Source organism: Petromyzon marinus, chromosome 26 (genome assembly GCF_048934315.1).
Source record: "Petromyzon marinus isolate PM22_M1 ecotype Great Lakes invasive population chromosome 26, UKy_Petmar_22M1.pri1.0, whole genome shotgun sequence".
Classification (NCBI taxonomy): Eukaryota; Metazoa; Chordata; class Hyperoartia; order Petromyzontiformes; family Petromyzontidae; genus Petromyzon; species Petromyzon marinus.
This window is the reverse complement of record NC_133692.1, coordinates 3144090-3288268: the sequence shown is the minus strand read 5'-3', so window position 1 is coordinate 3288268 and position 144179 is coordinate 3144090. Positions and strand designations below refer to the sequence as shown.

Below are 144179 nucleotides of genomic sequence, written 5' to 3'. Positions count from 1 at the left end.
ACGCAACCACCACTCGGTCGGTACGGTGGACAGAAAGAGAAGAGAGAGCGCGCGGGCCGAATCGATACGCGGGCGTGCCATCGAGGCTGCGGCGAGGAGTCTGTGCCGGTGCAGTCGTGCGGCGCCCTTCCCCTCCCCCCCCTAGACCTGCGCTCGCCAAGGTCACGCGGGAGGGGGGGGGAAGATGATTCCCGGAGCTCGGAGTGGCAGGAAAATCCCATTTCCCCCATTAATGCGCGAGATGAATTGGGTTTTAATATTGAAGAGCCACGACTGCACTCGCAGTGCGGGGAGGACTTCGGTGAGCCCATTAGCGAAATCCACCGTGCGCCGTTTTCCCCCACGACGAGAATATATTTACGCCGCGCACGTGAAATTATCATCAGTAGCGACAGTTATTTCCTTATTTATTAACCCTGTGGATTGCAATTGTTAGCATTTGAGGCGGGGGAGTAGGGTGGGGGAGGGATTTTATAATGTGTGCACATGCTTACACTGGCACGTTGCAACATTCGCTTGTTCTGTCATCACGTTGCAACTCATTCGATCTTGTCACCTCAGCCCATTATCCCTGTGGGGTGTATAAAGTGGGGAACCGCTTTGCAGGAAAATCAACACCGGTTGCCCTATGGGGGGCCCCGACCCCGCCATAGGACCGTGGAATGACCACCACTGACTCAGGGCTGTGAACAACAGGTGAACACCGCCTACATCATCTCGATGCTCAACGAGCAAAACATCGCTTTACATTTTACATTTCACTTTCCAGCGCCGTCCAAATCCCCCAGCAACCTCAGCCACACTGACCCCCCCCCATCTCCCTGCTAAACTACATGTTACCAATGTAACGAGTACGACCAACACTGGGGGGGGCATTATAATGAAAAACACGGAACGTTGCGCCAACATTGGGCCAACGGCTCCAACCGCATGCCAACGTTGGCCCAACGTTGCGCCAACGTCGGCATGTGTTTGGACGTCTGTGAAAAAGAGCGTCAGAAATCCAGCAGATTCTGATTCTGGCCACACGTGACGGAGGCCTTCATCCTCTGCTATCCGTTACCATGGCTACTCATGACCATTCCAAAAACAACACAACGATCCCTGTTGCGGCGACGTCACCATGGCGCTTGTGCCAGGCTAGGTGCACCTTGAGGCCTCGTGATTTGTTTCTTCTCCTTCGCCCCCACCCCGTCACCCCCCGGGGGCCTCCAGCATGAGCAGAAACTTAATTGGGTTACGGTTTACAACAAAAACAATCCACGTAGGAGGGGTTACCGGCCCCTAGCATTCAACCACCGCACTCTGGCAAAACATCTTGAGGGATCCTCTCTGCATCACTAACGTTGCAAAACGTCAGCACGCGCAGCACGGATGAAGTCGCGCGTAGCCCCCCCCCCCACCCCCCCCCCCCAATCGACGCCGATGGCACCAGCGCCTGCAGAACAAACCGCGTGCGATGGTGGTAGAGGGGGGAGCCGTGGTTTGTTCTGAACGGGCGAACGACGCGGGCCCTCCGCGCTAACGACAAGCGGGGCGCCCTCCTCGCCCGCCCCCCACCGCCCCCCCGCTCGTCTCTCTCACCCTGAAGGTCGCCGGGCTTAAGCACACAACGGCACGCGCGAGGATTAACGCGATCTCACGATGAGATTTACATTCAGCGCAACGCCGCTCTCTCCGCCAGCACGATCCTCCCACGGATTGTATTTTTTTGTGTGTTGGCTGGAATACTGCTCGTTTGTCCTCAGTCGTTGCTGATGCAGCTGCTGACAAAAGCCCCCAGAAGCATGTGCCGGGTTTGTGATCAGGCGGTGTTGATTGCCTCTTTGAGCAGAAGGGAAAAAAAAATCGGAAGTGATTTATTGCTGAATTGAGCATCGAGGCGTTGTGCTCATTTCCGTTAACTTCCCTGGGACAGCGATGGACATTCCACACTCATATGGCAATAGTGTACTTATTTTATGGCCTCCAGATGGATGATGAGCTGAGTCAACCTCCAACCAGGATCTAAACTCACAACCTACCGCCGAGCCACCTGGCCGGATGTGCAAGAAAGTCATTGATAGTGTGATCAGTGCCGGGTTATCCTCGTAGCAAAAGTAGCTACGTGTGCTACGGGCCCCGCACTTTCAAGGGCCCCGCGCTAAATGCTTTCAAGCTGCCAATTTCGGTTCAGTGATTCTGCACTTGCTCTATTACTGTAGTACTATACTGCCTTCACTTTTATGAACGACTGGGTGTTTAAGATTAGCGATTTGTCGTATTATCTGGCTGTATAGCAAATTAAAAAATATAATGACTTTACCATGCAAGTTAAAATTTCGTGTTTTATATTTGTGTGTGTTTTCATTTATTTAGGGCCCCTTTATAACATTTACTACAGGCCCCGCACTTGCTTAATCCGGCACTGAGTGTGAGCGTATCCTGTACGTGTTTACACATGCGCAACACGAATGGCAGGATGATACAATTTGTCTTTCATGAATTTATGGCATTATATATAACATGTAGATAAGTGTCGAGTGGAGTCCAGATTGGTGCAAGTAGGTGTGTGTGTGTGTGTGTCATGTGAAGAAACTAAACTGCTAAACTCATTTTTATTTTACCACGAAAGGCCCACTGAGCTATATAGCTATTTTTCAGAAGTGACCAAATGATCGCTCATCGAAGTGGATTATCACGTTGAAATGTATAACAGCCAAATACTCTAAACGCGTTTTTCTACATGTGGAGGGGGGAAACCATGGGAGCCAGAGAGAATCCACGCGACCACGGGGAGAGACACACAGAAACTCCAAATACACAGCAGCATGCGCCAGGGTCGGGATTAAACCCACGACCTCCTGTATACCAGGCGAGGTAGTGAACATCTTCTAGCCACCGTGGCGCCACTGGCGAGATATTAAGCACTGCCTGTGCCGGTGCAGACTTGCGGATTGGCATTAATGTCCCCATTAATTAAGGCCGTAACTTATAACTCGCCCGCAATTACTTCTCCTCCGCCGCTTTGCTTCGGCAGTTTAATTGCGCTCGCGTTCCAGTGCCGATCGCCAGGTGATCTACGCCCGACGAATCGCCCAACTCAGCAGAGCGCGATACCCGACAGTGGCACCGGGCCCCGCGCGACGGACCGCAGCTTCCCGTTAATGCACCGCTCTCGTTTCACCCTGGGGGAGGGTGGGAGGGGGGGCGCTCCCTCCGCAATCGCTCAGTCGGTCGGTCTATCACCAACAACTTCACGTGGCCATTTCATATTGAACCAATTATCCGGACTGCCGCGTTGGTCTTTAGTTTGTCCTTCCGCGGCCGTTTGCCGTCTAGCTCTCCGTCCCGCCGCGTGCTGTTCAACGTTTCCCGACGTTTCGAAGCATTTCGCGAATAATGCGGGGCGAAACGTCGGACGTCGTGCCAAAAACTGCACGCGGCGCGACCCAAAAACGCATCGGAGAGTAATTAGCGAGAATTCCCAAGGGGTGAAGTTTCGAATGCGTTCCTTCATTAAAGTGGCCTTGCGTTGACATTTCATTGATGTGCCTGGCGTGACTCATTTCACAAGGAGGAACGCGGAGTAACACCGTGTTGGATCAAATAACACAATTATAGTTTCCCGCATTCCCTTTGAAAATTTAGCGCGGATCGTTTATTTTGGATAAAACGTGTTACCCCGTGGCACACCACGGGGAGGGAAAATACACTCAAGGATATAATGCATGGCAAAATACACTCAAAGATATAATGCATGGCAAAATAAGAACGAATGGTAAATGGAAAGGAGAAGATAAACGGACTATGGGACGGAAGTTCCCAAAACAGACAGAGAGCGCACGGCTAAAGATGAGCGGCAGGAAGAGAGGAGGAGCACCGGTGCAGGAATGTCCGGGGATGAGAGGGCGATGAGAGAGAAAGCGCAAATAAAAGTGTGCTGCACACAGCATCATCTGTTTTCACAGTGGGCAGGGAGAGAGGAGGGATTCAGAGTAGAAGTTGGCCACACACAAGTCACGAGATTTTCGGGAGGCTTCAGCTGATTTAGATATATCGATTAGCATGATTATGTATGCACCATCGGTGTATTCATGCCACAGTAGCACCAGTTCCATCAGTCAGAGATGGTATCCTGGTTCAGACAGGGGCCTCAGGCATGGGATTCTCACCTCCACTGCTGGGTCTCAATGCAAGCCCTTGCTCTGGCAAATGACAGCCCAGCTGTTCACACCATGCCAGACACCACGACCATCACAAGCCCCCTGAGCCACATTTATGCACCACGTGGTGCACTCGGGTCTACCGCCCGGGCACCCAGACCCATTAAACCGAGTCACTTAAATCTGAAACGCAAAAAAAAGGCAAACATTGTTCCCATGCAATATTCTTTACATAATTAATTAGAATACCCTATTGAAACGTTTCTCCACGAAGCACAATTTAATAAACTTTCCACAGAAATAAATCCTTACCATGCAAACTGATTTAAGAAAGCACTCAACCCCATCAATTTTGACAATCCTCCTCGGGCCACTTGGAAGAGCTGTAAATGGATTTATTGTCAGTAAGATTACGGAACAATGCACAGTCTGTGGGCTGCCAGCAGTTTCACCAGAACTCGTCCTTGTCATGGATCAAGTGGGACAATAACCAAAGGCTTTTGCCCGAAGCTAGAAAAGAGGCCCCATGGTTGCGAGATGTTAACTACCTCGCCTGGTATACAGGAGGTCGTGGGTTCGATCCCGACCCTGGCGATAACTGTATATTTGGAGTTTGCATGTTCTCCCCGTGGTCGTGTGGATTTTTATCCGGGTTCTCCGGTTTTTCCTTCTGCATTTAGAATCAATATCACGCGTTTAGAGTATCTTGGCTGCTATAAATTGTCAGAGGTCAAGTGGGACAATAACCAAAGGGCTTTTCCACGTGATAAGCCACTTCTCAGTGAGCTATCGTTTGTGGCCAGATCGCTTCTGAAAAAGAGCTACATAGCTCAGTGGGCCTTACCTAAAATAGTAAATAGATGGATTCGCACGCACTCAGCATAGGCTAAGTGGCAGATGGGGGGGGGGGGGTTGGCCAGACATACAATGCCATCCATAATGGGACAAAGTTAGCGTCCAATTAGGGAGAAACAACTGTGCTGTGACCTTCCGGGGCTGTAAATTTGGGTGATGGTAAACGCATGATATAGCAGCAATTAAAAGGCACCGCTGTGCCCTGCTGTAACACCAGCCACCAGCGACACGCGGCCACGGCAGTAAATTTAGCGTTCCGCGGTCCTTCGGCTGGCAGTTATAAACTGATTAATTACCGCGATTGCTCGAGTGGGATGGCAGGCCACGGCTCAGCGAGCGTCCACTGTGTGATCGCAGGGTTTTGTGCGCGTTCGTAGACCCGATCTGTTTATTTCTCGAGGGGACACGTCAATATCGGCATTGATCGTCATCCCGAACGGCATGGTGAGACCTCCGCCATCAGGGTAGAAGCGAGGGGTGGCGGCAAGCACCTGTAATCCACAGCGCTTTGGAGGGTTGATGATGGGTCACATCTATTGGATCTTTTTTTGCCAGTATGAAAATTATGAAAGAAAAAAGTAAGAATAGGCTTTACCCTTTCTGGCAATAAACACAGGTGTGACGATGTTCAAACACCAAACAGATAGCTAAACATAATCAGAGCATTGCTTGTTTGCATATTTTGCCACAAATGCGTGTGGTTAAAGCAGACTTGATGCCTTGCAATAGGCGTCTATTTGGCGTTTGAACATCTTAACACCTCCTGTTTTATTACCAGAATGGGTAAAGCCTATGCTTATATTTTTCATCATTATGGGTCACTTAGAAATGTGTGAATCGCTAAAACCCAAGTGGGCTTAGAGGCAGCCGGAAGACGGCAGCGTGGAAAGTGGAGGTTGTGAATCTGTCTGCGCGGGACATTTCAGTGTTGTAATAATTCGTGGGGGTTCTTTCTCCGGGTAACGCGGTTTTTCCCAACACGCAAAAACATATTTATCTTGATTAAACTGGCCAGACAACCCCTCTGCAGGACTCTATTCGAAAAAATAAAAAAAAATCAACATTGATTCTCAGTGAGGCTCTCCTCGACATGTAAATAACATTTTGTCATTGTTGAAAATTTTAAACTTGTAACGCGCTGCACAGTATTTTAAACAAAAAAACTAAACTATTTTTTTATTTCAGCAGGTAAGGCCCACTGAGCTGTTTGGCTCTTTTTCAGAAGCGACCTGGTCACAAATGATCGCTCAACGAAGTGGCTAATCAGGTGGAAATGTATAACAGCCCAAATACTCTAAACGCACGACGTTGATTCTCAATGTGGAGGGGAAAACCGGAGGACTCGGAGAAAAATGCAAGCGACCACGGGGAGACACGCAGACTCCAAATATACAGTAGCCGTCAGGGTCGAGATCGAGCTCACGACCTCCTGTATACCAGGCGAGGTAGTTAACATTTCGCCGTCACAACGCACTCTCACGGAGGACGATTCAGAGGCACGAGGAGGTACGGCCACGCGGGAAAGGCCACAACCACACGAGGAGCCGGCACCAACATGGTCCTCGATATATTAGGCGTGTCATCGGCCAACACAGGAGTGTTGACATCCATATAGAGCTGCGTTCGGAGTGTGTTGACGTGCTCTTGCTGGAAACTGCTTTTTGTTTTGGTGCCATTCATTATTATTTTTTATTTCCTCTGTTTTATTTTGCTTGGTAGCATTATTTTCATTTGCTTGGTAGTGGCTGTATATGGGATTTGATCGTCATATATCATTAATTTATAGCGCTGTTGAATGCTTTTCGCACGAATGATGCTCTGTAAAATGAAAAGTATTATTGGTAAAACTAAAAAGCAATGCGCGCTTTTTTTGTTGTTGTTGTTGCTTGCTTCGAGCATCGCTGCAATTCAGAAACGAATTTCTCACCATGCGTCAGGACCGAATGACTCACGAGAACGAAGCAGAGCCCTGCCAAGGGCGCGCGTGGGTTCGGAGACGGCCCGTTAGGCACGCTCCGTGACATCGCCGCCTCGCAGCTGAAGAGCCCTCAGCACGGCAGGGGTCTTGCAGCTTAGCCCACATCCTGCGCGAGTGTTTGAGTTAAACACGATGAGGGGCTTAGAACGGAGAGAGCCGCACCGGCCAGATCTGCTCAGAGCGCACGACGTTTGACTGCTTGGAGTGGACGTGTGATTAAAACAACGCCCTTGTGTCTCTGCGTGCCTGTTGAATTCCGAAAGCTGTCTCATTCCCTCGTGGTCAGCTGTCGGCAACCTGCGGCTCTTTTTTAAGAACTACTTCGTGACGTTATTAAGGAACCACCAACTCGTATTCGCGCCGCGGCTTTTGAAATACTGAGCTTTCTAGCTTTAACCGAATTCGAAAAAAATGGCTCCTCTTGTTACTTTGGCAAACTCAACATACACACATGTATGTTGAACTTCTTTCGCACCGCACATGGCCAACCGTGATAATCGAAGGTACATATACATACGTGTTCAGCGTGTGGGGAGCTGCTGTATTGAGCGACGAGCGTTTAATCTCCCTCCACCTACATACAAGAGAGGGAGCAATCCCAGCCGCTCCGATACTAAACTTAGATCCCCTAAAACTCAATCGCACGAAGTGTAAAAAAAAAAAATACGCAATAAAATAACTGCAGCCATAGCAGGTGATAGAAAGTGGGGAACTTCATCCATGATTAAAATATTTTAAAAAATTGATTAGATCGCATGAATATTAATGTGTCGTCAAATCCGCCACCACCCAAAACAGCCAATTAGTACGGTCTGTCACGTAAACAAAACGTGCCAATTAGTTACTTCAGCAAAACCATTGTGTTGGAGGTTAAACCCACACCGTTTACAATTCAAGTACGACGTTTCGCTGGTGATTACAACTTGCCTCATCAGGCGACAGCCAGAATTGTCGCCAATGCCCGATCGCCTTTCGAGTGGAAAGGGGGGTGGGGGGACAAAGTTTACTTTTAATTGTTTAAATAATGCAGCCAGCTACGCTTGCCTACACGTGGCTCACGTGATCACGTTGGTGACATCGGGCCAGCTTCTGTTTGACCTCCACGAAAGAGCAGCAGCAGCAGCATCGCACGAAAGCAACGGCGGAAGCGCCGTGTCAAGCAAAAGAACGAATACAACAACCACGGGTTGTGGTTGTTGTTTGACTTACCGCCGTAAAGGAATGCTGTATTTTGAGAAAGGAAAAAAAACACAATCACGGTACATTGTAAGCTACAAGGGGTTATTTTCTAAGTATTTTGCCAATATTTAGAATTAAGTGTATGTCATTAGCCCCCCTCACTTAATCCGTTCAAGTGTAGTTTGATTCATAACGGCACGAATAACAAGCGTAGCTCGCACGATAAATAATTTGCAAGACACGAGCATCGTGTGGTCATGGCTAATGCCGAGCTCACGATGAACACGATGGAGATCTAATATTCCGAGATACCGTAGTAGCCTCTTCAACATCTTTGTGGGGATGATGCTTGAAGATCAGTAGAAGCAGCATAGAAATCATTTCCAGGATGAAGAGATGGACATTTAGTGGTGGTCCTGGTGACAGAACCGTGTTGCCATGGAACCCCAGTCAGTGCATTGAATTTAACGCTACAAATAGTGGATGAACGTTGAACGTATTTCGCACCGTACGTAGCCAACTGTGCCAATCGGAGGTGTGGGGAAGGACAACAAACTAAACACAAAAATCAGTTCTGAAGAAATGAGTTTTCAACCTAGATGATGATTTTAAATTGCATAGCCCCAGTAGCTTCCTAATATCGGAACCAAGATCGTCGTCCCAGGCGGCCGCAGAAGCGCATCTGAAAGCACACTATGCGGTCTTTGTTCAATGGCTGAGCCAAAAGTCGCTGCTCCTGCTGCGAGGATTGAACGGAGTTCGCGCGATGTTGGTTTATGCTCCATGCCGAGATCAGCGAGGCGTTGTGATTCATTTGTATGTCGGGCACCACTCTGTAAACAAGATGAAAACAACAATGGAAAGCCCCTTGTCAGTCCACTGCTGATGAAGGCCTCCCAAAGCAAGCCGCATGCGCCATGAAGGTTGTTTGACCGTCCGTACATTCTTCACTCGTTATTCGCGAGGGATACGTTCCGGGGACGCTCGTGAATAGCAAATGTGGCGGATAATGATATTGGCCTCCGAAAAACTACTTTTTTTAATGAATCGCCTTAAATAAATGCGTAAATATGCTTTCTCCCTCATCACTTTATCTCATCACTTTCTTGCATCACATGTTCTCTCATCAATCTCTCATCTCATTCTCTCTCTTCACTTTATCTCTCATCCATTTCTCTCATAAGTGTATCTCTAATCACTTCATCTCATCATTTTATCTCACTTTATTTTTCATCACCCGCACCTCCGATTAGCGCTGTTGGCTGCGTACGGTGCGAAAGAAATTCAACATACATGCTTCACTTTATTTCCCTCTCTCTCTCGATGCCGTAATCGTGTAGAGTTCCAGATGCGATGCGCGGATAGCCAAAATCGCGGACAGCAATTTCGTGAATAACGAGGCAATAACTGTTACTTCGCCAGCAGAATAATCGGCGTGCATTTTTCAGCAACGACGCCCTTGGAAAGAAAAGAGGAGGAGGAAAAAGAAAAAAAGACGAAGCAACCGGCGCTGGCAAGAAGAAAGCACAAGGTTGGAGAACGCGTGTCAATGTGTGCGTAGGTTTGGGCACGTGTCAGGATAGGGTGGCACACGTGACCATGCACACTCGAGAGCAGAAGAGACGACGAGATCGTAGGAAGTCCAAGAGTGTTCTGTGGATAAACAAATTTGATTTTTTTATAAGAAGAAAAATTCCCCACAAATTTGGAAAGTTACCCTCAAATGTTGTTCAGTTTGACACGTAGTAGGCTTTCGCGGACAATAGTATCCATACGAGGTTTTTGTTGGGTTGTATCACGTAAGTATACATATAAAATGCCACAGCCAATTAGTAAGATTTCTTGACCATGTTTTGTTGACGTGGCAAACCCTACTAATTGGCTGTTTCGGGTGGCGGCGGCTTTAACGACACATTTATATTCATATTTACGCGATGTAACCCAAAATAACCCCTCAATTATGGATAAATGTTATTCAATTACTCAACTGGGATTACACATGGCCCCGAGGTCGGCAACCTGCGGCTCCGGAGCCGAATGCGTCTCGTTAAGGACTCGCTTATTCATCAAGGAGCCACCGTCTCGTGATCGCGTGCATTGCGGCTCTTGATGCATTCAGTTTATTTTCGTTCACACAATTCGAGAAAAACGGGATCCCAATGTGCAGCGCCACCACTCGGAGCGAAACTTTGTTTCAAATATTTTAAAAAAAACCTCGACACATTGGTCAATAAAACATACAAAGTATATGACAGGCGACGTTCCGGGCAATGGTCCTTCTTTACAGCACATTAGAGAGGCCAGTTTCGCCCATACCCCTTGCAGAAACAGAGGGGCGGACCCGCGTGACACAGGTGATGGAGCAATAGGAGCGCCAACATCCCCACCTACTGGAGGTAACGCGGAGTCGAAAAGGGAAGATCGCGTGCTCGTGAGAGATCCACCATGGACACGGAGTCTGTCCGTGAGAGATTCACCATGGACACGGAGTCTGTTCGTGAGACATTCACCATGGACACGGAGTCTGTTCGTGAGAGATTCACCATGGACACGGAGTCTGTTCGTGAGAGATCCATCGTGGACACGGAGTCTGTTCATGAGAGATTCACCATGGACACGGAGTCTGTTCATGAGAGATTCACCATGGACACGGAGTCTGTTCGTGAGAGATCCATCGTGGACACGGAGTCTGTTCATGAGAGATTCACCATGGACACGGAGTCTGTTCGTGAGAGATCCATCGTGGACACGGAGTCTGTTCGTGAGAGATTCACCATGGACACGGAGTCTGTTCGTGAGAAATCCATTGTGGACACGGAGTCTGTTCGTGAGAGATTCACCATGGACACGGAGTCTGTTCGTGAGAAATCCATTGTGGACACGGAGTCTGTTCATGAGAGATTCACCATGGACACGGAGTCTGTTCATGAGAGATCCATCGTGGACACGGAGTCTGTTCGTGAGAGATCCATCGTGGACACGGAGTCTGTCCGTGAGAGATTCACCATGGACACGGAGTCTGTTCGTGAGAGATCCACCATGGACACGGAGTCTGTTCGTGAGAGATCCACCATGGACACGGAGTCTGTTCGTGAGAGATTCACCATGGACACGGAGTCTGTCCGTGAGAGATCCACCATGGACACGGAGTCTGTTAATGAGAGATCCATCGTGGACACGGAGTCTGTTCATGAAAGATCCACCATGGACACGGAGTCTGTTCGTGAGAGATTCACCATGGACACGGAGTCTGTTCGTGAGAGATCCACCATGGACACGGAGTCTGTTCGTGAGAGATTCACCATGGACACGGAGTTTGTTCGTGAGAGATTCACCATGGACACGGAGTCTGTCCGTGAGAGATCCACCATGGACACGGAGTCTGTTCGTGAGAGATCCACCATGGACACGGAGTCTGTTCGTGAGAGATTCACCATGGACACGGAGTCTGTTCATGAGAGATCCACCATGGACACGGAGTCTGTCCGTGAGAGATCCACCATGGACACGGAGTTTGTTCGTGAGAGATTCACCATGGACACGGAGTCTGTCCGTGAGAGATCCACCATGGACACGGAGTCTGTTAATGAGAGATCCATCGTGGACACGGAGTCTGTTCATGAAAGATCCACCATGGACACGGAGTCTGTTCGTGAGAGATTCACCATGGACACGGAGTCTGTTCGTGAGAGATCCACCATGGACACGGAGTCTGTCCGTGAGAGATCCACCATGGACACGGAGTCTGCTCGTGAGAGATCCACCATGGACACGGAGTCTGTTCGTGAGAGATCCACCATGGACACGGAGTCTGTTCGTGAGAGATTCACCATGGACACGGAGTCTGTCCGTGAGAGATCCACCATGGACACGGAGTCTGTTAATGATAGATCCATCGTGGACACGGAGTCTGTTCATGAAAGATCCACCATGGACACGGAGTCTGTTCGTGAGAGATTCACCATGGACACGGAGTCTGTTCGTGAGAGATTCACCATGGACACAGAGTCTGTTCATGAGAGATCCACCATGGACACGGAGTCTGTTCATGAGAGATTCACCATGGACACGGAGTCTGTCCGTGAGAGATTCACCATGGACACGGAGTCTATCGCCGCTTTCACGCGTGGCCTGGCAAGCCAGGGCCGTTTTAAACACGGATCACTCGGTTTACAACAACAACACGTGCCGATGATTGGGGGTGGAGCGTGAGAGGGTGGAGCGTGAGAGGGTGGAGCATAAGAGGGTCAAGCCGTGCGTGAGAGGGTGGAGCGTAAGAGGGTCGTGCCCTACGTGAGATGGTGGAGCCGAGTGTGAGATGGTGGAGCGTGAGAGGGTGGAGCGTGAGAGGGTGGTGCGTGAGAGGGTGGTGCGTGAGAGGGTGGAGCCGAGTGTGAGATGGTGGAGCGTGAGATGGTGGTGCGTGAGAGGGTGGAACGTGAGATGGTGGAGCGTGAGAGGGTGGAACGTGAGATGGTGGAGCCGAGCATGAGAGGGTGGAGCGTGAGATGGTGGAGCGTGAGATGGTGGAGCCGAGCGTGAGAGGATGGAGCGTGAGAGGGTGGAGCGTGAGAGATTAGGGCCGCTGCGTCTCTGTAATCACATCGGTCGCATCTCAGCTCGGCCTTCATCAGGCGGCCTCCATTGACGAACAGGGACAGACCTCTGAGCTACGGGCGCAGCGGCGTAATCTCCGCTGCAGAGAAGCAGCAGCCTTTGATATCGGCCATATCGATGTAAACGTTTCTTAAGCAGCAGCAGCAGTTCCTGTAATTTAATCAATCAAACCCGTCAATCCAGCCCATGTCCTGGGGGGGAGGTGGGAGTTACACAGGAGTACGTTCACCCCCCCCCCCGCTCCTCGCCGACCTGCCCCCCCCCCCCTCCCAACTCCCTCCCCGGCGCTTCCATGGACCCCACGACTCGCACGGCCTCGCACGGTGACAACCATCCAACAAAGACGCAGTCGGTCAGCACATCGCGCGGCGCATTCGGATGTGCTTCTGCGGCTGTCTGGAACCGTTCTTCCATCCGGCATTAGCAAACCACAGGAGCTATGCACTTTCCAGTCATCTCGATTGAAAAGTCACTTCTTTAGAGCTGCCTTTTTGTGTTTCGTTTGTTGTGCTTCACCCCGCACACCTTTGATAAGCGCGGTTAGCTACGCACGGTGCAAACGAGGTTCAACATACATAACATAGCAGATTGCCGCAGCAATATCACCAGGAGCTCGATGCCAGTGTCGAGGTCTGCTGCTGCTGCTTGTGTAGCTGGTCTAGTCTGTCCCCTCTCCTCCCGTGGCGAATCCCTCGCGAGGACGACAGGTCAGTGAAATAGATGACAATGACAACAAAATGCAAAACAATAATCAATTTCGGGGGCGATCTGTCCTCCGGGGTTTGTGAAAGGGGCGACATTTCATTTAAAAGTGTTCCTCGGAAGGGCAAAATTGCGTATCTGCAAAAGCGATCTAAAGCACCCTGCACGTCACAACACCACGGCTGGATTCCTAAGCACGAAATCCGCCCAATTCTAAATTATAATAACAGCCGCTTATCATATCTAAGAACATTAAACATACATATTAATTTAGGTTTTTTTGCACCACCCGACACAGCCAATTAGTAAGGTTTGTCACGCATTCAGAACATTCCAATTCGTTACTAGCGTAGTGAGCAACTTCCGCTACACGTCGCTTATTTATTCTCACACTTTAAGCACAATACTGGGCGATGCATCTATGTGACGTTCTACGTAGCTACACATAGCCGACCCTTCTACACAACCCCAGCGTCGGCGTCCAACTACACAGCTGTCCGACTAGCGTGGCGACGATGAGAGCCTTGCAGAAGATCGGCCACGTGGCCGGACGACGAAGAGAGATGACGGCGAGCAGCGACGCAGCCAGGACCCGCAACAGCACCGGTTCGGTCCCCCTTATATACACCCCCGCGCGTGGCCAAGCCCCGCCTCCGGCCACGCCCCCTTCCAGAACCTTCGAGCAGGTTCCCGGAGCTTCCCGACTGACTCCGCCTTTCACCTTTACCCCAGACACGCCCCTTCATAATTAGACATTATGTAACATGCCCATAACCGCGATTATCCCCTTCAGGCCGATAGGTGGCACCCTGTCATTACACTAGTACAGCACACCGGTGTGTCGAAGAGCAAATCCACATTTACAATCCGAGTACTATATTATGGATATTGGTCGCTACGTGTTAAACTAACGTACAAATTATTTGACAAACGTTGAACAAGAAACATTTTAATATCTAACATCGAACATCTGCCCTAAAACATCAGTAGTCCCTCCTAGTCCCTGATAATACTGCATAAACGAAAATATACGTACTTATATAATTAATAGAGTAACATTTAATATCTAATTATATTGCTATGTAAATTATAAAAATCATATTTTACTGACAATAAACATGTTTTAAAAATTATTTCTTATATAATGTAACCTCTGCAAAACACCAATTCTATTCACTCCATTAGCTCAATGTTAAAGTTAATCTCTTAGTGAGCCATGTTATGCCATCCAAATGAACAGCGCAACACAATAATACTAAATGTTAGCAACTATTACAAAAACAACGTATTTTCAGCACCAAAACACTCTAATCGTCCTCCATTTCCTCTGTATCTATTGATTCGAGTTGGATTATAACAAATAAACAAATTATTAACTATCGCTATAATAATTAAATAACTCGTGACTATGCCGATTTCCCGTGCAAAAACGGTGAACATAATACAACTTTAAAAAATAAGTGAACATCTGGCACAATACCTGCAATAGCGATCAGAAACAACCTCCACGTCACAACCACCGCAGCTCAATTCCTCTGTTAGTGGCATTGAGCGCCAGTGTTCATATTCCAGATCCAATTATAAGCATTTTATATATTGAAATAAACTTTGATATCAAAGTCTTAATCGTCTTCATTGCCACCGACAACTCAATCAACGGCCGATTAACATTGCCGAGTTCCCGTCAGTCGATTGACATTCGAGTGATGTCAATTTAACAGTTATATATATTATTGGAGCAAATGCAACGTGCAGATCACCGGCATCAAGTCCGCCCCAAATCAAATATTGGGGGCTTGCCTGGTACTCTACTGTGCACGTGGGGGCACGAGGTCCAATCCCTGGTCACCGCAGCATTCACTCTAATCATAATAACGCACCTGGCTACCAGGTAGCTCTGCTGAATAGTTTCCCTATGCTACAGAGTGCACGATTATACGTCCGATTAACATACCTGTCAACCCCTTATCAGTGCTTACCTTATTAGAGACTAATTCAGATCTTATTGGTCACCCGTGCCCTTATAAATCTCAATGTTCAGCCTACAAAGTCCCATCACAAAGGAGAAACACAAACAAATAGACCAAAAAATATTTTTTTGCCCGTATTGAAACGGTTGTACGCCGTATATACCTGAAAACTCTATTTCCCTGCACAAAAATACGACTAAACCGTATGGGTTGACACGGTGTGCATTAATCACAGGTGAGCTCACACGACGAGAGGGCCCCAGGAGAGAGATGGTGAGTTCGTATCGTTTTTGCCGCAGTTCCTCTTCCGTTGAAGGAGCGCACAGACTTCATTGATTTACCGTACTGCGTGGTCCATGAATCCATGTGTAAAGAAGCTCCTTCTCAGGTTCCATTTTCTCGACGACTGATTTTACAGTGATGTATTTACAAGGCAAGAGTACGACTAATAGGTTCACAAGGCTATGACTATCTGCAGCCCTGGTGGTTCCCACTAAATTAATCTCGAACAGTCCTTGATGGTTTTCACGATGTCGATCTCCAACAGTCGGCCCTGATGTCGCCCACCTGCAGTTGTCCTTCAGTCCCTGAGCCGGCGCCTCGATCGCGGGCCTCACTCCCCCTTATATACCCGCTCGGCCATGCCCCGGTAACTTCCAGCACTTTCCCCCGGAAGACTCTTCCAGCAGACTCCACCGTCTTCTACTTCTCTTCTCGAACCTTCCCTTGAACAGTACCCTGCACCTGTTTCACCCATCTCCGCTGACCCCACTATGACCCTTGCCATATGCAATACCCTACACATGTGTTTATATGGGTTTACTATAGGGTCCAAAGTTTGCATACCTGTCAACCCATACGGTTTACCCATATTCTTGTACAGGGAAATTGAGTTTTCAAGTCCATACGGCGTACAGACGTTTCGGGAAAAAATGTGTGTCTATTCGTTTGTGTTTCTCCATTGTGATCGGACTTTATAGGATGAGCGCTGAGATTTATAAGGGCACAGGGTGGCCAATAAGGTCTGAATTGGTCTGTAATACGGTAGGCACTGATAAAGGGTTGACAGGTATGAGTTTGGGTTGTTTGGCCAGGGACTATGGATTGTCTTCAATGTGTAGTGTCTTCAGAAATTACTCAAACCGACACGTTGTAACAAGTCACCTGCTTACACTTTATTCACCTGTTCTTGCGCCAGTTATAGGCACTCCTATAACTATCTGTATGGTCACATATAGTCCTTGACTACTGTTTGCCCTCCGTTGCACCCGCTTAACTGTGCGCTCCGCATACTTCTCTCCTCTACAAATGTATGCCTATGGGTATGTACATCTCTGTACGTATCTTTGAATCTCTATATGTCTCTTTGGGTTTTACTTGGTAAAGTAAAACATAGTTTAATAGCTTTTGACATCTGGCAAGATTGGGTGCATTGCGAAGTCATATTCTTGCGTATGGCAATATATTTACGAGCTAAACGCTAATGTAGAATTAATGTATCGCTATATATCTCTCTGTGTGTCTGTGGGTTTACTAATATTGTCCATAGCTGAGTTGCGAGGCCACAAACGCGCCTCGGTGGCTTCGCTTTAATGTATCTCCATGTGTCTCTGAAATCTCCGCGTATCTATTAGTTTATGAATCCGTTCGTGTTCCTATGGGTTTACTAATAGGCTCCGTAATTTAGATTTGCATGGCCACAATCGCACCGCGGTGGCTTTGTCTTGAATTGTCCATGCACGAAGGAGTTGTGCTCTGCAGTGTCACGTGCTCGCTGATTTCGTGCACTCCCGTCTGCAATAAGCACGGCCCATTGGCTCAGCCAACAGCCATTCATGCGCCTTCACCTCAACTCTCAATCGAGGTCCGATCTCTGTGTAAAATAAATTTAACGTTCGGCCAAATTGGCAATGCACTACAACACTGGCTAAAGCCCTCCCCACGCCCTGTCGGTCATGGTGGGTCGATTTAATTGACCATACTTCACCACGCTGATCAATGCCGGTTGCTGGAAGGAGGGGGAAGGCATAGACGTTTTTCGCCTATGCCTTCCCGCAATGCATGCAGCAGAGTGCGTGCAACGCGACGAAGTGGATTTCGTCTCGTTGCATGCACTCTGCTGACTACCATGCAGCCCCCGTGCACGTCAGCCTAGAACCCCTGTGGTGCATGGTGGTGACGCATCCCAGCACGATCCAGGCTCAGCCATGCACAGCTTCCGAGATCTGTTTCCAACCGGCGCACCCCTGGGTGATGTGGTCATGAGACGCAACTCATCGTATGCACCGGTATATGAAAGATGGGCGGCGTGTATCCTGGCCGACACCGCTCGCATCTGCAAGCGCTCCACCAACCCCCAGCAGCAGTCATCGTACAATCAATCCCCTGCTCGAGGCGCGTCTGTCCAAGCACGAGAAGCTAATCTTGGCTCGGAGACGCGGTAACCCGCTCCTCCTTGTCGACAGCAGCCAGCCATATTCCCTTTGTCAACATCGCCCGTTTGTATTTTCACGACGCGTCGCCAGATGGATCCGATAGCGCTGCGTCGGACACCCGAAGTGGAACGCGCGTTCCATTCCAATCCTTCTACCCAGCGTCAGGGCGTTGCTGTGTGTTGCTGTGTGTGTTGTTGTGTGCCGGGAACACTGCGAGCCCAGCTGCCTGCCGCTGCCTTACACATCCCCCCCACCCCACCACGGAATGATTTTCATTCATGATTCCACACACGTCATCGCGTGCCAGTTTGTTGCATGGGAGAGAGAAAAAAGCCCTCCGGTTGCACCATTTAATGTGCACCAGTTGATAACAACAATGCTTAGCCTTGTGTAATACTCCTCCCTCTCTCCATCGCAGGCCTCAACACAGATTCACCCCCCCCCCCCCCGTTTTTTCTCCTCTCCCAGCAGCGTGGGGTCACACAATCAGCCGCTGCTTTTCAGCCGATAATGGGGCGGCTTTATTCGCCGCCGAGAATCCGTGACCTCTCTCGCATGCTAAAAGCTCCCCGAGCACATCGAACAAACAAAAGGGGAAGATTCGCAGCAATTAGGATATCAAGGAATCGCATGAAGGGAGTGGTTCCTGCAAAACAGCGCTCGTATTGCGGGGGGAGGGGGGGAGGGGGGGAGGGGGGGTTATTTTATCTCCAGCACCTCCACATCGCCGTCCTTTGTGCGTCTTCCCCCCTCGTGCACAGCGCAGAGATGTATTTATTCTTGGCAATTGATGAGGCGCCGTCGAAAATCGTGGTGTTAATGCTTCACTCATTTTCAGTTGTGGGGTGGAGGGGGGGGTGCGGGGAGGGGGGGTGCGGGGGGGGTGCAGGGGGGGGTGCGGGGGGGGTGCGGGGGGGGGTGCGGGGGGGGGCACTTTCGCCGATAAGACATCTTCAGTGTGCGCAGGCCGCCACAACGTTTGAAACCGTTTGGGGGTTTGACAGCAGCACGGTGATGATGATGATGATAGGTGGAGTGTTGTCACCATTTGTGTATTGTCGCCGGAGGGGGGGGGGGGAGTCCCGCACTGAAGCCCACCAGGAGGCCGTCAGTGCGCCCGGGGGCCTTGCAAACCCAAGAACACCCAACACCGACATTTTCACTAATACGCACACACGTCCGTTGCTGCTCGTGTCGGGTCAGCGACTCGTGTTAGCTACTGGCGCGATGTCACCAAACGCCAATGATGGATAAAGCAAGGAGACAGTAGTCGCGTCGACGTCCGCGCAAGCTCATGGATTGCGATGCGCACGTTGGTGCACGCGGTAACATTCCGTGCGGGCGCAGTGCGGCTGAGCGGAGGTCTTTCCCAGTCGGAGCCCCTCTGCTTGAACGCTTCCTGTGAGCATCAGCGTGCGGAAACCCGCGTATCCCACACTGCGCCTGCGTCACTGGCGAGACCGTCGATGGCTTTTTGCGGCGTTTGCCACATTGGACGCATGGTTCCCCGTGTCCCCCGCTCCTCCCGCCCCCGTTGAAGTCGGTAATGAAGTCTATATTTATCGGAGACACTCGTTTCATGGCGCATTGCTGTGCGATTATCGTAAAATTATCTCACGTCATTAACAAGACATAAGAGCGTGATTAAAAGCGAATCAGTATCAGTTGTGGCAGAGAGGATTCGCTTAGCGGTGGCTGTTGGATGATTAATCTCATTCGAAAATGTGCCGTGTTTGCATCCCTTCGGGTTATCACAGGAATGGCATTAATCGTGAACTAAAAAAAATATATATATATACACATTATACGGGAAATTGTATTCCGCCCACACGGATAGCCAGGAGAGCTATAGGTGTCCGCGTGTCTGCAGGCTGCAGGGACAGCTGCCCGACACACAGCAGCAAACCTTATCTTCACAGAGGACACGCGGTGCTCTTACCCCTTGGGCTCCACTGTTAACGCTCGCGAGTGGGACCTTGCTATCATTCCCAGCCAATTGTTTATCCTTGTGTGGCGAGCGATGTTTCTTTTTTGTTTGGGGTCGGTGAGTGAAGTTAAACACGGCACAGCCCGCGGGCTACCCGGAGATCTCATCTTTTAGAATCGCTCCCAGTCACTTGCTCGCGAATCGCGGTGCTCAGAATAACATCGACCGAAATGTAACGAAAAACACAGGAGACCAAAAATATACATTTGAGAAAAGAAGAAAAAACAACCGCCTGCTGCTAATGTTTTATAAATGTGTGGCGATCACCAACCCCCCGTGTCCGTGCCCGTAAAACGTTGTTAAACAGATCGTGAAAATGTTTTCGAGACTGTTGCCAAAGGCTCGCCCTTCAGAGCACACGTGTCCGCTGCCCCTTCATTGATTGAGCGCTCTCGCGAGCTGCCCTCTCGCTGTAAAATTACGTTTCTCCTTCTGCCGGCGAGTAATGAGGTCGTAACGCAAATTGGGTAGGATTGTACCCGCATAGCAGTCACACCAAGCTTATGACATTTTTGCTAAATGATCACCTAATTGGCTGAGCTATGGTCAATTAAACACATTCATTGGCAAGAAAGATCAGATAATGGGAGGGCAGAAATAGCCACGCGGGGGGGGGGGGGGATGTGAGTCGTCAGGACGCCTTGGTGCCACGTGGCAGTGCCAGCGACGACCTGGATTTGAACAATCTTTGACAATCGCTTTTCACGTTCAAATCCAACATCAATACAGTGCAGGTAAAAAAAAGTTAATTCCTTTAAAATGTGCAATAGACCGTGTTAAAATTGGTATTTCGAGATATTTCATTGTAACTTGTATACTGCGTGTACATATACGTTGCACAGAGCAGACTCTTGCGAATTCAAATAAACTTGGACAATGCGAGCAATATCAGATGAATATTGAAAATGTTTACGTTTCCACAACTCGTAAATCTCGCGGTCCTACATTGGGCTCAGGAAGGGGTCAATGGCCGTCACCCAGAACGTAGCTGACCTCATCGGATCTCTGGACACATGAAGCAGGGGTTGAGAGCCTTGTTGCACTGAACAGCTGTCACCGTGCATAATAACGGCGCGCTGTCACCTCTCACGGGGCAACGGATCACATCAGCGGGCAATCGAGCGGTGTCTATTCTTGTCCCGTACTATGTTACCACATCTACACGATGGTGACTCAAAAATCATCAGGAACGCATAGGGTTCTTTCGTTTATGTTTTTTTTACACCGGCAATACACATTTTAATTGTTTATTCTTTAAGTGAATATTTCATCTGTTAACATTATTAATATATTTGTCTTCCTTTACCTGCGGGGTCACCTCAACATTTGTCGCTTGCAAAACTCGACCATGAACCTAGAATTAATGTAGACAAAACCTAATTGTTGAATGTTCAAACAGTACACAGCTGTAGTCATTGAAGAAAAACAAAAGTCTTAAATTCATTACAAAGGAGAATTCATGCACGCATTGATGTTAATGGAAGTCAGTTTGAACATTTGTTAAAATAAATTAAATAACCCCTTTGTTATTTGTTAAAATGAACATAATAATTATTTGTGTCCTGACTTGTGGGCCCCGCTATATACTCCCCGCCTTAACCAACACGACCCGCATCACATGAGGAGGGCCTAATCCACGATGGCTGAACACGTGCGCGTACGACTTTAACAAAGGCCACTTACGCTGGTGCCGTCTTTTCCGACAGCCTTTAAATAACCACGAAGTGCAACTTCTGATACTTAAGTAATGTGTGCCACTGTGCTTTCCATTTCACTCCCCTTAACCAGCGGTAGAGCAAGCGGCTCGTAGTCAGAACTTTCGAGTTCACATCCTGATTGGGGGTTAACTCAGCTAATCATCCTTCCGGGGGGACAATGAAACATGTACCACTTGGTGGGAAATAAAAAATAAATTGCGATGGATATTACTTTTAACTCAACCCAGTCGTTAATAACACTGTAACCTTCAAATAAAAATGATATAATCGGTGACGTTTCAGGCAATTGCCCTTCTTCGGAGCACATAACTAAGATAAGCCAGAGAGTGTGAACAAAGATTTGCAGGCTGCACTTTACACCATGAGGCCTGATTAAAATAACAACTTTACAATGGTTTGCTGATGGTCAGTTTTGCTTTTAACGGGAATTTGTGTAGTTGCCGAATCGTCGCTAATGAGGACCGGACAAGCCCTGCAGTGGATAAACCGTCCTCCGCCGCCACAGCACTGTGGAATTTCCACCGCTGTCTTGGCTTAAGCTGGAAACGGGAGCTGAGCACCGAATGCCCGCGACGCTCGGTCGCGGGTCACGCGGGCGCGGGCTTCGTTATCGCGGTGGCAGTGAGGGGGCTGGGAAAGTCGCCACGACGACCACGAGGACGCGTGGAGACGGAGGTCGTGGGTCTCGTGGTGCGGGGTCAGAGGGGTGAGCAGCCTGAGCGGGGTGAGGAGGAGGGAGGAGGAGGGGGGAGGAGGGGGGAGGAGGAGGGAGGAGGAGCGGGGTGAAGATGGTGAGGTGGGTAGTAAGGTGAAGAGGGTGAAGAGGGTGATGAGCAAGGTGATGTGGGGGAGCGGGATGGGGAGGGTGGTGAGGAGGGTGAGGAGAGTGAGTGGGGTGAGGAGTGCGAGGGTGACGAGGAGGGTGACGAGGAGGGTGAAGCGTCCTCTGCGGTCCAGGGTGAGTAGCACGAGGGGGGGGGGTCTCTGGGGGCGCGCGCGTGCGCCGACTCTAAGGAGCCATCACTTCCTCACCAGACATGAATAATTCACGACCCGTGGGTCACCGGTTATCAATGTAGACATCTTTTATTCATCAAGATCAAACAAGCGGGATTTTTTTCTCTTTAAATTACGGATTGAGTGTTTACCTGTACAAAGATTTGATTAAGCCTAATTTAAACGAATGGCTTCATAAATGCGTTGCTTGTTCACGCTTTTGTATTTTACAGCGGGCTGCTGAGTGTTGTGCGAACACAATAGCAAAACACGGGACACATTATCTCCGTATAATCGGAGACGTTTCAGGCAATGGCCCTCATTGTTTCATTAAAAGCCCTTCATTTATGTGATTCAAAGGAGGGCCATTGCCCGAAACGTCGCCTATTATACGTTGAGTTTTAAGGCCACGGTGTTAGTATGTATGTTTGTATGTATGTTGAACCTCTGTCGCACCGTACGTAGCCAAACGCGCGACAGGCACCTCGCTGACCTCGTGTTGCGTACGAGTCGTCACTTTTTTTTGAGAATAAGAAGAAAATTATAAATCTATAGCTCCTTAGCTCCACGGCCACGGAGCTACAGATTTCCCCCGGGACTTTATCTCACAATCGGCCCAAAGCGAATATATTTATTTATTTGCTTTAAAAGTCAACGTAACGTCAAAACGTGCTCATAATATTGATCAAATGTTTCCAGCGTAAGATGAGAAATAACTCTTCCCTCACCACCCCCACCCCCTACTGAAGATTTTAGATTGAAAACCGCTGCCGCTCTGATGCGGGGCAGAGATGATTGTTATGACTCCTGCCACGAGACCGAGCAGGTACGCCGTGTGGCGAGATGTTAACTACCTCGCCTGGTGTACAGGAGGTCGTGGGTTTCATCCCGATCCTGACGCCTGCTGCTGTATATTGGGAGTTTGCGTGTCTCTCTCTCTCACCATCACCACAGTGGCTAGATGTTAACTACCTCGCCTGGTGTACAGGAGGTCGTGGGTTTCATCCCGATCCTGACGCCTGCTGCTGTATATTGGGAGTTTGCGTGTCCCTCTCTCTCTCACCATCACCACAGTGGCTAGGAGATGTTAACTACCTCGCCTGGTGTACAGGAGGTCGTGGGTTTCATCCCGATCCTGACGCCTGCTGCTGTATATTGGGAGTTTGCGTGTCTCTCTCTCTCACCATCATCACAGTGGCTAGGAGATGTTTACTACCTCGCCTGGTGTACAGGAGGTCGTGGGTTTGATCCCGATCCTGACGCCTGCTGCTGTATATTGTGAGTTTGCGTGTCTCTCTCTCTCACCATCACCACAGTGGCTAGGAGATGTTAACTACCTCGCCTGGTGTACAGGAGGTCGTGGGTTTCATCCCGATCCTGACGCCTGCTGCTGTATATTGGGAGTTTGCGTGTCTCTCTCTCTCACCATCATCACAGTGGCTAGGAGATGTTCACTACCTCGCCTGGTGTACAGGAGGTCGTGGGTTTGATCCCGATCCTGACGCCTGCTGCTGTATATTGTGAGTTTGCGTGTCTCTCTCTCTCACCATCACCACAGTGGCTAGGAGATGTTAACTACCTCGCCTGGTGTACAGGAGGTCGTGGGTTTCATCCCGATCCTGACGCCTGCTGCTGTATATTGGGAGTTTGCGTGTCTCTCTCTCTCTCTCACCATCACCACAGTGGCTAGGAGATGTTAACTACCTCGCCTGGTGTACAGGAGGTCGTGGGTTTCATCCCGATCCTGACGCCTGCTGCTGTATATTGGGAGTTTGCGCTGTCTCTCTCCCCATGGTGGTGTGGATTTTTCTCCGGGTCCTCCGATTTATTTTTGTCCCTCCACATTTAGAATCAACATCACGCGTTTAGAGTATTTGGCTGCTGTAAATGTCCACGTGACGAGCCACTTCGTTGAGCTGTCATTTGTGGCCAGGTCGCTTCTGAAAAAAAAAAAGCTACACAGCTCAGTGAGCTTTACCTGTTAAAATAAAATAAAAAATGGTTTGGTTTAGTTTCTCGGGGTGGTGCCGTGTGTGCTTTGGCACGACGTCCAACGTTTCGCTCCTCTATGCAAACACAGCGGAAAGCTAGAACCGTGTAAAAAAACCCTTACGCAGCACCGATATCGGCTGAAGCAGATGTCACGTCTCGTTCTCTCGGCCGCATGCCCTCCGGCCTGGGTCGCGAGAGATCCTTGCGATGCGTGTGACCGGAGGGAGGCCTTCGTCCGGCTATTGACTGATCGTGGCTAATGTTGATGGATGTACGTATGTTGAGCTTCTTTCGCACCGTACGTAGCCAACCCTGCTCATCGGAGGTGCGGGGGTGGGTAGGATAACAACGGTGATGACGACACGAGTGTGTGCGGCTCGTGGATGAACATCGCCCATCCGATGTCCGCCTGCGTATCGCCAGCCACGATCAATCCACTGCTGGCTGAGCTCTCCCCTCTGGCCGTCCGCCTGTGCCGCGGACGGAACTTTCGTTCGGCGTCGCACGCAAAGCCGCCGCCACCGCCGCCACCTGCTACTGCTGCTGCTGCACGTGCACGTCCCGCTTTTACAATATTACGATTCCTCCTCGTTGTGCTCAAATCGGTCGTTCAGACGCAAGTGGCGAATTGGAATGCGAGGACAGCGCGGGGGGTTGGACGGCGGTCGCTGCGAGTCGGTCAGCGGTGCTAATTGGGTTTCAGAGTGGACTGCTGCTGCTGCTGATGATGATGATGCAGAGCATCCGCACCCACGGTGCTAGCGCGCTGCAAACACCTTGCGCGTGACGGGGAACCCTCGTGAAGTCGGCGCGTGCGCGTAATCTTAACGAGCGAATCGACACCCCCGCCCAATAATAACACCGCCGTCTTAAAATGGCTTAATATAAAATGTACAATAAGGCGACTTTTCGGGGTGATGGCCCTTATTCGTAGCACATACATCATGAAAGGAGTGGACACACTCACCAGTGGACACTCCTAGTCAGCATCAAAATCAGAGTTTTTGTTTATCCTGGAGAAATCCGATGAGCTATGAAGCTCTTGAGTCACAGATGTCCAGTAGGGGCACGGGGTCAGAAAGTTACAGCAAACAACAAACAATATATATATAAAACGATAGGAGTGCAAAGTATAGGACAGATAAGCAAATCGCTAAAAGTAAGTAAATGACCTACAACTCTACGATTTTTTATTTTAGCTGGTAATGCCTACTGCTGAGCTATTAGCTGCTCTTTCAGAAGCGATCTGCCCACAAATGGTAGCTCAACGAAGCGGCTTATCGCGTGTAAATGTATAGCAGCCAAAATAATCCAAAACGTACGTTTTTAGTCATCGTTGACTGCAAATAGTAAGGGCCACGTTGACGAAAACGTTCACCGCTAACCCCGTGAACAGCGCGAACACCCACGTGCACCCCGACTGTCACCCGACTTTCAGTGGGTGGTACAGCGAGAATCCTTGACGACAACAACAACAATAACAGCAACAACAATAACAACAACGACAACGACGGAGGGTTTGAGGGCACGGCTGAAGAGTTTTCACATTCAGAATCAGAATATTTATGCTGGAGGAATCCGATCAGCTATGAAGCTCTTTTTCCACATATGTACCAGTAGGGGCGGGTAAGAACGTTCCTACAGGATAAGTAAATATTACGATTCTGAGGTCGCCACGGACCACACAAACATTTCAGGAAATTCCCACAGCATTTTTATGCAGGAACACATCATTTGGTGTTGATGGGGTTTTTTCATCATCATCATCATCATTTTTCTTGGTTCTTTCGGTAAAGCCACGTTGAAGGGAAACAATAAAATACTAAAATATATATATAAAACAATATTATTGTAAAACAATATTAAAATAATAAAATATATATAAAACAATATTATTGTTTTGTATATATTTTATTATTTTATTGTTTCCCTTCAACGTGACTTTACCGAAAGAACCAAGAATATGAATCACTGAAGTCACGAACGCTTTAAATCAAAATCATCATCATTATTATTAAATAAAAATGTAAAGGCGAAACAAATGTTGAACTGCGAATCATTAAATGGCATTATCATTGTCTTACGATCCTAATTAGGCGGCATTAGCCTTCAAATCCGAACTAATGCACGGGAGATGCATTCGTTATTGTTATTGTCAGTGCTGGGATACGTGGCGCGTTAATAAGCACAGCACCATGCAGGCGCAGGAGTGAACAACGGCAAGGGAACGCTCACGGCGTGGTCAAGCACCGAGCAGTCGGGTCACCACAACGCATCCTAAATCGCATCCGCTGCACGTGCCATGCCAGATGCGGTTACCTTACATCCGCTGCACGTACCATACCAGATGCGGTTACCTTACATCCGCTGCACGTACCATACCAAAAGCGGTTACCTTACATCCGCTGCACGTATCATGGCAGCAGATGCGGCTACCTGGTGCACAAATGGACAATTAAAAACTCTCCAGTAGTAGCAGTGTGCGACTGTGGTTATCCAGAACAGACGTATAACGACGCAATGCCCCAATCCACAAATATGATGATGCGCTACTCCACGACTGCTCCTGACTCGGTTATCTGGGCTTGACCACCAGCATGTGAAATTGTAGTCGATGCTCCTGCATCTACATCAGCAGCAGCCGTACGCAACGAGAAGAAGAAGACCACAACACATTGCGTGGCGATGCAACTCCGTTGGCTGCGGTGAACAGGCGTCACAAACAAACACATCAACACGCGCGTCAACAACAGTGGCCTTTCAAATGAACAAAATGAATAGATATAATCGGCGACGTCTCAGGGCATTGTGTAAAGATATTATAAAGGTGAGTTAAACCCGCTGCTATTTTTTGACACCCGTGTGTAACAAACTCCCGTTCCGCCGATGCCCACGCTACAACCCAGCTTCAGTTGTCAGTCAATCCGTGTCAAATTCGTGAATTGCCATTCAAGGCTGACGCGCGTGCAAAGTGAATGCAGAGCCCAGCAGCGAAATAGAGAAACTATTTCACATCTCATCTCCACGTGTGCGTTTTCCGCGCGTTGAGACTGCATCGCAGCAATGCATGTCGTGCCAATGCGGCATTTGGCTCTCGTGAGTTCGCAAGTAAGCCTGCACATTTGTTATTGCGCACGCTTGCGAGTCCATTCCAGCACGAGTCCACTACTCTATCTCTGTATGCTCATTGAACTTCTTTCGCACCGTACGTAGCCAACCGTGCTAATCGGAGGTGCGAACGAGTGCGAGTGGGGAGCGGTGGTGGCGCGTGTTAGCGTGCTGCGCCACTAACGGCTAGCACCAGTGAAGATTATCTGAAGCCGTCCTGGGCCTCCGCTAGGTCGACTCAGCCTCAAATGAGGACAACAAACTAAACACAAAACGCAGTTGTAAAGAAATTCGTTTACAATCTACATTTTAAAGTGCATAGCTCCAGTGGATTCCTAATATCGGAAAGCAGAGCGTTCCAGACGGCCACAGGGGCGCATCTGAAATCGCCGCGATGCGGCGACCACCGCCTTTGGTCGATTGCTAAACCAAAAGCCGCTGCTGCTGCTGCTGCGAGGATGGCCGGAGTTCGCGTGGTGATGGTTTATGCTGCTTGACGAGATGAGCAAGCCATTGTGGTTCGCTTGTAGCAAACACTTTGTGTTGCAATGAGTGCGAAATCGCACATCGTATGCTCTGTGGAATAACACCAACAATACCGTGTTAGGCCTGTTGGAAAACTGGCTCAGCTTCTGGGATGGATCCCAAACATTTTGCCGCCAGTGATCGTGCCATGGGTCGCTGTGACTGCCGCAGGAAAATCGCTGTGCAGCGGGCCCAGGGGTTTCTGTTGCCGCGGGCGCACTCCCCGTGCCATTAATCGTGAAGCACTTGTAAAATAAATGTGAAAGCTTACTTTTTGAAACTTGCTTTTAATTAGGATTTTCTTAAGGTGTCATTTTTATTATGTCTTCTGCGAGAAATTTGCTACAACGTGATTTTAATTTTGCCTACAATTTAACTTTTATTGTTCGTGCCTGTTAAGCACTATGTATTTAAACAAAAAACATTGCACGAATTGTGCTGTAAAAATAAAGTTCGATTGGTTGATTGATTGATGTCGGCGTCGCTCCGTCCGTGCCTGCCTTACCAGAAGAAAAAAATATACATATATAATAGGCGACGTTTTGGGCATTGGTTCTACTTCATAGCACATACATCACGAAGGAGTGGACACTCACAGAGGACACTCCTAGTCGGAATCAGAATCTTTATTTAGACTGCAGGACGAATCCGATGAGCTATGGAGATCTTTAGTCACAGATGTCCAGTCGGGGCGCAGGGGTCAGAACGTTAGAACAAGACACAATAGAAAAACACGATAAGAGTGCAAGGTAAGTTAAACAAATCACTTTACAAATATATACAAACAAAACTTAACTTTTTTATCTTTCCAGGTAAAGCCCACTGAGCTATTAGTTTTTTTTTTTGCAGAAGCGACCTGGCTATCACAAACATTTGCTCAACGAAGTTGCTTATCATCATGATCATCATCATCACGTGGTGGCAGCGGCTGTGCATGGCGGCCACCTTAGCCCGGCATAAAAAATGAAACGGGGGCTGGGAGAGTTTTTATTTTGTTGGCGGTGCTGTAATTTCGCATCGCGCGCCATTGGGAGTGGTCTCCAGACTTAAATAATTGCTATGTTTAGCATTCAAATTAGGAAGAGGTTGTTTATTTATTTTTTATTTCCCCCAGACATCGACTGTAGGGGGGGGACAATCTGAAAAGGGGGGGGGGGCAATCTTAAAGGCGGGAGGGAAAAGGACAACCAGATCGATATCTCATTAAAGCCCAACCAGTGCCGTCCCGCGTCCCATTGAATCCGACTGTATTTTTTGTGCACAATATCGGAGGAGGAGGGGGGGTGTTAATTTTGCAAATCCAATTTCACGCCGCACTGAACGTCCTTCTATCAAAGGAAATTGGATATTAATTTTGAGCAGCGCAGAGCTCTTTTTGGGGTTTTCGAGGTAGTGGTGGGTGGGTGGGTGGTAGTGGTGGGGCGGGTTCCCGGGAGTGGTTTTTAATGCTTCCCACCTGCACGAGCCGTAAGTTGTTTTCCTGCCTCACACTCCCAACTCACACGCGATGAGTGGGGTGGTGGCGGCGGCGGTGGTGGTGGGGCGTGTAGACGGGGCTTCCACAGGCGTCCTCGCTCCAATCTCACCTCCTCCCACAGTCCCTCACGGGCCATCACCGGCCGCTGCAAACCCCTCCCAGACATCCGAGGCCCTCTCGGCCCAACAGTCCCTGCAGCAGAGGTCCCGCGCGTGAGTGACCCCAGCCAATGAGCGCGGCGTTATCCTTCGACGATAAAACGCCGTGCGCGCCTCCGTGTGTTATTGAGAGGAGTTAAAGATGGATGGCTGCGGATAATGATCCGTTTAAAACGGATTTTTTTTCCTCCCCTCTCCCCAATCAAAGGCAATCATCGCAAGGGGTGTGAACTCGCAGTGTCAATCTGCAGTTTGATCCCCCCCCCCCTCCAAAGGGCATCGGCAAATGGCCCATGAAACACCGCAAAGAGCCTCGGGTACCAATTCATCTTTTACGAGTTGGGGTGGGTTGGGGCGGGCGGGCGGAATTGAAGGGAAACAAACCTAATCGGTTACTTGGAATCAACGGATCCTCGCGTGAGTGTCAATAAATTGTCAGTTTAGACAAATAATTTACAGAGCTGTGGCATGTTGGGGTTGCATCCTCCACACACACACAATGCGTGGTGGGTGTTGTATGTCTACCACCTGTGTGTGTGTGTGTCAGATGATTGACGGAAGACGGGAAAGCTCTGCCCGAGTCCGCCGTTCGTTTTTTTTTGCCCGCCATGAATATGTTCCCAAAGGGGTGCACCCTGACTCCTGTTTTTGCTCGTAACGAGGCCGGCCCTGCCATTAGAAAGGCACAGAATTACACCCCCACCCACCACCCACCTGATCCCAATCCACTGGCTATTACGCCACAGGTTCACTAATTAGCAAAAGCCCAATTGCCGGCATTACCCTGAACGCGTTTAACCTGCAAGGACATCTAATGCATCGCTAATGGCACGCTCACGACAGTGCTGCATTGCAGGAGCAGCTGATGAGAACAGTGAACGCCAACAGATTCCTCTGGAACGGCTCTCATCTGACCTCTAGCGGCCGGCTCCGTGCAATTTAGCAGCGGCTTCTTTCGTACGACGTCGATGCGGAGCAGCGACGTCCATTTGACATTCAGGTAAATCGAGCCAAATAGTCGAGTCAGGAGCAGTCACGGAGTAGTGTATCATCGCTGTGGTGAAGTCTCCTTCGTATGTGTCCATCAGGGACATTGCGTCGTTACACGTCGATGTACGGTCTGTTCTGGATGACCATAGCCGCACACTACTCATGGAGAGGGGCCGTCCATAAATGACGTCACGCACCTGGGAGGGGGGGGGGTCAGACATTTGTGACGATGTGTGACGATGGAGAGGGGGGGGGGGTGAGAAATGTGACGTCACATCAATATGCGCAACTTTAAATAAATATAGACAACACGTTCTACTTCATTAAATAGACTTTTTAATAAATGTTTTCTCCTACAACACCAGAGTGCAGCGCCACATTAAATACGCACTACAATGACAATAGTTTAAAGCGATTTGAATAATGTTTTATTTTCAAAATGGAAATATGGTTGGGGGGGGGGACAGAGCTTTGTGACGTCATATTTGAGGGGGGGAGGTCTGACTTTTTGTGACGCCGTGTGACGAGGGGGGGGGGAGGGGTCAAAAATCGTTCAAAATCGCGTGACGTCATTTATGGACGGCCTCCACGAGGAGGATCAAACTCAGAGGGATCTTCTGCGTTAGATATTTACCGAGCCACAGCAGAGAGCAGCTGTCACAGCTGCCAAGAGCCCACAGCACGCCCCCAAACCACAGCTAGAGAGCACATTGCCCAATGTGTGCTCATGCGTCGGTTCATAAAAAAACAACAGCTACGTGCTGACAGCACAGTGCATCGAATCTGAATGCGCACCCTTCGATCGCTGCACACTTTGTTAGCCAAGTTTCTATCGGAGATTAAACATACCAGGCTCAGTAAAAAAAAAAGACGCGTGTACAAATTCCCCCACGCAGTTGCTGTACACGTGTGTACAACTGTTCGCTTGCCAACGCGACCAATGCAAGTGGTAGGCTGCCGAGTTTTAATCCGTTTCACCACGCAACACCTTGCACAGCTAACGAGCTGGCCTGGCGCCGCGTCCGCTATGCTAAATGTATATCAACTGCCTGCTGCACATATTTGATTCTACGCGGTCATTACCTTAAATCAACGGGGAAGTTCCTCTTTAGTAGGACCCGGCCCTGCCTCTTTATGTCCCCCCCCACCACCAGCCACTTATTGCGTAGCTCCCACCCCTTCCTGATTAGGAAGAGGTGAACCCCCTTTTTCCGCTCTGCGCCTTTCCCTTTAGACCACGCCCCTCTCTTGATTTAGGCCCCGCCTCCTTCTGCTGAAGCTTCGCCCTTCCCAGACGGTTAAAATCCAACAAATTGGCTGGTGGGTGCATCTACCGGTCATCTCAGTCAGCCAAACCATGGCAGCCAACCCGTGACCTCCTGTCAGCGAGCCTTCGAGACTTCACGTGGCCTCAAGGTGCACCTAGCCTGGCACGGGCGCCGTGGGGACGTCACCATCACTTAGTGGCTAACAACGGGGTATTGGCATTGGTTGCAAAAACTCGCAACGTTACCCGAAATTCGACTACATGACGAGGACGACAACGACCAGAATCCCTCTTTGAGCAATGTAACAAACAAATGCCGCGCGTCATAGAACAACGATCGATTCAATTGTTGCATTGAGAATCGGTGCACGGTAAAATGGGTTTAAAAATCAGCGGCCTTCCGCTTCAATCAGTAGAGCGTGACACTGTAGCCGTGAAAAGAGGAATCGGATTAACTAGCCCACTCTCACTGGTGGATTATCATCGCAAAGTTCATTTGCTTCCATAACCAACACCCACTGCACCATGGGCCTAGGCCCGTCTCGTGTCCCGCTGTGAGCTCAGCGCCTCTCTGTCCACCGTTGCTTTATGGCGCTGTGTGTTTGTGGCATTTCCCTGGGCCCTACCGGTGGATAGGTGAACACAGCAGCAGCAGCACCACCACCACCAGACTGTCTCGCTCGATGAATCTCCCTGCCACACGGGACTTCCAGAGACAGCTCTGCCCCTTGCAGAGAAAGCTCACAGCTCCAGGAGGCTGACAACTTGACATCAATAACTAAGTGCGGATGTGTGCTTCTGACTGCTTCAGTTTTGACTGCTTTAGTCAGCGACAAGAGAACGTGACCACAACCAATCACTCACAGGCAAGATTTGGTTTCACGGTAAACTGGTCAGAGGACCACACGCGTACCGACGTAACCACAGTTGGGCTTACAACTGGCAGAAATCACATTGAGAACAAACAAACACGTGTGTAATCGAATATTGGCAGGAATAATAAGGGAGTAGCAAGCCACGTTATGCAACGCGTGCCAGAGGACGTGTACCGAGGAGATGGAGCAATGGAATCGGTTCGTGTGGAGGCGTTGGAGGTGAATTGTGACATCGACAAAATTGGTAGAGGCAGCTTTGGGAGAGGGCCTTCATCCAGAAGGGGATTGGCCAATGGCAGATGATGATCGATTTTGGTGCTGCTGTTGCTGCAATCGTGGTGCTGGGTGCCACTGTGGTGAGACGTTAACTCCCTCGCCTGGTGTACAGAATACGTGAGTTCGATCCCTGACCCTGACGCCTGCTGTATATTTGGAGTTCGCCTGCCTCTCTCCCCGTGGTCACGTGGATTCCTCTCCGGGTCCCCCGGTTTTTCCCTCCACATTTAAAATCAACATCACGCGTTTAAAGTGTTTGAATGCTATGAATGTCCGCATGGTAAGCCACTTCGTTGATCTATCATTTGTGATAGCCAGGTCGCTTCTGAAAATAACTATCTAGCTCAGTGGGCCTTACCTGGTCAAACATATATAGTTTAGTTTTTAGTTTAATATTCATCAACAGAGAGCGGCTCTCACTGACAGTGCCATTTGCCAATGTTTACGGAACAAAAAACTAAAACAAATGTAAAACAACCACCCATTCCCCGCGGCCTATCACTTCCTGGAAACACAAAAAAAGCTCGCGACTCCGTCTACTGCGTCTTCCCATCTCGAGAGGACAGCCGCGTACGGGACAAGCGTGCTTAGTTTACATCATTAGACCTCCTTTGCCAGTACCAAAATATAATAATAGGGTTTTCCCCTTTTTTCTGGCAACAAAACTGAAACCTTTTTTACGAGGAATCATGTCTGCATTAACCACAATACTTCTGGTCAAAAGGCAAACAAAAACACACTGATAATCTCTGCATTGTCCTTGAAACGGATTGGTCCACACCAGAGAAGGCTTTCTTTCGAGCCTCGTCTCAATCGGTGCTAGACCAGAGGACGCCACATCAATCCTTGTAAAAAGATTTCAGTTTTGTTGCCAGAAAAAAAGGGGAAACCCTATTATTATTATTACTATTGGTATAAGCGTGCTTAGTGTTTACCAGAGGCCGAACATCCCGTAGACGCGATGTCACCAAATGTCACTGTTGTCTGGATTGTCGTCGCTGAGAGTTCCGTACGCAAAGGGACTGACAGGCTGAGCGTCGCCGCTTCGACATCACCGGAACAATAATCTTAACGCAGGGGAGGGGGAGGAGGGGGGGGGTCCGGTGTGACAGCTGGGTGTGGAGTGCTTTGTGCGCCACGAGGACGCGTGACAAAACGCGTTCGCCCACGTGACGGATCAAAACCGACACACAAGTGGGCCCTTGGCTTCGGCTGATTAATTAGTTATTCCCACTCGTGGATATATGCCAGCAATCTCTACAGCAATCATCCAGTAACGGGTTAAAAGTGACTGAGGATTTCACTATAACTTATACTTTCGTCGAAACATACTACTCTCAGTAATCGACTACAGAGTATACTGTGTGATTAACAAGTCACCTCGGTGGCAAGATGTTAACTACCTCGCTTGGTATAGAAGAGGTCGTGGGTTCAATCCCGACTCTGACGCCTGTATATTTAGAGTTAGCATGCTTTTTTTCCCGTGGTCGCGTGGATTTTTCTCCGGGTCCTCCGGATTTTCCTCCACATTTACAAACCCGCGTTTAGAGAGTTTGGCTGCGAGAAATTTCCACGCGATAAGCGCCACTTTCGTTGAGCTATCATTTGTGATCGCTAGGTCGCTTCTGAAAAAGAGCTAAATATCTCAATCGTGCCTTACCAGGGGTATTATAAAATAGAGTTTAGTTTAAATCGTTTAGAATAAAACTTTCACAGCTTTAGCCGATAAACCGAGCCGATTATAATCCAGCCACGAGGTGGAGCGGTGGCGCGGTGGTGGTGAGTTCACCGTGCCATGAATCTCGACGACCTGGAGTTCATTTCGCGGCCACGGCTAACATCAGTGGCGCGAGATATCCGACCAGTTCCTAGGCCCTCCACCCCTGCCCGTCACCTACTTCACCAACCCGCACTGACCAGCATGGCGAAAGTATGATGTAACAGACATCACGGCCAACCCAGCGTGGGGATGAGACCTCCATTCAGAAGTGGAGGGCTGTAAATTATTATTATTATTGTTGTAATGACTCAGCCACAGCAAGGACACCGCGTATGTAGTTTGATACGACACTGCAACACTACACGAGCTCCACAGTTATTCAGCCTTCAGTTTAACTGAGTTGAAAGGGGACTGAATGAAATATGAACCGCTCTCAAATTGTGGCTGAAGGTTATGAGGGAACGATGCTCCCTCTGTTTGGAGCATCGTTCGTTGATGACCTGTTTCCATCTGTGTGGGATAGAGTGTTGTCCCCTCGCAGGAATAGGTTATCTCTGGGTACACCGCGTATAAACACTCATTGATTGGCCGATAACCCCTTAATAAGTCGGACCACAGCACTTGCGTTGCATATTCTCACCGTGGCCACGTGGATTTTTCTCCGTGTCCTCCGATGTTTCCCTCCGCGTTCTGAATCAATGTGCGTTTTAGAGGATTTGGCTGCCATACATTTCCACGTGACGATAAGCCACTTCGCGGAGCGATCGTTTGTGATCGCCAGGTCGCTTCTGGAAAATAATATCTATATAGCTCAGTGGGCCTTACCTGCTAAAACATTTTGTTTTGTTGGCTGATGTGGTACCGTCCTCTCCGCTTGCCTGTCCTTCCTCGCCCCTTCGACTCTCCCTCTCTCTCTCTCTCTAACAAGAGCGAGCAAATACTGCGTTACAAGTTTCAATTACCACCATCATCGTCTTCGTTATGCTTCACGATCACAAACGTGTGTCGTCGTCGTCGCCCTGCTCGTGTGTTATCTTTGGGCCCGGCGATCATTGGTTGGTGCTTGTCGACGCAGCCACCGTGCTCCTCGCATGTCAGCCGACAGAGCGAGCTTATGACGCAGGCAGACATCGCCGAACGTAACGGGGGTGGGATGTAACGGGGGTGGGGGTGGGATGTAACGGGGGTGGGGGTGGGATGTAGAGAACAAACACCGCTCATTATGCCTCGTAAGAGTAAGTACAGGGGACATTATCTGAGAATTACAGCAATTTTTTAGTTTATCTTCCTCCCGTGGCCCTAATTGCGTTGCCGTGTGCCGCTGTTGCCGCCGCTGCTGCTGCTGCTGTTGTCGTTAGAGCAATACGCCTCGCACTGCCGTCAGCTGTTGGGGTAATGGGGACCCAGTCGCGGCTCCTCTTACGCAGACGCGGTTTGAATTATTATCGGAGCAAGAGAGAGAGAGACTTTCAATAAAAAAGAGGAAACTTTCTGTTGATGTGAGCGAGCGTTCGAACGCATCTCACGAGTCCGTAGACTTCGGCACAGCGCCGATTTCGCGTTTCCTCGCGCGACTAAAATCTCGTCAACGTCGCAGCACTGCGGAATTTGACTCTCGCTATTAATTTGGTCAATACTGGCTGCGTTGGCATTGATGCACAAGGACAAATAATAATAATAATGACGACGCCAAAAAGTAAGCATTCATCAATAACACGCTGTGTTATTGATGAATGACCCCGGGCAATGACCCCTCTCCACAATGGCCGTTCTTCTGGTCTCTCGATGTACTGTAAAGGGCTATCGCCCGAAACGTCGCCTGTCATATTATTTCGTTTAACGCCGCAGCGTTATTGGCGAATGTTTTACGTTTTCCTCTAAATGCTGGCCAGCAACTGAAGCCGTTAAACTGAAGCAGTCAAATTAAAGCGCATTCGAGTTGCCGCTGCGCCGGTGTGATCCTCATTAACCCGTGGCGATTGACGCGCGCACTGTCACGGCTCCCACGGGGTTCAAAACATAACACAGCACCTACAGAGGCTCCCAACGCATCGATGACTAAGGCACCAGCAGCACGGAGAGCTAACGCACCCCACAACAACAACAACACACACACACACACACCCCTTTGGCAATTAGCTAATAGCCCATAATGGCCTGGCTGTTGAAAACCATGACTTCAACAGGGGGAAGATGGGATTCCGTTTGTAAATAACGACTCAAGGTAATATCTCCCGACGAAGGAGATTATAATTAAGTGAAATGGAGCGTGCGGCGAAGGAGCGGTGGCGAAACGGTCAGCGCGCTGAGTCACGAGCTTGGCCACTCGTGTTCGATTCGCGCTCACGGCCAACGCCGGTGACGATTATCTTCTGAACCACTCCTGGGGCCTCCCCGAGATCGACTGCGTGGAGCGCGCAGCTGAATGTTGCATTCAGCACTCGACCCATTGTACACACACACACATATAGGCCGTGTGTGTGAACTTTGTACGCACCGTACGTAGCCAACCATGTTAATCGGACGTATGTTTGTATGTTGAACCTCTTTCGCTAATCGGAGGTGCGAGTGAGTGCGAGTGGGGAGCGGTGGTGGAGCGGTTAGCGTGCTGCGCCACTAACGGCCAACGCCAGTGACTATTATCTGAACCCGTACTGGGCCTCCCCTAGGTCGACTCAGCCTTAAATGAGTACCTGGTGCGGTGTGTGAACCTCGCCACTGGGGAGACAAAGGCGGCCGGGCGTGGTGCTGGCCCCCCGTCCCCCTCGTGTGCCGTGCCGGCCTTAATAGGTGATCGCAGACACACTTTTTCCTTGACAGCTGTTCTTTGTACTTAATTTGTTGTCCTTTCCCCGCACCTCCGATTAGCACGCTTGGGCTACATACGATGCGAAGGAAGCTAAACACACTGTACGTCACAGCAAGTACAGTGCCTTCGTTTGTTTTGTTTACTTTTCTTAAAGTTTCAGTGGAGTCGATGGCTTCATTTGTGGAATTCTAGTCGAGTCTTCTTGAGTCTGTAGATTTAATTTGCTCCATCTCTCTGGGTCTATCCGACTTATTAAAGCAGTCAAAAGTGTAGTTGACTGTCAGTAATTGCGTAAGTGTGTGTGCGAGGCAATCTGTAAAACCAGTAAATATGTTTATACATCTATATAGACATCTTTATTCAATTACCATCGATGGTCTTCGTGGGTGCACTGCAGTCTCTGGATAACGTTGCTAAATTATCTGCGTCTTCATCTCGACTAATGAACTTCGTCCCGTCATAATCAGTCACGCTATGGTCTCTGGTGTGTAGATGATGATGGTGTTATTGAGTGGGTAGATGATGATGACGATGGTGTTATTGGGTGGGTAGATGGTGGTGATGATGATAGTGGTGCTATTGGGTGGGTAGATGATGATGGTGGTGTTGGTGATATTGGGTCGGTATTCGTCGTCGTAGTCATCGGCACGCTTGAGCGGACACTCAAAATAATCCTCGACTCAGGTAAACAAAGCAGCACGAACACTGCCGTTCTAGTTTCAGGTCGCCGCGCTGCGCAAATCTTCGACAACACCGACGAGGTTTTAAGGACACGGCTCGAGTAGCCACTGACCACACGGACCTTGCACCTTCTTATGCACGAACGAATCATTCGCTGTTGACGTTTGCGATGGTGATGATGATAATGACAATGATGATTATTGTTAGTGAAAAAAATATTCGGTAACTTGTCTCTCGCAATCGAGGATGATTGTCTTCCCTAAAAAAAGTCGGATCATCTGCGGGGCCGAAGACGCATTAAGAGACCGATCTGGGATTGACAGATTCTACCGCAGCTCGGACACACGCATGTCCAGAACGAGCAGGTGGTGTGGACTAGTAAGTAAGATTAGCAAGTCGGGCTGCAGCGTCGTGCTGTTTCCACCGTTGAGTTTCAAAATGTTTGGATCCTTGCAAATAGACTCTGCGTGTGTCTCCATGAGTTGTTGTCGATGGTGCAGCTCTTCAAGTTGGCCTTGACGACGGGACATCCTTGAAGCGCTTTCTCTGCCCTCCCCTTGAACGCACACCCCGACTAAGCTGGGAGGAGAAGACTTCTTCCTTCGGGAGGCGAGAGTTGGGCATAAGGAAGACGCGGCAGGCCCAGCAAATCTGATGTCGAATGGTCATTTACTTAAATCCATGTAATGTGATGGTATTATTGTCGCCTGTCTGCTGTACAGCCTGGGCGGGGGGTGGGGGGGCACGATGACGTCTCGATCTCCGTTGTGACGACACCACTGCTCGTCCTGCTTCTTCCCTCGTGCTACTCAACTATGGAATTCCCAATGTAATACATACTCGGCTTTTGCGACCAATATTATTCCTAATAAAAGGGTTTTTTGGGGGGTGTTAGATCGCGTAAATATGAAATGCGTCGTTAATCCACCACCCCACACTGCCAATTAGTAAGGTTCGTCACGTGAACACAAGGTGTCAATGCGTTACTAGTTCAGCATGTCGGTGTGATGGCGCGTAAACCCACAACATTTAGAATTGAGAACTACGTTTCGCTGGTGATGACAACCTGCTTCATCGGCCGGTGTGCCTGATGTCAAACCTTACTAAATGTGATGTTGGGTGGTGGTGGGTTCACGGCACATTTATATTTAAGCGATGTAACTCAAAACAAACTTTATTTTAGAATTCTCTTCTCCCATCATCACCATCACCATCGCTTTTATTCCCCCAAATCTATTATAACCTTGCCCAAATTAGACAAACAAGCCCCGTGTTAAGTCTCATCCATTGCAGCTTTCATCTCGCCGTTTGTCGCTTGCCGCTTGACAAAATTGTGGCTCTTTGGTTGCGGCGCTCAGCAGCAGACCGTGTTAAAGAAAACAAAACTACCGTGGAAGAAAAAAACAAAGAAACATTTACGAATATTTTCATCCCTAGAAAAACAAATCTGGTGAAGGAGCCAACAAACACTTCATGGCTGGGAGACGTCCGCCCTGGCGATGTGACGATCCGGGGGGGAGTTGGCGAGGGGGAGGATGGGGTTTGAGGGGGAGGATGGGGGGGCGCCTGAGGCCGACAGCTCGGAGAGAGAGGTGGTGGGGGGGGGAGACGCCAGCCCGCGCGCGTGAGTGACGTTTGGCCTGGAATGGCCTTTGGTCGTGTCGATGCCCCGGCTGCTACGCAGCGGGGGCCTCCACGGCGTTGTGAGCACGTGGCAGCATGTGCCCTGGCATGCCTTGAGAAACACCACCAACCCACACTGCCCCACCCCCCTCCACCACCCCGTTCCACCGCCGTGCCCACCTTCGATACCGACGCCCTCCCCATACCCTCTGGCTCAAACAAACCCCGCCGAGTTTGCCAAAGGAAAAGAAACACGTTCGTAGAATGTAGCCGTGCCTAAGGCGATTGCTCCCATCAGGGCTAACAATCAAAGACAAAGACCCCCCCCCCCCACCTCGCCGCGTATAGTCTCACAGGCTATTGCGGCAAGGGCTGCTAGCGAGTAGCACCTGTGAAGGCAAGAACAGCACACGAAGGCAGCACCACGCCCGACCGCCTTTGTCTGCCCAGTGGCGAAGTTTTACACACCGCACCAAATACTCATTTGAGGCTGAGTCGACCTAGGCGAGGCCCCAGGACCGATTCAGATAATCGTCACTGGCGTTGGTCGTTAGCGGCGCTCGCGCGATAACCACTCCACCACCGCTCCCCACTCGCGCCTCCGATTAGCGCGCTTGGCTACGTACGGCGTGAAAGAAGTTCAACACACACACAGACACACCCGGTCTCTGTGTGTGTCTGTGTGTGTACAATGGCCCGAAGTGCTGAACGCAAAAGCCAGCCGCGCGCTCCACGCACGACGCTGCTCAAACAACACTTCGCTTTACCCCGCGGTTGACACACACCTGCTTGTAGAGCAAACCTCTCGAGAACGCAAAGGGTAAATTTGTTAATTTACTTTGGGCGTTACTAATGACCGGACCGGCGTATCCGTTTGCACCGCAGTGCAACCTGTGTGTTTTTTTTGTATTCCGTCAACATTTGGACGAATGTTTAAACGGAGTGGCTTTCACCGCGCGGCCGAGAGACGATACTTGCTCGTTTCTATTTGCTCACCCAGTAACATCTCGAACACCTCGATAATACGCACGTAAGCTGAACTTGTTTCGCGCCGTACGTAGCCAACCGTGCACACCGGAGGTGCGTGGAGGGGGAAACCAACAAACTAAGCACAAAAAGCAGTTTACGTAATGTGTGTATGCAGTCACAATCTGTCAACCTTTGGAATTAATCAGCAAAGTGCCACCAGATTAATATCCTTGGTTCTTTCCGTAAAGTCACGTAGAAGGGAAATAATGAAATAATACAAATAAAACCATTAAACTCTCACGACGTTTCAATTGCAACACAAGCAATTATCATCAGGTGTGAAAACCCACAGCAAGAAAATGTTGAAAAAAGTGGCGTTTTTTTCTTGTTAAATTTTTATTATTTTATTATTTCCCTTCTACGTGACTTTACCGAAAGAACCAACAATATGAATCCCTGCAGTCACGAAAGTTTTACATTGAAATAAAATGCCACCAGATTGTCTCTTTATTTTTGGGCTCAATCCGCACTTGTCCTGTACGTACGGCACTGACTCAAAGACAGCCCCCACGCATTCCCATCGTCAAACAACCCCGTTGTTTGTACATGTTCCTGGTACACGCGCGAGGAGTAATGCCACGAGTGTTGGAGTCAAGGTCCACACGATCGGGGAGGGGAGACTTCTCGCTTTCCCAGGGCCAGTGACTTCAACCATCAAGAATTTGTTCACGTTTGTCTCGCCGTTATTTTTTTTTTGCTAAACAAACTTTGACCGTAATAATAGTGGGTGTCCTGGGTTAGATCGCGTAAATATAAATAAATGTGTCGTTAAATCCGCCACCACCCGACACAGCAATTAGTAAGGTTAGTCACGTAAACAGAACGTGCCCAATTCCTTACTAGTTCAGCACACCAATGTGTTAGAGAGTAAACCCAGAACATTTACAATTGAATATTTTTGTTTACGTGACAAACCTTACTAATTGGCTGTGTCGGGTGGTGGCGGCTTTAACGACACATTTATATATTTACGCGATCTAACCCAAAAACCTCTACTATGGATAATTTTGGTCGCGAAAGTCAACGTGTTAAACAAATTTGGACCAGCTTTACAAGTGAAATATATATGCGTAGTGTCATGACCACCACCACCAGCTGCTACTGCTGGTGGTTGTGGCGAGGTGTTAACTACCTCGATTGGCATACAGGAGGTCGTGCGTTCGATCCCGACCCCGAAGCCTGCTCTAGATTGGAATTAGCGGTGTCTCTCTTCCCGTGGTCGCGTGGATTTTTTCCTTTGGGTCCTCCGGTTTTCCCCTCCACATTAAGACTTCAACATAACGCATTTAGAGTATTTTGGCTGCTGCTATAAATTTCCGCGTGACGATAAGCCACTTCGTTGAGCTGTCATTCGTGATAGCCAAGGGTCGCTTCTTCAAAAAGCGTGACATAGTAGCTCAGTGGGGCACTACCTGGTAAAATAAAATATATATAGTTTCGTTTAGAAGCAGCGGCTTCACGCGGCGCTCCGTTCTGTCAGTGCCAGGGAGAGGTAAAGATTCGGTCGCGAGAACTATGAGCTCTGCAGGGGGTCTCCTCGTGCGTCCTAGCAACCTGCCCCCCCCGCCCCCGACTCGCTTCAAGAACAAGCGGCCTCTCTACACTCGGCCAGGCGCACACGGGAGGGTGGAGGAAGGGGGAGGGTGGGAGAAAGGAGCACGGTCAACGAAACACCACGCTTTTGTACGGATGTATGCACGTTGAACTTCTTGTTCGCCGTACGTTGCCAACCGTGCTGACCGAGTGCGCAGTTGATACAACCTCTCCGAGCGGTCAAGCTCGCGGGCGTAGCGGGAGCCGACGAAGAATGTGACACGTGGGGTACCTCTGTCGGTCGAGGCGCCGACTCGACTGTTTAGAGAGTGTCGCGACGCGCGTGTATCTTTCTGGAGCGGTCCGACGGCTCTCGTGACCGCTCACACGCGAGACGAGACCCCCGCTTTCGTAACCGAAGACCGCGCGTGCGGCGAAGTGGGGAGGCTCGCAAAGAATACAACCAGCGGAAGACGCAAGCCGTGTGAAGAGACGCACCGCCGCGCAACGCCACCCGACTGGACGTCTGCGAAAAAAAGAGCTTTATAGCTCATCGGATTCCTCAGGTGCAATTACATGTTCTGATTCTGACCGCCAGCGCCGCTGAGGAAGGCCCCCATTGGACAGAGCTCCACGCGGCCTTCGCTGCCGCTCTAACATTTAATTAGAATCGGAATATTTATATATTGATACTGGAGGAATCCGATGAGCTATGAAGATATTTTGTCAGAGATGTCCACTTTTGGGGCGGGTCAGAACGTTACAACAACAAACAAATACACACAAAAAAAACACGATAGGAGTGGAAAGTATAGGAAAGGTCAGAAAATTATTGAAGAAATACAACAAATAAAACTAAACCATTTTATTTTACCAGGTCAGGGCGCACTGAGCTATTCGCTTCTTTTTCTGAAGCGACCTGGCCACGAATGATAGCTCAGCGAAGTGGCTTGTCGCGTGGAAATTTATACTAGCAGCCAAATAATACTAAATTGTAAATGTTGTGGATTTGCTCTCCAACACACCGGTGTGCTGTACTCGTGACGAATTGGCCACGTTCTGTTTACGTGACAAACCTTACATACAGTATTGTCTGCGTCGGGTGGTGGCGGGTTTAACGACACATTTATATGTACGCGGTCTAACCCAAAAAAAATACTATATTATGAAAAGCAAATCAAAACGCACGTTTCTATTTTACAAACTAACCGCAGAGAAAGGTTTCCAAAACTCATTCCCGCTCTTTCGAAGTCACCGGCTATTGCAAGCACTGCACGGCATCCCTCCCCCATCCCCGTGGAACCAACGGGGATGGGAGGAAGTCGAATACCGCTCAATACCGCACGAGGGGAGAACTGCATGTGAATGCGTGGTCTTGACCAGTCTATTATTACCCAACTGAGAACAAAAATCCGGGACCTTTACATTTCCCGAAAGATTTCCCAAGAAGATTGGCTCCTACCATAGGAATGTGGAATTGTTATCACCGACTTAGGACTGTTAGCAAGAGATGAGCATCGCCTCAATGTCTCATTTGGATCAAGAGCGTCCCTTTGATTTCAACCCAACATCAACATCCGACGTTCTTCTCCCAAAGCAAGGAAACCTCGCGTGACATCGTCAACGAATGTGAAGCCACGTTCCAGTTTCATTCACCCTCTCGCTGCCACTCAAATTACACACTCCATTCCTAGAACGATGAATAACGCATGCGAATTCGTATCAATAAATGAGCACGGCACGGGTGGTGGTGGAGGGGGGGGGGGGCTTGACTTGGGTTGCTCTCAGAGTTTCGCGTTAACAAAATCCAGCGAGGCCACACGGCGCGCGCGCTCTCCATTTTCCCCACCTCCATCATCGCCACTCCCCTCCCCCCTTGCTCCACTTTGCTTCGTTACCAAGGCGCAGTGTTCCATTCCCTCTATCTCAATTACACACACAGACACAAAGACAAATATCCCCCCCCCCCCCGTGTAGCCCTGTCACAGACTCTTGGGGCAAGTGCTGTTAGCGAGCACCTATTAAGGCCGGCGCAGTGGCACACGAGGGGGTGGGTGGCCAGCACCACGCCCGGCCGCCTTTGTCTCCGCAGTGGCGATGTTTACTACACACCGCACCAGGTACTCATTTGAGGCTGAGTCGACCTAGGGGGTGGCCCAGGACTGGTTCAGATAATCGTCACTGGTGTTGGCCGTGAGCGGCAATCGAACTCTGGTCGCCGGGTTCGTAGCGACGCGCTAACCGCTACACTACCGCTCCCACACACACACACAGAGTGGTAACAACATTGGCTGGCCACAAACGACGAGCATAATGCGTACGCCGCACAGAATGCGTACGGGTTGCCGAGGTCTTTTGAGGGCAGCGAGATTACATTTTTGAAGGCGCTAAATTTGAAATATCTCCTTCCGCTCTCCGTCCCGCGCACGACCTCTCAACGCGAAACCCGTGAAGCGTGCAGGGGGCCCCTTAGCGTCGACCTCGAGCGCCGACGTTCTCATCGCGAGACGGCAGAGAGAGACACTGCTGTCCCAGAGACCATCGGCGGACACGACCGGACCCGTCGTGAGAGTCCGCTCGTGTCCGCCGCCTCCCAAGGCCCCCGCTCACATAGAGGCGATGAAGTTTCACACGGAGGCTTTCGCGACCAATATTATCCATAGTAAAGAGGGAGGGGGGTTGGGGGGGGTTAGCGAAACGTCGTTCTTAAATTGCAAATGTTGTGGGTTTACTCTCCAACACACCGGTGCGCTGATGTAGTAACTAATTGTCACGTTTTGTTAACGTGACGAACCTTACTAATTGGCTGTGTCGGGGTGGTCGCGGATTTAACGACACATTTATATTTACCAGATCTAGCCCCGCAAACAAGAGGCGATTAAACACGCGCAGCCGGGAGCAGAGCCCGTGTCGCATGGTTCACCTTCCTCATGGAACCTCCTCCTCCTCGATCTACGGCCTTGTGGTCGAGCGTTACCCTGTGAGAGAGACCTCCACCCGGTGATCTGAGGGGATGCGCCTCGGCACTGTGTGGGAGCCAGCTCAACAGGCTGAGGAGCGGCCTTGTGCCGCGCACAAAGACCAACCACTTGTGGGGTGGCCCGGACTCTCTCTGTCACTCTCCTGCTCTCTCTCTCTGTCAGTGGCTTCACTTATCAGATCGTCTCCGGGGTAGCCCTGACTCTCTCTGTCTCTCTCTCTCTCAGTGGGGTCACTTATACCATGGGCTCTGGGACAGCCCTGACTCTCTCTGTCCCACTCTCTCAGTGGGGTCACTTATACCATGGTCTCTAGGACAGCCCTGACTCTCTCTGTCCCTCTCTCTCTCAGTGGGGTCACTTATACCATGGTCTCTGGGACAGCCCTGACTCTCTTTGTCCCTCTCTCTCTCAGTGGGGTCATTTATACCATGGTCTCTGGGACAGCAGTGTCTCTCTCTGTCCCTCTCTCTCTCGCAGTGGGGTCACTTATACCATGGTCTCTAGGATAGCAGCAGTCTCTCGATCTACAGAACTCGGTGGGCCTTACCTGGCTCGATAATAAATTAGTAAAATAAATAGTAGTAGATTATCTGGGGCAAGAAAAGTCTCACGTGCAGCTCGTATTCAGTGTTGATAAAGAGCACACTTACAATTGTGAAATCGGTCACTGACTTCCAGGATTTGTACAATGTCTTTACAGAGTTGCACCATGGCTGTTGGATGTGAGGTCAGGAACTTGGGTTTCTGATTAATAGTGTGTATGCAGTTTTCATATAAGTCGTGGCATTATATTAGAACGCACGTTCTTTCGAAAATGGAAAGAACAGATGCATACGTATGTCTTTCGAACAATATACGATGTCAACTGAATTAATGTATGACACTGTGGATTTTCTTTAAGCCGAAACATGCTACGCGTGATAGATTTGGTCCAAGTACAGAAATGTATCGTCAGAACGTGCAGAGAAACAATGATTCTGTTTCGGAAGCCAGTGATTTACTGAACCTGTGGAAATAGAAAGAGGGCGATATTGATTTGCGTAAGTTAATTTCTCCTGCATTCTAAATTTGAATCCCAGAAAGCGCCATTGGTATGACTTAATGATCATCGTTGTGCGCTATGGCATATTAAAGGTGACGTTTGCTGTGGATATCCAGAATGGGGAAAAAAACCCTTAATATAATGCCGTCACAATAAATGTACAATAAACGCGCGTGTTTTATTTATATGAGTCATTTAATTCGCGTGAATAATTAACGCGTTTTAGTTGTGTTGTGACTGGCACGGCACACCGCAGGAACCCCGGCACGCACGCACGCGTGCGCGTGAACCAACACGGCCATTCACTCACACGTCCACACGACGTCCGGATATTTGAGGACCGCTCCATTGTCGCCACCCCAGGTGGGGAGGGTGGGAGGAACGTCGTCGCACAAAGCGCCATCAGAGCCCCCGCCGCCCACGGCGAGTTGATGATGCAATGAATGAATGGAGGAGGGGGCCTCCTTTCTTTACCGCATATCATTACACACCCCACCAGCCAAGAGCGCCTGTGAATGCAGAACTCGTGACGTGCAGCAGAAATCGCACTGCACCCCCCCACCCCACCCACCTTCCCACAAGAAGTCATCCACACGGCACGGGGCGCTCATAGCAACAGTGACTCTGCCATCCACAAACCGCGCTCAGCTTCAGCACAAAAGTGCGCGGGTCTCGCGTGATCGGGGTGGCTTCGGAGTGGCGCTTCTCGTGTCTGTCTGGACAAAGTCGCGGGAGCTCGGACTGTTACGAAGTAAGTGGCTTCGTCGTCAGACTTAAAGCCCCTAGGGGACCCCCTTTGGGCCCTCTACACTTCGTTACCGTTACAACATGTCGTGCAACATTGGCCATTCTTCGTATGCCTCTGCCATAAAGAAGGGCCATTGGCCTCAAACGTCTCCTGTTAAGTATATAATTCATTTAAGAGCAATGGTACTGATGAAAGTTGTAAGCGTATGTTATGTATGCTTGTGCACCACTGCCGATACAGTATCACAATGTGATCAATCAGAAAAGGTTTGACCCTTTCTGGCAATAAAATAGGAGGTGTTAAGATGTTCAAACACCAAATAGAAATCTTTTGCAAGAAATCAAGTTCGCATTAACCACACGTACTCGTGGTGAACATGCAAACAAACATGCTCTGATAATATATATACGTTGTCTTTGAAACTGATTGGCCTACACCATGGCCTAATCTCATACGTGTCAGACCAGAGAATGCCTCTGTATTCTCCGGTCTGACAGAGAACACCAATTTAGTATTTTCCACAATAAATGGGTTTTTCGGGTGAGATCGCGTAACTAAAAACGTGTTGTTAACCCGCCACCACCCGACACAGGCATTTCGTAAGGTTTGTCACGTAAGCAAAACGTGGCAATTAGTTACGACTTCAGCACACCGGTGTGTTGGAAAGCAAATCCACAACATTTACAATGTTGCATTATTTGGCTGCTACTATAAATTTCAACGCGATAAGCCACTTCGCTGAGCTATCATTCGCGGCCAGGTCGCTTCGGAAAAAGATTTACAATTTGAGTACCGTAAAGTTTCCGCTGGTCATTGCGAACAACCAGCCTCGTCGGTCGATTTGCGCATGCAGAATTGTGAAGAAGTCCTCCCGCATTGAGCAAGTACGCCTGGGGTTTGTGGCAGCGGACGTTGTTGAAGTGTCAGCGCCTCCGCACCTCTCTCGCCTCTCCCCCCGGGGATTAGATTTGAGGTTCAATGGAGCTACTTGGCGCAACGAACGCGGCCACGTACGTGCGGTCTCGAGCAGCCATGGGCCCTTTCTTGCCTTCCACCAGCACCATGCGGGCCAGCTACAAGCACCCAGCCGGGTCGGTCATCAGCACACACCCGTACTGCACACCTGCTCGGCCACTCAACTACAACACTGCACACCTGCTCGGCCACTCAACTACAACACTGCACGCCTGCTCGGCCACTCAACTACAACACTGCACGCCTGCTAGGCCACTCAACTACAACACTGCACACCTGCTAGGCCACTCAACTACAACACTGCACGCCTGCTAGGCCACTCAACTACAACACTGCACACTTGCTCGTCCACTCAACTACAACACTGCACACCTGTTCGTCCACTCAACTACAACACTGCACACCTGCTAGCCCACTCAACTACAACACTACACACCTGCTCCCCCACTCAACTACAACACTACACACCTGCTAGGCCACTCAACTACAACACTGCACGCCTGCTCGGCCACTCAACTACAACACTACACACCTGCTCGCCCACTCAACTACAACACTACACACCTGCTCCCCCACTCAACTACAACACTGCACACCTGCTCCCCCACTCAACTACAACACTGCACACCTGCTCCCCCACTCAGCTACAACACTACACACCTGCTCCCCCACTCAACTACAACACTGCACACCTGCTCCCCCACTCAACTATAACACTACACACCTGCTCCCCCACTCAACTACAACACTACACACCTGCTCCCCCACTCAACTACAACACTGCACACCTGCTCCCCCACTCAACTATAACACTACACACCTGCTCCCCCACTCAACTACAACACTACACACCTGCTCCCCCACTCAACTACAACACTACACACCTGCTCCCCCACTCAACTACAACACTGCACACCTGCTCCCCCACTCAACTACAACACTACACACCTGCTCCCCCACTCAACTACAACACTACACACCTGCTCCCCCACTCAACTACAACACTACACACCTGCTCCCCCACTCAACTACAACACTGCACACCTGCTCCCCCACTCAACTACAACACTACACACCTGCTCCCCCACTCAACTACAACACTACACACCTGCTAGGCCACTCAACTACAACACTGCACGCCTGCTCGGCCACTCAACTACAACACTACACACCTGCTCGCCCACTCAACTACAACACTACACACCTGCTCCCCCACTCAACTACAACACTGCACACCTGCTCCCCCACTCAACTACAACACTGCACACCTGCTCCCCCACTCAGCTACAACACTACACACCTGCTCCCCCACTCAACTACAACACTGCACACCTGCTCCCCCACTCAACTATAACACTACACACCTGCTCCCCCACTCAACTACAACACTACACACCTGCTCCCCCACTCAACTACAACACTGCACACCTGCTCCCCCACTCAACTATAACACTACACACCTGCTCCCCCACTCAACTACAACACTACACACCTGCTCCCCCACTCAACTACAACACTACACACCTGCTCCCCCACTCAACTACAACACTGCACACCTGCTCCCCCACTCAACTACAACACTACACACCTGCTCCCCCACTCAACTACAACACTACACACCTGCTCCCCCACTCAACTACAACACTGCACACCTGCTCCCCCACTCAACTACAACACTACACACCTGCTCCCCCACTCAACTACAACACTACACACCTGCTCCCCCACTCAACTACAACACTACACACCTGCTCCCCCACTCAACTACAACACTACACACCTGCTCCCCCACTCAACTACAACACTACACACCTGCTCGGCCACTCAACTACAACACTACACACCTGCTCCCCCACTCAACTACAACACTGCACACCTGCTCCCCCACTCAACTACAACACTACACACCTGCTCCCCCACTCAACTACAACACTACACACCTGCTCCCCCACTCAACTACAACACTGCACACCTGCTCCCCCACTCAACTACAACACTACACACCTGCTCCCCCACTCAACTACAACACTGCACGCCTGCTCCCCCACTCAACTACAACACTGCACGCCTGCTCGTCCACTCAACTACAACACTACACACCTGCTCGCCCACTCAACTACAACACTACACACCTGCTAGCCCACTCAACTACAACACTACACGCCTGCTCCCCCACTCAACTACAACACTGCACGCCTGCTCGTCCACTCAACTACAACACTGCACACCTGCTAGGCCACTCAACTACAACACTGCACGCCTGCTCGTCCACTCAACTACAACACTGCACATCTACACTACTGCACACACGTATGCTACTACACAAGCATACACGTTCACACTTCCCTACACACTTGTGTATAGTTGGACATTTTAAAATACGAAATTAAACCGATGTATTCAGAAGAGATAGGCAAAATATCCATTCAGAAGGGACAGGAGAGGGAGATCATTCATATGAGATATTAGATAAATATATTCATGATAGGAGAATATATAAACATATTCAGAATTGGGAGGAGAGAGATGTATTCAAAAGATACGAAATGGGAAATGTCGGAGAGTGATGTCGAGGCTTTATCTGAGACAGTTTGGGTGCAAGGGCTCATTTCCATTTGGGTATTTGGTGCCACGGGGCGGGTGGGGAGCGGTGGCGCAGTGGTTAGCGCACTGCGCTATGAACCCCGTCACCTGAGTTCGATTCCCTGCGTCGACAAACATCGGTGGCGATAATCGACTTTAAGATTCAGGCCAAGCTTGTGTTGCGCCCGAAACGTCGTGATTCATTTAATTTTATAACTACGTCACTTTACCGAAAGAACCAAAGATAATGGATTCCTACAATCACGAAAGCTTTAAATCGAGATTCTTCTTCTTACGTTTAAGGCCTTGGATGAGTTGGCTTATAAATATCTCATTGATCTCTGCTAAAGTTTTATATTCCACTGCTCATTATATTCCACTGCTCATTCTCGTCTAAACTCATTATTCCTAAAGGCCGGACTGTGTGGTGTTCTGTGGGAGACAAACGGAGCCGTCTGTAAGCCAGGCTCTGCGATTGTTGAATTCCCTTTTCCCGAATGGACGGGGGAAGGGATTTCCTTCCCCCGAATGGACGGGGGAAGGGAATTGAACAATCGCAGAGCCTGGCTGTAGACGGCTCCGTTTGTCTCCACACAGAACACTACACAGTCCGTTCTTTGGGAATAATGAGTTTAGACGAGAATGATCACTTTTTTTTTCTCGTCCGAACACTCACCCCCTTTAACAGCGCGCTTTCGCCGTAACTTAATACGCCAGAGTGTAGAGCGCTTTGAGGTCTCGTGCGAATTGCGATGTAGAAGAGCCGAGTTCATTATTTATATTACCTCCGAAACACCTCCACTGTCCATCAACTCGCGCTGGCGCACGTGCTCAGGCGCAGTATTGCGCAACGTGGAGAGGGGAGGCATTCATCCAGCAGTGGATTGACCGTGGCCTTAAAATTAATTTTAAAATAAAATGTTTCTGCGTCACGGGGTCTTCTTATTTTTCGCGTCCTGCCACCGAACTCATAGGTTATTCTCTCTTTTTGCGAACGGCGATACGATAAACACGGTTGGCTACGTACGCTGTGAAAGAGGTTCGAAATTCCACGCACGCAATTCGCCGCTGTGCCAGCCACGGAGAGGGCCGCCGCATCTCACTGGACGTCACGGTGGCTAGGAGATGTTAACTACCTCGCCTGGTACGCACGAGGTCGTGGGTTCGATCCCGACGCTGACGCCTGCTGCTGCTGCTGTATATGTGGAGTTTGCGGTGTCTCTCTCCCCGTGGTCGCGTGGATTTTTCTCCGGCTCCACCGGTTTTTCCCGCCACATTTAGAATCAACGTCGCGCGTTTAGAGTATTTGGCTGCTGCTGTAAATGTCCACGTGATGAGCCACTTTCGTTGAGCTGTCATTTGCGGCCAGGTCGCTTCTGAAAAAAATCTTCATAGCTCAGTGGGCCTTGACCTGGTAAAAAAATATATTTATTTATATACATATCTAATTTACAACGCGCGTTGTTTGAATGTATTTCTTTTCCTCCACGCAGGTACAACCCCTGCGTGCACTGGCGCCCCGCCAGCTCCTCCGTGGGCAACGGCGCGCGGGTCATGACCGCCCCGTCGCATCAGCACCTGCAGATGCAGCACCCGCGCATGCCGCCCCTGGCCTCCGCGGGGTCCCCCTCGGCGAGCCGCGCGGCACTCGTCCTGTCGGCTCGCTTCACGCCGCTCGAGTGGCAGCGCGCCAACCAGGGCCACTACTCGCGCTCCGAGGTGTCGCGGCACAACGCCGAGCGCCTGCGCCACGACACGGCGCGCATGCTGCGCGACGCGGAGCAGGCGACGCGCCGCGTGCAGGCCGAGAGCAGCCGCGGACTGGGCGAGCGCGTGGGCGACATCTCCTTCTGGAGGGCCGAGCTGAGCCACGAGATGCAGCGCAGCGTCGCCGAGATGAACGCGCTGGGCGACATGAAGAAGCGTGTGGAGCGCGCGCTCGCCGAGACCGAGGGGCCGATGCAGGTGCCGCCCCGCCTACATAGCGCCGCGGGGGGGGGGGGGAGGTGCAATGCCCCCCCCCCCCACCCTCCCTGCCCCCTCGCTCCACCACCGCTCACCTCTCGTGCCCGCTGCTTGGGGCATCACAGAACCACTTACACCGCATGACACCTGCGCACGCCCGCAGTACGACGCGCCCGGATGTCAGCAACGGTCGGTTACGTACGGTGCGAAAGGAGTTCAACTTACATACAGCAACACCTGTGCACACCTGCGTGCCAGTGGCGAATGGAAGTCACTTTCTCGCGCGTTTTATTTTGTTGGGGTAGGGAGGGGGGGGCACTTCGAATCGATTGGGAGAGAGAATCTATTGAAATTGAATGATGGAGATATTTAGGACGCCCCCTTTTATCCGTCACAGTGAGATTCACGTGCCGACATCTTCCATCGCCGAGCTGCACTTCCAAGCTAATTTGCGTCAGAACATCCCGAACTAAACAGACTCCTCCTTCCACTGCAACTGGTGGCCCCCACACTGCCACACCCGTACACACCTACACGGCCACACCTGTACACACCTACACGGCCACACCTGTACACACCTACACGGCCACACCTGTACACACCTACACGGCCACACCTGTACACACCTACACGGCCACACCTGTACACACCTACACGGCCACACCTGTACACACCTACACGGCCACACCTGTACACATCTAGACGCTACACCTGTTCATCCCCACACTGCCACACCTGTACACACCTACACTGCCACACCTGTACACACCTACACGGCCACACCTGTACACACCTACACGGCCACACCTGTACACACCTAGACGCTACACCTGTTCACCCTCTAACTGCCACACCTGTACACACCTACACTGCCACACCTGTACACACCTACACTGCCACACCTGTACACACCTACACTGCCACACTTGTACACACCTACACGGCTGCACCTGTTCACCCTCACACTTATTTATAACATAAATGATTACTTAAATGGGAGAAGAACAATTGTGAAGGGTGAATTAATTGGGGGCGACGAGACATCTGAACCACCCTGTACATCGTGCACACCTCATTCCCTGCCCGGGACATCTCCACACACACACAGGAGAGTGTCTCCAGAAACACTCCCAACCCGCGTCTCCCCACCTGCCTCGCTTCACACGCTGCCGCTGAGCCGACTCGCTGTTTAGTCTCGCGTCCCCAGCTGCGGGGTTCGTGCCCCGAGTCAGAGTGGACGTGCGTTTCTCTGTCTGTTTGTGTGTTGTGTGGGGGAGCGGTAGCGTAGCGGTCAGCGCTACGCTGCCCTCCGAACCCAGCCACCCGAGTTCGATTCCCGCTCACGGCCAACACCAGTGACGATTATCTGAACCGGTCCTGGAGCTTCCCCCAAGCTCGACTCAGTCTCGAATGAGTACCTGGTGCGGTGTGTAAATATCGCCACCAGGGAGACAAAGGGGGCCGGGAGTGGTGTTGGCCACCCGCCCCCTCGCGTGCCATGCAGGCCTTCGTAGATGCTACTCGCAAACATCACTTTCCCCAGCGGTCAGTTAAGGCTACACGGGGGATCTTCGTCTTTGGCATTTGGTGTCGGGAGCTGAGCATATCGCACACAACGAGCACACACAACAATAATACTCGCCCGCCAATGCACACACACACAAAACCAAAGACAAATATCCACCGTATAACCTCTAACAGGCTGTTGAGGCAAGTGCTGTTAGCCGGCAAGGCACAATGAAAGGTGGGTGGCCAGCACCCAGGCCCGGCCACATTTGTCTCCCCGGTGCTGATGTTTACACACCGCACCAGGTACTCATTTAACGCCGAGTCGACCTAGGGGGAGTATGTATGTTGAACTTCTTTCGCACCGCACGTAGCCAGTCGTGATAATCGGAGGTACGGGGTAAGGACGACAAACTAAACACAAAAAGCAGTTCACAAAAAAATGCAATTAGACTTTCGGTCATTGAATGTTGGTCGTGAGCGGTATTCGAACTCGGGTCGTCGGGTTCGTACCATAGTGCGCTAACCACTGCGCCACCGCTCGCCAACACACACACACATACCCACCATGTTACCAGTCCACACGCGTGCACCAGTATGCACCCTCTGTGTATACAAATACGCGGCTGTGTGTGCACCTATCGCCGTGTAGGGCTCACGGGTGGCTCTCTCCTCAACAGGTGTGCAAGGAGTGCCTCTACCACCGGGAGAAGCGCATGGGCATGGACCTGGTGCACGATGACGTGGAGAAACAGCTGCTGCAGGTGCCCCCCACAACTCCACCGTCGACTGCACTCACTCACTCACTCATCCAGTGGTTCCATTCACTCATCGGATTCTGCCAGTATAAATAAAGATTCTGATTCTAAACTCACTCGCACGCCGATTTTAAGCACTTCTTACTCACTCACCCTGCCCATAGGTTTCTTAGCTCACTCACAAGATCCACACCTCACTTGCTCACTCACTCACCCACCCACCCAATCACTCACTCATGTGTCCCATACTTCACTCACTCAATAATTGGTCCCATTAACTCACAAGACCCACAGCTTACTCATTCACTCATAAGTCTCAACCTAAATTTACCCTCTCGTAGATTAGTGCTACCCACCTCAGCCTAAAGCCTTTTCCCGTTCCGATGACGAACGTGTACACCACCAGTCTTTCTTCCCATTCCGTTCCGATGACGTACACGTACGTAATCAAAACGGAATCATAAATAATAGGTCGTGCGGGAGGACGTCTAGCAGAGTTTGCCACCAGCTATCGTAGAGTGCGGTCGTGTCGCGACAGTTCTCTACGGTGAGTACAATGTCTTTAAAAACAGTGGTGCTACGCCTCTCTAATTAAAATTAACGCTGAGCCGCTTGTGCTTTCCAAGATTCAGCATTGAACGGGACCCCACCCTGCAACTTGCAGACGCCTCGGAACGGGAAAGGGTTTTTGAGGTTTCACTCCTTTCATACTAAACCCTGACTTTCATACACTGCAGCTTTCACGCAATCTTCTCTTGTACATAAGCTGGAAGAGCGTCGTCTGTGGTGATCAGCGTACATCCCTGCCCTGCGTGTGCATGTCAGGAGGTGGACGTGGTGCGGAGGTCCCAGGAGCAATTGAGAAATAAGCTGAACAAAATCAACGCTCAGCTCGTGTAAGTCTTCCTCTCGTGACAGCGCGTGCTGAGTCTAATGGCATCACTCGTGTTCACGTCTGTGGCTCCTGACCACCGCATTTCCATCAGATTTGTTTTCTAAGCGACCAGCACGGTAAGACCTGGCCGGGTAGCTCAGCGGTAGAGTGAACGGCTCGCAAATGGAAGGTCGCGAGTTAAAACAAATCTTGGTGGGGGGGGGGGGGGGTTTGACTCAACCCATCATCCCTACAGGGTCGATCGAATTGGCACCAATTTGTGGAGAAGTCAACAGCGGATGTCCTATTGATAGACGACTCGCCCCACGACACATATATATGAATGTGGAATGTCCACCACTGGCTGAGGGCTACGAACAGGCGATGAGCTCCGGTGCCTCGTTGCTCGCTTCGCCCAGACTTTTGAAAGCGGCGAAAAGCAGGCCCTGGTGCGTGAAAACGCTCCCCGTGGCCTCCTCTGCTGCATTTCCATCCCCCGTCGCCGGGTGTTCGCACCTGCGACGAGCGCGGTTGGGCTACGTATGGTGCGAAGGAAGTTCAACAGACACAACGCGCGCACACGCACATTGTGACGTCAGCGCGAGCAGGGCTGCGTACCACGAGCTGGAGCGCGACGCCAGCGACAAGCACAACGCCCTGCGCATCGACGAGAAGTGCCAGCACCTGGGAAACTCCTCCGAGGGCATCAGCTTCTTCCGAGGCGTGGAGCAACTGGACCCCGCGTAAGCGCGGGCGGCGCCACAATGGGGGGAGGAGGAGGAGGAGGTGGGGGGAGGGGGGCGCAGAATAAGGGGTGGGGGGCTACGGCACCCCCTACTTTGGTAGAGAAGCCACCCAGAGGTTCAGAATCAGAAGATTCATGCTGCAGGAGGAATCCGATGAGCTGTAAAGCTCTTTTTCACAGACGTCCAGTAGGGGCGGGTCGGAACGTTGCAACGGTTCGTGCAGGCCCAGGATAGAATGCCCCTGCCGGATCCCTTTGTTCTATGAGCAAAACCAGGCCCACTGTGGGCACTCTTTGATGCGCGAGGTCTGGGGCAAATCCCCCCCTTTGCCCCTTCCCCCCCTCGCCACCACCCTGTTCCTTTGGTAGACGGATGGGGGAAAGACAAACACTTCAACCCAGCCGCAGCACATCCCAGGCTACAGGGGTGGCTGGGTTAGCTCGGAGTGCCGAGCTGGCACCGCTGAAATCCTGCCTCGGAATTCAGTCGAACATCAAAGTTTAATTTGGGATCTCGAGTTGCCGTCGGTTGATGTAGGTATGAGACCAGTGCAGCAATGACCACAGACTAGAACAATCAACGCCAAATCTGGTTCTTGCGCTTAACATCGGCTAAATTCCTGCTGCTAGGAATAAACTCAAGTAAACTAAACATTTTTTTTTATTTTACCAGGTAGGGCCTAGTGAGCTATATCGCTCTTTTTCAGAAGCGCCCTGGCCACAAATGATCGTGGCTTATCATGTGGCTTATCATGTGGCTTATCATGTGGCTTATCATGTGGCTAATCATGTGGCTTATCATGTGGCTTATCATGTGGAAATCTACAGCAGCAGCCAAATACTATAAACGTGTGATGTTGATTCTAAATGTGGAGGGGAAAAACCGCAGGAGCCGAATAAAAATCCACACGACCACGAGCAAAGAGACACCCAAACTACAAACATACAGGCGTCAGGATCGGGATCGAACCCACGACTTCCTGTATACCAGGCGAGGTAGTTAACTTCTCACCACCGTGGCGACCGCGAATTCAGTTTGACTGTCGTGTGATGGATATCACTCTGTGTAGCTGGGTGGGTAGGAACTCGCAGCACCCGAGTGTGCGCGAGGGATTGAAAAGATTATTTCAGAAGCGGTTCATGGATATTCACTTCTGTGGGCCATTTCCGAACACAGGGTGAGAGCTCTGAATGCATTCGTTATCACACGACATGACGCTGACAATACCATTGGGATAATATGAGGAAGAGACAGCAGAAATAACAAATGAATAAAAATAGCACCGAAGCGGGCGTATGAAGCAATTGATGGGAATTTTAACAGTAAAAAGCATGTACAGAAGTTTTCAGCGTTAACAATGGTTTAATCTAGCTTTACACTATATTTATAGAGCACCTTCACTCAAGGCGCTCGAAATTGTTTTTAGCAAACGGTGACAGAATGGAATGGCTTCGATGGCAGTGGCGTGCAAGGTATTGAGGGATGAGCGACCGTGATCGGGGGGTACTTTGGGATCACGACATGGTAGGGGAGGGACCGAAATGAGTGGAGGGGCGAGGGCAGGGAAGAGGAAGCGAATGGGCATTGGAGAAGAGGTGAGGCTTTACAGATGTCTTAATGTTCAGGTGGTGTTACTCAGCAGAGAGAAGCCGTAGCCGAAGGGGTGGAGTAAAACAAACCTGAGGTCAGTGTTCAAACGGGCTGCGTCCACGTGCTAAACCGAGCTGCCGCGTGCCTTTGTCAAAACTGCAACAGCCCCTCTAGGCTGCTGCAGCTCCTTCCCCCGCACCTCCGATTAGCACGGTCGGCTACGCACGGTGCGAAAGAAGTTCAACATACACGTACATGCATACAATTGCCAGTGTGTCCCCGTGCTCGTCTGTGACCTTTCCGCCCGTGACCTTGTCACGGGCCGCAGCGGCGAGCGCCAGCGAGAGCTTCCGTAGAAGACGCCGGCGGCGCTGGCGGCGGAGCGGGGGATTTATCGTTCCTCCGCGCCCCCCTCCCCTGCCTCTCCCAAGGATCTCCGTGCCCGAGTCCTGGGCCAAGTTCACGGAGGACAACATCGTGCGGTCGCAGTGCGAGCGCGCGGCCTCCTCCAAGCTGCGCGAGGACGTGGAGGCCACGCTGGAGGTGGCCTCGACCAACATGTGGCAGCAGTTCAACGCCGTCAACGTGGCCTTCACCAACCGTGTCTCCGAGACGGCCGAGACCAAAAACAAGCTGCAGACACACCTGGCGAAGGTGCGCACAGCCCCCCGCTGCCCCCGCCCGCCCCCCGCCCTCGCCCACAAATGTGTCGTTAAACCCGCCACCACCCGACACGGCCAATTAGTAAGGTTTATCACGAATTGGCATGCTCTGTTGACGTGACAACCCTTACTTATTGGCTGCGTCGGGTGAGAATGGCTTGACGACATCATAAGAGATTGGTGTCAGAAAGATGTGGCACTACTTGAGAAAATTGGCACAAGACAGAGGAAAGTGGAAACAAATGACGACATGCGCAGTTAACGCCTGCGGGCTATCAGCCCATGTATCGTGATGATGATGATGGAGTATGCGCACAGATGTTGGACCGGCAGCTACAGCCGTTGGTTAAAGTTTCGCGTTATAGGGGTCAGCTCCACGAGTTTGTGTTCTGTGCTCACAACCTCTCTGTGAGAAACATGCGGGAAAACTCATCACAACGATCCAAGGTTATTATTATTATTTGTATGTATGTTGAACTTTGTTCGCACTGTACGTAGCTAGCTGCGCTTTTCCTTCCAACATTAGGAAGTCACTGGAGCTAAGTACTTATTAATCTAGATTGAAAACTCATTTATTTATTACTGCTTTTTTGTGTTTAGGTTGTTGTCCTTCCCCCCCCGCACCCCCGATTAGCACGGTTGGCTAAGTACGGTGCGAAAGAAGTTCAACAAATACATACGGACGAAACCCATACAGAGCGGCGTTCCTTTACCTACAGATCTGTGCGTTTGTCATCAACAGACCATGCAAGAGATCTTCCAGACAGAGGTGCTGATTGAGAACATCAAGAGAGCCATCCAGGAGAAGCAGGCGCCCCTGAAGGTGGCTCAGACGCGTCTGGAGGAGCGCATCCGAAGGCCCAACGTGGAGCTGTGTCGCGATACCCCACAAGTCAAGTAAGAGTCACACTGGCCCTACAAGGGAGTCACACTGGCCCTACAAGGGAGTCACACTGGCCCTACAGGAGAGCCACTTTGGCCCTACAAGGGAGTCACACTGGCCCTACAAGAGAGTCACACTGGCCCTACAAGGGAGTCACACTGGCCCTACAGGAGAGTCACACTGGCCCTACAAGGGAGTCACACTGGCCCTACAGGAGAGTCACACTGGCCCTACAAGAGAGTCACACTGGCCCTACAAGGGAGTCACACTGGCCCTACAAGGGAGCCACACTGGCCCTACAAGGGAGTCACACTGGCCCTACAAGAGAGCCACACTGATCCTACAAGGGAGTCACACTGGCCCTACAAAAGAGTCACACTGGCCCTACAAGGGAGTCACACTGGCCCTACAAGAGAGTCACACTGGCCCTACAAGAGAGTCACACTGTCCCTACAAGAGAGTCACACTGGCCCTACAGGAGAGTCACACTGGCCCTACAAGGGAGTCACACTGGCCCTATAGGAGAGTCACACTGGCCCTACAAGGGAGTCACACTGGCCCTATAGGAAAGTCACACTGGCCCTACAGGAGAGTCACACTGGCCCTACAGGAGAGTCACACTGGCCCTACAAGGGAGTCACACTGGCCCTACAGGAGAGTCACACTGGCCCTACAAGGGAGTCACACTGGCCCTACAGGAGAGTCACACTGGCCCTACAGGAGAGCCACACTGGCCCTACAAGAGAGTCACAGTGACCCTATAGGAGAGTCACACTGACCCTACAGGAGAGCCACACTGACCCTATAGGAGAGTCACACTGGCCCTACAGGAGAGTCACACTGACCCTATAGGAGAGCCACACTGACCCTATAGGAGAGTCACACTGGCCCTACAGGAGAGCCACACTGACCCTACAGGAGAGCCACACTGACCCTACAAGGGAGCCACGCTGACCCTACAAGGGAGCCACACTGACCCTATAGGAGAGCCACACTGACCCTACAAGAGAGCCACACTGACCCTACAGGAGAGCCACACTGACCCTACAAGCGAGCCACACTGACCCTACAAGGGAGCCACACTGACCCTACAAGGGAGCCCCACTGACCCTACAGGAGAGCCACACTGACCCTACAAGAGAGCCACACTGACCCTACAAGAGAGTCACACTGGCCCTATAGGAGAGCCACACTGACCCTACAGGAGAGCCACACTGACCCTACAAGAGAGTCACACTGACCCTACAGGAGAGCCACACTGACCCTATAAGAGAGCCACATTGACCCTACAGGTGAGCCACACTGACCCTACAAGGGAACCATACTGACCCTACAGGAGAGCCACACTGACCCTACAAGGGAGCCACACTGACCCTACAGGAGAGCCACACTGATCCTACAAGGGAGCCACACTGACGCTACAAGAGAGCCACACTGACCCTACAAGGGAGCCACACTGACCCTACAGGAGAGCCACACTGACCCTACCAGGGAGCCACACTGACCCTACAGGTCAAGGTACCCTTCTCTCCTCTGTGACTTGAACACACCGCATGGAGGCCACCCTGGTTGTGAAATCTTCCTCGAAGGTTTGCTCCTAATGCCCACGGAGCGTGGTTTACGTCGCCGCGCTTTTGCTCACGTCTCAAATCGCAACGCTTTGTGCAGACGACGAGAATCCAGGTGGGTGCGTGCGTAGTTTTGTTTTATAAGACAAAGCCAAGAGGACGGTGCATGCAGTGCCGGGGGTCACGTGATACGCATACGAGGCACGGTGGCAGCCCTGCCTCCCTGCTGTTTGTGAGGCAGCACACCCGTGCGTGCTGTTGCTTCTAACCGCTCGGCTTGCTAGTTAAGAGAATCGCTCAACCCTCCTTGCGGAGACCAGAAACCAACAACCTCTAGGCGCCACGGTGGCGAGATGTTAACTACCTCGCCTGGTATACAGGAGGGTCGTGGGTTCGATCCCGGCCCCGACGCCTGCTGTATATTATTACAGCAGGCGTCGGGGTCGGGCGGCACCTTTCCCTGACAGTGCCTTGTCACGTCGGCTGTGGTGTGGCCGGCGTCGAGTAGCGAAATGCGATCGGCGAGCGGCCGCTGTCTCTGCTTTGCTCAGGCTGATGGGCGAGGTGCATGAGCTGCAGGACACCATCGGCGCGCTCAAGCGACGCAAGGCGGAGGCTGAGTCGGCGCTGCAGGTCCTCGCCTCCACGCGCGCAGCGCTGGAGCACGACCTCGGGGTCAAGGCCAACTCGCTCTTCATCGACCGCGACAAGTGCATGGGCATGCGCCGCAACTTCCCCAGCACTCCCCGCCTCATCGGCTACGTATAGCGGCGTCTCGTGGCGACACCCACACCTCCACGCACCCACACCTCCACGCACCCAGACCTCCACGCACCCAGACCTCCACGCACCCAGACCTCCACGCACCCACACCTCCACGCACCCAGACCTCCACGCACCCAGACCTCCACGCACCCAGACCTCCACGCACCCAGACCTCCACGCACCCACACCTCCACGCACCCAGACCTCCACGCACCCAGACCTCCACGCACCCAGACCTCCACGCACCCAGACCTCCACGCACCCAGACCTCCACGCACCCACACCTCCACGCACCCAGACCTCCACGCACCCACACCTCCACGCACCCAGACCTCCACGTACCCACACCTCCACGCACCCACACCTCCACGCACCCAGACCTCCACGCACCCACACCTCCATGCACCTACACCTTCATGCACCCAGACCTCCATGCACCCACACCTCCACGCACCCAGACCTCCACGCACCCAGACCTCCACGCACCCACACCTCCACGCACCTACACCTTCATGCACCCAGACCTCCATGCACCCACACCTCCACGCACCCACACCTCCACGCACCCACACCTCCACGCACCCAGACCTCCACGCACCCACACCTCCACGCACCTACACCTTCATGCACCCAGACCTCCATGCACCCACACCTCCACGCACCCAGACCTCCACGCACCCACACCTCCACGCACCCAGACCTCCACGCACCCAGACCTCCACGCACCCAGACCTCCACGCACCCACACCTCCACGCACCCACACCTCCACGCATCCACACCTCCATGCACCAATTTCAGCGGTGGGGCTGCCGATTTTTTTTTACCCTTTTCACCACGTCCCGATTTTCACAAAGCGGATCGTGCCGCTTTGTGAAAATTTTGCCCGAACAAATATACATAAACATTCATAAACATATTAGCCACAGTTTTTGCGGTTTACGGTTTGCAGTACATGGGTTTAATAATCGGCAGCCGAACCGTTTAAATCAGTAAGCTTGACAGCAGAGATTTCGCCACACCACGTGGCTTCACCACAACACCACGCAATAGAACATCAGCCACAACACAGGGCCACTCCTATCAAGCGACGCGGCATTCTAGTCCCTCAAGGAAAGCAAGGTCTTTTAATTATTAACTATTATTCCTTGAATACTGATCCATCAGACACACACTGACCCATCACACAGACACTGACGCATCGCACGAACACTGACCCATCACATGAATGCTGATCCATTACTCACGTGAACGCTGACCCATGGACACTGACTGATTGCATAAACATTGACCTTACTTGCCAACCAACCCTACGAATTTAAGCGATCGGGGTGCCAATTTCAAAACCCTTTAAACCGTATTACCGATTTCAAATAACCTTACATCGGTATTCGGTAAAAAGGTTTTAAAAGTCGGCAGGAACCTGATTGTTTGGTCAAAAGTGTGCATTGCATGGACACGAGAAACCAGGTAAAATACAGCGCAGCCCCATTACAAATTACCTTGAAGTGGCAGTGCAGCGCAGCCGGGTAAGAATTTGTTGTGGAAAATGATCGCAACTCATCCGTCATCAGTGTCGCAGCGTGGCCGCATTATCCCATTTCCCGTGAGTCTTTACACGAGTTTAAGGAATCGATTTTGGCAGCGTAGTTGTTGTCGTCCAGCCACACCATGCGCCCCGTGACCCTGAAGAGTCGCTTCTGAGCGATGACTTTTGTAAGCCTCCACGTATCACCAAGAAGCAGAAAGCACAGATTTGTTTTCTCCCCACACAAAGCCCGCACACTAGCGCAGCAGAACGTATCTTAAAGATGAACAAAATATTGTCGGATTTTCAACAAGTTATCCTGGTTTTATTTGCACTTCGGGATTTTAGGTATGTGTTGACAATCTGTTTAATAAAGGCAGTTGCGTGTCGAAGTGTGTGTACCGCGTCATCTGTTCTTTGTCCTTCCCTCGCACCTTCGATTAGCACGGTTGGCTATGTACGGTGCGAAAGAAGTTCAACATATATACATGTGTTCAGCGTAACCTTCAACTGTAATTCTACGAGTAGAAGGCAATTGCATTTGTTTACCGAATTTCCTGCTTTTTCTCTCGTTATTATTCATATACAAGTGGCTCTGTGTGTTTTCGTGATGTCACGACACTCGGAAAAAATACAAAGGCAACGTAGCTGAGCCATCGCAGCAAGAGGGCAGGAGCGTGAGGAATAATGAAGTAATTAAACTGAGAGTACATTACCCGATCAACTACACCCATTACAGTGTTGTTGATCCGGACGTAATTTAAAGGCGTGCTTCAGTACAAGCATTGTTAAAGCAATTATGGTGACCCTATGAAATATGACAATTACGTTGATTTTCATTCAAAACACAAACACACATGTTGTGCGCGCCCTTAGCAAGCCGTGCGAACACACTCCACACTTCACAGGAGCCCCTCCATGCGTGTGTGCACGACGTGCACCTCAATATCTCCTTCTTGCCGAGGCAGTGTAAAAGCTCTGGACTTACTAAAAAAACTAAATTTAAAAAAAACGCTCCACGGTGGGAAACGGTGCACGTGATGTGGAATTTACCCAGCGATTAAAAAAAAACGAAGTCCGTGCGAGCCGTAGGTTGGAGATCCCACGGCCACGGCACACCCCGTGACGTTGGGCACGTAATTGGGTGTCCTCAAAACCCCTCGTGCCCGAGTCCGGAGCCCACACAGCGGCCTCCACAGCCACAGCCGCCACCGTCCGTCCGTCGATCTACCGTCGTCACCGCTGTTGCCCGTCCCATTGTCAACCCCCGATTCCTCCCGCTCTAGGTAAGAGAGAGTTGGCCGGGTGGGTGGTTGTAAGCTTTGTGGCTTCAATTTTAAAGCCGCCGTTAGTCATAGACGAAGAAAGGAGTGCTCCTCGGATTTTTTTTCTGCATTTCCCTTTCCGCTGTTTTTATTTCTTTTTGCTGTTATTATGAATGTTGTTGGTATTGCAAACATTGGCTGTGGTTAATTTTGTTGAAACTCTTGTGGTTCACCACACAGAATTATAATTTGTTTCTTATAACAATGGACTTTACCGCAAAAGTGCATCTCAGCGATGCCGATGGCCAACCCACCCTCAGTATGATATTGGTCTCTCGTAACGTGGCTTTGTACATATGTATGTTGAACTTCTTTCGTACCATACGTAGCCACCCGTGCTAATCGGATGTGCGGAGGAAGGACAACAAACTAAACACAAAAAGCGGTTCTAAAGAAATAAGTTTTCAATCTAGATTTAAAAGTGCACAGCTCCAGTGACTTCCTAATATCGGAGGAACGTTCCAGAGTGGCCGCGGAAGCGCATCTGAAAGCGCGCGATGCGGTGACCCGTCTTTGTTCGATGGCTGAGCCACAAGCCGCTGCTGCGAGGATGATCAGAGCTCGCGTGGCTTTATGGGCCTTGACCGATCAGCAAAAATATCCTACGTGTCTCAATGGGTTATTTCATGGACTGTAGTTCTGAGAAATAAATGCAATGTAGCTATGACACTTACACATCTGAACAAAGGCATTGATTGAGGTTGCGCATGACTGATTCTCGTTACAAGTTCTGCTCTTCTTTCTGGTCTTAACCGAAGAAATTAATAAGTAAACTGCAACTAATTCAGAATGCAGCGGCACGTGTTCTGACGAAAACCAGAAAGAGCACCCGCATAACACCCATTTTACGATCCTTGCACTGGCTGCCAGTCAGTCAAATAATTTATTACAAAAGTATTCTATTGGTTTTTAGCTCGTTGAATGGTCTGGCACCTTTATAAGATATGAACTAACCCGATCCCTTCAGATCCTCTGGTACTGGTCTTTTAGTCGTCCCAAAGCCCAGGACTAAACCCAGGGAGAAGCGGCTGTTAGTGTTTACGGTCCTCACCTGTGGAACAGCCTGCCAGGGGATCCGAGGGCTTCAGAATCATTAAGCACTTTCAAAAAAAATCTTAAAACGTACTTTTTTTATCTTGCTTTTAATTATGATTTTCTGAATGTGTTCGTTTTATTGTCTTTGCTACAAATTTGTTACTTGATTTTATTTTGCCTACAATTTCACTTTTATTGTCCATGCCTGTAAAGCACTAACGCATTGCATTTTTTGCGCGAAGTGCTCTCGAAATGAAGTTTGATTGATTGATTGTGCGTCGTTGCCGTGTCCCGCAGAGCACAGGCCAACGAGGCTGCAGGCAACATGAAGAAGCTGTTGATATTAGTGGCGCTCATCCATCTGCTGGCTTTGGCGCTGCTCCTGGCCAGCACATTGGACAATGTAGGTTGTCACGAGGCTTTTATTGACGACCTTTGTGACTGGTGAGAAAAAAAAAAACTAATTGATGGCACGCTATCCGTGCCCGACGTTCCGGGTGGATATCGCCTTAAGTTCGGCACGCGGTGAGGTGACCGCGAGTGGCTCAGATAAGTCAGAGTGCCGAGCTGACACTGCCGAGGATCTGGGTTCGTTATCCGGGTGTCAGCCGCTGGTCATTAAACCCTCGGGGTTGTTGTTGAGTGAACATGGCCATTAACAATGACAAGCATTAAGAGGAGGAGACGAAAAAAATCGTCGCATTAAATTTGGTTCCACGCTTAATTCGACTACATTCCTGCTCCGAGAATTAAAATAAAATGTGCCTGACAGTTTTGTTCATAAACATTACTCTGGGAAAAATGACCTCCCCCACCACCACCACCACCTCCTCCTGTGTAGAAGAGAGAGTTCACTTGAAGGAAACTTCGCTAAAACGATCGCAATCTCGTCCGTTCTACTGAATCCGTGTTTCACTCCCCGCTTTCCCAGCATCGGTCCCTCCTTTACTTTGTATTTTTTATAAAACCTAATATCTGCCAATTGTATTTCACTCTTCTCTCTCTCTCTCTCCCTGTGCTCCTGTTGTCCGCGTTTCCTTTGAACACACGAGGATTGATACACGAATTGCGGCACCGCCGATTAGCACGGTTGGCTACGTACGGGTGCGTGCAAACATCGCCTCCATGCCAAAACCCTTTCGCTCGGGTGGAGAAATCACGGTCTTTCTGTATTCCCTTATCCGTGAATATTTGTACCACTTTCAAAGGGTCTCGGTTCAATTTGGATCTCATCTATTAACATACGTGTCAATTCTCGAGGATTATTCAACCCTTGCGACCAACGTTCCGTCGTAAAATGACTCCCTCGCAACTATTAACCACAAAGTGCACCGGGCAGCCGCTGCCGATGGTTAAGGTCTCGTGCGAGGGATCATCCCCAGGAGTTGTGTTCTTTACTCGCAGCCTCTCTATGATAAACAAACGATCCATAATGTTCTTGGTTCTTTCGGTAAAGTCACGTAGAAGGGAAGCAATAAAATAATAAAAATATTTGTTATATTTATATTTTTATTATTTTATTGTTTCCCTTCTAGAAAATAATACAAAAATACTTTTATTATAAAATAATAAAAAATACCTTTATTATAAAATACTAAAAAAATATTTATTTATCTTTTTATTATTTAATTGTTTCCCTTCTACGTGACTTTACCGAAAGAACCAAGAATATAGCGTTATAATTATATTCTTGGTTCTTTCGCTAAAGTTATAATTATATTCTTGGTTCTTTCGGTAAAGTCACGTAGAAGGGAAACAATAAAATTATAAAAATATAAAACAATATAATTCTCACGACGTTTCGACTGTAACACAAGCAATCATCATCAGGTGTGAAAACCACAACAATATAATTTTGAAAAAAGTGGCGGTTTTTTAACGTTAGCACCACGGATAGCGATTTGACAGTTTGTTCAGATGGACGAGTCCATCTATGTTCGGAAAAGAGGAGGGGGGAGACGAAAAATAATGGATGCGGTTTGAAAGCCACCGTAAGCGTGATCAATCAAGACCCGAAATGGTTTATCAAATCCTTCCAATGATCACACTTCAGGTAGCTTTCAGACCGCATCCGTTATTTTTCGCCACTCGGTGCCTCCGGCTCGGGATTTTCCCTCTCGGTTTCTTGGGTTTCCCTCTCGGTTTCTTGGGTTTCACTCTCAGTTTCTTGGGTTTCTATTTCGGTTTCTTGGGTTTCTATCTCGGTTTCTTGGGTTTCCATCTCGGTTTCTTGGGTTTCGCTCTCGGTTTCTTGGGTTTCTATCTTGGTTTCTTGGGGTTCCCTCGGTTTCTTGGGTTTCTGTCTGGGTTTCTTGGGTTTCTATCTCGGTTTCTTGGGTTTCACTCTCAGTTTCTTGGGTTTCTTTCTCGGTTTCTTGGGTTTCTATCTCGGTTCCTTGGGTTTCTATCTCGGTTTCTTGGGTTTCACTCTCAGTTTCTTGGGTTTCTATCTCGGTTTCTTGGGTTTCTATCTCGGTTTCTTGGGTTTCTATCTCGGTTTCTTGGGTTTCACTCTCAGTTTCTTGGGTTTCACTCTCAGTTTCTTGGGTTTATATCTCGGTTTCTTGGGTTTCACTCTCGGTTTCTTGGGTTTCCCTCTCGGTTTCTTGGGTTTCACTCTCGGTTTCTTGGGTTTCCCTCTCGGTTTCTTGGGTTTCTATCTCGGTTTCTTGGGTTTCACTCTCGGTTTCTTGGGTTTCTGTCTCGGTTTCTTGGGTTTCACTCTCGGTTTCTTGGGTTTCACTCTCAGTTTCTTGGGTTTCTATCTCGGTTTCTTGGCTTTCTATCTCGGTTTCTTGGGTTTCTATCTCGGTTTCTTGGGTTTCCATCTCGGTTTCTTGGGTTTCACTCTCGGTATCTTGGGTTTCTATCTCGGTTTCTTGGGCTTCATTCTCGGTTTCTTGGGTTTCCCTCTCAGTTTCTTGGGTTTCTATCTCGGTTTCTTGGCTTTCTATCTCGGTTTCTTGGGTTTCGCTCTCAGTTTCTTGGGTTTCTATCTCGGTTTCTTGGGTTTCTGTCTCGGTTTCTTGGGTTTCTATGTCGGTTTCTTGGGTTTCTTTCTCGGTTTCTTGGGTTTCCATCTCGGTTTCTTGGGTTTCCCTCTCGGTTTCTTGGGTTTCTATCTCGGTTTCTTGGGTTTCTATCTCGGTTTCTTGGGTTTCTGTCTCGGTTTCTTGGGTTTCTATCTCGGTTTCTTGGGTTTCTGTCTCGGTTTCTTGGGTTTCTATCTCAGTTTCTTGGGTTTCTATCTCGGATTCTTGGGTTTTACTCTCGGTTTCTTGTGTTTCTATTTCTGTTTCTTGGGTTTCTATCACGGTTTCTTGGGTTTCACTCTCGGTTTCTTGGGTTTCTATCTCGGTTTCTTGGGTTTCTATCTCGGTTTCTTGGGTTTCTGTCTCGGTTTCTTGGGTTTCTATCTCGGTTTCTTGGGTTTCTATCTCGGATTCTTGGGTTTTACTCTCGGTTTCTTGTGTTTCTATTTCTGTTTCTTGGGTTTCTATCACGGTTTCTTGGGTTTCACTCTCGATTTATTGGGTTTCTGTCTCGGTTTCTTGAGTTTCACTCTCGGTTTCTTGGGTTTCTATCTCGGTTTCATGGGTTTCTATCTCGGTTTCTTGAAGTTCTCTCTCTGTTTATTGGGGTTTCCTTTCGGTTTCTTGGGGGTTTATTCCTCCACAGACCTTCATTCGGGTTCTCAATTATTCTAACCCTTTGAGGTTGACATGTATGGGTTTTTTGTTTTCTCACATTGCCTCTCTTGTATTGTTTGAAGTGTTTTGTTGTGTTGTTTGCTGTTGTAACTTGGCTGACCCGCCCCTACTGCACATCTGTGACAAAGAGCTTCATAGCTCATCGGATTTCTCCTGCAGTATAAATATTCTGATTCTCTTGGCACTGGCTACTTCAATCCTTGCTAGTATGCCTCTTTGATTTCAACAAGCCCGAGTTTATTTGTACCAGTATATTAGCTGCCCATACAACCCAACGTATCATCAGCCCATATAACTATTGTACCGTATATAAAATCTTCCCATATGATCATATCATCTATGAAGATGATATTTTTTTTTCTGTTTATATCTTTAGTTTTGATACCATTTCTTGATTTGTTTATTCATTTTAAAATTTTCTGAGGATTTCATTAACTTGATAATTGCCATAAATAGGATTTTGCCCTTAATGTGATTATACATGCGATTTGTGTTCGGCGTTGTGAGACGAAATGAGCATGAATGGACCTTTGTAAAATTGCAATCGTGATAAGGAGCCACCGAGGTTACGTTATATTTGTCTCGTTCCACTGCTTGCTGATTCATCCATGACCCCTGTAACCCAGTTGATGTAATAGCGCACGGTCCATCCAATGTACGTGTATGTCTGTACTGGATGTTGAACTTCTTTCGCACCGTACGTAACCAACTGGGAGGTGCGGGGGGAGGACAACAACACTAAACACCCTCGTGTCGTTTTAAACTCATCACAAATATCCACACTGTTTCCTTGCACAGATTCCACATGCGGCGTGTAGAATATTTACGTATAATACTTATTCTGCCTGTCCGTTTCTACGTCAACTTTCTCCCTTTGTAAGCTTCTCCCACACCACACGTCTCATCACAATGATTGGCGCCTTGGGACATTGTGAAAGTGCAGATTATTATTATAAGCTACTTCATTATCGAAGAATACCACAACAGCTGTCATCCTGTTAAGATCACACGCCTACATATATGAGATATGCAAAAAACCCACCGGTATGAACCGCACAGGCCACACACACGCAATTATTAAAAGTCCTCTCCTACCACACTTGCTGCAGAATTTAAACCCAACTAGAGATGTGAGTTCCAACCCTGGTTGAGGGTTGACTCAACACATCATCCTTCTGGGCTCGATAAAGTGAGTACTACTTTGTGGGGAAGTCCACATTACTTGTCCTATGGATAAACTCATCCCCGTCATAGGAACGAGGAATTTCCACCACTGGCTCACGACTGAAGTAAACAGAAAATGAGCACCACTGCCTCCAATGCTCATTTAAGCAGAACATATTTTTTTTTCGTTATAGAGTCCTGTAGACTTCTCCCCGTGTTATTGCATAACCATACGTTCATCCTTACCAACCCCACCACCGATTTAAGCGGTGAGCTGCTGATTTATAAACACTTTCGCCACATACCGATTTTGCAAACTAAGCATACTCTATGGATGAAATCAGTTCATGGTGAGGTAGTTTTACGTTGGCCTTGGAAGACCTTCATCCAGCAATTGTTTTATGGCTGCTGCTGATGATGATGCGGTACTTTTTTTCAGAATTGGTATCAATACTATGGGCCAAATAACACCAAAGTGCTGGGATTCCTTTGGCAACAATGCATCTACAGCCGGGCGGGAACCTGCTGCGTTGGGACCCAGGGCTGCTTGAACGGTAGGACGCACCAGAGGGGGGTACACTGAGAAACATCGCTCACGGCACTACTGAATTCTGTGTACGCGCGTGTCCTCGTGTGGGGGGGGGGGGTAGCGGTGGTGCAGTCGTTAGCGCGCTACGCAGTGGACCCGGCAGCATAAGGGCACAGGGTGACCAATAAAGTCTGAATTGTAATAAGGTAGGCCAAGGCCGTAATTATAATATATTAGGGGGACACATCCCCCCCCCCCAATATCCAAATATGCTCAAAATGTCCCCCCAAATATATTGCTATAAAATAGATTCATGTTTATGTGATTGTGGTTATGGTTGTACTTTATAAATCCATAATCTCTGCCATTACATACAATGAAAAGAAAAAAAAAAGAAAAAAACAGAGCAATGTAATACAATACACTATTATACATTATTGTTAAAAATAAAGAAAAAGTCAATCCTACGTCTTAGTGAATTTGTAAATATTTTAGGCAGCAAATTCGTTTTCAAATTTAGATATTTTTTTTCTGCGGGGGGACCCCCAGACCCCGTGGAATATTTGGTCCCCCCCAATGTTGACTTCGTGGCTACGGCCTTGAGGTAGGCACCCACAAGGGGTTGACAGGTATGCGGCAGAGATACCTGAGTTCGATTCCCGCTCAGGGCCTACACCATTGACAATTGTCTGAACCGGTCATGGGCCTCCCCTAGGTCGACTCGGCCTCAAATGATTTCCCGGCGCGGTGTGTAAACATCGCCTCCGGGTGGGTGACAAAGACGGCCGGGCGTGGTGCTGGCCACTCACCCCCTCGTGTGCCGTGCCGGCCTTCATAGGTGCTCGCTAACAGCACTTGCCCCGAAAGCATGTCTGTGAGGCTTTGTCTGGTGTTGTTGATAAAGGGGGCTCACACTCTGAGCCTGCATCACCGCCTGCATCACCGCTTACATAACCAAGGGGCCACATTTTCATCTCCGCTTTACATCACCGCACGGCGAGCACGCGATTGATCTGTGTCCACAACAGCTGACGTCAGCGGTTGGCAATTCTCAAAATCTGATTAGGAGAAAACACAAATCTGTGGTACGTCTAACACAGGGGCCGGCAACTTGCGGCTCTGGAGTCGAATGTGGCTCTTTAAGGACTGCTTCGTGATATTATTCGCGTGGCATTGCAGCTCTTGAACTATTGATTTAATTATTTTTACAGAATTAGGAGAAAAAATGGCTATTTTCATTATTTTGGTAGCCGACCTCTGGTCTGTTTGGCATGCGGGCACACTCACGGTGTTTAAAGCAGCCACAAACTGCGTGTTATAGCGTGGACTGGGCTCCTGCTCGTTTTGTAACTGAATTCATCATCATCCATGATCATCATCAATTGATTTGTCTCTATTTAATCCACCACTCCATGCCTCCATGAAAGTCCAAGGCCTGAGCAACACGTGTGTAAGAGATTTAGGACGTTTGCAAAAAATAGTAGTGACATTATTTTCCTTGCAGGAGCGTATTTTTTTCATTGAAAATGCGGCCACATAATTCGCGTGCAAGCCAACATCACGGACGGACTAGTACAAATGTCACACGTCAGCACTAATGCGGATTGCGTTTATCAAAGGAAGAAAACGAAATAATTCTCGACTCGACTGGACGTGTGTGAAAATGAGCTCTATAGCACATCGGATTCCTCCAGTATAAATACATTTTCTGATTTAATAAATAGATAAATTACAATTATCAGCCATGATGTGTGTGTGTGTCTTGTCGCCTCTTTAATTTGTATTAAAACGCAGCTTTTGAATAGGGCGTGAAATGTATGAGTCATATATGACTGAGCGACAAACGTACCAGGCTCCTTTAAAGAAAACATGATTGTTAAATGCCACCATTACAGTAATATAACAGAAGGCGAACATTATAAACATGTTAAGGGTTTACTGCTATTCCTGATATCATTAATAATAACAACGCTTAATATTACACATCCGCTGGTGACCTCGCCTGATGCTGTTCGCAGTGCGCAGCTGTACTCAAATCGAACCACCAGGCGTCACTGAATCTCCAGTGCTTGATTTATAAAGGGGTGGGGAACGTCCGACCCGCGGACCGTTCGAGGCCCGCGAAATCATTTGGTGTGGCCCTGCCAAGGCAACCGCAGGCGGGACTCGAAATTCAATAAATCTCGGAGCAAACCTGGAAAAGCAGTTGCGAGTAGCAACATCGTTAATACCAGCTAACATCACACGCCTCACCAAAGAGAAGCAGTTCCAGCAATCGCATTAGGGGTGAGTTAATTACATGTTTGACCAAATATACAAGGCTAATTTTTAAGTTGATCATATTGTATGGCCCGCGAATGATGTTATACATATCCAAATGGCCCTTGGCAGAAACAAGGTTCCCCACCCCTGAAAGGTCGTGTGCGGATTATTCGCCACACATCATCAGCCGCCAGGTGCCGCTCTGGACCTATAATACTAAATTGAAAGCCAAGTGCCGTATTATCATACGCTCCTGGAATCATGCACGCTGGACAAATTACCGAGTGTTCCGCACAAGTCCAACTGACACGGGATCATTAATACTTATTGGGAATCGCTCCTAATTCCGCACGACGTCCGCATGTTGATCCCATGGCTCTGTTTTTTTTGGGATCAATGTTTTCTAGCAGCGTTTGTTTATAAGCAGGAAACCTTGAGGGGTTTTTCAACTTTTAGTCTCATCAGCAGGGGCATGGCCTGCTAAATAAACGCTGCTGCGTTGACGGTGAAACTGAGCTTTTATTGTCACTCAAAATACACCAAGACAGTGCATGGCATATTTACACACGCTTGCTGTACAGAGCTGAATTGGTCCAAAGGTAAACATGGAGGGTTCTTGCCAATAACACCTAGGCAACCGCACAGAAATAAAAGGCACGTTATTTTTCAAGGCTGTATTGTCTCCTATACATGTTGTTTGATATTGGCCGTATGTATTCACTCAAATCATTCATGGGGTTCACAAAATATAAAACCCAGGAATCAACACAGGGGATGACTCTGGAGAATTCAGATGGTGCAGGTTTGTTAACTCGAATCATGCAATGGTTCGCGGTCCTAGGCACTGTGGCTAGACACTGGGTGGGGCCTTCAGATAAGGATGGAGGAGAGAACAATTACCGAGGCAAGTATTTGGAGTGGTCTCCACGAGTCCGGCGACCACGGGGTAGACCCAAGAGCAGATGGTGGGGATGATGTAAGGCCACAATTCCTGCGTTTTACATAGCGACGGGTGGAAAAGTCACAGACGAGCACGGGGAGCATTTCCATTTGTATGTTGAACTTCTTTCGCACCGTACGTAGCCAACTGTGCTCAGCGGAGATACGGAGTCTTAAGGGCAGCAGCTGCAGGGTCTGTGGAGGATAGAAAGCGCTGGAAAGGTGTGGGGCATTCAACGGCTTTGGCCACAGTGAAATATTGATCTTGTTATTTATGTTCATAAATGACCTTAATACAAAAAACAATCTTAAAGCATTATCAGTTGCAGCTTATAAGCTTTATTCAAATCTACGTTTTAAAACAAAAGTATATTTCGCTCTGATCACATCGTAAAGGTGGATGTCAGCTTCCTTATTGTGTGCATTTATAACTCATCTAGTTGACACGTATAACAACTTTCCTCAACATTGACAACATTCATATTCTTGCTTCTTTCGGTAAAGTCACGTAGATAGAAAATAAAATAAAAATTAAAAATACTAAAATTAAATAAAAATTGTAAAAAATTAAAAATAAAAGCAAAAAAACCACGACGTTTCGACACCAGCGGTCTTCATCAGGCGGAGAGAAAAGAGGGGGAAAGCCTCCAAATGCAACCGCTAATACGGCGCTTTCAAAGTGAGCAAAGCTGTGCGGCGTCAACAGCATGGGCGGGTCAGCCAGCGCCAATGTAGGAGCAAAGCACCACAAGCACAAGTAGCACAAGTAAAGCGAATGCGTTAGACTGGGGGGAGGAAGAGGGTAGAGATAGGGGGGAGAGGGGGGGTAGAGATAGGGGGGAGAGGGGGGGTAGAGATAGGGGGGGGAGAGGTGGGTAGAGATGGGGGGGGGGGGGCATTGCACCTCGCTACACCCATTCCACAAAATGACCGAAAATATTTGAATAAAAAAAGCGATTTACTTAAGAGGAAAAAAGGGGGTAACCAGATTTGTCGTTTGAGCCAAAAACCTTGCCACTAATACTCACGGTGGCAGTGGCTGATACCTGAAAAACTAATTTGGTTTTTGGTTTGGCCAAGCATTGACAATTGTGCACCCTATGGTGGCTTAGCACCTTTGATTTGGTCACTTTTTCTTCGCTATGTGACGACACCCTGGACACCCTTACAAATGAGACGCTCCATTTCATACGATTTTTCCCAGGTGAAATATTTTCAACGAATAAAATGTCACCGTTTGTCTTTGTCCTGTAGCTAGAGCCACGGTTTTAAGTTGTCGTTTGAGAGTGGATGGACGATTTAAAGCTTTCGTGACTGCAGGGATTAATCTTATTGGTTCTTTCGGTAAAGTCACGTAGAAGGGAAACAATAAAATCATAAAAATAAAACATATTTTTATTATTTCCCTTCTACGTGACTTTACCGAAAGAACCAAGAAGATAAAAAAGTGGATGGACGCTTCCGGTCCGTGTGTGTGTGTGGTGCAGCATGGGTGCAGGCGGTGCAGGCGTTCATGATCTTGGCCATCCTGGCCTCCTTGGCCTCGCTGGCCATGTTCCTGGTGGAGGTCTTTAAGATGAAATGCGGAAAGAAGTTCTGCATTCCTGGTCTACTGCAGTGCTCAGCTGGTAATGCGCACATTGACAGAAACAGGGAATATACAGGGTGGTCCAGATGTCTTGTGATCCCCAATGCATTGACCCCTAACAGTTTTTTTTCCCATTGCATATTCACTTTTGTTTTAAATAAACCTTACTTAAAAAAAAAGTTTTAGAGAATTAAACGGGGGTCACAAGACATCTAGACCATCCTTGAACAGAGATACGGTCCATGCACTATCAATAGCAACATTAATAGTCTTACATCATTAGACCTCCTTTGCCAGTACCAAAATGTAATAATAGGGGTTTTCCCCCTTTTTTCTGGCAACAAAACTGGTGCTCGACCAGATCACGCCTTTTGGCGTCATGTGGTCGACCACCAATTGGGTCGAGGCTCAAAAGAAAGCCGTCCCTTGGTGTGGACCAATCAGTTTCAAGGACAATGCATATATTATCATAGTATGGTTTTTGTTTGCATTTTAACTGCAGCAGACATGAATCCTTGTAAAAAGGTTTCAGTTTTGTTGCCAGAAAAAAGGGGAAAACCCCTATTATTAATAGTCTTGTATGGTTAGATTTGTGTGTAAAAAGAAAACGAAACGAAAGTTCAATATCAATGTTCGTGAGCCACACAAACTGCTTCGGGCGGTGGTTTTCGTCGATGCACTCTTAAGTTTCCTGTCAAAAGCTGCCACTCCGCGCGAGGGGAGACGGCGGCGCATTCCATCGTTTGGTTACCGTCCCTGCGGACGCATTGGGGACTTTCTTTGATCTTCCACCTGTGAAGTGGGAAGGGGCGCAGCGTCCGGTTGGAGGTGCGGCATCGGTTCTTGTTGCGGCCCAGGAAAAAAAAAGATTTCCCTTTCCAACAACCATGAATGCAATAGCAAAATAAAACATCTCGAATTACATCCGCATGCGATTTTGACCATTTTTAAAACCAGTGCAGATATGAAAAAAAACTTGCAAAATGCCCATAGGATATATGAAATCCTGACATGCAATTTGCGTTTCATCAATGTATCTTTCAGAAATGTAAATTGTTACCGTTTCCAAAAACATTACTGCAGCGTTAAATTTCAACCGGGTGTTCATCACGTTGGCTTGCTTCAGTTCACACTCCCATCAAGACAAACGCAGCTCCTTTCCACCCCTACTTCTGCCCCATCCCCAGGCCTGTGTGCCCTCATCGGCGCATCCATCTTCACGGGCCGCTCGAACGCCCACCACTGGGCCAACGCCTGCCAGCAGAACTTCACGCTGGTGCACAGCGGCCACCCGTGCTTCAACATCACCCTGTTTCACCCGGGCCACAACGGCACGCCATTCTTCCTGGCCTGGTCCACCGTGCCGCTGCTGATCATCAGCGGGCTGCTCTACACGTTCCTCGAGAAGAAGGAAAGTTTCCCCGTCATGGCCACCAAGTAGAAGGGAACGGCGTTGGCACCGCACGCACTCCACAGCAACAACGACGGCGGCGGCGGCTCTGTGCGTGCCGCCCAAAAAACAACAATGAATGTGCGGGTAACACTAAAAACCCCGCCACGTCAGGCAAGAGGCTCGTGCCAAAAACCCTTACGCGGTTGGACAAACATCGTGCAACTTTAAAATTCTTTGCCAGCTACTCAAGCCTATATAAAGCAGCTGAAATTTACGTTATTAATCAAATACTGGCGCATGGGAATAAAACAAACAAAAAAAGTGGCGTCGTTAATAAAATAATTATTGTTTTATTTTTATTTTATTATTTCCCTTCTACGTGGTGACTTTACCGAAGGAACCAAGAAGATGAATCCCTGCAGTCACGAAAGCTTTAAAGCGAAATAAAAAAAATGCATAGCAATTGTTGGTGCCGGCTCACCCCCTTGTAGCCTTCCAGCTTTGTGAGATGCAATTTGCATGAACGACGCTATATAAAACGTAATAATTAAGATTTTTTTTCAAATGTTGCAGTACAACAGCCAATCCGAAACGTAATGAGTAATTTATATGGATGCACACTAGCCAAGTTGACTATTCTTAACATTTTTATATCCACTTTAAAAAACCGTTAACAGGAAAGGTGCACATACACGTTTCTTTTACACACGTTTCTACATCGAGTGGTGGAGGCAGTACAATTACCATGCAACTTCAAACCTCTGCTGCTCAATGCAGGAACTCTTCATGGGGAAACTGTACTATTAAGCACCAGTCCTCTACACCATCGTCATACTGAACATGTACCTTCAAACACTTAACTCCAAGATGTACCACTAGGAAATCATTTTTACTGCACGGCATCTGCTCATGTGACCCCAACTAACGATAGTCACGACCCGATTTAAAAAAATGCAAAAAATCTTGAGGTAAATTTTTAACCAAAAATAACTTTTTATGAAGTCAATTGTTAAAAAGTACTAAAACACATTATTATATCCTATCTGTGAATACAAATACAGCAATATGTAAAGCACTGTAGTTTTAAGATTACTAAAACAATGTGGGTGGTAATTAGTTCCAAAAACAAGGGAGGAACAAACGTTTAAGCCGATGTTTCAACTCAAGCCAAACCCCAGACCCCTGCCCGCTTATTACAACCAGTGGGAATATCGTGGATAGATATCGTCAAATTCTGACTGTCAAAAAGAGCCTCAATTAAAAATGAATGTTATAAAATACCACGCACGATGGGGCGGTAAATACGAACGTGTTACAATCGGTTCTGGCACACGACTGCCGTTCAAGAACACAAGCACTGCATTCCGTCACCGAAGCCACAAGTTCTCCACCTCCAACACACAAGTCGAAGCCGCATCCGGGGGGGGTGGGGGAGGTCGCACACTGCCAGTCATGTAAACGGTGACAGCTGCGATGTAGACACGGATTTACACAAAATGCACCAGCAGTGTTGTGTTAATACGGCCAAGGTCATGGGCACTGGCCGTGGCTACAAATGGCAACGGGAAAATTGCAGTCGTTTCGACAGCAAAAGTGACACCACCCCAGGCATAACTTAAGAGGGCGCTTCGGAACCAAATGGTACATGGGACCAACTAAATTTGGACCATTTTGCATGCTCGCTTTTGGTCACGCTGCATGTTAATGGCAAACTTAAGAAGCGGAAGACACTGCAAGTACAGTACTTAGTTGTTAACCCTATGTCACCGAGAACAATTACCACGCAAACGTTGCTAAGAAAGCTTTATCTTCAAGTATTACCACTAGAATAATAGTTTGCTATGTTGTATAATACACAGTATGAGTTTACACACCAGTTTTAAGCAACATAAGATTTGAGTGCAGACACTTTGACTGAGGTTTGGCACCGATTCCTCAAGACTTTGGGAACTAAGAAAATTAACGGCTTCTCTTTTGCAGCTCGCACACACACACGTACCAAAGTGTGCCATTTCCACATTTCCTACTTCCACTCTACGCAGAAGAAATGGGGTTACTAAAATATACTTTCAAGTGTTACATTACTGTTACGGTGATGGTTTACCTGAAATTCAATTATACTTACGTTAACAAACTTAACCTACCTTCGGCATGTATGTAACATCTTCTTGTGTTCAATCGTTGTAATGTCTATCTCTATATTAAAAAAAAGTTACTCATTTTACAATGACCTAAAAATGATGGCCTCCGCTCACCATATCTCACGGGGGTTCCCCGCATTCGAGTCGTCGCCGACGCCAACAAAATACAGCTGCTTGGGTGGCACTTGTGGCCGATGCTAGTGCTACTGTATTGAGTTAACAAGCTCATCCTTCACACGTTATCTAAACATCTTTTGACCTTTGTGGAATTAAATTAACTTTTTGAAAACGGGTACTCAAGCACTGAAATTCTAACAGCAAAAAAGACGAGAACTGTTGCCGTGAAAATACAAAAAGACGCAAGACCTCCTGCTTGAACACACCAGCACTCTGTACCACTTGATTGAGAGCAACCTCGATAGCACAAATATCCACATATCATCACCTTCAATGTTCACAAAGTGGAACAAACAGAATTGGACATACCGTTTTCAAAATAAAACATTTATTACTGTAAAGTCTATATACGCTACTGCTTTTGTTTTAATTTAAAACAGATTAAATAATGGCCTTTGTCATAAAAATGCAGTGTCATGTCATTATATATAAAACAAGTACAGATGAATGTAAATTACTTTAGAAATAAAATATACAAACACTAGTACGCTACACTTATCGATTCACAGCAGACACTTATCAGCGATATCGTTGCTATGCAAATAAAGAAGGTCAAGCAGTGTTACTGCTCGTTCTAATATTCACATATTTTTTTCTGCAACTCAGGGTACAAAATAGTCGCATTACAAACTGGCAGTTTCAAAATAGCATATTTCGTGAAACAAATGTACATAAGTTATTTTGAGATGGAGGGCTTTATTTCCCAGAACACTAAGAATAGCTTCAGGGGTATCAACTTCAAGTCGGTTACTTGGATGTAAAAATAACACTTTGCAAGTTCAGCTGAGCTCAACACTTTGGCCACAAGGTGCCAACACGCAACACCTCCAAAAAACGATCAAGGGGTCTTGAAGTCAGTGCACTGTGGTTCACAGAACGGTCCGTATCTGCCATAGACGTCCTTGGCCCTGACGGCGAAGTAGTACTTGCTGCGGCAAACGAACTGCGTGAGGGTGCACGCCATGGGAAGCGGCAGAGCCTTCACCTCCCCAATTTTCTTCCACTGAGAGGGCATGGGGCTGTTGGGGTCCTCGTGGTAGGCAAACAGGTGGTAGCTCTCGACGGGCGCACACTTGGGGTTCTCCTCCGCCACGTTCCACTGCAGCACAATGGCATTCTGGTTGTCGGAACGGCCCAGCTTCAACATAGGCCTCTGGGGAGGCAGTTTGGCGGCGGCCTCGGTGGGCAGGCCTGGAGGAGGAGGGGGGGTCCCAGGCAACGGCGCTGGGTAGCTCTGACGCACCGGGGCCTGCAGAAGAGACGCAACGATTACAGACACAACTCTTGAATGTCAATGCACTCGCACAGTGCGCAATGGCTTCGACAACACTGCCTTTTGCAAAGGAGGAGTCCGTGAAATATTAAGATGGATTTATATATTGCACTATATTTTAGAGATTGGTTTCAGATTTAAAAGTCTTGGATTTTTAAAAGAACAATTCCGGTTTTTCCCATCCACATTTAGAAAGATACATTTTGATTATTTACATTATTTGGCTTCTATAAATTTCCACATAAGCAACTTGGCTGACCCTATCATTTGTGGCCAGGTTGCTTCTGAAAAAAAGCTCAGTGGGCTTTACCTGGTAAAATAGAAATAGTAGAGTTAATTTTTTCTATACTTTTCACTCCTATCATGTTTTTGGATTGTTTTGTTGTTGTAACTTTCTGTCCCACTGCTACCAGACATCTGTGAAAAAGCACTTTATAGCTCATCGGATTCTTCCAGTACAAATACAGATTCTGATTTCGGATATATGCACAGTGAAGCATTTTCAAAAACACACTTAGATAATGTGCTTCATGTGCTCATGTAAAATGTCTTGGTACTAGCAATAGTGGCATGACGCCACGCGGCACTACTTAGGATGGGAAAAGCATGGAGGTGATGGCATTCCAGCGACTTCCCTTCCGGTTTTTGGATTAATCCGAAACAACAAATATTCGGATCATCCAACATTTCATAACCTAGCTCCGAATTTCGAATATTTTAAGACGAATCGAAAATTCGGGTGGACATCCATGCACTATGGTTTACTCCGATCCAATTTATGACAATCCACATGTGCGAGTTTACATCATGCCACCGTTGATCGATTTACGAAGCAGACACTTGGTTTACGACGCAGACACTTGATATACGACAATTCTTCTGACATGACTCCAAACAAATCTGAAGTCGGTTCGTTTTCCGATGTGACCTGGCATGGGAGCTTTTGTTATTCTCAAGTATATTTGTGGATTTTCACCGATTAAACCCTGTTAAATATGGCTGATAAAAGGAAAAACGCATCAGCAATTTTCTACTGTCTATAGGAAAAAATAAGGGTCCAATTTACGACGGTCCGATTTACAACTACGAGGATTCCCAGGAACACTATCGTAAAAGCGGCCACTGCCTTGATATAATTTTACCCAATTTAAAAACATGCAATATTCATGGCTCTCGCACAGATATAGAACGTATTTTATTATTTAGACCACATTAACCTGTTCTGAATTTCATTTGGACACTGTGCAGTGAAGAATGTTTAAAAATACAAATATCTATAACATGTGATGTTTCATTTTTTTTTTGCACAATCGAGGTTTCTGCGGGAAAACAGAGCACATCACAAGTGCTTTAAACCCCTGCACCCCAATTACGACGACGCTTGTAAGATTAAACGAATCGGACTCTTCTCTCGTGTGATAAGCCATAAAAACAAAACAAAAACAGAATTCCACCCGAGATATGAACACTCATCCATTGACGCAACGGGAATACAATGTGACATTTGTAGACATTTTATCAATGCAAATGTTCTCGTATCTCTTGAGAATGGCTATTAAAATAAGGACAGCATGACAATCCTAACAACAACAGGCATCTGTGAAGGATGTTGTGGTATAGGGCAAGGAAATAATATTTGCTTCGTATATTGTGTTTGTGTCGTGGGTGTAGCAGTATACCGTTATGTAGCTGTTTTGATACTGAGACTGAGTGTGGGTAGACGGAGGGGCAGACACTCGCACCATATTCTGGGCCACTCGTCCGTTCAATCCGTTGACCATCTGCGGTGAAAGACCCTGAGAAAGAGATAATCGTCAACACTTTACCATTCAAATCCAAATCAATGCAGCGCACAGGCCACCCACCACCCCCCTTACACATCCCTCCTAAAGCCGAACAGTCCATTGTTGCACAATTACTAATCTACAACAATTCAATCAACCAATCAGTCCCACATGCAAACAGACTTTTATAAAATCGACTGAGGTCAATAGTAAAAAAAAAATTCTAAATCATCATTGTGCTCACGATAAACATGTACACGCCTAATTGGCAATTGCTGGGCATGTAACAATTGATTGATTGATATGGTTAAAATAATTGTGGTAAATTAGTTTTTTTGATTTCAGCCTCGTGGTAGTTGTATGCCAAAATTGTCATTAACCCACCCGACAAGACTGTCATGTCTACAAACGTATTGTCTATACGTGGTCAACGTCTTCATCAAATTCCCACCAAGAACACATCTCCTTGTCACCAGTGGCCTGACATACGTGTACGTCATCAAAACGAAACCGGTAGAAAAACTAAAAAACATTACTTTATCGGTTCCGAGGCTCCCACAAGGCCATGTTGGAGGGGGCGTGCCACAGTTTGACGGCAGCTATCGTACAGTGTGGTCGTGTCGCTACAGTTCTCTGCGGTGAGTGCAATGTCTTTCAAAACAACGATGCTACGCTTGTGTTGCGAACCGTGATTTATTTTCTACCTAGGTGACTTTACCGAAAGAACCAAAGAGTATAGTTTGTATAGTTTAAATATTTACTTGTTGATCATGTGGCCCACTTTATTTATGTGTATATCTCTGCTCTGTTGCAGTTGTTTTTATCTCTCTCCCACCTCAATGGCTTCTCCGATTAAATATTGCCAGTAATAACGGGTTCTGCAAAGGACACGCTTTTTCCAAGTTCACCCCGTGTCCATCCCCCTGGACACGCGTGTTCTGCCATGGCAGATCTGCGAGTAGTTGGTGCATCTCTGGTGTCCGTGCACACGCACACCGATCCTGCTGACAGTCTGGCTAACAAAACGAAGGCCACAGCTGTGTGTCATTCCGTATACGCCTTCCGAGCCCTCTATTGTATGTCTGTATGTTGAACTTCTTTCGAACCGTATGCAGCCGACCCACGCTGATTGGAGGTGCGATAGTTTGTTTTTCACTGCTGCTACTAACAGTTGTATCGTAAGCATAAGATAGATGATATCTATACTAGAATACAGGGACTCCTCTACTTAGGAACATTCGACTTGCCAACTTTCAGAGATACGAACAAACCTGTGCGTATGTCATGTAGATGCCACTTGAAGAACCAGTGTCATCTACATCTGCAGAACGTGAAGAACCAGTGGCATCTACGTCTACGAGAGATTATAACTTTTAAAGCCCTTCCCCGTATTTAGTGTACATGCCGTACATGTTCAGAATCGACAAAAGTCAAGTTGGAGTTGCGAACAAATCGACTTACAAATAGACCTCTGGAATCTAACTCGTCCGTAAGTAGAGTGCCTGTATAATATAGACTGCCAAGGTTTGATAGTCAGGGACAATGTCTGCAATATACATTCCAATTGAGTAATTTGGCAAGTATTTAGCAACTGAAAACCTTGCAGGACCCTCCTGAAAACAAGTCATGAGACTCGGTGTAGCGAAACTATGTTCATTTTATTTTAACAGGTAAGTCCCACTGAGCTGTATAGCTCTTTTTAAGAAGCGACCTGGCCACAAATAATAGCTCAACTTAGAGGATTCTCATCTGGAAATCTATAGGAGCCAAATATTCTGAACACAAGTTGATTCTAAATGTGGACGGAAAAACTGGAGAACCCGGGAGAAAATTCCACGCGACCACAGGGAAAGAGAAATGCAAACTCCAAATATACAGACGTCACATGACCGGAATCGAACCCACAACCTCCTGTATACCGGGCGAGGTAGTTAACATTTTGGCAATGTGGTGCCCCAGGCTTTCCTGGGTGAGTGTAATAATAACAATTACCATCTTTAAGTTACAATAAAATTGTATGTCATGACACATGGAGGATTTTTTTTTACGAATGCTTGTGAGCGAGAATGAAGACCGACTTACAGAAGGCACCACCAGCCGCTGCTGCTGCGTGTAATGAGGCTGGCCGTTGACTGGCATCGCCCCCACCGAGGAGTAAACGGGCACGGAGCTCATGCCCATTTGATTGGAAAAGTTCACAGCTGAGGAAACACCCAACACAAAAACACACATTAATAGCCACACTCGTAGCATACACCTTGCTGTTCTCGTAAGCCCATCCCAGTAAGCGAAGCCTCTACCCCCTGTTGGCAAGATGTCACAAAATGTACCAACTCGGTATAGGAATAGGTTTTACCCTTTTAACTGGCACAAAAACTGACACCTTTATTCAAGGCATCATGTTTGCAATAACCACAACACAAGCAGTCAAAATGCAAACAAAAAATACAACTCTAATAATATGCACTGTCCTTGAATTTGATTGGTCCACACCCGAGACGGCTTTTCTTAGAGCCTAGTCTCCATTGGTGTTGGACCAGAAGACGCCAAAAGGTTGTGGTTATTGCAAACATGATGCCTTGAATAAAGGTGTCAGTTTTTGTGCCAGTTAAAAGGGTAAAACCTATTCCTATATCTTGTTACTGGCAAAGGTCTCATAATGTACCAACTCGATTTGGGTATCCATATGTACACATACACCAATATTTTTTGTCAATCCATTGCTGGATGAGGGCATCCCCATCGCGTGGGGGGTTATTTACTGCACTTCACCCACGGCGGTCAATGACGGCTAGTTTAGGCGGGGTGAAGACGTAACAGTACAGTACAACAATGGATTGTCGCTGCGCAGCCTCCTCTTGACAATGTAGCCCCACAGCAACCCATAACACCTATTTTATGCACGGTGGCCGGCAATGCCAAGCACTATCCAATCCTCATCATGCTTAAGCTTCCAAGATCTGACGAGATCAGGCACACTGCGGTCGATTTGGTCACAAGCGGGATCATTCTACTCACGTTTAAACACGCGACTCACCTGCAAGAGCTACATTTGGAGGAATCTGCTGCATAGGGATGTGGATGAGCTGCTGCTGTTGCGTGGGGGGTGGCCCCTGATGAATCATCTGGCCAGACATAGGCCCCATGTGTGTCCCCGCTGGCCCAAGTGCCATGTGCCCATTGCCCCCTTGCTGGTGGTGGTAAGGTGGTGGAGGACCCATTGACCCGTACGTATCCACATGGCTGTTGACAACCCTCTGCAGTGGTGGGGGTGGTCGCAGATGCTGCTGCTGTTGCTGCTGCTGCTGTTGGCGATGAGCCAGGGGCTGTCGGCCGTGCACTGCTATGTTGCCTGCAAAAGATTAACAACGGCTGTTAAAAGGACTGCTTAAAAGATTGGGTGGCACGTACAAGCCACTTTATTCACAATACATAAAACTTACTGAACAATGTCGAGACGCCCCATGCCAAAGGCCTGGCTGCATTCAGGATCAACGTGACAGTCTCAATCATGCAACAGCCTCTACAACCCTATCGTGGCTCTTCCCATCGATTCTCGGCACACGACGATGCCCTTCCTCCTGTGGCTGGTCCCGATAATTCAGATGCCAAATGTAGATTTTGTTTGGGGGCCAGGCACGTGTGTGCTGCCATCTCGTGGCAAAGATTGGATTTAAAAAAATACTATTTTTACCAACAATCCAACTGGGCCACCCCACCTTCACCCATATCATAAATGGGGCGTGGAGGTGGATGGAAGGGCGCCACGATGGCGAGATGTTCACTACCTCGCCTGGTACACAGGAGGTCGTGGGTTCGATCCAGACCCTGACACCTGCTGTATATTTGTAGTTTGCATGTTCTCTCCGTGGTCGTGTGGATTTTTCTGAGTCCTCCGGTTTTTCCCTCCACATTTAGAATCAAAATGCATTTAGAGTATTTGGATGCCATAATTTCCATTTGATAAGCAACTTGGTTGACCCTATCATTTGTGGCCTGGTCACTTTTGAAAAATAGCTATACAGCACAGTGGGCCTAACCTGGTTAAATAAAAATAGTAGCTTTAGTTTAATTTCAAAACAGTGCTGGCTGCAGGACGACATACAGTTGGAAAAAAAACCCATTGGCAATGAAAGGGTTAAACAAGCGGGACACAACTCACCGTCAACAACCTGCTGACTCATGGACACTGGCACACAGATGGAGGTGTGAGAAACAGCTCCGAGGGGCGCCTTTCCAGCGCCGTGCTGCTGCTGGTGAGTCGCTGCCGGCTGCGAGTGCACCTGCGCCACCACCACCCTGTCGTGGTTCGCCTGGCTCAAGGGGGCCCGTGACAGGGCCATGCCGTGTTGCGTGGCTGGAGAGATGCGCGACGGAGCGTGCTGGGATTGATGTTGCGAAGGATGCTGCTGCTGCTGAGCTTGCTGGAGCTGTGACAACTGCTGCTGATGTTGCGGTGGCTGGTGTTGACGGTGCTGCTGTGACTGTACTTGTGAAGTTCGAATTTGTTGTTGTTGCTGAGTAGGTACAATTTGTTGACCTTGCCCAACCCTTCCTTGGTTCTGTTGACCTTGTGTGCCTCTGAGCTGCTGTGGTGAAACATGTTGCTGCAGCTGTTGCTGCTGTTGCTGCGTCTGCTGCGTCTGCTGCTGTTGCTGCATCTGCTGCTGTTGCTGCATCTGCTGCTGCTGGACCTGGGTGTTCCTTGAAGATGGTGGTGCCATATTTTTGGACTGGGCTGAGCCACTAGAGGGTCCTCCCGGCAGGTGGCGCTGTTGGCTCGCCGTACTGGATAAACCAGGTTGGCTTCTGTTAACCGTCCTCATGCCTCGTTCCATGCCAGTTACTACATAAAAAACATAACAAACAACAACAGTTACGACTTAACTGCACAAATAAAATAAATTAATTAATCCATTCCAATCACTAAAGAATAACCACACGTCACCAAAATCAGACTTTTTACATTTGAACAGACCATTCAAACGGTTCAACTTCTTGACGGCCATGATTTTTTTCATAGCGTTGCCATTAGGCCATTAGGCAACGCTGCGATTCTACGGTCGCATTTGACGACGAAACCACGGGAGTAAATGCTCATAAATAAAAACTGTCCCCGAGACCGCCCACAGAAAGTCGAGACCATGCCACACATCAACACATGTGAACTTCTTTACTTCAGAGCACCTCCTTTGCCAGTACCAAAATATAGGTTTTTCCCCTTTTTTCTGGCAACAAAACTGAAACCTTTTTACAAGGAATCATGTCTGCATTAACCACACTACTTGTGGTCAGAATGCAAACAAAAAACACTGATAATATATGCATTGTCCTTGAAACTCATTGGTGCACACCAGAGACAGCTTTCTTTTGAGCCTCGTCTCAAACGGTGTTAGACCAGAGGACGCCAAAAAGCGTACAGCTCAAAGACAATGCACTATCAGCGTAATGAGAGCGAGGGGAGAGCATCATTTTTTGTTTGCATTCTGACCACAGAGATAGGAGCTTCGCAATCAACGTATCCTTCCAAATTCGGTGGGCTCAGCCCCATTCATGGATCATAGTTTCAAATCCAAGAGGTTCTCACTTTTCACATGGCTGATACTCAGTTGTATGTTTCAACAATATAAAAGATGGGAAAAAAATATATTAAAATAACCATTTCACAATCAAAATGGGTTTAATAGGACGCAATATCTTTAAAACCAAGACCACCCAATATGTGGAGGAGAGAAGCGGTATGACATCCATCACCAAATGCCTTGTAACCTCTACTAGGCAACTAACAAATGACAGAGTAGCTCGGAGTTGTTATTTTGCTTCCATGGCTACAATAAGCCCCCCCCGTATATTTATTTATTAATGAACCTGTGATGACTCCTCGTGGTTGGGACTCAGTTTAAGGAATGCTACGCTACAGCAAACCACCGTGAACTAATATTACATTAAAAGAACACTTATTTACCCAAACTTGTTATTCATTGTGGAAAGTCAATGATGTGGTGACATATTAACGGGATACTAACCAATTAAATACTGCCTCCCTTAAATTACTTACAAGCTCAAAACTTCCAGAATACAAGAACTCTATGGTTAATGTCCAATGACTAACGACAAGTCCTGGGCGACGGTTAGTACCAGAATGCTCTTGTCAAACATACTTAGAATATCATCGTCCTCTTCTGTGAGATCAATGACAGCATCTGACGTCGCAGAGTTTCTCCGTAAGGCCTAAGGAGACAAAAACACAACATCAACACGAAGGTCACAATTACTAAAAGTGTACACTGAAATTCATATTCTTTGGGTCTTTCGGTAAAGTCACGTAGATATTTTCTTTGAACCTATCTACGTGACTTACCGAAAGACCCAAAGAATATGAATTCCTGCAGTCACAAAAGTTTTAAGTCAAGATTTGTACACTGAAAAACAAGAGCGACAGTATGTATTAACTTCTTTAGCACCAAATGCAGCTAACCATGCTAAGCCGGTCAAATCATCAACTTTTTCTTCCACTCTCTTACTTACGCTGTCTGCAGAAACGACAATTGCAGTTCTCATGAACGGGTACAGTTAACCGGCCTGATGGCTCAAAGGCAGAGCAAGCGGCTCAAAACTGGAAGATGCGAGTTCAAATCCTGTTTGGGGGTTGACTTCAGGGTCGATAAAAGAAGTTCCATCTTTTGGAGAAGACAACAGTGGCTGTCCTATGGTGCGACTTCACCCCTGCCATAGGAATGTGGAATTTCCACCATGGCTCAGGGCTGTGACCAGGAGATGAGTGCAACCTTACTGCCAATTTCAAACTCCACTTTTTTTTTACTAAACTAACCCTTTCATTGCCAATGTGTTTTTTTATTTCCAATTGTATGTCATCCTACAGCCAGCCCACTGTTTTGACATTAAAAAAAAGCTACTATTTTTATTTTACCAGCTAAGGCACACTGAGCTATATGGCTCTTTTTCAGAAACGACCCGGCAACAAAATTATAGCACAACCAAGTCACTTATCATGTGGAAATTTATAGCAAACCAAATACTCGAGAAAAATCCATGCGACCACAGGGAACACAAACTCCAAATATACATGCGTCAGGGTCAGGGTCATACCCACAACCTCCTGTATTGCCAAGCGAGGAAAGTTAACATCTTGCCACCATGGCACCTATTTTAGCAGGAAACCACTCCCAACTTGAAAGTTACATGGACTTCCAATGACCTTCAGCGCGTAAGCTTTGATTCATAGAGACGCACTCACCTGGCTGGAGGTCCCAGCTGTGCCGCTGCTTGGAGGACTCCTCGACGAAGCTTGCTGCTGCTGTTGACTCGGCACAATCTGGGAAGAAAGCCCCTGGCTGGATGCCGAATGCCCGGGCAGTCTGCTTGCGCTGCCACTACCGGTCCCCACCGGCACAGCTGCGCAAATGCAACCAACGTTTAATTAGCACGGTTGGCTAGGTACGGTGCAAAAGAAGTTCAACATACATACACAGCTGCCACACCATGCTACACAAGTGGTTAGCAAGAGACTGCAACAAAAGCATCCACCTTTAATCTGTTCATAATAAAGGTTTTTGGGTTAGATCGCATTATTATAAATGTGTCGCAAACCCTCCACAACCCGACACGACCAATCAGTAAAATGTGTCACGTTAACAAAACGCCAATTAGTTACTTCTTCAGCCCACCTGTGTGTTTGAAGAGTGAATCCACAACATTTCGAATTTTAGTACAGCATTTGGCTGGTAATTACATCCAGCATCTTCGGGCAATTTGCCAGAAGAGTAAGGCCATCCCCCTGCTTCCTGGTCTTAAATAGTGCAGGATGACGTCATCATTGTTCAACTCCATCAGCTTTAGAGATCAGAGGCGGAGGGGGTATTGCAATAATGTAATAGATCAGTAATCAGCCACTTAGCATGCAACTCCTCTATAAGGAATTGCAATATGTATTGTGAATTACTTAATACGCTTCCAGGATGTGCCGAGTCTGTAGCTATCACAGCGGTTGAAATTATTTGTATTTTTCTCAATTTCGATTTATTCTCTAATTAGTCTTGGTCAATAATAATTAGTTATGCATAACACTTCAACGTTATTAAAATAAATATGTCCTTGATATATTGGACAGATGGGACGTAATATTAGACTAAAAGAACACCAAAGGAACATTAAATTATCTCAAACACAGCTGTCAGCAGTGGCAGAGCATGATTGCCAACAAGGACATTCAATTGATTTTGATAACGTTGAAGTGTTATGCAAAACTGACTGGTCAAGACTAATTCGAGAATCAATCGAAATTGAGAAAAATACAAATAATTTCAACCGCTGTTTTAGCTACAGACTCAACACATCCTGGAAGCGTATTAAGTAATTAACAATACATATTGCAATTCCTTATAGAGGAATCACATGCTAAGTGGCTGATTACTGATCTATTACCTAATTGCACCCCCCCCACCTCCGCCTCTGATCTCTAAACCTGATAGTTGAACAACGATGACGTCATCCTGCACTATTTAATACCGGAAGCAGGTGGATGGATTCACAATCCTGGCAAATCGCCCGAAGATGCTGGATGTAATTACCAGCAAAACGTCACAGTACTCAAATTCTAAATGTTGTAGATTCACCCTTCAAACACACTGGTGGGCTGAAGTAGTAACTAATTGGCATTTTGTTAACATGACACATTTTCTACTGACTGGCCGTGTTGGGTGGTGGAGGATTGCGACACATTTTTAATAACGCAATCTAATCCAAAAACCGTTATGAATAATACTGGTCGCGAAAGCCTACGTGTTAAACTGACCTTTAATCTGCTGTTATTAATCCATACGAAATAAGCCTGGTCTGTGTAGTCATATTCCATTGCAGGGATATCTTTATGTAAGAGATCATAGATAATCAAGGTCATCTGGAATTAATAAACACGCACATTTACAAATTTGTGCGTATAAAACGTATTACAGGTACTCTAATATGAAAGTTTCCGTGAACACAAAAAAATATTTTTTTTTTAATTCGACCAAATGACTAAAGCGGAATGTAAGGAAGTCTGGATGATATTCAATGTTTTCAATAAGCACCTCTCGCTTGATCTATAGCAGTGGTTCTTAACCTGGGATGCACTCACCCCCTGGGGAAGCGAGATGCCCTTTCTGGGAGTGTGAGACATGTCAGATTTTTTTAAGGTAAATCATCATAAAACACAAATTAAGCACGGGCACGCAAGTACAACTACTTTGTTTCATCAAACCCTCTATGTATTTATTCACATTATACATTTTTAACGATTGAGAGCCAAAGGGATGCAGGCTGCGGGAAAGGTTAAGAACCACTGGTCTCTAACAACCTCAATCCTTTACTCTATCTACCAACTCTTTAGTGAAATGCGAACCAAAACACTAGTGGTGACAAAACACATTCCACTTCTCTCTCTCAATACAGGCAATACAAAGGGATTCATATTAAGGGAACATAAAAACATTTCTTTAACGCAGCTCTAAGGTGTTTTTGTCGGGGGTGGCATTTAGGGAAGTTTACCGAACCTTACTTTTTAATTAAATATCATGAGTAATATATTAATTCATGTCCAAAACCAAAAGGTATAAAAACATCGTCATTAGTCTGGCTCAACCCGTATATGCATCACAGCCCCGCAGACCACCTGGAGGACCGTCGCTAATCATCTGGTGGTTCGAGAACCGCACTGTGAGAACCACTGCACTCCAGTGTCATACACAACAATAGACGTCATACGAAAAACAAATTATCGTCATGACTATGCAAATACACAGTTGATCATGGCAACACTCCTTTCCACCCTCTCCAGTCTAAGTATCTCCAGCACACCCCTTTCCTGGCTCCAGTCTTATCTCTTCATGTACTTCCTCTGTTTCTTTCAACCACTCCAACTCCCCTTCTCTCCCCCGTCACTGTTGGTGTCCCCCAAGCCTCTGTACGAGGGACCTTGGCTATTCTCCCTCTGTATCTCGCGTCACGTCTTCGCCGACGACGCTCAGATTTAAATTTTCCTTTCCCGCCTTTACCCCTGACCTTGCCTCGCACATTTCCAGCCACTTAACGACTGTCCAATCCTGGATGTCACACCACTACCTCTCCATCAATCATTCCAAAACTGAAATTATTTTCTTCCCTTCTCCCTGCTTCCTTCCACCCTGTCCTACCATCTCATCCCCTCCCTTCTCCCTCACTCTCCCTGCCTCTAGTCTGCTTACAACCTCGGGGTCATCTTCAACTCCTCCCTCTCCAACCCACACCTCTGCCACTGCCCGCACTTGCCGCTTTCACCTACTTAATATCCGTTTAATCAGTCCCCTTAACTCACTCTCTGCTGCTAAACTCCTGGTTCACTCCCTTGTTTTCACTCAACTCGACTCCTATACTTCTCTTATTCTCGGCCTTCCTGCCTACGCCTTCACTCCTCTCCAACAACATATACAAAACGCCTCAGCCCGGATCATTTTAACCTCCCCCACAATTCCCAACTCCACTGGCTCCATCTACTATCGCTGTCTGTTTAAATGTCTCACTCGGGTCTACATCCCTCCATGGTCTTGCCCCAACTTCTCTTGGTTCCCTCATCTGTTACTACTCTGTCCCATCCCATCCTCTACGCTCTCAGTCTCTGCTGTCCCTCTCTGTGCCTCCCTCGCCCTGTGCCCAGTCTCGCTCTCTCCTTCCTTCTCCATTGTTGCCTCCCTTCCATTGAACAAACTACCACTGCACATACAAATCTTCCTCCCTTAAAACAACCAACATCTATTCTCCCCTAGCCTATCATCCTGCTACTCCTACTCCCTGTACTGGACCCCCAGCTACGACTAGGCCTACCCCAACCCCTATCACTATCCCTATCACTACCCCAGCCCCAACCCCTCCAAAAACTCTCCAGCCTGTTCTCCTGTCACCTTAACTACACCACCAATCTGAATAACCCCACTCTTCATCTTAACCACTATCATCTTATGTACAAGTTAATCATTGTTGTAAAGCACCTTAGAATTAGTCGCTATATAAATATAAACTCATATGTGTGCTGATATGTTGAGATCATTTCACCGATCCTGTAATTTGCGACGCACCACAGAGGTTAGTGCTGTAATCCGCAAAAAAAATTGCGCCAGGAGGAATTATATGTGTGACTCGGTTAATTTGCAAAAAAACATTGGCGGATAACAGTCGGTGCATCACGTGACTAGCAGTCCCCATTAATCCGTGATAAATTAACAGATGAGGTTAGGATTTTATTTTTAAAACCCCAATAAAGCAAAGCTGCCATATGGGTCTGTAAAAAAGGCTTTGTGTATTTTAGACTCAAACATCCAGCCTATAAAAAAATCACAAAAATTCTATACAACTTAACAGATCCCATAACCACAGCTGGTCTGTGTTGACGCAAGACGAACCCCATTTCGAGCAGCAAAAACAACAACTGCATTTGAATCCGCAGCTCTGCGCTTTTCTCAGCAGCCTTTTCGTTTGCAAAACCTTTTTTTGTCTATCTGCAGCTCTGCATTGTTCTATGTGCAGCTCTGCATCTGCACCTCCAGGGTTTCTATATTGCAGCTACACACTATTCAGACCAGTGCTAATTGCAAAGGGGCCGGCGGCATCTTTGCAATGCGCAGCGATTAACAAAACATGGTATAAAAACATGAATCTGCGCACACCGCCAATGTAGCGTTGTATAAGCTTCACAGGTTTTGTTGAGATTTCATGGTCAACTATCCGGAATAATTACGGTAGAAGTCAGGAACAGCGAGTAACCCGCCACACACACAGGGATTCACGGATTGCAGCGTTGATTTTTAAAGTTCTGCTGCACAGGACTGTGAGTTCTTGTAATGCTTATACAATCTAGTACAACACTGCAAGTTCCTGTGAAGCTGATGCAATCTAGTACAGGGCTGAAAGTTCCTGTAAAGCTTACATAAACTAGTACAGGACTGTTCCTGTAGTGAGCATGCAAAGTTTATGGGAATGGGAAGGGTACATCTCATACAAATGTACATCTGTACTTATGTGCAAAAAAACACTTCATGCATTGAACAAACATATAAAGTAGACATTTATTTTGAACGAGCAACTGCTACGGTACCTGCTCTTGGAGCGTTATGCGATGGAACCGACGACGTTCTGACTTGTGCATTTGGCGAAACCCCTGTGGTTCCCGTGCCCGAGAACCTCGACGCCGGGTTCCGGTTCGCAACAGGAGACTGCATGGCCACCGAGGGACGACCTGCTCCGGCGTGTGGCAGCTGCGTGCCGGGCGAACACGTGGTGCTGGCGTTTGACGCCGGCAGACGAGAAAGCGCAGATGGAAGGGCGAGGGACTGTGTCGAGTGAGAATTGGAAGAGCCGTGGTTTTGGCTCGCGGCCCCGACAGGAGGAGTCCGTGCGACGCTCGATGGTGGAGGAGCCGCGGAAACCGACGGCAGCGCTGGGGGCATCTGTCCCACAGAAGACAGGGCGGCCGTTGCCTGGCGGGGCGCCGTGAAGTGTGGTCGCGCAACCAGTCGCACCCTCTCCTCCCCGCCAGGCACGCCGCCCAGAGCCGACGGGACATCAGATGGTGGGATCGCCCGGCCCCTCTCATCCCCCGATATGGCGCTCGAAGACATCTGGGTGGCAGACGACGTAGCTGCGCGGCCTCTCTCGTCCCTGGACAACAAACCGGCGACCGTCTGGGAGGCATACGGCACTGCCAGCCGTGCCCTCTGGGGCGAGCCCCCTACTGCCGCTGTGCCAGAGGCAAGCCCAGGCGGAGCTTAAAACACAAGCATACAGAGTAAGGCAGTGAATGAGCACACATCGCTTCACATTGAAGCATTATCAATACCATATCATGAAAGTAAATTTGAATTAAAATCCAAATAATATTTTACTCACCACCATTAAGGTTGCTTCCAACAGATGAAACAGGACTACTTCTTGGCATTCCAGGTTTGCTCTGCATTCTGTTGGCCACAGCCCTTAGATTGTTAATCATTTCTCTAACAGTAAACCTGCAGATTAAAAAAAATTACTTGATAAAAAAAATGTGCACGTGTGATTAATTTATCAGCGAATATTGCTTCATCGCCACCTAAGTGCATGTAAATAAAGCACTTGATTCAAGCACCTAACCTTATCATGACCAATTTCACGGCAGCAGTGCAACATTCAACAACACAAATGCTCCAAAGTATTAAGGTGTAAACAAATAAAGGGGTCTCCCCCTGCTCAACTGAGCAAATTGGTGGCACTTTTCTTCAACATGGCACCTGACACAGTCGTGAAAATTCCATATTCCCGTGGCTGGGAGCCAATTCTTTCCAATGGATTACACAGTTGACTATAATTAAAATGATTCTCATTTTATCGATGCAGGAGGTAAACAAACCCCCATATATTGTGATTCGAAATCAAACCTTCCAATTGCAAGTCAAGTGCTCCAGCTGCGATAACGGTGTACACATTTCACGCGTTCCCCATACCGAGTAAAGCAATGTTGTCAAAATTATACGCGAGGCAAAGAAAGACATACCCCTTGTTTTTGAGTTGCTGGCTGTTAGGATTGGAGCTGGGAGGAGATGGTGATGCAAATGTGGTGGTGGTGGCGGCACTGGAAGTCATCGAAATCTGGGGCTGGCTAGCAACAAGCGCTTCACTTGATACCTGCCAAGAACAAAGCATGGGGGGGGTCAACAGATATCCACCAAACAATCCCAACAATACCAAGAGCACCAACACTTGATACCAACTACACCCCCCAGGAAGCCTGAAGCTATTTGTGTCTTCTAGAGCAGATCCTATCAACTCCCTATTTGGGGTGAAAAAAGTAACGGAGGCTTGAAAAGCAGCATCTGCATTTCCATATGTGCATACACAACAGGCATAAAACACGTGGGATGCAGCTTTGTTCAGGTGTTCTGATATTAATGACTTAAATGCAGTGTACAGTGAGGGAAAAAAGTAATTGATCCCCTGCTGATTTTGTACGTTGCCCACTGACAAAGAAATTATCAGTCTATAATTTTAATCGTAGGTTTATTTGAACAGTGAGACACAGAATAACAACAAAAATCCAGAAAAACGCATGTCAAAAATGTTATAAATTGATTTGCATTTTAATGAGGGAAATAAGTATTTGACCCCTCTGCAAAACATGACTTAGTACTTGGTGGCAAAACCCTTGTTGGCAATCAGAGGTCAGACGTTTCTTGTAGTTGGCCACCAGGTTTGCACACATCTCACGAGGGATTTTGTCCCACTCCTCTTTGCAGATCTTCTCCAAGTCATTAAGGTTTCGAGGCTGACATTTGGCAACTCGAACCTTCAGCTCCCTGCACAGATTTTCTATGGGATTAAGGTCTGGAGACTGGCTAGGCCACTCCAGGACCTTAATGTGCTTCTTCTTGAGCCACTCCTTTGTTGCATTGGCCGTGTGTTTTGGGTCATTGTCATGCTGGAATACCCATCCACGACCCATTTTCAAAGCCCTGGCTGAGGGAAGGAGGTTCTCACCCAATATTTGACGGTACATGGCCCCGTCCATCGTCCCTTTGATGCGGTGAAGTTGTCCTGTCCCCTTAGCAGAAAAACACCCCCAAAGCATAATGTTTCCACCTCCATGTTTGAAGGTGAGGATGGTGTTCTTGGGGTCATAGGCAGCATTCCTCCTCCTCCAAACACGGTGAGTTGAGTTGATGCCAAAGAGCTCCATTTTGGTCTCATCTGACCACAACACTTTCACCCAGTTGTCCTCTGAATCATTCAGATGTTCATTGGCAAACTTCAGACGGGAATGTATATGTGCTTTCTTGAGCAGGGGGACCTTGCGGGCATTGCAGGATTTCAGTCCTTTACGGCGTAGTGTTACCAATTGTTTTCTTGGTGACTATGGTCCTAGCTGCCTTGAGATCATTGACAAGATCCTCCCGTGTAGTTCTGGGCCGATTCCTCACCATTCTCATGATCATTGCAACTCCACGAGGTGAGATCTTGCATGGAGCCCCAGGCCGAGGGAGATTGACAGTTCTTTTGTGTTTCTTCCATTTGCGAATAATCGCACCAACTGTTGTCACCTTCTCACCAAGCTGCTTGGCAATGATCTTGTAGCCCATTCCAGCCTTGTGTAGGTCTACAATCTTGTCCCTGACATCCTTGGAGAGTTCTTTGGTCTTGGCCATGGTGGAGAGTTTGGAATCTGATTGATTGCTTCTGTGGACAGGTGTCTTTTATACAGGTAACGAGCTGAGATTAGGAGCACACTCTTAAAGGGAGTGCTCCTAATCTCAGCTTGTTACCTGTATAAAAGACAGCTGGGAGCCAGAAATCTTTCATTGAGAGGGGTCAAATATTTATTTCCCTCAAATCAATTTATAAGATTTTTGACATGCGTTTTTCTGGATTTCTTTGTTGTTATTGTCTCTCACTGTTCAAATAAACCTACCATTAAAATTATAGACTTATCATTTTTTTGTCAGTGGGCAAACGTACAAAATCAGCAGGGGATAAAATACTTTTTTTCCCTCACTGTATAACATCCCTATTTGGAGCCAAATGCAAAAAATAATCACACGCAGAAATACTTTAGTTTACTATGCTGCTGGTGGATACTTGTAATTTTCACTTAATAAGACAATGTTAATGACAGTGAAGACATTCTAACTAGTGGGAAACCTGTTGAGATTCAACAGTAATCAATCGTTCCACTCCACCTTCCTCCTGCAAGCACCATCCACCACTGTACATCCCCCCCAATGGTAGCCATCCACTGTAAGATGTTTTTTAAACAGGGCTTGCAAACATAACAGGTTTTTTGGGTAAACATGTCATTAAACCCGCCACCACCCGACACAGTCAATTAGTAAGGTGTGTTACGTAAACAGAACATGCCAATTTGTTACTAGTACAGCACACCGGTGTGTTGGAGAGCAAAGCCACAATATTTACAATCCGAGTATGACGTTTTGCCAGTAATTAGCTAGCTTCATCAGGCGACAGCCAGATTTGGAGAGAAATCCTCCTGTTTCATTCCTTAGAGTGGTAGATGTGATGAGACTTGTGTGCTCTTCTTGCACAAAGTGGGGGGGGGGGGTGAATGCATATAAATGAAGATGGATATTCATTCCCATTTGGGTTATTTATATAATTAACGCACATTATGCAAGCCCATTGTTCTTGTACTTCTTGTCGATTGTGTTTAAAATAATAAATGTATCATTTTATTATTAGCTTCCAAGCAGCACCAAGTCTGTAGCTATCCGAAAAGTTAAAATTATTTTTATTTCTCACATTTTCGATAGATTATCTAATTAGTCTTGGCCAGTATTAACTAGTTTTGCACAGAACTTCAACATTATCAAAATCAATTGAGTGTCCTTGTCGGCACGTGTGTTCTTCCACTGCTGACAGTTGTGTTGAGTAGAGGGGTGACAGAATGTCACACTCACCCCGGGGTATTTGAGGGGGGACCCGTGATGTGTTCGGGGTCTTCGCCAGGAGCCGGGTTCGTGAGCGGTAGGGAAGTGAGGACCCAGGGTAGGGGATAATAGCACCAGGCTAAGGGGGCTACTTTACCCGGCTGGCCGAGTTGGATGAACCGTTGGTCAGCGCTGTGGGAAAAGCCCGTTAGCCTGGGGGCGTAGGGATTCCCAGTACCCTTTCCCTGGGGAGATTAAGCTTAACCAAGTCATGTGTTAGCCCTTCCCCAAAAGCTAGGCGACAGCCCTGAATAAACTGTTGGCGTCAGCCCCGACGTCTGCCTTCGCGTCGTCGTTTACACCACAACAACTGGTGTCAGAAGTGGCTTCCGTGCTCGCGACCATGTCCAAATCTGGCGCGAGACGGAAGACCGCGCCTGGTGTACCGGCGCACGAAGAGGAAGACGGTGACGCGGCCCTGGTGAAAATCCCGGAGGTCGGGGCCCCGGATACATGCCCCGTGGAGGTGGCCCGCCTGGAGCCGGGGGAGGCGGCGGCTGGGGGAGCTGGGGTGCCGCCGGCCGACGTGTGGCGCGGCGTAGCTGCCCAGCTGCAGCTGCTCCAGCAGTCGGTGGCACAGCTCACCGCCGCGCTGCTCGAGGTGGAGGTGCGCACACACGCGGGGGGCGATGGGGTGCACGGCCGTCGCGACATTGCCGATGCCGCGCTTCCCGCCAAACACCCGGTTGGTGCCAATTCACCAACCGCTGCACCGGGACAGGGCGCCGCCATTTTTTCTGCGACGCCGCCGGCGGGTGCCATTTTTTCTGCGACGCCGCCAACGGGCGCCATTAATTACGCGACGCCACAGGTCGCCGCCATGACACCTGTCATGGCGGCGCCCATATGCGCTGCCGCTCCGCACGGCGCCGTCGATGGCGCTGCGGGCTCGCTGCGAGCCGGGGCGGCGGGGGAGACAGCGGGGGAGGCGGCAGTCGCAGGGCGGGGGGCGATATGCCTGCAGCCTGCTGGGGCCCTGGGTCCGGGCGAGGCAGCTGCGGCCGCGACGACGCCAGCGATCGCTGCTGTGGGTGAGTATGGGCCGGAGGATGGGTCGGCTCACCTTCGGCTGAGACGGCTGCCCCCTGTGGCGCCGTTCGTGTCCACGAAGGGGGACTGGCTGGATTTCCAGGCCAGGTTTGATGCGGCCTGTCAGTCCGTGCGCTGGCCGGAAGAGGAGGCGCTGCTCGCACTGCCCACATGCTTGGACGCTAGGGCATTGCACACCTCTCTGAGCATCCCACCGGCAGAGAAGGCGACGCTACAGTCGGCCTACCAGCAGATGACCGAGGTGTTCGAGCCACCAGACGAAGCGCGCCTCAAGTTCACCGCGCGCCGCAGGGAGGAGGGGGAATCGCCTCTTGAGTTCCGCTGCTCCCTCCTTGCATTGGCTCGGGCTGCATATCCCGACGTGGAAGGGACTGCGCTGGACTCCCTGGTCCTAGAGAGGCTGCTGGTCCTCGCAGGGGAGCTGGGGATTGTGATGTCCATCGGGGCAGGGGCCAAGGCCACTTCGCTGACCGTCGCGCAAAATGTTCAGGCCCATCTTGCGCTGCGTCGGCCTCCAGCGATGGCGGTGTGCGTGGGTGCCCCAGCGCCGCCAACGGTGGCGCCGCCCAGCGGGGAGGATGCCCACGTGGCCGCGGCGGCCTATGACCGCCGCGGGGACGGTGAGTATGCTCACCGGCCAGGGGGGCCGGGGCGGGCGGGACCTCACCGTTCGCAGGCCGGGAGGTGGGCCACCTGCTTTCGTTGTGGCCAGGTGGGCCACTTTGAGAGGGGGTGCACGGCCGCTCTCTCCACCTCAGGCATCTCGTAGGGTTAGGGTCCATCTTCATGGGCCCATCTCTGGGGGGTCTGGTTTGGGGCACACGGAGGTGCGCTCGACGATCGGGTGGCCCAGAGGGACTCGCCAGTGGCGGGCCCTCGCGCATCGCGTGGTGGCCGCCGCTGTCGGGTCCTCGGCCGTGGTGGGGCGCGTGCAGGGGGTCGACGTGAGGATCCTGGTGGATACGGGGGCGTCCGCCACCATTGTGTCTGAGGCCGTTTTCCGGTCGCTGCCGCACAGTGTGGGGCCGTTGCGGCCAGTTCTCGGGGCGTGCGTGGCTGCCAACGGAGTAGCCTTGGTATTTTGGGCCATGTCGCCGCGTCTGTGGCGATCGGGGAGATCGTGTTGCAGGGACCTGTGTTGGTCTCTAGGACTCTGGCAGTACCGTGCCTATTAGGCACCAATTTTTTGGCCAGAATGCCCGTTCGGATCCTGGTCGACCAGGGGTGTGTGGAGATGCCGTCGGGAGACCGGCTACATTTCCTGCAGTCCCCCTCTGTCGTAGCTCCCCTGGCCGCCAGTGTGCGGGCTATGACCACAAAATCCATGAAGGTTGCACCCGGGACGCAGATCCTGCTTCCCCTCAGGCTGCGCAGGCCGTTGACGTTGGAGTCCCTGGAGGCAGGCATCCTCCTGTCTCCTTCCAATTATTTTGCGAGATTCGACGGGCTGGTGGGCGCTTTCACAGCTGTGGCTGCGGGCCAGGAACTTTTTTTGCAGGTCCTAAATTCAGGGCCCGCGCCGATCGCCGTCCCTGTTGGTGCCGTGTTGGCGCATGCCACCCCAGGCCCTCCTCCCGGCATCCTTGAGCCGCCGGGAAAAGTGGTGGCGGGAGTACTGCCCGTGGGGGGAGCCGACGCATCATGGATTTATGCGTTGTGCAGTGAGAACGCCTCGTCCTCCCAGGAGCGCCAGCGGCTCCGCAATCTCGTCAGTTTCACCGATGTGTTCAGCCAGGGCAAATTCGATTTGGGCCGTACCACTCTCCTGGAACATCATATCGACACGCGCGACTCGGCCCCTATTCGACTGAATTCACACCGCTTTAGCCCAGCGGAAAAGGATAATGTCCGCTCCGCAGTTGATGACATGTTGGCGACAGACATTATCTCTCCTTCCACTAGCCCTTGGGGAGCCCCCATCGTGCTAGTCAAGAAACGGGACGGGAGTCTCCGCTTCTGCGTCGACTTCCATAAATTAAACAAGGTTTCATTGGCCGATGCATATCCCTTGCCTCGCATGGACGATTCCCTCGACGCCCTCTCGGGTGCGCGGTTCTTTTCGACCCTCAATTTGCTTTCGGGCTTTTGGCAGTTACCATTGGATGAGGCCTCCAGGACAAAGACCGCGTTCCACACACCCCAGGGGCTGTTCCAATTCAATTGGCTTCCTATGGGTCTTCATTCGGCCCCGGCCATCTTTCAGCGCCTCATGGAATTGATCTTGGCGGGGCTGCAGTGGGAGTCTTGTTTGATTTACTTGGACGACGTTATCGTTGTGGACGTACGTTTGACGAACACTTGCAGTGGTTGGAGGCGGTGTTCGCCAAAGTGCGCACTGCGGGCTTAAAATTTAAACCTCAGAAATGACACCTGCCGCAACCATCGGTGAAGTATTTTGGACATATTGTTAGCGCGTCAAGTGTGGCCACAGATCATGAGAAGACTGCTTGCGTCCGGATGTGGCCGACTCCTACATCTGTCGCTGAGGTGCGTAGCTTTGTGGGCTTCGCATCGTACTATCGCCGGTTCGTCCGCGATTTTGCGACTATTGCGAAGCCACTACATGCGCTCTCTGTCAAGGGACAGAAATTTCGCTGGGGGAAGGAGGAGGCCGCTTTTGCGGCGCTTCGCACGGCCTTAGCAGATGCGCCGCCCTTGGGGTACCCGGATTTCTCCTGGCCGTTCCTCCTCGACACCGATGCCAGTGACACGGGCATTGGGGCCGTCCTGGCTCAGGTTGTCGATGGGGTAGAGCGCGTGGTGGCATACAGTAGCCGCGTTGTCCCCCACTGAGCAGCGGTACTGTGTGACCAGGAGGAAGCTGCTGGCCATTGTTTCCTTTGTCCAATTGTACAGGCCATATCTGTATGGTCGCCGGTTTACCGTCCGGACCGACCATGCAGCCCTGCAATATTCCCTCCGAATTGACCCAGCCCTTCGGGACAGCTGTCACGCTGGCTCGAGGTTCTCCAGGAGTGCCCCTTCAATGTCATCCACAGGAAGGTGCCTCTGCATGGGAATGCGAACGGCCTTTCCAGGCGGCCCCCGGTGGGCGAGTGCGCCTGCGCCCTGGGTTCCAGCCACTGTAAGGCCCCAGTGGATACCGCGGCCCAGTTGGTTGCATCGGCCGACGCGGCGCCTTCTCCGGGTGGGGCGTTGCCTGGGGATTTTGGTCTGGGACTCCCCCGGGAGGTATGGTCCCAGATGCAGATGGAGGATTCCTCTCTGCTGCGGCTGCAACGCCGGGTTGGGTCTAAGGCCCGGAGCTCGGCTCCGTCAGCTGGCCCGGTGGTCGCCATGCATCACGGACTCCTCGTACGTTGGGATGTTCAATTGGAACGATATTGTATGGTGGTGCCCATTGGCTTACGAGGTAAATTGACCCGAGCCATGCACGAGAAGCTGATGCACCTCGGCTACCACAAGACCCTCTTGACCCTTAAACAGGACTACTATTGGCCGGGCGTGGAGGATGATGTGGCGCTGATTTTGAAGGGTTGCCATGACTGTGCGCGGAGGAAGGCCCCAGTGGGTCAGGATCGGGCCCCGCTGCAGTCCATCCGGTGGACCCTGGCCCTGGCCAGGGTCCATCTGGGCCGCAGCGGGATGGTGCAACGCCGGCTCCAGAGGCTGACGCCGCGCGGGCACACGCTCGCGGGGCAGGCGCATACGCTGAAGGACGGCGATGCCGTCCTCTTCCATCCTGCCCTTATCGCCACTTGCTGTTCCGGGTGGCGTCTATGCCCGCACTTTGGCTTGTGCTGGCGTGCCCTAATGTTCGGTTTCTAGCAGCCGGTCAAGCTTCTACGTTCGGGGGGTTGCATTTGTTATGTTACGTTCGTTGTTATCGTCGATTCCCGAAACGGGGGGGGGGGGGGGGGGGGCACCGCTCACGGAGTAGTTGCAGCCGAGTCGGCTGAGTTTTTTTTTACGGGGGGGATGATGTTGAGTAGAGGGGTGACGGAATGTCACACTCGCCCCGGGAGGAGTGAGTGACGTCATGTCCCCTCGGGATATTTGAGGGGGGGCCCGTGACGTGTTCGGGCTCTTCGCCAGGAGCCGGGTTCGTGAGCGGTAGGGAAGTGGGGACCCAGGGTAGGGGATAATAGCACCAGGCTAGGGGAGGCTACTTTACCCGCCTGGCCAAGTTGGATGAACCGTCGGTCAGCGCTGTGGGAAGAGCCCGTTAGCCTGGGGGCGTAGGGATACCCAGTACCCTTCCCCTGGGGAGATTAAGCTTAACCAAGTCCTATGTTAGCCCTTCCCTAAAAGCTAGGCGACAGCCCTTAATAAACTGTTGGCGTCAGCCCCGACGTCTGCCTTCGCGTCGTCCATTACACCACAACAGTTATATTTAGGAGTACAGTATTTCATATTTCTTTGGTGTTCTTTTAGTCTCGTGCTGATCATTCATCCTGTTTGCCCAACATAGCGTTTTCCACAAGTGCAAATAATCCGGTACACACCTTCTGTTGATAGCTTCGGTAATAAATCTTTTGTACCAGATATCAATTTCTGAAATGTATGTACCATGACAAATCTGACTCGGATGTTTTGTTTTTCCAAACATCTGACTAGTTTATCAGTTACTCACGCAATGTATGGTAGTTTAATAGTTTTCATTACTTAGTAAATTTCAATGCTCGTATTATTTCATTTGGTTTTAGCATTCAATGCCCTGTTGATTTGTGCATCATTGTCACCGTTCAATTGCAGCGCTTCTTTAAAATGTTAGGCCTACCTGAATGCAGAGTCACACAATCACCCCGCACAAAAAAAAAAAAATCGCTCTAATCAACTGCATGTCAAGTTTAAAAGTTACTCATCATTCATCAAAATTGATGGGAGTGACCTAGGAGGGTGTTTCTCCGGACAAACAATGCAAATTAGTCGATTATGCAGATTCTGTGTGCAGGAATTTAACACAAATTAAGTGCACAACCAAAGTTATTATCGTTGGGGGTTTTTGTTGAGCAGTCATTGGCGACTGGCCCAAAACCATCAACCCACTCCACTAGAAAACACCAGTGAATTACAGACAGCTCTTTAGATGAGAGAACACACAGGGACCACGGCGATGCCATCTCAGTGCTCCAACGTCTGGTCCACCAACTCTTCATGAATTGCAAACAATTGACAAGTTCACGTTAATTTTTTTTAAAAGCTTACCTCTTGATTTTTTGGTGTTTCAAGATGTTTTCCCACAACTTGCATAGCCAAGGACAACATTTTCTCGAGGCACAACAGCTGGGACTATAAACAAAAGTGACAAGCATAAATGTTTACTTGCGTAATAGAAAATGTTATGTTATGCAGCATATTTAACTTATCACTGTATATAGAACTCAAAGACCACATTACTTGGTCTATTTAACTTCCAGTAACGTACAGATAATTCATCAACTAAATAGGAAATGGACAGCACATGGAAAAAAATGTAACATAATTCCACGAATACACACGAGACCAAAACTTTTTACGTAACCCTGGTGATTAAATGGATTGTCACAATTCAGATCCATAATACAATTTTAGCGAGCGTTTACACAAGTGCATAAATGTCCACTGAATAAACTACCCGCTTATAGTCCATTAAAAAAAACAAGTGTAATGGTATTTAATTTGTGATTTTTAGAACTTGACTGATAATACAATAAGGTCAAAAAGGTAGAAAACTACTCGTACAAATCCAGCAAGCTCACGTAGTTGGCTGGTTACAGTATTGTATTGTCTGTTCAGTTTACAAGACTTCCGTCATTGTGATGGGAAGCCAACGGGCCACTAACTCTTAAATGTAAATCAGTGTCGCATTCAGCTGGACCAATGGCGGCAAAAATAACAAAATAATTCTGTACAAATTTCGATTTAAAGCTTTCGTGACTGCAGGGATTCATATTCTTGGTTCTTGCAACACAAGCAATCGTCATCAGGTGTGGTTTTCACACCTGATGACGATTGCTTGTGTTGCAATAGAAACGTTGTGATAATTTTGTTTTATTTTATTATTTCGCTTCTACGTGACTTTACCGAAAGAACCAAGAATATAATTCTGTACAACCTTCAAGCACCAACTAAGGGCACATGCCTCACAATGAACACATGCACAGTAGGTGGCAGGCATTTGGGAGCTCTGTGAAGCTCCCTATAGGCCTGTCTCAAGTCTGTAAACATCGCAAGTGGGGCGACAAAGGCGGCCGGGCGTGGTGCTGGCCACCCAACCCCCTCCTGTGCCGTGCCAGCCTTCTAAGGTGCTCGCTCACAGCACTTGCCCCAAAAGTCTGGTAAGGCTACAGGAGAATCTTTGTCTTGTCTTTGTTTTGTCTGTTAGCCCCACCTCTTTATGCTCATCTTTGGCTCTTTCACTTCTTGTGTATTGTTTTCATCCACTTCAGATGGGCATCAACACACCATACCATACAGCACAATCGTTTTTTTATTTATAGTATTCACATTCAATACTTCATGGTCTTTAGTAACATGAAATTGTTGTTTACTACAAATTTACTCGTTTAAATGCTATATTGGATTAACAGGGTTATTTAGGTTTTATTGTATTCTTATTTTGTTATTAATTAGCCAGATTCATCAGCTAGCCGCAGCAGTGCTCAACCCGATCCATCCAGCGAGCAAAGGTTTTACCATATAAGTATTGAGGCGTCTTTTCATGCTAATATTTTTTAAGTAAATAGTCTCGCTCTGTTTACCAGTCATAATAGTTTTTCGTTTTATACAGTGTCATTCATGAAAACGATTAACATTTTCAACACATGAAAGCGTGAGGAACTACAGAAGTAGGAAAAAGCAGCCAAGCGATGAGCCAGCTCCAACAATTGCCCAAGCTCTGTCCTCTCAAGCATTAAAATGTTTTCAGCCAATTAATGCAAGTTCATGCACGTGGGAGGAAACCAGAGCACGCGGAGAAAATTAATGGCTCGGAGGGGGTAAAACTATATCATACAGATGTAACTAGTCCATATTTGTGTACTGCCTTCTCCTGGCAAGCCAGGGTCTGGCACCTCGATGCCCACAGGAATTTCACATTTGTGCGATCCACCAACCCATTTATGGATTAGTGGCGTGCATGGCCACCACCAGCACATATATATCTATAGTTTCATGTACGCTGTGTGACCAATAATCTCTATGAGTGAGATATGAACATCTTTGTAATATTTATTTTCAATGTAGATAAAGTAAAGCAGTGTCAAAATGGTTAGGTGCATTAATTTTAAAAATAAATATAAACATTATCGCAGCTCCAAGCGTACATAACAAAGTCATGTTTACCTGTAATTTACTTCCCAGGTTCTCAAATTTTTCGTAATCCTTATCCCTTTTTCGGACCTCCGATTTTATCCATCGAACCTGCTTCATCAGCATGGTTCCGTCGATGTCCCCAAATTGCCTTTGGAACGCAGCTTCAACAGTCTAAAAAAAAAGTTAAACATAACAATCATTGCCCAAACTTTACATCAACGAATAAGGAAAAAGACTCAACTTTTGTATCACAATGTAAGAGTTATTACAATTGTTCACCCAGGAACCCTCACTGAGTCACAAGACTATTTCAGGAGGGTCCTGAAGATTTGTACAATACGGGAGGATGATGTCTACATTTCTAAATTAAGATGGCACGTTGTTATGGTTAAGACACCCACTGTATTCCTACACCTCTGATTAGTACGTTTAGCTATGTAAGGTGCGAAAGAAGTTCAACATACATATATAACCCACTGTATTAAACCAGGAGTCTGCAGGATTCCAATAATGTACCTCTACAACAACACGTTACAAATAAGCGACATCATCCCCCCTAAATACTTTTTCCAGTCACACCATAGGCAATTTCAAACCTTCACATGTGCATTACACAAACTACATTCCACGTGTTCTTATATTCATTGAGCACACAAAGCATCACCCTTGTGACCTTATTAATGATTCCATTGAGACGTGGAGATTCTTGCTGGTGGTAGGCAGCCTCGTTAACACTCGTGGATACGTCAGTGGTTACTTTGCTTCGTTTTTGCATGTGCTCCATCTCGGTATCATCTTCCAGAGCTGTTCTTTTCCGAGAAACCTCACCTACAACAAAAAATTAACTTCTTCGGCATCATTGTTACAATTATCAACATTGTACAAATCAAATATGTGCTGTAATCCAGTGCTAAATAACTGCATATTAATTTTCCTAATTTATTTCATTGTTAAACAATATTTTTCTTCATTGGCATTTCTCCAATTTATTTTTTCCGACAAAACAAAATGATCCTGAATGTGCCAACTCTTATAAAATCTCAGAATATAAGATTGTACATGGTTGATAGTGCAGTCGATTTACCCTTATCTGTAAACCTATATTATCTGTAGAACCTATAGGGTCAACAAAAACTTATATTTTTCCTGCACCTCTATTCTTCCTATTATTCGCATTATTTCCCATCTTACATTTTGCAATGACTTCCCATTTACAATTTGTCATGGATAAGGAGTCACATGTTACATTAATCCTATTATTCATCGGTTTTCCGCAATTTTTCCAACATGGTGCAAAAATCCATTTTCAGCAATGAGAAAAATTTTAAAAGCCATCCAGGGATGTGGATTGATGACACGGCATTCTCATCATTAGCATCGAATCGACACTTCTTTAACCTGTAAGTAATGTCCATTCATGGATAAAGTTGTTCTTTCAAATGTACCTTAAAATGCTAATGAATTGCCTTCCAACCGCTGATATCTGAACCGATTACATCTGTGGCCAGGAAGACGTGTATAAGTAAATTATATTCATCACACAAGGCAGTGGAGGAGTTATTCAGATGGAACACAAACGACTTTGCTTCCCAGTGAAGGGGAATCAATTTCTTGGATGAGTCATTACCAACATAGTGTGTTAATAGCCACTGAAAATTTCCCCCACTTATTAGGCAAGATCCCAGATAAACGAAATTCAGTGGCAAATTCATCCTCTTATTCACATTTACTCTTGGATAAATGGAGTGAATTGGATAATCTCGTGAATATTATGGTCCATGGTGTTCTAATTTACTTGGATGGGAGAATGCCTGGCAATACGTGTCGTATGCATGAGCTGTGGGGTTGCCAGAAGGCAACAGAGCAATATATTCTGGATTGTGAGTGGCGCTTATTCGTATCCCTTATATACATTCATTTATCTAGCTAATACAGCTTCCTCCTACATGCCAAACACCCATGAACGGAATCGTCCCAAATATTTCAAGGGATCCTCCTCAAAAAGTAACTTGAGACTCACCGAAGCTTTCCTGGATGAAAAGCATAAGCCTTATTAAATATACAAGCAGAGCATATTCTAAGATTACACATGGTGAAATTTGTTAAGATGTGCTGTATATTTCCAGCTGTATTGGGCATTAAAAAAAATCAGAATATCCTTTTAACTATTATATCGAATGAAACCTATAACTACAACATTTTAACAAAAGGCTATGAAGTGGGTTTAATTATAAAAGCAGATAAGACAAAAATTATTAAAGTAGTAATATGTTGCACTTCTTTCGCAACATACATAGCCAACCGTGCTAATCACGTGTGAATACAGCAAGGTGATTAAAAACTGCTCATCATTTTTTTAGAAGTTGAATTTGTAAAATATTTGTATCTGGGAAGTATACTATCAAGCATTAACAGTTGTGATGGGAACATAACCACTGGGTTGAGAAGAGACAACACTACGTTTGGATGACTTGGTACTATTTGGAAAACAAAGAGGTTCAGTTTAAGGGTCAAGATCAGGTTTAGTAGAAATTATTTTAGAGGTACGCTTAGAACAAGGAGAGAAGTGCACCGTAGACGCCCACAATTATGCACTCAAGGAGGATGGAGCGGTATATGCTCTAAAAAAAACGCAAAGGCTTCGGAGAACTGTAGGTGAGAAATCTGATCTTAACGTAATTTATATAGCGCCTTAACCAAGGAACTTTACAGAGAATTCACATTGTTACATATGAATGTAATGGTGAAGATGAGGTGAACAAAATAGATAATGGGGGAACCTGTGATGCGTGAATTAAGTAAAAGCAAAACTTATATAGAGCAAATGATGAATGGATTGGATGGAAAATGAGTGGTAGCCATGGGGGTATATATTACGGTGAGGTAGCAGGAACGGTAGTGGTAAGGAAAATTAAGGGGTCGTGGGATGAGCTCGTGAAAAAAATTGAGTTGATGGGACTGCTTAATGTGGAGGGAAAGTTTATTCCAGTGGAGGGGAGCAAAAGAGAAAGAGCAAAAACGTGATTGAGCACAAGGAGGAAGAACAAAAAGAGACAACAAAGAATGAGAATGCAGAGGGCAAGAAGGGACAATATAAAAGTGGCAAGATAGGGTGGGGCAAGACCATAAATGGATTTCTAGACCAGGGTGAGAGATTTGGACAGGCAACAAAAATAAACAGGGAGCCAATGCAGTTAAGCGAGAACGAGTCGAGGTATGATAATTGTAGGGAAGGTTGAATATGATACGCGCAGAAGGTTTCTGGATTTGTTTCAAGGGGGGCAAAGACTTAAATGGGGAGACTAAGCATAAGAGTTACAGTAGTACAGACGAGTAAATATAAGGGAATGGATGAGGAGTTTTTCAGCAAAGGTTGAAATAAGGTCAGATTTTGCCAATGTTAAACAAGTACGGGTAGTCGTGGAAATGTGAAAGGGAGAGGGAAGCGTTAAAAAATAACAAGATTGTGTTCAGGAAATCAACAAAGGGAAAGAGATGGTTGGACAGGGATGAGGGGTACGTGAGGTAGGGAAAAAAGATCATTTGGGTTTTGTAAGGGTTAATGAACAGTGACGTGACATCCAAGGTTGGATGGAGACCAGACATGATAAGATATGGGAAGCGAGGTCATGGGAAAATAAGAACATTTGGATATCATCCATGAAAAATGAGGAAACTTCAGTGAAGGAGTGATGAGTCGTAAAATAGAGAAAACTAGGGAATGAGCACAGACCATTGTGGAACACCAACAGTGAAGGGGGCTGGGGGGGGGGAAGTGGCAAAATTACATGAGACTGCAGAGGTGCATAGGGAGATATAGGACTGTAGCCAGGAAAGTGGTGTGCCAAAGATACCAAACGAGAATAGAAAAGAATAGGATGGTCAAGTGTCAAACGTTGAGGACAGCTCAAGGAGTATAAGTAAAAAGAGAGACCAGCATGTAATAGGCAAAGTCAAGAGCTGAAGTGAGAGTAATGGGAAGAATGTATCTGGGTAAAATGGTAAAGGAGGTTGTTGAGAGTAGAGAAGAGTTGGGCGAGGAGCAAGGGAAGGTCTCATCCAGTTTAGTCTTGTCTGGAAAGTTCTAGGGCACGTTGGACTTGGAAAAGGAGGAAGTGGTCAGAAGAAAGGTTCTGGAGTGCAGGAGTAGATTTTGAGAGCCTTTTGGCTTTACATCGGTGTCGCTGTGCTGACTGGAGGGAGTGACTGAAAGGTTTTGGAGGCTTAGATTATGGGAAGCAGGGGCGGCGAGGAGCCAGGAGATTGAGAGAAGAGAGGTAGAGAGTAGAGGAAGCTAAGCCAGGGTGTCACGAGGAGAAATCGGAAATGGGAGGTAGAAGGGAAGAGATACGAGTGGTCAGGGAGAAAGTGTTAAGAAAGCGGACGTTGCGGCGAAGAATGGGATGAGCCAGGATGGGAGTGGGGGGGAAAGAGAAATGAATAGGGAGAGGAGGTGATTGGAGGGCGGGATAGTGATAAGAGGCTTTCCAGCCAGAAATAAAAATGTCCCAAGTGTTGCCAACGGTATGGGTAGAGGGGGACAGGTGGTCAAACGAGCCAGTGAGGGGAAGGAGGGCAGTAGCAAAGTTGGAGATTAAAGTCTCCAAGAAGCATAAGGGGTGGGTGACAGAAAGAATGTAGGAAAGGACAGTAAAGGTGGTTGAAGGAATTAGGGAAATTGATCCTTGAACTGAGGTAATTCACAACACATAAAAGAGCATTTTCAGTAGAATTCCCTTGATGGAAACCAGATTGTATTGTTTTTTGAGTTCCAGTGGCTTTTTTTCTAGGTAATGAAACGGTACCTGATTAAATGGAGGAAAATTAGAAATATGGCTAATATAATGGACTAGCGTGGTTAGGCAGTGCAATTTAGTTTGGTGGGGAGAGGATTGCAAATGGGAGACTTTGGGTTGGAAATTATTTTAATGTTTATGGTGACAGGTTCAGGGTTGTTAAGGTTTGTTAGTGCTGAAACAGGATAGACAACAAGAAAAGTTGACTCCAGTACCTGAATGCAATTCCCAAATTTCTCTACATTTTCAGACTAGAAGGCGAATTGTTGACATAGAATCCTCTTCCTTGGTCCATGAGGAATTCTGAGTCTGTTTGACTTTTTTTTCCCATGGACTGACCACGATGTGCTTACAGGTCACTCAGAATTGTGCCCATTCCTCTCCGCCCCAGACCTGGAATCATTACTTCATGCCTGTGTCTCAACACGCCTGGATTATGGGAATGCCCTCTACGCAGATATACCACTTGGATTGGTGTGGAAGCTCCAGTTAGTGCACAATGCAGCTGCCTGGATAATCTAGTAGGTAAGCCTTTTTGAACACATTATGCCTACCCTCCACAGCTTACACTGGCATACCCCCAAGTCGGTGGGTTAGGTGCGTAGTTTTGTAGGGTTCGCTTCTTTTTATCGCCGTTTCGTGCCCGGGTTCACGACAATCGCGAAACCTCTCCACAGCTAAGGGCCAGAGATTGATGGGGGGAGGCGGCTGCGTTTGTCGCGCTGCGGGATGGTCTGGTCAACGCACCTCCCCATTGGTACCCCGATTTTTCGTAGCCTTTCGTCCTGGACACAGATGCCAGTAACACCGGAATTGTAATTGTATATATTGTTCGGTCCACGGTTTGTTGGGTTTATTGTTCTACAGAAAATTGTTGGAGGCAGATTGTTGTTAATTGAGGGATAGTGATCAGCCGGGACAGCTGTGTTTTATAAGGGGGGGGGGGGTGATTTAGTGACGTATATTGGGTCACTACGGCGCATAGCGCCAGTTACTTATAGAGGAAAACTGGAGTATAAGTAGCCCTCTGCCAGCAGGGTGTGCTATGCCATCGTAAATGGTCCCTAAGGAGCATGGTTTTAGCGGCAGGCAGAGAGAGAGCATGTGAGGCGTAGCAGCCCGATTGGCCGGCAAGGGCACGTGACAGGACAGGGTAAGGATGTGGGCCAAAAGTGACAGAACGGACATGTGATGTAAGGCCCAAAGTCTTCTCGGGAGTTCTAGAAGAGGGCGTGGCCGAGGCGGAGCCGGGCCACACTGAGGGGAATAAAAGGGAGGTCCCGAGGTCCGATCCGGGCTGTCTACTGGAATGGAACCCTGCCGTGCTTTGTCTCTTCGATCTTTGCTCTTCGGGCTTCGGTCTTCATGCTCAGCATCGTGGGTCAGGCAGTGCATTAACTGACCTGACCCGGTTATGTAGTTACCCTGTGGTGGTTACCGCTATATAGTTATCCCATTGTTACGTTTATGCAGTTACCCCATTGTGGTCATAGAATAAACCTGTTGCCTCCAAAGTCAAGGGTGTCTCTCACGTGAACCCACTACACAAGTCTCTAAGCCCAGTCTGTAGATGATATTTAGAAATCTAGGATCACTCGTATAATTTGCTGAGAATCCACAGACACAATATGAAGTGGAGAATGTGCAGGCTTGAGTTTCCTCAAAAACAGTTTATTTGCATTGAGGACAAGTCTAAGGGCAGCCAATTCTAATTAGTGGAAATCAAAAGCCCGCTGATGTTGATATTGGAAAAAAAGATCATCCAGATATTTGCTAGATACCATAAGGGCTGTGTCATTAGCAAAAACCTTTACATCCAAGTCGATTTGAGATTTACCTCAGTAGTTGACAGACAACAATATGGGGCCCAGAACAGAGTTGAGGAACGCCCTTTGTGACAGGGGGTTTATTATCAGCTTTCTATTTCACTTAGATTTTAACGATACTTGTGAGTGTAGTTTTATGTTTCTGTACAGCACTTTCAGATACAGGGGATCCCCGATATACGTCTTCTCGATATACATTGTTTCGCATTCACGTTGAAAACTTTGAGGAAAACAACGTAAAATGTCCCCGAATGTCGTTTTTGACTCAGTTCAGCGCAGCCGAGTCAAAAACACTATGCATGGGTGCAAAGCGGTTAAGGCGCGCTGTGCTATGAGCCCAGCAACCCAACTTCGATTCCCGCTCACAGCTACACCAGTGATGATTATCGTTTTCAATCATTATTTTTGACTTGGCTCAACTGAACTCTGCTCTGGCGGGTGGGGAGGGGGAGATGTACTTGTACAACTCGCTCATGCGCCCCATCTTCTCAGTCTGATCGTGTTCTCTCACGTGCATAGAGCATGCTCATTGTAATAGGCGCAGACTTCATCGCAAAATACCAGTAGAAATGTCTACACAAACTGAAAATGGTAAGGTAGGCAACTACGGACCCAGCTTATTGCTGAGTTGGAGAAGTTTAGGCATGCCAATCTACTTAGTAGAAAGTTAGTCTCAAAAATATTTTGAGGGTCCTGACAAGTTTTGAACAGTAGGCGATGTTGCCATGTATTTGAGTAATTTGCTGCAAATTTTTCAATATTGGGATCTTTGGGCGATACCATTTATATTGGGTTTTTTGCTATGGGATTAAACTGGAGAACCCGGAGGAAGCCGGAGGAAGCCCATGCAGAACAGGGGGTAAAAACAAACTACACAGAGAAAACCACCCACGTCGGAAATCAAACTCAGGCCCTTCTTGCTGTGAGGCAAGTGTTACTGCTCCGCCACTGTATTGTTATATAAGATGTCTAACCAACATGACTTATCAGGTGAGGAACTAAAGTTCGAGGTTATATTTAAGTTTGGGAAGATAGACACAAGGTAGAGTACTTGAAAAAAAAGTAGAAAAGATGCCAAATACTAAATATTGTACTTCTTTTGAGTATTCAAAGGAAAATAATTATCTGTTTGGGATATTGTACTGTTGAGAGGACTGCAACTTAGCACAGTAGATTAGTGTCCATATTAGTTTGCATTTTAATATTAATTTAAACTTTTAACATTCGCCAACTCTCAAAATAGTGAGGACTCAGAGGTGCGAGGAACCACAGCAAATACCAGCATGAGCAGTCACCAAATTTTACTACCAAACTCTGCGGTCCTTAGTATTGACTTAAAGCTCTCGTGACTGCAGGAATTCATATTCTTGGGTCTTTCGGTAAAGTCACGTAGATAGGTTCAAAGAAAATAATAAAAAATAACAAAATGACGTTTCGATCGCAATGCAAGCGGTCGTCTTGCGTTCCGATCAAAACATCGTAGTTTTGTTATTTTTGATGATTTTCTTTGAACCTATCTACGCGACTTTACCGAAAGACCCAAGAATAGGGGGTCCCAAGTATAATAAGGTATTTTCGGCAAATTATTGAATGTTTATATGTGGAAGGAAACCGGAGTACTTGGGAGAAAACCCACGAGTGTCATTGGGCAACACTTTCCTTATGAGACCTCCTTTGCCAGTAACAAGATATAGTAATAGGTTTTTACCCTTTTAGCTGGCACAAAAACTGACACCTTTATACAAGGGATCATTTTTGCAATAACCACAACACAGTCACTAATCTGATAATGCGCTGTTTTTGAGTTGTACGCCTTATGGCGTCATCTGGTCCAACACCAGTGGAGACTAGGCTCTAAGAAAAGCCATCTCGGGTGTGGACCAATCAAATTCAAGGACAGTGCATATCATTATCAGAGTTGTTTTTTTGTTTGCATTTTTGACTGCTTGTGTTGTGGTTATTGAAAACATGATCCCTTGTATAAAGGCGTCAGTTTTTGTGCCAGCTAAAATGGTAAAAACCTATTACACTATCCTGTACAGATGGAACAGGCGGAATCCACATTTGCTGTACCACCTTCTAGCAAGCCAGCATATGGCACCTCAACCCCCATGGGAGGTAGTTTCACAGCATTTTGTGTGAACCATTAACTGTTACCTCCACAGTACTGGATTACAAGTATGTGCCATGACCTTCTTGCAAATGGGAATAACTTATATTGAAAATGTTTAATGCAATGTTTTCTAGCAAATTATGTAGAATAAGATATTAAATTACTTACCACTGTATTCCTGCGTTAAGTTTGGTATTCTGTCTTCTTCAATGGTTTCACCATTACTTTTGGAACAATTATCTGTTTCCTCAGCTTGTGTTTCTTCCATAGGGTTAACACCACACTCATCATTGCCATCTTGTTTACATGGATTCCTCAATTCTTCACTAGTTGTGTCCAATATTGCATCTGAACCATTGTCCAACTGATCATGGTCAGTATTAGGGCCATCTTCTGCTATTTCATGATTTTCTTCTTCAACATTTTCAGCTTGAATAAGTTCAGAGTTTTTTTGACAAACGGTTTCCATTTCGTTCAGGTTTGGATCTTTATCTGGCTCATCTAGCTTTGAAGATTTGCTCAATTTTTCACAACCTACTTTGTCAATTGATGGAATATCATTCTCTGTAAATGTATTTGGATTTTCTGGAGTTGCATGAGCTTCAACTTGACTATCCAATGATTCAGCGTTGATATTTGGACCTACATCTTGATTATCCATGTTCTGAAGTTCCATAGTATGGCTTTCGGATTCAAAATCCTGATAATCATGTTCGGTGGCAATATGTTTTAACAGACCACTGTCTTCACTGGATCCTTCCTCAGCACAATTAGGCTGAGAAACGTTTTCCTCATTATGCATGCAATATGCATGGTCGGTCTTAAAATCCTCAGTGTGTGAATCTTCACTCATGTTTCCATTCACCATGACTTTGGAATCATTTTCAGTGACCATTTCTTTAGGGTCCACTTTTGACAATACTGATAATATTTGTATCTTTAAACTATTTGGCTCCAAATGTACCAAGGCTGACCTATCCTCAGAACATACATTATCCATTGCCTGGTGGTCTTCAGCATCCATATTTATAGAGCTAGCCCTTTTTGGAGAGTCTTCAGAGAAATCTTCCAAACTTTCACCAACATGATTAAGATCATTGTTCACATCTCCATTACAATTATAGTTTGCTATGCTTTCCTTGGTGGAAGCTATGTGGTTAACTAAGGCATTCTTAAGAATGGAAAGTTGTTTTCTGTTGCCAATAGGCAACGTTTTTCTTGCCTTGTTAACAACTGCTTTTGACAACTCATCTGCAGTGCATGACGTATCATTCAACCTGCACGAGACCCAACATTGGACAGAAGGTAATTAGCATAAAATACAGGAACTCATTTAAAATCATCAAAATACATGCATGTACAGCAGATACTAAGTCAAAATCCAGAAAAACATGAATATAATGTAGTGTCCATTGTAGGTTTAAGAGGCTATACAAATTGAACAGCATAAATTATAACACGTAGGCTTTCGCGACCAATATTATCCACAAGTTATTTTTGTTAGATGGCGTAAATATAAATGTGTCAGTTAAAAACGTAGGCTTTCGTGACCAATATCATCCATAACAGGTTTTTTGGGTTAGAGCGTGTAAACATAAATGTGTCATTGCTGTACTAGTAAGGAATTGCCATAATGTGTCATTGCTGTACTTGTAACGAATTGGCATGTTTTGTTTACGTGACAAACCTTACCAATTGGCTGTGTCGGGTGGTGGTAGGTTTGACACATTTATATTCACGCAATCAAACCCAAAAAATTTATATTATGTAGAAATGTGTCATTAAGACCTGCTACCACCCAACAGCCAATTAGTAAGGTTTGGCACATAAACAAAACATGCCAATTAGTTACTAGTTCAGCACACCGGTGCGTTAGGGAATAAACCCTTATTTACTATTCGAGTACGACGTTTCGCCAGTAATAACAAGCCTCATCAGGCGACAGCCAGAATTGAGAGAGAAAAACTCTATGTTGTATAAATTATATTTTAAATTATATCTTCACGTAAACTTTTGAAACAATACACAGTTTAAAATCAGTCATACAGTGTTCCTGGTATGGCAGCAACTATACCTCGGCGGTTCCGGTGTCCGGGACAAAAACACAAAACATGGCCGTATGACCATCGTCTCTCCTGTTAAAACAGAATGGTGGGAATTATAACACAATCATACACTCGCTCACACATATACGCGTGTCATACACACTATAGATGTTTCACTCAATCGAACAAATCAACTACGGAAAACTGAGAATGAGGAAAACAAAAAAAACCGTCTTCAACTGCCCAATCGAGGAGTAATCACGCAGGCGCTGGTGGAGAGTACTGAAGACTTCATCAGTTTCGCAATAGGGTCACGTGGTCGCGAGTGTGAGGCTTACATACACACCACACCACACACACGTGTATGTTACTATGCGATGCACGCTTCAACTACCGAGCAAATTCCACTCTTCCAACGATTCAGGGCAGTGAAGCCATTGACTAATTCATGTTAGTCTCACGTGTTTTTTTTACCGTATTGTTAATATAGTTGCGTGTGTTACCTTTTGCTAAACATTGTGATTTGCCTAAGTAGTGCATAGCACTAGCACGTGTTTGAGCGTCAGAATACATCTTTATCAACACATTGGTGTATCTCACTGCAATATACTAGACACACTGTACACAGCAAATGCTGTACATCTGATCATACACACGACTGTATACAGTCCACAATGGACTGTCAACGAGTATTTGAATTTTCACGATTCCGAATCACGATTAAATAAAGATCCATTGTTGCTTTCGATGTCTCTCGTCTCAATCGGTTTGTTTTACCTTATTTTATTTCGACTACAGGTAACATAGGTAAAGGTGTCAGCCCTGCAATTGCTTGCTGAGGCTATTGCTGCTGGGAGGATGACTCTACAGTGCTTCCTAGAGATGGTAACTTGGGCTAACTTCTACGCTGGCCAAACGTCCTTGAGAGATTAAAGTGCCCACACTTTTTTTTAGATTTAAAGCTTTCGTGACTGCAAGGATTCATCTTCTTTGGTTCCTTCAGGTAAAGTCACCCACACTTTGCCCCACCATCATAAACCTGCCAATGGCACACCATATAATGTACTTTCTATCAATCGTAGTTGCTTTTCAGAACCCGTGGTAAGCTTAATCGACTGCCACAGGTTAACCATACACGCTCCTCACCACACATCCTGTACGCTACTATCCGCTATTTGCCATTGTGTGTACAATACAGAATACACCATAAACTTAACATAACGTAATGCGTTACACCCAACACCATACACGGACCATAACATTGCACCTTGCGGCCCAAATTGTTCACATATACGACACGCCATATAAATAATTATAAACAATACATACTCTTAATATACATATACTGCACTTTCTCATACAAGCTCACGCTGTTAACACGCAATCGGATGCTGCCGTGGTGTAATGATTAAACACCGTTGAATCGCGAGTCCAATTCGATCTACTGACGCTGCAGCTGCCTCGATGAACCAGTTGGGTGAAGCCCTCTCTGCCTGTCCACCATAAAGTTCGCGCGTAGTTGTAGGTAGTTGTGATCGCTTCCCAAGACTTTTGATCATCGTGGAGGAGTAGGCCAAATACTTCACTCTCCAGGAGGGTTCCGTTGGAACTCCCTCGAGTGGAGGAGGCCCTTCCGCCAGCAGTGGCGAGTGAATCTAATCTGCGGGGCTGCGCCTTTACCCTGGCACACGATTAAATGTTTAACACAACTTAAACATAACCCAACGTCGCATAGAGTACACACAGCTACGTGTGTCTATATATACCCATTGCGCAGTACTGTACATGTAACACACGACATCGTTTAAACTTTCAAAGCGGACAAACTGGGCAATCCTTAACGGACGGACTGCAGCGCAAGCCCACTGGCGTATTGACGTCGGTATCGTAAAGACGACGCGAATCATCTAACACACACACACGTGTCTAACCACGTGTCTAACACACACGCATCATATTACACACACGTATCTAACCACGTGTCTAACACACACGCATCATATTACACACACGTATCTAACCACGTGTCTAACACACACGCATCATATTACACACACGTATCTAACCACGTGTCTAACACACACGCATCATATTACACACACGTATCGAACACACACGCATCATATTACACACACGTATCGAACACACGCATCATCGAAGCGACGGAACGCGCCGCTTGCATTCATTTAACGTCGCACGCTCGACGCGACATTCGGTCGAGGGAACAATGGCCACGGTGACGTCAGCTAACGCGCTTCGATTGTGGCCTCGACAACGTAACGCTACCGCCCCACACACCAACACACAACCACAACGCCACACACACACCAACAGACAACACACAACGCCACACACACACCAACACACAACGCCACACACACACCAACACACAACGCCACACACACACCAACACACAACGCCACACACACCAACACAACCACAACACACAACGCCACACACCAACACAACCACAACACAACGCCACACACCAACACAACCACAACACACAACGCCACACACCAACACAACCACAACACACAACGCCACACACACACCAACACAACCACAACACACAACGCCACACACCAACACAACCACAACACACAACGCCACACACACACCAACACAACCACAACACACAACGCCACACACACACCAACACAACCACAACACACAACACCACACACACACCAACACAACCACAACACACAACGCCACACACACACCAACACAACCACAACAAACAACGCCACACACCAACACAACCACAACACACAACGCCACACACACCAACACAACCACAACACACAACGCCACACACACCAACACACAACCACACACCAACACGCAACCACACACCAACACACAACACACGGGAGTGAGTTCCATCAATCGCACTTACCTTCTTCCATGGCCGCCTTAAGCTTGTGCCTCGGCGAGAATTCTTCCCAGTCCATCACGGCCGCCTACCCCCCCCAAAAAATAACAAAAGGCAACAACAACAAACGTGACGAGCTTTAAAACACCACGTTGGCTCGGGTCACAACTGTTACATGGCAGCGCCGGCGAGTGGACAATGCCGACGGTAGTCACCACCCAACACCAACACACACCAACACACACTACCACCACTCACCACCACCAACAACACCAACACCACCACCCACCAACACCACCACTCACCACCACCACCACCCCGTGCGAGAGCGCGCGAGTGAAGACGCCGAGGAGGGAGACCGACGGAGAGATGCGAGAGGGGGAGAACGGAGTCGAGAGAGAGGGGGCAGAGTGGAACCACGAACCTTCGCTCGCAGGCATTCGCTCACCGTTAAGCCATCACCATTACCACCACCACCAGTCTCGCAACTAACCACGCCGCACACCCCGACTACATTAACACCCCACCCCCTCCTACTAACCAACTACAGCTTCCACAGCAACTCCTACACAATACAACCTTCCACAACTAAACTGCAAACGCACGTGTCCTTTCAACTACAAAGCCAGTTGTGCATTACAGCCGAGCAACAACTTAAACATCACCAACAAACCCTGGAAGCGCGCCCACACGCAAACACTACAACTACACCTACAATCCACATTGTAACAACCTGGGCACACACCATCACCAACATCACCACACACCATCACCACCAACACCATCACCACCACACACCATCACCCCCACGGCGTCCGCCGAAGCGCCACCCACCCGCGTGCGCTCGCCAACAACAAAAGCCGCCGCCTGTTGTCGCTACAGCCCCCGAGGCAAGGTGGTGGTGGTTGTTGTTGGTGGTGGTGTAGAGCTCCCCCCCGCCCCACCGCTACAGTCGGATTGACGCCGGCGGGCGGGCGGGCGGACGGACGGGGGAAGGACCGTGCTGGCGACAGCAGAGGGGGTGTGGGGGGTGCGTACAGCATCGGCAGACACGGCACGGAGTGGGGGGTGGGGGGTAGGAGGAGCGAGAGAGAATGGAGAGGTTGGGTGACGGAAGATTGTGAGAGGTGGAATCGTGGAGACAGCAAGCGACTGTGGGGGTAGGGGGGGGGAGGCGCGTAACTGTTTGGAGTTATGGGGCGGGCTGCGAGGAGGAGGAGGGGGTGGTACAGCAGGAGGAATGTGGACAGCAAAGAGAAGAGCGTGGGTAAGGGAGGAGCAGGCGAGGAAGAAGAGGAGGAGGAGGGAGTTGTGGGAACAGCAGCCAGCAAAGCCTCCCCCCACCCACCACCAACAACCACTCCGCGAGCGGTTGTTGCCCCGCGCGATCGCTCGACCCCGCCCCAAGAGGCAGGCGGTGGAGGCCGAGACAGGCGGACCACGGGACAGGCGGAGAGAGAGAGCCAGTCCCCACCACCACCACCGCCGCACCACTCCAGTACTGTGCCCGTCCCGACCACGACGGCCCCGGCAGTGGGGGATGGGGCTGGCGGGGTGCGCGCTGCTCACCAGCAACCAGGAGCACGGAGAGCCATGGGCGGAACCAAATGACCAAATGACACCCACAACTATCTCGCTTCGTTACAGGAGAAATTGAGACACCCACACACCCTGCACCACCGCACAAGCCCCACTTCATTACGTGGAGGTTAAAAAAAATGTAGTTGCAAGAGGGTGCAGCGGCTACGAGCTGTCGGCTTAATCGCACGCCGGGGGGGGACGCGAGCCGCGTCCGGAGTCCACGGGTAGAGAGTACCGGGGGGGGGGCCCGCCCCTACAAGCGCAGCTGCACAGCCCCGCCCCTCCCCCACAGCCCTGGGCCAGTTGTCGACTGCGAGGGTTTATGTGTGTGTGTTGTAAAATGAGAATACTGCGAGCTTGAGGTATCGGTATCGAACCGGTAATTAACAACGCGACCGGGGACTAAACTCGTCTTCCCCCAAGCCTCGACTCACGGTGTCAATGTTATTCCGAAACACGTGGCAGTTGGCGGAAAAAAAAAATATTTGTTGTTTGAAATAATATTTAACCGACAAACAACACTTGCTTGCTATTATTGTAGTGTGACATTAAATCGGCAGCGGTTAATGTTAACATAATTGACCTGGGTTAAGATGAATAGCCGTTGTACACACGCAACAATAATGAGGCCTCGTGTCTGCTTCACCCCCCCCCGCTCCGCCCGCTGCCCCTCCCCCGCTGCGTTGCCCAGGGTAACGCCCACGTGATGCTGCTGCTGCTGACTTGGCACGTGACTAGCGAGAGAGACGAGCCCTTTGGCAGCACTTACTGCGAGAGGCAACATAGATCGGTATAGCCAACTCACTAGAAGCGAACACTTCCGCTAGTGTGTGGAGTAGTTAATTAATTAACGTTATGGGTGGGGAGTTTTTTTTATCTCCTCTCTTAAGCTGCCTTTACAAGGATCGAGTCGCATTCATTATCGGTCACTAAGTTTTATTTTCCTTCCGAGTCAAAATGGCCCCTGCTGTTTCTTTTTTTAATGCTGTAAGAGAGGAAAACTGACTCATCGCTAACGCCAACCATGTTACTCGGTAACTAGACTCACTGCAATCGGTGACAAGGACATTTAAATATAGCGCAAGGCTATTGCAGTCTCCTCCACGCGACAGCCAGCAACAGATAAACGATCCAAATATTTGGTTTATACAGAACAGAGCGGCCATGTCACGACACAGTCACACCTCATGCCCTACCCGGAGGCTCCCACAAGCAGATTTACATAACATACTTTAGTTTTCCCTTTGCCATTTCACTTAAAGAACGAATTCACTTCGGCTGCTAAGTGCAACAAGCCTTGGTAAATAATGTAAGGCTGTTCTGCAGATGGTTTTATGCATGGGTGTAATTGGGTCAATCTGTACTCTGTGCTTTGATCTTGCCTGGGTAAACAATGCCTTTATTATTTAAGTTAATATGTATATTTAGTTGCTGAAAAGTTTCGTGATCAGCTGTAATTTTTTTTCGACAATTATCCAGTACGTCGTAACCGAATAAATGACGCTTATGCAGTACATTTCACGAGCTGTACTGAGGCTTTTTTACACCAGCAATACGCCATACAACTAAATTAGCACTTTTTTTACGTACATATAACGTGAATGCAAAAAAAAAGGACTGGGTGCTATTTTTTTGTTCCATCGTGTGCGCAGTATAATAGCCACGCAGCGGACCGCTGACACTCGAAACGCCTTCCCTGGTAGAGAGTACTGCCTGCTGCCATGGAAAATAACAGGAAGCAAGAGCAGAAAACCGGTTCAATCTGGTTGCAGCTGCTTTGGTAATTCACAAAGACAGCTGTGTACATTTGGGTGCTCACATGATGCGATATTTTCACGCGTTATCTTTTTTTTACCATCAGCAAATTAATCTCCGTGGTCGTGATAATCATCCCGAGTTAAATTTGCATGTATTTATTTCCCTCTGCCCCCCCCCCCCATACAGTTTTTAAAAGATTGCGCAACACCTATAAACATGAAAACATGCATTTCTGAATATTAGTGAATTGTGACTTATTAAAATCTCGATAAGATTTGTCATATTGGATGTAAGATGTTAATAGACGTTTAATTGTCCATCCCTTTTTACCAATTCACTGCTAAATTAGAGCCCCCACACCGCAGAGCCTCTACATACGTACATGATGGTCATTGATTGAAATACTATCCAGATCTAAACCTGTTCAGCTCCTGAGGCCTGATGAGTTTAGACAGTTTGGGTGATGTGGTTAGTGTATACCATAGTGGTGAGCATAAACACATCTAATAAATACACATTTATAAAGCCAAAGCAAGTGGCTTTAGTTTGTGTGAAAAGTGAGTACTATAGTACAGCAAAGCGAGGGTTGCTCTTTTTTATTAATATGGAAGAGGAGTTCGGATCTATTTTCTTTCCCATGCAATTCCCTCAATTCTATTCTGTTTAGGATTTATATAGTGCCCTTTCCAGGATGCTTTACAATACATCCAGGGCCCTTTACAATGCAATAGTAGAGGGTACCAATGCAGACTTTTAAAAGTGTTTTAACGGCATCATAAAAGTGAACAATAACTCCATCAGGAATACACAGTCTTAACGAGATTTAGAATTTTTAACTATGCCTTGAGACACTTTGTCCAAGGATGCGAATCAAACAGTGACAGATAATAACTTCACACATCTACATCACGCCCCCACGGGTCAACAATTACACAACACCGAGTACAATAGACTTTTAAAAACTATTGCATATTGCCCCGGCGCGTCGACAAATCACAAAACACCGAGTACTACCGACTCCTCAAAACTTCTCGAAACTTGAAGAACACATCTACACAGCATCCCCGTGTGTTGACAATAACAGAGCACCATGGTAATAAAACCTATACAGAAAACACGATGGCCATTCATACCAATCCTCACGCAGACCCCGCTCTTGGGTGATAGGATGTGGCAGCATAAATCCAGGGAACACGGATCTGCGATCAAGGTCGTGTGCAGCCTCAAGGATTCACAGGACCAAACAGTAGTGTCTTGTTCTTGATTTGAAGCTTTCGTGACTGCAGGAATCCATACTCTTTGGTTGTTTTGGTAAAGTCACATAGGTAAAAATAAAATAAATAACGACATTTCGAACGCCACACAAGCGCCCGTCTTCAGGTGAAAATCGCGACAGCTGCAATGTCTGCTGCGAGCAGCACGATGTCTGCTGCCTCAAGGCTCACAGCAGACATCGCAGCTGTCGCGATTTTCACCTGAAGACGGGCGCTTGTGTTGCATTAGAAACGTCGTGATTTATTTTATTTTATTTCTACCTACGTGACTGTACCGAAAGAACCAAAGAGTATAGTAGTGTCTTGATTTGCATTTACAACTGCGCTCTTGATGTATCCACACAAAAAGCGGTCTCTGGACTCCACGTCGCTAGATTCTCGGGACTTGGCTAGCGCCTCCAACCACACGTTGAACAACTCAACACGGATGCCGTTTTGGTCACAGAGTTTACACATTCAGTAGCGCTCTTAAGAGATTCCATGTGGCTAGGGTCTCGGGACTTGGCTGTCGTCGCCAACCGCACGTTGAATAACTCAACATGCCTGCAGTCTTGGTCCCATAGCCACCTGCCCGGCAGTCGTCGCTGGTCTGCTCCGGGAGTCCTTTGGTCGTGGTGGGCGTCGATTGTCTCTACCCATACCCAGCGGTATGGGTTTATTTTCAAGGGATTTTTTTACACTTTTTAGACTTAATATCCAAATTAAAAAATCTAAATTTTTGTTCAAACAAATCACATCAGTCCAGCTAGCCGTGTTTATACATGTGTAGTGACACAGCGCTGACTGCTGTACAGCAGCTGCAACTGCAGGTGGACACTTTGCGCACACGCCGTTGAGCATATACACGGGTGTGCCGGCAGGGCGGAGGAACTGGGGCAAGGGTCACGGTAGACCTCATAGGGAGGCCCCTGGAACCCTCTGGTGGGTTTGAGAAGGGAGGCGCGGCTAGGGCGGAGCCAAGCCACGTCGAGAGGAATATAAGCAGCGAAGAGCGAGAGCTCTGGGCTGCGGGTTCTGGGAGTGGACTCATCTCGTCGTCACTGTCGTCATCACCGCCTTCATCACTGCCGCCTTCATTCGATCATTGTGCGGCCGGACAGAAGTTGGCTGTCTCAGTCGATGCCGTTGGTACAACACAGACTGGGTCAGTTCTGTGCCGGGCCGTACGGCAGTGAGGTCGGTAGTAGCATACTACAGCCATAAATGTGAAAAATACCTCGCAAATTTCAAATAGCACTACAATAAATGTTTTGCAAATACCCAAAACCACGATTATGAAACTCGCAAACTGTTAATACTACAGCTGGTGAATAAAGTGCATTTTTTCGTAAAATGTTAACGGGTTGGTAGTGAAACCAGCACTGCCACCGATCTAATGTGAGTATGTACTGTACAACACTGCTGGAACTTGGGTAATGTAGCACGAACAGGGGCATTATTGCCTTCAACAAAATAACTATTTAATAACTTCCTGTGACAATGGGTACTTGCTTAACGAATTAAAACAATAGACTAGGGGTACCTACGGACTAAAAATGCACTAAACACTTGAGTCTCACTCAAGGTTGAGAAGCCCCTGTGCAAGAGGAGAGCACAGTTGCCCATTGCTTGTCAGGTGGGAACCACAATTGGGTAAGCGAGAGATAAGACAACTCACCAAGGCATGTCCAACTTTCCCTGAGGACCGTTAAATGCAGGAAACAACCCACATTAATGTCCTGAGCACTCTTAACACGTAGGTTAAAAGCCTGACAGGAACCGGCTATGTCCTGTTCATGAACCAGCCCCACTACCACTTGATTGGCTCTCCCCCATTCATATCATACTCAATATATTGTGTTATTGATGCATAAAGGAAACTCAATTGGCCACCTTCATGGAATTTTCTACAAGACTCCTCCATTATCTCCAGGCTGCTTAAAATAGTCTCCCAGCTTACCCTGACCTCTTACCAACTTACCAGCATGGTACATTAAAACCCCGCTAATGCCGCTCTTTGCCATGTGTAGCACAGGGCAATCACATCCTAGTCTAACATACAAAATACAAGTGTAAGGGGCACATAAGGATGCCTTGAATAACTTAATTAAGGCTGAAGGTTCCAGGATATTCCAAAAGGAATGGGAGAGGATAAAATGCAGGAGTGACATCAGCACAAGGCTTATGGAGAGACTGCTCCTGAATGCGTGTGTATTCTAGTGAGGGATTTTGAATAAACCCCTTACCTGAACATTGCCTCATTTTGACTCCCTGTCATCTGGTAGCAACGTTGGGATGATGTCTTGTCCTACTCGATGAAACCCCCACCTAAGAGAGGCCAAGGAAGTCTGGGAGGTTGAGGAGGAGAGAGAGAAGATGGAGGTGCTGGACGAGTCAACTCCATTGGAAGGATGTTATTAACCAGGTAAAGCCTTAACTGGTTGTGGTTGTTCCCATCGTACCTGCCGTTTACTAGTACATTTTTATTTTAGTTCCCCCCCCCCCCCCCACCGTGTTCCAAACTCAGCTTCCCACTTTTCCCCGCCCACTTCCCTCCCCCAGCCTCACATCCTCTTCCCTTAGCGCTCACGCAGCTTCCCCTACCCCGCACCCCCCTCCCCTCTCTCTCCCCCCTTGCCTCTCCCCTCTCTTACCTCTATAACCTCTTGCCACGGCAGCTCTCTCGCCTACTTCAGCATTTTATTGCTGTGGTTGTTCCACCTGATGAAGATTGCTAGTGTTGCGATTGAAACGTCGTGATTTGTTTAATTTTATTTCTACCTACGTGCCTTTACTGAAAGAACGAAAGTGTATGGATTCCTGCAGTCAGGAAAGCTTGAAATCAAGACTCCCCTTCTCCTTGGCTTCCTCCCCAGGCCAATGCCTATGACTGCCCCGCAGCCTTGGGAGTCATTAGAGCCAGCTCTAGAACCAGCTCTAATGACCCTGGGGCCTGCATCAGGGGCCGCCTGGGATGGCCGACCTCTGCTAGAATAAGGGTGGACATGATAGTAGAGGCGGTCACTTGCCTTCTGCAACGGATGGCAGAGGAAAGCAGAAATCCCCCAGGATGGAGTGAGGAATGGTTCCAACCACTCCCGCTATGTTCCGCCAATGGATCGGTGCCATCACCGATAGACATGATGTCTTTGCTGTCCCCGGCTTTTACCACCCTGGAGCAGCTGGAGACAAGATTATCCAGACAGCCTTGTTGACTCATTCATCTAAAAAGTTGGTAGCTGCTGATGGAGAACTAGAGGCATGTGTACGCCGGTTAGAGGCAACATACAGAGCCTTTAGAGTGGTCAGAAAGGGAGGCTTTCAAGGCGCTACCAATTGCTCTCAATGACAATGGTCTGGCTATGTTTTCGGCCATACCGGGAGAAGAGAGGTTCATCCTGCAGGCTGCTTATAAGGAGATGGCGGAAACAGACAACCCGCCATCCAGCTCCATGCACCGATTCTAGTCACGCCATGCACTGATTCCGGTTTGGTAAAGGAGGCCACGGTAAGGGAGGCATTCTTCAAACCCATGAGAGATTTCTTCAATTCGAAGAGAGCCACGTCTTGATCATCACCCCTGATTTAGCATTTTATTTTTCCTAGGAGGGCCTTAAGCATTGGAATGCGGTGTCACAGAATCGCTGCATGCTCATCCCAACTTCATTGCGTAAAAAGCTTGTATAGAACATCCACTTATACCGACTCTTCGGTGACCGGAAAATCAGTGCCATCCTGAAAAGTCGTTATTATTGGTCAGGCATGTCAGCAGATGTCCACCAATGGTCATCCTTTTCCACCTCCATGGTGAATTTGATGACTGGGTGTATGGAATGTGGTTGAGGCATTGGTTCAGACACGTTCGTCATCTGGCCACATGGCCGACCAGCTCTGAACCAACTCTTCAACCACATTAATTCCATACACCCAGCCATCAAATTCAACATGGAGGTGGACAAAGATGGCAAGCTACCATTTTTGGATGTTCTAATCAATGGGACACTCTATCTACAGGAAAGCAACTCATATGGATGCCTACCTAAAATCTGACTCTCACCACCATCCATCCCAGAATAATTCCCTCATCAAAACTCGACACCATAGAGCTCGATGCATCTCTGACCATCATCACCTAGCCAGTGAACTGAAACACGTGCACCAAGCTCTCAAGATGAATGCATATTCGGACCACACAATCCGTAAAGCTACCACCCCAACCGTTGGGAAAGAACCATTGAGGACCCAATCAAAACCATCACCTTGCCATACATAGCAGGGGTCATCAAAAATATTTCCAAAATCTTGAGCAAACACAAGATCCAGGCTCGTTTTAACACAGTACATCAAATTCGCGATCTGATCCCAGCTGTAAAGGATAGGATCCCTGATATGCAATACCCTGGCATCTACAAACTAAGCTGTGTCTGTAGCAGTAGTTACATTGGGGAAACTAAGCGACATGTCTCAGGTGTTCGTGAGCATAAGGCAGATTTGAAACATGGTAGGACCAACACGTCGGCCGTAGCTGATTGTTTTAATGCAGTTGGCTCACGTGAAATAGCTTTCTCTAAGACGAAGGTACTTTGTAAGCCCACTGGCTATCAACAAAGATTCATTCATGAAGCCATCCATATATACAGACACAGACACAATTTGAACCGAGAGGATGGGTACAAACTACACAATCATTGGAAAGATGTCATCAACCAGTTTAAGTCATAACTGGCTGTGATGTTCCCATCCTGCCACCTTCCGATGCGATGTTAATTTTTATTATTTTTTTCCCCGTTGGCTTCGGCTCTCCGATTTCACATTAACAGGTTGAATTTTTCGCGCCAACGTGGCCACCTCCGGACACCGACCTCGACGTCGCGGTGGCTCTGCGATCTTACATTAACATGCTAATCTCTCACATTAACATAGCCACCCAAGCACTCGTTGCGGATGCCGCTCTCCGGTCTTACATTAACATGCTAATTTCTCACATTAACATCACTAGCCCCGCCCACTTTGTTTATGACCCTCAGACTACACTCATTTTAAAGCTATAAAACAATCTGCATTTAGCAGCTTTCACCCTCTTTCCTCCTGATGACGATCGCTTGTGTTTTGATCGAAACGTCATAGTTTTTGTTTATTTTATATTTATGATTTTTATTAATTTGTACCTATCTATGTAACTTTACCGAAAGACCCAAAGAATATAAATTCCTGCAGTCACGGAAGCTTTAAGTCAAGATTGCACATATGTATGTTGAACTTCATGCGCACCATATGTAACCAACCATTCGAATTGGAGGTGCAGTGGAAGGACAACAAACGAAACACAAAAAGCAGTTCTAAAGATTATTTTAAAATCTAGATTTAAAAGTGCATAGCTCCAGTGGCTTCCTAATAAATTAGATAGTGGATGTCCTGGGCCACTTTGCTTCGGCCTCTTGGGGAATTATTTTTCTGCTGGTCAGGGATGAATTCTTGACCCGTTGGCCTACAGCGTGGCCCCTTCCAGACCAAATACCGAAATAGATCTCCAGGGTCTTTGTAAATGAGTACGTGGTAGATAAGGATCCTCCTGAACACTTACTGACCAAACATTTTTGGCAGCAAGACGTTGTGCGCTTCACCTTACAACCCACACATGGATGGAATGGTTAAATGATTGAATCAGACTATTTTGGCCATATGTCTGGTGGTCAATGACAAACAAACCGATTTGGATCTGCACATCGCTGCCGTTCTCACAGCGTATCGGCTGGTTCCACACGGCCGCCACAGGATTTTTCCCATTCTGGCCCGGAGCCAGCACCTCCAATTGAGAATCAACTGGCCAAAGCACCTGCTCGTGCTGCCGTTTGGCCAGCATAATTTGGGCACACATTTACTTCGTCGCAAGAGCCACGGGAAGCTGCTAAGGTGACCTCCACTGCGGCACAGGCCATAAATGAATGGATTTGAGCGAAGGCCATTCCGATCATGCATCGCAAGGCCAGCGATCTGGCATGGCTGCACTCTTCGCAGGTGCCAGTTGGCAAAACCGCCAAATTACATGAGCCTTGGTAGGGTTCTGGGTTTGCAGGAACCACGCCTTTGTTCTTGCGAGCTCCTCTAAAATGTTGTGCTGAATGTCGTGCTGTGTCGGAAAGCTGTGTTCTGTGTTCTCTCCTTTTCCTTTCAGGTTTTTCCATCGGAAAGCACAGACATGCTCTGTGCCCTCTTTTTCTCTTCAGGATTGCTTTAGGTCTTTTATATATAAGATTAGCTAGCCGATGACGGTTCATTTTCAAGGAAGGGGGAGATGATGTAAGGATAAGGATGTCTTGAATAAAATAAAGGCTGCACAATAATAGCTGCTTTGAAAAGGAATCAGGGGATTGGCCAAGGGGTTTGAATGTGAGAGAGGCAGGAATAAAGAAGTAGCAGTCGGTCAGAGGCAGGGGATTGAGCAAGGGACAAAATTGTGGAGGTGGGTTTTGGAAGGAATCTTCCAAGAGGTTCCAGAAGGAATGGAAGAGGGAGGAGAAAAAGCCATGACCACTGGGTTCCTCACGTGGGATTTTTAATAACGCCCTTACACAGTGTATCACAAACAATTTTATTATTTTTTATATGTTCTTAAAGATTCACAGTGTTACATATTATATTTATTTTCATGATTTATAGCAATGTTTATATTTTATTGAAATTGATTTTCGTTCTTGATTTGAAGCTTTCGTGACTGCGGGAATCCATACTCTTTGGTTCTTTCGGTAAAGTCACGTTGTAGTAGTTCGCCGGACTTTCAGATAGCCGGACTCGGGCCCTTCACTGTTAGTCCGGTTCGCTGAGGTTTGACTATATACATTTTCTAAAGCGCTTACATTACAGTACCAGATTTATTCATATACTTTTAATGACAAGAATAATTCAACTAAATCAGGGATTACACTGTAATGAATACACATTCATATTTGATCAGTGCTATAATTCTCATCAACTGATATTACACGTGCTTAATTTCTATGGCATGCAGCCTTTCTCCCTGAGCCCCATTGGTAATTAACACAGAGTGTTTTTTTAATTACTATGATCCCAGTCTTTAGGGACCACGGCTGGGGATGTGCCCAGTTCCTTACTGGATATCAACCATCAAAGACGTCACGAGCTCAAAGTCGCTGCCTTATTTTGGGAAAACAAATCCGTAATGTGACTGTGATCTTTGGAGAATCAAAGTTATTCGCAAACCTGTAATTTAGAAAAATCCTGGGAAAACTGTTTACTAACTATAATATAAATTGTGGGCATTTTCAATCCCAATAAAAAAAAATCACACGATAGTAATACAGAGGGTGGTCCATATGGCTTGTGACCCCCAATTAAGTGACCTCTAAAAATATATCCTTTGCATATTAATTTCTTTAAAAAAAAGCTTTACTTTAAATATATGAAGCTTTAGAGAATTAAATGGGGGTCACAACACATCTGGACCACCCTGTACATTGTAGGATTTAATTCAGTAGTCTTAAGGGATTTTACATTTTTCATGTTTTCATTATATTGAATTGCACATTTTTCTGTTATTGCATACTAATAAGCAAATGTTCAATGCGCCAATATCCACTGATACACTGAGCAGCTCAGAATATTTAGCTGCATATGCCATGCCGCTGTATTCATGCGTCTGGATCTAAACCTACCATCAAAAACAACCCTTTCCTCTCAACCCCCAACTGATGTGGATTTTTATTATACCCATTTTAAATCAAAGAATGTAATTATACTGTACTCTAGTTTGGAGTCTGGGGATTAAAGTGCTAGCTTATACAAGCTGAAACTGGCTAGAACCGGCTGAGGGATATTTTTTTTCAAGGTGAAAAGCAAAACCTGAACTGGTGTTCAAAAAAAACCGTACGATGGAATGACCATATATTAAAAACCGTACAAGACATCGTTGCAATGGAAGAGCAATTCATAGTAACGATGACACGCATTATGCTTGATTTGTTTATGTTATTTAAGTCGACACATTTGGCTTACAAAGTGGCGCGTTACAAGCTCCCCACGATCCACGTCGGATTTTGTTGAACGCTGCACCACCAGCATTGGCTTACAGACTCCCATTATTCTGGGAGATAAATAACCTCCCTCTCCTGATTTTCGCGACTCTCTACCAGGGAGTAATTCACAGCGGGCTTAAAATATATAATGGTTTAAAATGTTATTTTTGAAAGATGTTGAAACAGGTAAAACATTTTTAACCCACTTCAAATAATGCTGTCTAAGCACTCTCATCATCATAAAGTATATACTTGCATTGAAAAAAAAATCTGTACATTATGTACAATATCACTATAACATTCTGTGCAACAGCGAATTCTCTATATAAAAAAGGACTCGTACAACTGACTGTTTTGTATTTTGCAACACAGTAGTACTTCATAGCTAATAAATGTAAAATAAAATATATTTACATTAAAACTGCAGTAAATTCGCCTTGCATGTGTTCCTGACTGCAAAGATTTCACCACATGAGTGAGAATATGATCATTCACGTCTCAAAATGGTGCTCGTGACTCGCTGATCTGCCCTCTCCTACAGTGCTTACTTTTTCTAAAACCCGAATATAAAAATCTAATAAAGTAGGACACGTGTCAGCTCATATAGCAGCTACAGCAATTGCCCTTCGTGTATTTATCTTCAGTCTGCACCTGCACTCAAAGCGACTCATTACCATATTTAATGCTGTAAATGAATTGCCAAATTTGCAGAGCTTTTTTTACATGTGAAGGTTTGTTTTATGTTGATATAATTATAAATATAACAATATATGTCACTGCAACTGCATTTAAAAAGACTCCAGCGTCTCCCAATGTTCAGGGGATGTTTTGTTTTATCTGAGAATTTTGTGACCCTATTATTTTGGCAGCCATACAAAGAAGGGGAGACGGATAGGTGGGGGAGGGGTGGTTAAGCTAATAATATTGATTCCTTAAGACATTCATGGGATGTTTTGATAAGTAGATAAAACATTTTACGGTGTGTATATATAGAGCAAGGTGTAGGTAATTATGTTAACCCCCTTATTCCTAGACACCCATAATCAAGGCCCAATACAGTATGGTATGTGAGTTTGAATATTTAGGGGTTCTGTATGTCCACATCCAAGGTTAGGTGTAGGACTACATGCATGAGGCAGTTCAGCAACCCCCCACCCTCCATATGAGCTTCAGTGATGATTACATTCAAGAATCGATTCATTCGTTTGAAAAAAAATACAGGCCACACATAATAGGAGTCTTAAATAAGAGTCACGGATAAGGAGCGTTCCACTGTAATAGATACTGACATAATGTATGCAATGAGCACATGCTCAAATACATGAGCATAAGAATCATTTTAAATCAATGCATATATATGTGCTTAGTACACACCTAATCAAAATACTTTGAGTTGTAAAAGTTGTATTTGTGAAATAAAACTATTTTGGATTGGTGGAATGCAATAAATTAATCTAAATTGAGCCCTGTTAATCCATAAAATTCTTATTGACAAATCGGCGCTATACTTAGCTCATTCATTAACCCCATTGTCAAATGCAAGAAACCTAAGACGGTTATCTAATTGAATTTTAACTCTCCCAAGAACAATAATTGGAATAGGTGACAAAGCCTTTGCCATTGCAGCACCAACCTTTTTGGAGCAGCCTTGTTTTCTCCATTAACATTATAAATCTTATTCTTGGTTCTTTCGGTAAAGTCACGTAGAAGGGAAACAAAAAATAGTTTTATTTTATTTTATTGTTTCCCTTCTACGTGACTTTACCGAAGAACCAAGAATATGAATCCCTGCAGTCACGAAAGCTTTAAATAAAAAATATAAATCTTCCTTCAATAAATATTCTGAAGCAGAAGATGAATGCTGGCTACAGCCACATTTGTCAATGTGATCTGTAAATTAAAATCTTAACAATGTATCGATATTCTTGGTTCTTTCGGTAATATTTTATTATATTATTATTTCCCTTCTACGTGACTTTACCGAAAGAACCAAGAATATGAATCCCTGCAGTCACGAAAGCTTTAAATCGAAATGTATCGATAATTAATATTTTAACTACAAATTTATTGAACGACTGTGTGTTGTCTTGGTGTGGTCTGGGACTGTTGTTTTACTGCCTTTCCTAAGCTTGATCATTGATGTACTAATGCTATTTGAACTTATATACGTTCTTTAAGGGGCACCACGCTGGTGTGATGATATCTTCCTTGCCTGGGATGCAGAAGGTTGGGGGTTCAACCCCGACACTGACGCCTGTATATTTGGGGTTTGCATGTTCTCACCGTGGTCGTGTGGATTTTTCTCTGGGTCTTCCGGGTTTTTCCTCCACATTTATAAATATGCATTTAGATAATTTTTCTGCAATATGTTTCCACGTGATGAGCCACTTCGTTGAGACATTATTTGTGGCCAGGTTGCTTCTGAAAAAATTGCTAATAGCTCAGTGGGCCTTCCCTGGTAAAATAATAATAGTTGGGTTTGTATATATGGTATATTTTACGTGATTTGTTTACCTTTCTTCTACTCTGCACTCATATCATGTTTGTATTTTTTGTTCTTGTAACGTTCTGAGTCGCCCCTACTGGACATGTGGAACAAAGTTACATCTCATTGGATTCCTGCAGTATTCTGATTCTGATATGTAAGATAAACGGTATATGAATATAAGTGTAGGCATTACCTCAAATAAACATGATGAGAATTACTTTTCCTGGGTACTTCAGCCTCACAGTGGCAAGGACAAAGACCCCCCATATAGCCTTACCAATCTGTTGGGGCAAGTGCTGTTAGCAAGTAACGATGAAGGCCGGAACGGCACACCAGGGGGGTGCGTGGCCAGCAGAACGCCCAGCCGCCTTTGTGCCCCAAGTAACGATGTTTATGCATCGCACCAGATCCTGATTTGAGGCTGAGTCTGTCTAGGACCACTTCAGATAACCATCACTGCTCTTGGGCCTGAACGGTAATCGAACTCGGGTCGCCGGGTTCATAGTGCAGTGCGCTTAACCGCAACACCACCTCTCCACCCTACACAGGTTCACTCGCAGAGAAAAATATCCCCAATGTAGCCTTCACAAGTTGCTAGGACAAGTTACAGCGAGCACCAATTAAGCCCAACAAGACACACAAGAGGGTCTGTGGCCATAACCACTCCCAAGCTCCCTTTGTGTCCACATTGCTGATGTTTATACAGCTTGTGTACCAGGGTCCTGAGTCCAGAAAGATTGCGTGAAAATGTATAGTCGGGACGCGATTTGCATGCGCACCGAAAATGTGTGGTGAGAAAAGTTAAGTCCGCAGCCGTTTCGCGAACATGCACGGCGTACTCGAACGTTGCTTTGGATTGCCATCACTCCCGCTCCACTGTAATGTGACTTCGCGATCTCCTACTGCAGCCACTGCCGGATTATCCTCGTAGCAAAAGTAGCTACTACATATGTAGTAGCTACATATGTAGTAGCTACGGGCCTCGCACTTTCAAGGGCCCCGCGCTAAACGCTTTCAAGATATCAATTCCGGTTCAGTGATTCTGCACTTGCTCTATTACTATAGTACTATACCGCCTTTAACTTTTATGAACGACTGGGTGTTTAAGGTTAGCGATTTGTCGTATTATCTGCCTGTATAGCAAATGAAAAAAAGTAATTTACTTTACTACGCAAGTTAAAAATGTATGTTTTAATATTTTTTTTTAATTTAGGGCCCCTTTATAACATGCTACAGGCTTAATCCGACACTGGCTGTAGCAGCAACAGCTCCACTTCTCTTTTCAGGAGAGAAAAGAAAACTTCGCGCGTGATTCGGTGGACACCCTAGCTTACGGTGTCCACCGGCATGACATTAACCTGGAATTTAGCAGCAGCAGCAGAGGCACGCGGGAATGGAGCACGCGTGGCAGAGTTAAGCAGTTATGTCGTGTATGTCATAATAGTTGAAGTGTAGTCGCAATGTTAACCATTTTAAGCATTTTATTGTAAAATGAAATGTTAATCTTTATCCTATCGTTACAATACTTAACCATGTTAAAGAGGTTATAAAAATTCACGTACTGTAGTAGAATGCAATGGTAATGTTATAATAGATAATTATCATCGTTCGATATAAATCAGAATATATATACTGGAGAAATCTGATGAACTATGACGCTCTTTTTCACTGATGTCCAGTAGTGGCGGGTCAGAACTTTTAAACAACAAACAATACACAAACACAATAGTAGTGAAAAGTATGGAAAGGTAAACAAATCACTTAAAACACACAAATAAAGTGGCTAAACATGTGGACATTTACAGCAGTAAAATCATCCAAATAATCTCAATGCATGTTTCTAAATGTGGAGGGAAAAATCGAAGGACCCGCAGATGAAAATCCACGTGATACGCAAACTCCAAATATGCAACCATGCACCCCAACAACCGCTCAACTACAACCACACACCACAAAAACCCCTCAACCACAACATGCACCCCAACATCCGCTCAACCACAACAACCACTCAACCACCACCGTACACCACAATAACCGCTCAACTACAACCGCTAATCTCAACACCCACTCAACCACAACCATCCACCACATCAACCGCTCAACCACAAGTGTACACCACAACGACCTCTCAACCACAACTGCTCAACCACAACTATACACCTCAACACTCAAACTTCCACAACCATATACCCCAACAACCACTCAATCTGAGTCGACCTCTGGGAAACCCAGGACTTGTTCAGATAATCACCACTGTTGTTAGCCATGAAGGGTAATCGAACTCGGGGTGTCAAGTTTGTGATGCAGTGCACTAACACCAGTGATGGCTCGTGGCATTTCCACTAAGCGGGCTGTTGTGAGTGACCTCTGAAAATATGGTGTTATAATTAAGAAAAACCTCGTCATGTTATTGGCTTTCCCGTGAAAGTAATATAACTGTCTGATCTACCAACGGTAGGCATTTATGAACAATACGAAACAAAACAAAGCACTCAAATGCTGTCCCCATTAACTTCAAGTCCACACTTTACCACCCCTTTAACACTGTCCAAAGCCGAAAGAATAATTAAAAATCAGCTGACACGACTCAACAAATTAGCCGAGGCACCCAAGACACCGCATATTGTACAATAACAGCCACACACCGTCGTACACCCACCTACGTGTAGGCCGTGAGCCTACACGTAGGTGCTAACAGTGCAACCTCACGTTGTGACATCGTCAGTATAGCCATGGGCGCCTTTTTCACCACCCTGAATGGGTCTCAAACGCCGTGGATAAAATGTGAAGCTCATCGCAATGAATGAAGGGATATCTATCACTCGGACGGTTTCTAATATGAACAACTTAAAATGTTATCTTCATTCGGCGATTCACGTTAAAAGAATCATATATTTTTTTGTTTAAACACAACAAAACAATTAATAGAAAACTATTGTTTTCACTTAAAACGTTCAAGGCTACAGGAATTCAAATTCTTTGGTTCTTTCGGTAAAGTCACATAGATATAAAAATGATAAAAAGAAAGTGAATAAAAAAGAATACTGTAGCCTGGTTCTTAATCGGAGTGAGTGTACTGGCAGTCTATAATATTGACTTTAGCCTGAAACAAACAAAACATTTAAAACAAAAAGCCACGACGTTTCGATCGCAACACAAGAGTTATCATCAGGAAAAGGAGGGTTAGCCTCTAAAGGCAAACTGTTTATAAAGGTTTTGGAGATGGACGTAGCCCAAGTGTCTCAGCAGCATCAGCAGCATGGGCGGGGCAGCTAATGCCAATGCAGGAGAAAACAACGACACCGGCATTGGGTTCCGGTGCCACTGCCGGTGTCGTTGTTTTCTCCTGCATTGGCATTAGCTGCCCCGCCCATGCTGCTGATGCTGCTGAGACACTTGGGCTACGTCCATCTCCAAAACCTTTATAAACAGTTTGCCTTTAGAGGCTGATGACGACCGCTTGTGTCGCGATCGAAACGTCGTGGCTTTTTGTTTGTTTTTTCTTTTTATTATTTAAAATTTTCAGGCCACAGTCTACATTATAGACTGCCAGTACACTCACTCCGATTAAGAACCAGGCTACAGTATTATTTTTATTTTTTATTTTTATTCACTTTATTATTATTTTTCTATCTACGTGACTTTACCGAAAGAACAAAAGAATAAAAAATCGATTGTTATTAGAAAAATGTCTCATCTCCAGCTGCTTGGTGTGGCGGCGCTCCAATGCCACTAACACCTGTTGTCAATCCACTGCTGGATGAAGACCTTCACAGGCCACAGCTCTCCAATAATCCTGTGATAGAACAATTTTTCCCGAACCTGCACATAAACTGATTTTATCGCGCAAGCTCCTCGGTGTACCTACACACGGATGCGATGCGCTCGTTGGTTGCCACTCCGTTATTATTCTTGACCATTCTCCATCATCTCTTCTGCAAGCCCACTAACAGAAAATGGTGTTTCCCTGTCTCACTGCCTTCATCTCTTTCTCTGTGTCAAAACGCATTTGTGTGTCTCTGTGTCTGTGCGTGTCTCTGCATATGTGTGTATTTTCCCGTATCTCCGTTTCTTGTTGCAAGGGGATACAGAGAGGGGACATGTGTCCTTGAAGCACTTCACTTTATTATCCACAATTCTTTTTGTGGATAAAGAGGAGTAGCATGGCAAATTCATCCTGCAGTCCACACCAAATTTTATTGCACACTGGATCTTTTGCTCTTGCTTACCAAAGCCTCGGATTCTCATTTGACATTGAGAAGATTGAGGTGCTATATCAGCCTGCCTGAGGTCTTGCACATGAGCCATCACGGATCACCATCGAGGTACAGACTTTGGGGACAGTGGTGCGCTTCTGTTACCTCAGTAGCCACCTCTCACAAAGTGCTGCCATCGACAATGAGATTCAGCACATGATCCACTGCGCAAGTGCTTCCTTTGGGAAACTGCTCTGACATGTTTTAACTGACCGTTACCTACGGAATGACACCAAGATACAGGTCTATAATGCAGTTGTCATTTCTACATTCCTCTTCGGTTGAGAAACCTGGGTGACCTATCGAAAACACCTTAAGATTTAAATTTTGATTTAAAGCTTTCGTGACTGCAGTAAAACCGCCACTTCTTTCAAATGTTTCTTGCCGTTGGTTTCTCACACCTGATGATGACCGTTTGTGTTATGGTCGAAACATCGTGAGAATTTTTATTGTTTTAGATATATTTTATTATTTTATTGTTTCCCTTCAACGTGACTTTGCCAAAAGAGCTAAGAATATGAACACCTTAAGAGTCTGAAGAGGTACCACCAACGATGCCTCCGAAAAATCCTTTGGATCAATTCGGAAGACCGCCGCACTAATGCCAGCATCCTCACTAAAGCCAATGTCTACATTGAGGCAATGGTCCTCATGCATCGACTTTGCTGGACTGGACATTGTGTGTAGATGCCAGATTCTCATCTCTCCAAACAATCCCTCACCCATGGTCAGAGATCTTGTGGTGGTCAGAGGAAATGCAACAAAAGGACACACTAAAAGCATATTTAAAGAAAACTGATGTGGACATCACAAGCTGGGAGGGAGGAGAAAGTCATAAATCAACCTCAATGGTGATACATCATCCATTTGGCTGTGGTCACTTCCATGAGAACCCAAAAACCTCTTATGGATCTATGAGAAGCGTTTTGCCCTTGAAGCTGAAAAGAGAGAAGGAAAGGGAAAGAACCCTCTGCTGGCAACGGGCTCGCGAGGTAATGCACCTTTTACGGGTGGGTTTGTGGCTCCAGGATCGACTCCTGAGTCATCTCAGAACCCATATGTAAATCTCTGGTAGATATCAGCCTTTAATCGAGGGATTGCTGCACTTCCGATTAGCATGGTCGGCTACGTATTGTGAAAGAAGTTAAAAATGCATATATACATTGCTGATGATGAGAATGACCTATCCCCGATTATTACAGAAAGGAATTGTGTGGCAAATTCACCCTGTTACCCACGGGGTTATCCACAATGTTATACTCTGTGGATTACAGGAATACAACTCCAGGGACAATAAATTCCGCAATATTGGTCCACCATATCACCGTGGATAAGAGGTGTTCCGAATATTTTTACAATATATTTATCAGCAGTGTTAACACTTCACGTTATGCAAATAAGTACCCTGGAATGTTATATGGTAGGTGTGCACCGTGTTATGAGATTAAACTATTTTCATCCTCGAGTCATAATCTATCAAGTTTTTATCAACTACATTATCCCAAGTTCCTCCAATAGCCAATATGACTGCTGATTTAGAACTAAAAAATTCTGAACTCTTCACTGCCTAAGAATAAACAGGGGAGAAGAGAATTGCCTCGTGTGTCAAGCAAATCTAGTTGTAAAGCAGATCTGAACTGATGCCATGAAGAATTACATTAACAGGATGCCACAAATGAAAAGTAAACATATGCTCAAGCTCATTTATCACAAAACATTTCAAGAGTGAGCAGAAAGACTGCGGGAAAGTTGCAGAGCAAGCCAGTCAACATCGAGGGCAAGCATCTGAACCAGATATATGAAGTCACCTTCAAAGTGTCAAGGAGCATGTCACAATCATGAAAGTAGTTATAGTGAAGATAAGTGCATTTTTTCACAGGAATCATTTAACAGTCGGTCGTGGGACAAAGATGGCTGGCAAAATGAAACAAAAATGGCAACAACCATAAATGGGAAAAAAATTGTTAGGTGGCTGTGTTTTTCCTATTAGGTAATGCTAGATGTGCCAAATTTGGTGCTTTTATCACCATTTCAACGATGATTCATGTTATCTGCTCCACTATCAAGACAGGTCACTGTATGCAGTTCATGTCTAAAATATGTAATGAGGTACCATCGAATGCAGGCCCAGAACCCAAAACCTAGAGTGGAGCTTATCTCTGACAGGAATTTATATTTTTTCCAATCCACTTCTGCTTGAAGGCCTCTCCATACCACACCATGGGGGTTGTTTGACCATACTTCACTGTGCTGTTCTGTGAAACTTGTAACATTTGGGCTCGAGATTAGTTGATATCTCACCACAAACGTTAGCTGTGGCCTGGAATATAAATCAGGTCACCTGGTTCATAGTACAGAGAGGACTAACCACTGTGTCACGTATACAGCATGTCATTCTTTTTTTCGAAAAATGTTGTTCTAAAAACATTGGCTGTGAATACTGTACACTCGCATACGTCTGCTTTTTCCTTTACAATAGTGAAGAACTGCATGTTTGTGTAATTGCTATGTATTTTTGTAATTCAAGTTGCATTCATATACAGTAAGCGCACTTCGTTAAACCCCGCGTCCACTGCTTGTTAAGGCCAAAAACATGGCACTCGAATTTCGTTTAAAAAAAAAGTCCCTTGGCAGCCGGTGTTGTAAGATCCATAAAACACCTATATAGTGATGTGCTGTACTTGCAGCAGGGCTTGTCCAAACGAGTCACAACCGGTTCGATCTGGTCGGGTCTATTCAAACTGGTTGCCGCAAGAGACGTGCTGTTCCTGGGATGACAAGGCGACTGGAATGGATTTAAAAAAAAACACACAACAACAAGCCGCTTTGTTGTCACAACAGTCCAGTTTTTTTATTATTATTTCCCCCCAAAATGTCATCCTTTAACTTCGACGGATTTACAGATTACAACGGGATGGCGAGAGAGAGAGGTGGGGGGAAAAATTAACGGGATTGATCTTGATACACCAAAGTAAATAGGAATGTGTTTTTTTACTGCGATTCGTGACTCCGCTTAACTTATTGCAGCACACCGAACCGCAAACATTACCCACAAAGGGCACAGGACCACCCAACCCCACCCAACCCTCGTCGTTGGTACTCTCCACCAGGAGTTGGCCGCAGTGAAAAAAAATAAAGATAACAGTTGCTGGGAGAGTGGCGGCGTGGGTTGGGGAGTGGGGGGGGAGAGGTTTTCGGCTTATTACATTCCT

General features: G+C 47.5%; 2 protein-coding genes across 2 annotated transcripts; one reads left to right on the top strand and one right to left on the bottom strand.

The window, feature by feature from the left end:
- The first annotated feature begins 47164 nt into the window (after positions 1-47164).
- On the top strand, positions 47165-64209 carry LOC116946170 (tektin-3-like). The gene is made up of 9 exons (XM_032961104.2): positions 47165-47419; positions 48383-48507; positions 52468-52939; positions 55126-55209; positions 56029-56099; positions 56677-56820; positions 58845-59067; positions 59818-59972; positions 62078-64209. Exons 2-9 carry the CDS (start codon positions 48395-48397, stop codon positions 62292-62294), a joined length of 1479 nt encoding a protein of 492 aa, XP_032816995.2. The 5' UTR covers positions 47165-47419; positions 48383-48394; the 3' UTR covers positions 62295-64209.
- Positions 64210-78731: 14522 nt separating this feature from the next.
- On the bottom strand, positions 78732-122088 carry LOC116946169 (uncharacterized). Its single transcript, XM_032961100.2, has 17 exons — positions 122023-122088; positions 121623-121686; positions 118750-118810; positions 116844-117952; positions 108614-108768; positions 107971-108111; positions 105853-105936; positions 96693-96823; positions 96056-96171; positions 95265-95933; positions 90396-90553; positions 89299-89368; positions 87300-87983; positions 86175-86489; positions 85220-85338; positions 83033-83149; positions 78732-81329 (listed from the first exon to the last, which is right to left on the bottom strand). Exons 2-17 carry the CDS (start codon positions 121675-121677, stop codon positions 80919-80921), a joined length of 4395 nt encoding a protein of 1464 aa, XP_032816991.2. The 5' UTR covers positions 121678-121686; positions 122023-122088; the 3' UTR covers positions 78732-80918.
- Between the last annotated feature and the right edge of the window lie 22091 nt (positions 122089-144179).

Bases quoted from the DNA above. Each gene is read 5' to 3' on its own strand.
- LOC116946169 (XM_032961100.2), bottom strand. From the start codon at position 121,677: ATGGACTGGGAAGAATTCTCGCCGAGGCACAAGCTTAAGGCGGCCATG. The intron at 96,824-105,852 runs GTAAGCTTTTAA...TGTTCTTGGCAG, and splicing joins AAACACCAAAAAATCAAGAG to GTATCAAGTGAAGCGCTTGT. The intron at 87,984-89,298 runs GTATGTTTGACA...TTTTTTATGTAG, and splicing joins AGAGGACGATGATATTCTAA to TAACTGGCATGGAACGAGGC.
- LOC116946170 (XM_032961104.2), top strand. From the start codon at position 48,395: ATGGAGCTACTTGGCGCAACGAACGCGGCCACGTACGTGCGGTCTCGA. The intron at 56,100-56,676 runs GTAAGTCTTCCT...TTGTGACGTCAG, and splicing joins AAAATCAACGCTCAGCTCGT to CGCGAGCAGGGCTGCGTACC. The intron at 59,068-59,817 runs GTGCGCACAGCC...TGTCATCAACAG, and splicing joins TGCAGACACACCTGGCGAAG to ACCATGCAAGAGATCTTCCA.